The sequence below is a fragment of the Ambystoma mexicanum genome, chromosome 2q (genome assembly GCF_040938575.1).
Source record: "Ambystoma mexicanum isolate Mex_15411 chromosome 2q, UKY_AmexF1_1, whole genome shotgun sequence".
Classification (NCBI taxonomy): Eukaryota; Metazoa; Chordata; class Amphibia; order Caudata; family Ambystomatidae; genus Ambystoma; species Ambystoma mexicanum.
Genome location: NC_090924.1, coordinates 981,018,046 through 981,162,224, shown reverse-complemented (window position 1 = coordinate 981,162,224; position 144,179 = coordinate 981,018,046).

Genomic DNA, 144,179 nt, shown 5'->3' with positions numbered 1-144,179 from the left:
GCCAAGATTGTGCATCCTGAGTACATGTATTGAAAGATAACAGAGATGTATGATGGTGTAGCACTTCTGCCAGCATTTGAATGACTGCCCTGGGTGAAGCATGACGTGGTGTACTTACTTCTGTCCAGTGTACTCAAGAGGGGATACAAACCACGTGTTGTACATTAGTTGCACATGGCCATGTGACAGTACTCATCTCCCACTGACCAGCCAATATCTGCAACATGATACCACAACGTGCCATTTTGTTAGTTGCATCAGTGATGTCAGTCACTCTGCCCATCTAAACATGTGCTTGTGTCTGAAGCACAGGTTACACTTTATAAACTGAAGGGTGTATATTCTATATTCAAACATGTAGGTAGGTGCTTCCATGCTACATGGTCCTTCCAATGAGAATAACAACACACCACACGGCGTTGCCAGGGGTGAGTTTGCATATTTATAGACTATGCACAGCCACGGCTGCCGCAATGGCAATGGCTCCAGAGTTGATTTCCTGTGAGGCCTGATCCCTGTTAGCCTCTCACACTCACCACACACTCCATGGGTCCAGGCCCCTGTCCCTCTTGTGGGTCACTGTACCTTCTTCCTATCTCCTTCTTCCTATCTCCTTGGCTAGGTCATACTTCAACTGGGACGTTTACCTTTTTTCAACACTTAGGGAATGTTTCAATTGTGTGCAGTCCCTGTGCCATTTCAACACTGGTATGGCATCTGATGGCTGCGTACTAGGGTGTAAATAAGTGTTTCTGCCTGTTGACATGTCATCTAATAGCATGTCACTGAGCCACATATCCATGGCCATTTCATAGGTATTTGTCAATACTTTGCAGTGTCTTGTGCTATAATGTGCTTGCTAAGATCCATGTGTGTTGCCAATGTGTCCACTGGCTGCATGGGCCTGAGCATGTAATGTTGAAGGCAGTCTGCATATGCCATTATCAGATGGCTTCTTGTACTTAGTGTGTGTATGCTGCTTCTCGCATGGTGACATGCCATGCATGTTGTTGCATGACACACATGTTTACTGTAGACACATTTAACAGGACTCCTCAAGTCTTTTTCTGTCTTTGTGCAGGTGAGGAGGCACCAGATGTAGAGGAGGAGGAAGAGGAGGAAGAAGAGTCTGTGCAGGTCTAGACCACCAGTGGAGCACGTGGCGTGGGAGGCCAGGAGAATCAACTGATGCTACAGACCATCCTGGGAATTACAGCATACAACACTAACCCTTTGGACTCCAGTAGCTCTGGTGCTGAATCGGATGTGCAGTCCTCAATGCTGGTGGAGGTAAGTGCACCAAGTGTTGGAACAGTAAGGGCCAGTGAGTCTGCAGGGGGTCAGGTACCATGGCCAGTCAGTGGTGTCAGGGCCGTCTGTGGTGGTTACAGATGCTAGGCCACACTCCCATGTATTGGTTTCTAGTCCTGGGACAGATGTCCAGGGGAGGGTTGCAGTCTTGCAGCAGAGACAGTGGAATCACAGCAAGGGCCATGTTCCCTTGGGTCCAGCAGGCGTCGGGCCAGCACACATGTGTTACGTGTGCAGCCTGGGCAGACTGAGTGGGAGCAGCAGATGTTGCAATCCACACACCGACAAGGTTCTGCCTTAAAGAGTTTGGCTGAGGGCATGGATAGGTTGGCCAGCTCCATGATCCCTCCAGCAACACAGGTGGCACAACAGCTACAGGTAATGCGGTCTATATGATGCTCCTACAGGCTGCACATGGAGGCCAACGTTAGGGTTCCGACGGTCCGATCTGACGTCTCTTGGGGCAGACCTGCTTGCAGAGAGTCGGGTACACAGGGAAGCCCTGAGGTAAGATGTGTTGTCCCACAGAGCTGCAGTCCATGAGGAGCAAGCAGCCACCAGGAGACTGTTCCAAACAGAGATGCAGACATTGAGGAAGGATGTCTTGGAGGGGCTCAGTTCAGAGCATGATGTTGTGCATGGTGACCTCCAAACCCTCAGTGTGCTGTTGCATTCAGCAGTGTCTCGCATGGCTGTTGCCATTGAGGACCAGGCCAGGGCACTGTATGGTCAGCCTCCAGCACCACTACCACCTTCTGAGTCAACCCAGGATGGTGGTGCCAGCAGAAACATGCCTCCTCGTCAACCATAGCCGTGCAATCCGTGAGCCCATGGAGGTTTTTTTAATTGGTTTTATTTCAACATCCACCCATGTGGAAGTTGGTATGCACCCTGCCAATCCCACCTCCTGGGTAGACTGCCCCCCCTCACCGTCCATGATGGGCATTTTTTAGTTTTGTGATTTTTATAAATACATGTTGTAATATTTTTTAAAGATTCTTTTGTTCGCCCCATTCCTGAAATTTGGCATTTTATTTTTGAGTTGCCTTTTCCTGGTTTTATTTTTTATTTTTATATTTTGCCTAAGGTGTGCTGTCAACATCTCAAGGCCCTGAGCCTTGACAGTGGTGGACATGCAGGCATGCATAGTGAGGTCAACTTGCATGTTTGCATGGTGGTGAACAGGATGACATGAGCAGGTAAATATGGTTTCTGTGTTCCATGGCACATGTGTGCTGTGTGAATGGTTCTTCACTATGCCGGTGGTAATGTTTTCTCCCATGTTGTTTCAGTAATCCATGATCTGGCAGTGACTGCTGTCCTGGCGGAGACACCCTGCAGCCTTTGACGTCCATGCTCCCTATGCCCTCCACCAGGCACTGTCCCTCTTGTACTTGAGAGACAGTTCTGGGTGATGGTTATGCAGGAATCACACCATGCCGACACAGTTAGTGGATAAGCATGAGCACTGTCTTGCATGTTGAGCATGTGTCATTGGTGTGCATGTTTGCTGCATGTCTTACTTAATTTATATGTGATTTGCATGCTGACATGCAGGTATGGTTATTTAAGTGGTGCTCATGTCACTGTGTTACCTACCTTGGTGAATTCATCTCTGGCTACACCTACAGCTTCAAGTTCACTGCAGCTGGATTCATTGTACTGCTGTGTTCAATTGAATTTAGCTTGCATTTATCCTTTGTTGCTGTATCACATTGCTTTGTGTTTTCCACTTATGTCTTCCATAGAGGTTCCCTTGGTGGCCAGCATTGCATTAGGACATCAGCCTTTGTGAATTTATGCATTAAGCGTGGTCCTGCCGGGAGTGCAAGAGGTGAGTATTTGTGTCCTGGCATTCTAGTGGTTTGCATCATGGCCGCACTCTACGAAATGTACTGCCAACTTGTCATCCCATCCACTGTATCTTCTGCACCTACTCCTTCACAGTGCCTTTGTAATGCACTCGCATCTCTCTGGTTTTCAAAAAGGCAGGACATACTAAACCTCCTTGTGACACAAACATGCACGTCATGGATACACCATAAAACGCACCTTTATGTGCACATTTTGTATGCATTTGGTATGCAAAAAGCACATTTCTTGGTCATATTTTTGTGACTTCATTATCTCGATTAAAACGTGCAATGACGCAGGTGCATCGTTTCGCAATTGTTCATTTTATTTAGATGAACGAGTATCTGGGAATCTGGCCCTGTGTTTTTATCTGCCTGAAAACAACAGCAAGCTTCTCAGTAATACACCTGGAATCCACGTTCAAGTGTAAACCCGATATAGCGCCTGAGAGACTGTTCCATGCGGCTGGGCGCATAGTTTTTCGTAAGTGCTCATTTCAATTACATCTATTGAACGCTACTGTGTCTTGCTAAATGGAGACCATTGCAATTCATTTTCAAATGGAATAGGTTTGCAGGACAAATGGCAATCGTTTCTTTGCTGACTGTTCAAATATATTGAAATTAATTGTATAATAATATTTCAAATAACTCAAGATTTCTGCTTGACTTCACATGTTGTCACCTAATGAATATGATGATAATGTGAGTCAACGTTATTGCATTTCCCTGAGAGAAGTGCAATACATCATCCTGCATTACCTTCAAGTGGCATCAGCCTTCTGCGTTGCACGGATTTAATTTATAACCCGGCTTCTAATGAACAACGCACTGTAATATGGATCCTTCACTTATTTCTGACATGTGTGCCATCAATTCTCGCATCTTTGCGCTTACTCTTCCAGATATGGATATCTCACAAATGATTACTGTAGCCGCAAAAGAAATACACATTCGCCATGTGAAATTAGAAGGTGACATGTTCTAATCATGTAAAGCCTGTGAAATGAATCTGTGGCTTGATACAGTTGCGGCCGATCCGGCCACTGGCATCCGACCAACACATTAGGAACCGCTGGGCTGCTTGGGAGACCTGTTGCAACAGTGCAAGCTACAAGTCTGGCAGTTCCTTTGCAGCAGGCACTTATGGTAATGCACGAGTAACACTAGTGCATGCTAGTGATGCCCCAATATACACAACATGCATCACTGACATATAGACACATCATAAAGGGGGGACGGTGGTTGGAGGAGTCCTTCCTTTCCTCAACTAACAAGTCAAGGGGTTTTAATGAACATAGAAATGAGTTGCTTTAAACATGGTAAGCGATGTGGTCGTGCAAAGGTGAGATATTACCTCAGTGTGCAGCAAAGACTTGAGTACACTGTGGTCCTTCATCTCATGCCGTTCAGTGCTTTTACCACCCTTTATCCTGCACTGTAAATAGTTACTACAAAGCCTAGTAGATGCTGAACCTCAACCCTGTATATTATGTAATGTTGTATTGATTATTCTGATTGTATGTCTATACCTCTGACATAGCTGACGGATGCTGTGCTTTCTGCAAATGCTTGTCTTTCCTTCTATGCAAATGTGTAACCTCAAGCTGAAAGTATTCATGTATCCTCTGCGCCCTGATACCCCTGGTCTGGTGCGCATTACAAATAAACAAACAAACAAACTCTGCAAAAGCGTTTACCAAGGTTACTCTCTATCTTGACGCTCTGTAGTTTTTCTTTGTCCTCACCTCTAGACTCATGACAAGCACATCTTATTTCATTTGCTTTCAGGTATTACTTTGTCGATATTGTTTTAATAAAAGTGATTGCTTTTTAAGATGTGCAATAGCATGCGGGTTTAACAGCTGTCGAATAGAATGATCTTATTTGATAGTGTGCTGCACAAGAAAGACTGCATCAAACCGATCCGAAATAGAGAAAGATCGCATCTCAGGGGCTCTGAATGCTTTATATTCGCCTGCCATTCAGCAATGCGTGGATTTCACGGTGTGTTGTTCACTGTATGGTGCACAGGTCCCGAGCAAAGCTGTCCAAGGATCTTGCACTGTGCCGCAAAGAAGTAATTTCACTCTGCGTCTGTGCACTCACTCACCCAGTCCAAGTACCAGAAATCAGCTCTGGAAGCCAAAGGCAACCTTAAAAGGAACTACACTTTCAATAACCTTCCAATTCAACTCCGTTAAGGAGCAGACATATTTGCATTTCCAAAGCCCCTCTGCCATCATTATCACAACCTTTTCTCACCTGATTACGGAAGCCTTGTGAATTATTTGAACTGTATGCCTCCCTGTCACTGGAACGCAGTTGTTTCTATTTAAGTGGAACGCAAGTGTCTCTTCTTAAAGCAAGCTCTATTTTTGTTTCTAATGCACTTTCCTGTTCCACTCCTATACCTTCACAATTAGTATTGTTTCCCTCCCCTCACCACTCATATTCCTTGGTGCCATAAAGCAACTAGGTTTTGCATAGGGCTAGTTGCACAACTCTAAAATATATCAGATACATGGACCGCTGTTTAATTTGCTGTTATGAATCCAGGTGTATAGAGTTGCACTACTATTAGCGTTTACTGTGAACAGATGTGTTGTGGATTTACATTGTTGTTCTGACTTGCATTTATAAGCGCCATTCGTTGTCACTTCATAGACATTTCAAGTGATTACGGCCTTGGCTTCACTTGGCTCACCCTTGGTTAGTAACTGGCAGAAATGTTCAGGCCTGATTCCCATATAACATGCAGTATTTGGAAATAGTGCATTTTTTAACACTTTGCAAATTCCATATCTCAAACCAGAAATTCTTCTACTCCACCTGCCTTTGTGCACCAATGATTACCTTCACACAAAAGCAATAAGATATGCAGGGGCTTCTCTCCACGCAGTACTACAGGACTCAACAATGGGAATCACGTTAAGGTTCCACATTTATTCATTTTAATTTATTTATTGTGCCATTTGTTAGGCGCGTATACAAGAAGTAAATTGTGTTTCAATGCGGCCACATGGGAGCAAGGGTTTGAAAACAATTAATACACTGGAGGATAAAGCCGGACCTACTAGGCCTTGTGAGCATTCAGAATGTGCAAGGGCAAGGGGAGGAGAGGGGAAGAGGGAATGGGGGTATGTGGTGGAATGTCCGTGCTGAGCAGCCCAGTCTAAGACGTGCTAGGCAGCGATCAGCTGCAATAAATAGGTAGGTACAGGCCTACAGCTGCAACACATAAATAGGTAAGTGCAGGCCTTCAGTGGCATAGGCCATTGGGTGCCAGGGCAGGTGCTGTGGGTGGGCAGAGGCTGAAGGTGATTGGCTCTGGAAGGCCAAGGCCCTGAAGGACACATAAGGGCCCTGGTCGCCAATCTCAGCAACTGTGGGGTTAGCAGAGGGGGGAGGAAGGGAAGGAGGAGGTGAAAAGGAAAGTCTTGAGGAGCTTCCGGAATTTGAGGAAGGGGGAGGCTGTCCCATAAGAGGTAGCCAGCTGAGGAAAAAGATCGGCCACCGGCCCTGTTTGGCGAAACACGTGACACACAGAGAGCTGGTACCAGATGACCGTATAGGTCTAGAGGGAGAATATTTAGTAAGAACAAGTTGCTGATAGTGTGGCCCCAGCCCCACGCAGTCTTTCAAGTTACCATTTGATTATCACTAGAGGTAATGTTAATTCCATTTTACAGTATTTCTTGAGGAAATGCCACCAAACTTGAAATCAGACCCCAAGTCTCTTTACTCTAAACAAGTGATATATTTAGTACCACAGGTAGTAGAATAACATTAGAGTGGAGTGGGTAACCTTTGTACAAAGAACTAGACCTGCTGTACGAGATTTTCAGAGACATCACTGGCAAATAAAAACGATGAAAATCCTGCAACTGCATCAGTGTTTGACCTAAAATCAAAGTTTCTACTCCCGGCAGCGGCAGCCACATCCTGAGTGAGGATGAAAATAAATACCTGAAAGAGTACTTGGAAAAAAACGTGCCAGATGTGTCTGTCACATCTCTATTGATTTTTTTGCAAAATGGAGGCAAACCCAGCACTTTTCCTGTAATGCAGCATCCATTAACTGACACAGGGCCCGATTCAGATGTACGTGTTGTCATGGAAAAGTGTTGTTTCTGAGTTGGCAGACAATTTTCCATGAAGACATGTATTCTGAAGTAATACGGGAGTGGCGGCAATAAATGAAGTCCGCCACTCCTGCAAAGCCGTGATTTACAGCAACACCTCACATGTAAGGGGCTGGCAAGGACTGTATTCAGAGGTCAGACCACCCTTCCTGCACCAGCCAAATGTGGCGTCCATTAACGGTACCCAAGGAGGTGTGTTAACAACAGAGCAAACTTTTCTCATTTTAAACATGACATTTCTCAGACAGCAGCACCACTTTTCTAGTTTAATGAAAGTTTATGAAAACCTTCTTGAAAGTGACAGGGGGTCATTCCGAGTTGGGCGGTAGCCATGGTGCTACTAGCACCATGGCTGCCTCCCAAACCGGGTCCGGTTCCGGTCTGGTTGAATGGGGACTTAACGGGTCATTCTGACCCTGAAGGACCCTGTAAGTCCCCATTCAACCAACAATTCCCCATTCCCATTTGAGCCCCCATAGGGCTCAATGGGAATGGGGAAGGCGCTGATAACGGGCCCGTGAATAGCAGGCCCGTTATAAGTGCCCTGGTCCCTTAGCGGGACCCGTAAAGGATGAGTGGTCTGACCACATTGGGTTCCTGCCAGCACAAAGCTGGAGTAAAATCTGCTGATCCGCATGCAGAACTGGGGATTGTCCACCATCTTTCTGCCAGTGGAAACCCAGTGTAAAGCTTATAAAGTGCTATCTTTAAATAGCATTTGTTTCGCCGGCGGAATGCTGGCAGATTTATGAATCGGCCACACTTTTGAATAAGTTTTACCCCAAACCAAAAAAGGCACATCTGCAACACTTTGTGCGCAAGTCATTTTTTTGAAATGTAAACCTTTCCTCTACATGTGGTTTTTCCTCTAAATGTGTTGAATGAAAGCACCCTTTTCTCTATGGGAAAATGAATGGGAATAGGGTGACAACCCCATTTTTCACTGTCTTAATATCTCTTGAACAGTTTAACGAATATTCCCCAAACGTACTAGTTTAGAGGGGACAATGGTAAGCACCTTATTGGACAATTTCATCCAAATACGGACAGCCGGGACATGAATTCCTATATTGGACAGATGGTTAAAAGGATTTCATGAATTATGAAGTTGAAGGTCTCAGGGAAACAAATCACATAATTATTTTGCCATGATATTAGCATTAACATTTCATTATAGGTGCACAATACTGCCCACATAATGTCCACAGCAGTCTGGAGTGGGCCAGATATGCTCAGGCAACAACCTAAAAATATAGGGAATTTCTATAAAACTTCTGAGCAAAGCGAGAAGAGGAAATGAGAAAAGACATACAATGCAAAACACTCCACGCTGCGATTTAGCCTGGCGGTTACAAGACATGTGTATGTAAGCAGCTGCTGACTGCAGTAGCTTGCTCCTACTCCTGGCCTGTTCCCTCTATCTGTTATGGTGAGGCTTATATGTATAAAAAGAGTCAGAGGGCCTCATTACGACCCAGGCGGTAAGTTACCGCCTGGGTCGTACCTTTACCACCATGGCGTAAACTACGTTTACGCCATGGTGGTAGGCGGACTTACCGCCCCATTCCGAGGTCGGCGGGGCGGTAAGTCCCCAATCCCCATTTACCCTTCCCCATTCCCATTTTTGCCCCATAGGGCATAATGGGAGTGGGGAAGGCGTTAATTACGCCACCGTAAATTACGGTGGCGTAATTAACAACATGGTCCCTTAGCGCCATGGATTTTAACACCTGCTAAAAGCAGGTGTTAAATCCGCCATGGCGCTAAGGGACCTCGGAATCAGGCGGTAAGGGTCGGCGCTGTTTACGCTGCCGTAAACCCCTTACCGCCTGAGTCGTAATGAGGCCCAGAGTGTCAGTGACATAAATATGAGGCCTTAAATAAGGAACACACAAATCCCCCCTTTGATGCTGGAAGGCATCACCCGCAAAACTCAATGGTAGATTCACACAGAAAAATTCCCTTTGGGCCTCCAACTTCCACCAAGAACATCAACAGTTGCAAGGACTGTTCATCAAGGTACAGTGACCCACAACAAATATGTGTATGTCCACATCCAAAAATCTTTGTGGGTCTCCTGAAAAAGCCACATTCCCTCCCTTAATTTCCTCAGATACACTCACTATCCTAAGCCTCTGGCTAGGAGACAATATTTCATCACTTCTGTTCATGCAATACTTGATACAACACTTGTTAAAGCAATAGTAGCGAAGCCAAAAAAATTACAAATCTTACCATTGCACCATGTAAAATGAGGAACCTATGGATCCCAACACCTCAGTAAACCAGCCCAACATAGACTATGCTTGTTCACTAATTTTACAGATATTCTCATCATTATTGTGTATAGTTTCAGATGTGTCTGGAATATAAACCCACCATTCTTATTTGGTTAAAGTTCTTAGCCCAGCTTGCGCAGTAGGGAAATATGCAAAGCCATTACATTCTATAAAACTAGTTTCCATATCTCCTTTTGCTCTTGTGCTAGTGAGTCTAAATCCTTAGCTGTGTCAATTGCTAAAAGCTTAACCACAGCCTGCAGGCAGATACGAGTTGTGCCCACGAAGGCTGTGCCATACCATGGAAAAAGAGTGCCCCAGAACCTCACTGCTTCTGTTATTGGCTATCTTGGGTCTATTTTGTACTGTTCACCTTTACGTTTCTGGCCTTTATAATGTGGCCAGTGGTAAGAGTTTGTCAGATAGTAACAGCAGAAGTAAAATAGGCAATTGTGCATACAACTATCCAGTTCCAGGAAAAGGGTTTATACAGGGACGTCATTTCACCAAAATGCCAGTGGTAGCGAAACTGACATCACATGACCCTTGACCTCTGATGACATCACAGGAAGTAATGCCATTTGACCCCACCCTGAAGTGACATCACGGGAAGCGATGGAATCTAACAGTTCATCCCTTGACAAAGCAGGAAGTGGCATCACATAGCATTGCTCCTAAGTACACTACAATAAATATGGTTGATATCACTGTAATGTTATATACATTTCATACAAGAATGAATCACCATATGTATCGTTAATATCAGTGTGTATAGGCCCATATTACCAAATTCCTGTGAATGCATGCAGACGTCCAAGGACAAATGATAATGATGCATTATCATAAAGCACTTACGCTTAAGCGCTTTATATAGAACAAATATACATACAATATCTTATTTACAGACCTCAGAAGGTTGAAAAACTGAGTTGGCCTTGCCGGGATTCAAACCTGAAAACTGCAGATCACACACACATTGCAGCAGTGGGCACTCAACCCACTGAGCTATCTTACCATATGGGGGCTCAAATGGGAATGGGGATGGACCGGGTTCCCTGCATGGGGAAATACCGGGCCCTGCAAGGTCGGAATGGCCCAGTATTTCCCCATTCAAGGAACCCGGACCCGGGTTTGGGGGTATCCATGCCCTTATTAAGGGCATGGCTATCTCCAAACTCGTAATGAGGCCCTATGTGTTATTCCTATTCTTTCTTATTTAGGGTCACTGCTCAAAGTGTTACACTTGTGGAACCCCTGATTTTTTAAGAGGCCTGAACAAGAAAGCCAGCCACTTCAGAAACAAAGAGCCATTTAAAAAAGAAAATAAAAAAATAAAGAAAACAATATTTCTTTTTGTTTAGGGGTAGCAAGGGAGACCTCAGGGGTCGCAGTTGCGACCCTTGGCGACCCCCAAATGACGTCCCTGGGTTTATACGTAGTATTGTCATACATCCAATGTAAGCTAGCAGATATAAGGGTTGGTGCACATATGAACACGCAATTATCCCCTTTGCTATTTTTGATTTGTGCAATGAAAGACAGATCGGTATGTAACTAAGTGGCGAACAAAGGTTGAAACGATTCTTGAAAGTAAGGGGATTGAAATGTGCGAATTGGAACTAAATCCAGTAAATGTTAAATAGAAGCTCCAAGCTCTAGATTAGGTTACACCGTTTGAGAAATGGAGCCAAGGAAAACTGAGGCAGCCCCTTCATCTTGAGCAAAAAGGATTACATTGCCTCCTAGTTTATTTTAAAAAAAATTCCGTCTCTAGTATACCAAGACTTTCTTCTCAGTTGCCGATTGAATATCCTCAATAAAAGGGAAGTACAGTGGGCTTGAAAACTGCCAGGGGTCATGAATCCTGAATGCAGGTTTTGTAATGAGAAAGGAGGTGCAGAAACACTTATGCATCTGGTGACTGCTTGCAAGGCCCTAAAGGAAGTGAGGTGTACATTCCGAGAAGGGCAGCGAAATGTCTTTGAGCTATTGTGGCCTGCACAAAGGCGGGAGTGGATCCTCTTGGGCGAACAAACAAGCCTTGTTATTGCAGTAATGAAGATGATGGAGTTTGTGTTAAAAAAAGCATGGGAAGTGGTGATGGAGGAAAGGGGCAATTAAGCAAATGGGTCTCCTCTGATACTCTCCGGTACTTTTCTGCCATCTATGTTCAACTCAAATATGTTTTAAGAAGTAATGAATCCTCCCCTGGAGAGGGCTGTGTTCTTTTAATTTAATTTATTAGATTTTCTGTGAGTGTTGAATAGATGAGGTTTATGTTATATATGTTATGTGTTATATGTTAAAGGTTTAATCTATGCAAAAATGCTGTTTCCTTTACTTTTAAACCAATACAACATTATAAAAAAATAAATAAATAAGGGTCGGATATCATGGTAAGTCACTTAGTAGATATAGAGGGTGTTTGCCAAGGTAACAACTGCTCCATCATGTGTTACAGCGATATCTACATGCCAAGGAGCAGCCAGTTTCTAAAGTACACAAAGATGCTTACTCATCGTGAATGATACAATTTTCATACATGCACCAGATAACCATGTCAGCAGTAAAATGAATGGAGTAAAACCCCCTGCAGTCAAGATTTACTGCTGTGGTAGCAACGCCAATAAGATTGCAAAGACAGAATTGTTCATCAGTGCCAAAATCTATGATGTGTTGGCAGTTCCAAATTATTCCCACAAGGGAACCATTGGTTGCTGTATGATTATTCCGCACAAACAGGAAAGCACTGCTTACGGGATCAACTGTAAAGATTTTTTAAGAGCATGAGATGAATGTCTAACCATGAGGCCCTGTACCTAAAAGCATAAGTAGCAAGCGAGTTGGATGGAAAGACAGAAATGGCAAACCATAGCCCAGATGTTGGCATGTAAGCACACACTCAACTCTTGGAAACATGAATACTCTGGGCAACCAATTCTGGTGCCTTGGAAAATGTGTTATCTCTCTGCGCGTTTCGGACAGTGGGCAATATTAGCCTGACAGCACTCAGGAACATTAACCAGAGAGGTGAACCATGTTCAGGCATTATAACTGCAGGACAAGTAGCATGACAAGGTGTGGTATGGATTGGGCATGTCCCAGTTGAATGACAATTCTTATAGAATAAGCCTGCAGGCCATGGTATTACCTGAATTGTTCGAACACAATTGTTTGAATTAACAATTGACCTAATTTAAAGTGTCCAAATTGACCTTTTCACAAATGACCGAATATATATATGTAACAATTGACCTTCACAATTCGGTCAATTGTGAAAAGGTCAATTGTCATTCGAGCAATTGTGACTCAAACAATTTGTATACAACCCAGGCCACTGGGTGCTGGGTGTCACCAGTGGGCCACTGGGCCTTTGGCATTACAGCCGACTTTTCGCACATCTTGACTCCATCCATAGTAGCAACAGAGTTATTATGGTCCAGTGATGGAAGGAAATATGACAGGTGGATACTTCATCTAAAAAGTGGTGAGTATGCACAGTAGCTCCTTCCCGTACTACTGTAATCAGAAGTCGGGCAGAAGCATAGGCTGTAGCATGTAGTTTCTTGTCTGGTGTCTGAAGCTGTAGATTGTTGCTGTTGTCATGGCTGTCATGGTCATCGCCATTGTTGAAGGGCCCTCAACCCCTTTTTAGCCAGGGGACGTCAATCCAGGAGTCAGTATGATATGATATGATATGGCATTTATAACGCGCCTATACACAAGTGTTTCAAGGCGCGACGAGGCAAGGGAGGGGAAAACAGTGGAAGACAGTGGAAGACAGACAACGATCCTACTAGGCCAGGTGTCATTCAGATCACGCAAGTGTGAGGGTAGGGAGAAAGGGAAGAGTGCAAGGGGAAGGGAAAGGGGAAAGTGCAGTGCAGTACATGGGAAAAGAAGAATAAATACGATAAATAAAACAGCCTGATGGTGGCAAGTGCAAGGTAAGAGCAGACATAAGTGCTGGTAAGGGGACTGAAGGGATTTCAGAACCAGTCCCCAAGTGCAGGGGGTTGCCAGGGAGGCAGGGCAGGTGAGCAAAAGGCGGGACCTGGCCCCAAAATCAGAAAGGCTGGCCAGGTAACCGGTGCAGAATCGGCAGGGAATTTCAGCAGGTGAGAGAGGCAGAGAAAGCAGAAGCAAAGAGGAAGGTTTTGAGGTGTTTCCGGAACCGGAGATGGTTCTCCTCGAGTTTCAGGGAGGCAGGAAGGCTGTTCCAGAGGGAGGCCCCAGCCGAGGAGAGAGATCGTCCACCAGCTCGTTGCTTGGAGAAGCGGCTAACCCTGAGGGAGTTGGAGGCAGATGAGCGAAGAGTCTGAGAAGGAAGGTATTTAGGAAGAGAGAGTTGAAGGTAATGAGGTCCCAGAAGGCCTTGTGGATAATGCAGAGGGTTTTGAACTTAATCCTTGCAGCCACTGGGAGCCAGTGCATAGATTTCAGTCCTGGAGAGATACGATCCCTGGGCTTGAGGCCAAGGACAAGTCTCGCAGTCCTGTTTTGGATAAGTTGCAGAGGGCGGAGAGTAGAGGCAGGCAGATTTAGATAGAGGCTATTGCAATAGTCCAGCTTAGAGAGAACCAGGGCTCTGGAGACAGTGAGCTTCTGAGGGAAGGAGAGGAGAGGAAGAATACCTCTGAGGAGGTGCAGCTGGTAGTGTGACTTCTTAGAGACATCGGAGATTTGAGGAGAGAAGGAGAGTGTGGAGTCAAAGATGACCCCAAGGTTTTTAGCCTTGCAGGTGGGAGCAGGTAGAGGGCCAAGAGAGGCCGGCTAGAGAGCTGATGGGAAGGAGGGAGAGGGTGTGCCGATGAGTAGAATCTCGGTCTTACTGGCATTAAGGCAGAGGTTGTTGGCGGCACACCACTCCTGGATAGCAAACAGACAGTCAGAGATGAGGGAAGGAGAGGAGGAGGCCAAGGGTAGCCTCAAAATTAGCTGGGTATCATCCGCATAGCACTGAAAATTGGGGCAGAGGGCGGCGATGCGGTGGGCAATGAGTGCCAGATATTGGTTGAACAGCCAAGGAGAGAGGTTAGAGCCCTGGGGGACGCCACAGGTAGAGAAAAAGATATCGGAGAGGAAGGACCCAAGTTGGACCTGGGAGGGTCGGTCGGAGAGGGAAGAAGTCAGCCACGCCAGAGCCTGACCAGTGATACCCAGGTTATCACAGAGATGGTTGAGCAGGATGGCATGGGTAACAGTGTCAAAGGCAGAAGAGAGATCAAGCAAGATAAGGACACACGGGGTGTTGGAGTCAAGGTTGGAGAGAAGGTCTTCACGGATTACCTGGTGAGATTGTGTCAGGTGACTTTGAAGATATGGAAGTCGGACGGGTCATTCATTGATCCAGTGTCCAACTTGTTTGCAGTATCTGAATGAGGGGACAACTTGGAGCTGTGGCACCGGGAAGGCCATCAATGGGCCTCATTACGACCCAGGCGGTAAGTTACCGCCTGGGCCGTGACTTTACCACCATGGCGTAAACTACGTTTACGCCATGGTGGTTGGCAGACTTACCGCCCCATTCCGACCTTGGCGGGGCGGTAAGTCCCCAATCCCCATTTACCCTTCCCCATTCCCATTTTTGCCCCATAGGGTATAATGGGAGTGGGGAAGGCGTTAATTACGCCACCGTAAATTACGGTGGCGTAATTAACTCCATGGTCCCTTAGCGCCATGGATTTTAACACCTGCTAAAAGCAGGTGTTAAAAGCGCCATGGCGCTAAGGGACCTCGTACTCAGGCGGTAAGGGTCGGCGCTGTTAACGCTGCCGTTAACCCCTTACCGCCTGGGTCGTAATGAGGCCCAATGTACTTTGAGGAGGGTAAAATAATCACTGGATACACACAAGGTGTCCCCTTTTTGTCTCTTTTTTACCCCACAGTGCATAATGCTGTGTTTGCACAGCCATTAATGTGCCATAAGTATAATCTCTTTGCAAGTAATTTTTGTCAAAGATATGGGCTGCATGGAATACCTTTACCACTTGTTTGACATTCTTAATTGTGTCTTAATCTGGTGCAAGGAGACAGTGAACAAAGGGATTCAGTAGGGGATGTGGCACAGTAATGGCAGCATAATGTATGCCAAAACACACTGTCAAGAGCTGAAGTTCATTGGCGAGGGATTCTGATTTGCTTTACTCAAATGCTCTAATTATATTCAAATCTTTACTTGGGGCAAATAGTTGGAATACTAAGAACTAAAAGTCACTTGCAAATGTCCTGTGGTGCGACTGTGAAGAGTAATTGTCTCAAATCTGCAATAGTGGAGTACTAACTGTCCTGCGTGATTTTTCTTCATTTTGGAGGCCGAATACAAAAAAGACCAATTTATTTTGGTTGAATTTGTGCAGCCTTCAAAATGCCAAGTGATCACATTCTGGGAGTATACAGCCGTCCAAGTCCCTGTGAATGTGATCCCACCCCACCCTTTACCACGCTCAGCCCTGCACACACTCTTGTGCGCCCACGGGTGTGACAGTTCGATTTAGAAATACCGCTTAGAGCGTTCTTCAAGTGGTCTTTCTAAATTGATCTATAAATATTTCAGTTAATGGAACAAGATATTTTCACCTGATACTGTTCTAACAGCTGAGTATTATTGATGTTATGTTATGTGAAAGGTATTTGTATTTTGGAAACCTTCCGCTGTTTCCCTAATTTTAGGAAACATCATTGCCATATAGTAGAGCTTGGTGGCGCTCCATTGCGCATAAACCAGAATACCGGTGCCTCGGTCCCACGCTGCCGGCACTATGTAACAAGGGGCCCTTGGCTTGGTTGAAACATTAGAAATATTTTGCTGTGCTTGTGATGTCGAGGGTGTGGTGATGTTCATGAACGTTCGGAGGGTGCAAGCCAGTGATGGCATTAGAGGGAACATGTTGCTGGTCTGCCATGATAAAACAGTGTGTAACGTTGGGGAGGCATGGGGACGGAATCTGTGTTGGATTGAGGTGCAGACGGAAGGGTGGGCCTGGCCAAAAGAGAAGAAAAATAATTAGTAGAGGGAGGAAGGCCAGGATGGGGAGAAGTGTCTATCATGTCTTTGGGACGTTTCTCTGTCAGCAGAATACCGGTAGGATACAGGGGATTTTGAAAACCCTTAGTGGCTTTGGCTTTCAGTTCTTCCTGGAGTTACTTGTTGGTATCTTTAAAAAAGCAAGCATGAGATTCCCTGTTGCTTTTCTCAATCTTTTGACACTTGAGGTATTGTGAGTATTGCTCCTGAAAAATGAGAGCTTTTAGGTGTTCTAATGCGGCTTTAAAATGTACCAATTTGTTCAAATGGAACAAATAAATTTTAGGCAACCCCAGTTCTGGGCGATCAGGAATTTAATGATGTCATTTGTCAATATATTTGCATGTTTCTGTGCTATAACTCATATACATGTAAAATCCGTGGCTGTCCTTTTCAGGTGTGGGTTGTTGTCTGGAATTCTCTGAACTCCTTGTTCACAAAGAGAAAGAAAAACACATGGAAGGACAAGAGGCAAGAGAAGGAAAGAAGAGTGTGTAAGGGAGGGGAAAAGTCTATGTGGTAATAGCATTCCAGAAAACAATCAATATGGAACACAACGAAAAATGGAGGGGGAGCAAGTAGTGATGCAAGTCTACAATTAGGGGAGGGAGGCATAGTTTATGACTGCAGGAATCGGAAGTGTGAGGGCAGATAATATACGATGAAAGAGAGTGTAGAGGGAGGAAATATTAAAGGATTGGTGACTAAAGACAGACTACTAAAGTAACAGGAGAATTCCATAATGGAACTAAGGCAATCCAGAACTGGGAGAGTAGGGCAAGTTATGGGAGACCACTAAACTTACAGAAGTCTATGTTAATAATAAGATCAGAACATCACTAAACAGCAAGAAGAAGGGGGGAAGAGAAAGTAATTTCTATTAGGACAACCATTGTGTCCCCAAACATGTTGCCGCCCTTCTATAAAAGGGGGCTCATAGGACAAATAGAACAACTGAAGCAACCCAAATAGATTTAGCAGATGCAGGTGTGATGTGGACAAATGAGGTGAGTCCAAGCATATCTGTACATCTGTATGCTTTATTATTCAGGTTCATCCAAATGCCCCTCTCTTCTACCAGGCTGCAACTGCCTGAGCTTCATCAAGTATACTCTATATATACATGCGTAACATTCGAATATGTCATAATACAACAGGTTGGGCAGGAGCCCCAGTCTGATGGAAAACAAACAGGTTTAACCGAATATATGCATTCAAAAATGTCTGGCAAATGCAATATACATAACTAATAGAAAATGGTCTTTAAAAGTAAACAATATAACACATCTGCCCCTTTTTATAAACATCAACAATAAGAAGAGTGAGAGCTCACCTCTTACATGCCATCCTGGCTTTATTGAATAGTCTTCTATCTTCCAAAATCACAGCCTGACTCAACTCCTTTTTTTACCACTATGGGACCCTCAAATCTACTGTCCCTCATAGGCACAAATCCAGGTTTCCGAATCCACACCATGTCCTATTTAGATACCCTAATGAGCTTGGCCTTTTTCTCAACATCATACCTCTTCTTCATCAACTCCATCTTGCTCTCCACCCTTTCTCTCAAAGCACACTGATACCAATCCACAAATGTTGACCTTCCCAGCCATGCTGGACATATTGCAGAAGAGGATTATCTCCTCCTTATCAGCTCAAAGGGTACTAGCCCCATTGTGGCATGTTAAGACAATCTGTAGGCATAAACTCTCTTTTCAACCTTTCTTCCCAGACCTTTTACTTTACTTTACTTTAATCAATTTATATTGTGCAGCCATGAACCCTAAGGCATGAGGACGCAGACAGAGACAAACAATACAAAGAACAAAAAAGGACAACGTCCCAGTGGGTTAGAGAGAGCCTTTGGTGGGTGTCAAGTCAGTGGTCAGTATAAAAGCCAAGTCTTAAGGGCTTTCTTGAAGACCGTGAGGGAAGCATGTTTTCTGAGGGTCTGCGGTAAGGAATTCCAGAGTTTAGGTGCGACAATAAAGAAGGCCCCATTCTCAACCTTCTTAAGTTTGCATCGCGGAGGCACATACAGGCTCTGGTTGCATGATCTTAATGGCCTGCTGCTAGCCTTCTCTCTGATAAGGTCTTGCAGGTTTATGGGCATTATACCCAGCCTACATTTAAAGACAATTGTCAGTAGTCGGAATTTGGATCGAGCCTCAGCCTTACCTTCCTTCACTGCCATGCGGACACCATGCAGGATAATACTGTTGAATCTCATGACCATCCCATTGGTCTCAAGATGTAAGAGAAAACCTGTGGTGAATGACACCTATACCTGCAAGAAATTGCTTCATTACACAGGGGGTAAATTGAACACCATTATCTGACAATATGTTGCTGGGAAAATCTCCCTCTGGAACTTATATAGAAATGCCACTCGTTCTCTGAAATGGAAGGTCCACAGGTCCAATAAATATCTCCATGTATGTCCTCCTCCACTTCCATCTGAACATCAACATAGCAACTCTTATTGCAAGACAAAAAATCTGCAATTACATTATCCTTGCCACTTATCTGCTCTACAGAAAACCGATGTCCCTGTAATGCTGTTACCCATCTAAGGATCCTATGAGACACACCATCCAGCCCCTTTGAATTGAATATGCTCACATGGGGTTTATGGTCAGTAGAAATAGTGAACTTCCTGCCCCACAGGAATGCCTTGAATTTATTAATGGACCACACAACACCTAGAGCCTCTGTATCTATGTTTTATTTATTGCTTTTATTTATGCAATTATTTTTACTGTTGATCCCATGTATTGCACTTGCCTCTTCCTCCCCCCTGCACTTTTCCCCTTCCCCCTTCCCCTGCACTTGCGCAATCTCAATGTCACCTGGCCTAGTAAGATCGTTGTCTCTGTCTTCCCTCTGTTCATGGGCGTAATTTTAGGGGGGGACAGGGGTGTTTGTCCCCCCCAACTTCCATGGCACACCATGTTGTCCCCATTCATTTGGCTGGGGCACCTTTTCTTCAGATGCCCCCCCCAACATTTTCAGCAAAGTTACTCCACTGCCTTTGTTCCCCCTACCTTGCCTCATCGCGCCTTGAAACACTTGTGTATATGCACTTTATACATGCCATATCATATCATATCATAGAAGGCTGCATTCAATCTTATTGAATGCAGATTTTAGGTCAATACATGCCATATGTAGAGGCATATCTTTTGAGCCACATACTTTTGAACAATCAAAGTGAATCTAAATGCTTGTTCACTCATTCCTGTGTCCCTACGAAAACCTGCTTGTGCGTGATGGGGGAGAATTACAACAATGGCTTTTTTGGGTTCATTAACAACATTAAAGATCTTTGCAAACACTGGGACCCAATAAGAAGATTTCACTTTAAAAGGGTTAATGGTTATATCATCTGGTCCTGGTATTTTATAATTCTTTTGAGCAGTAAGGGCATTCAGGACTTCTTCCGTTGCAAGCAGCAGGGGAGCCTCCCTGGGGGTGAAAAGGCCTCATGCAGAAGTCAGTATGATGTTGCTTGCTGGAGATGCCTCATATCATTTCTTAAAATGTTCCTACCAGTTGGAAGGTGGAATGGTCATGATAGGGTAAGATCTACATTTGTGCTACCATACGAGACGATCTTCCGGAAGTTCTTTTGATCATGTTCAGGTGTCTATAGATGTCTTTAAGCTTTTCCATTGCGTCTCTATTTTTATTTTCATCCTATCTTTATACTCCATTCTACTTTGCTTTACCAGACTTATTTTATCATTACTGTCTGATTTAATGGCATCTAATAGTTCTCTCTTGGCCTTTTAACAATCCTCATCGAATCAGTTGTTAAGGTTCCTCATAGTAGGGGCCCTGTTATTTTATTGACAACTGAAAAAGGAGCATATTGTTAGCACTAGATTGTCATAAAAAGTGAGCTCATGAGGCTCATTGGATGTAACCTCACTCATAAATGCAGTTAACAATAGATTAACCATCCCATGGATCTCTCCCCCCGATTCTTTGAAATGTATTGAATCCCTTTTCAGAGCACGGCCATTGATTGACCTAATAATGCCTGCTGCATGTAATTCCCTGTGGTTACTTTCTATTAGTACCCGGCAGTGGTCAATCCGTTTGCAACAAACATTTTGATTGGTCATCGCTGGGGCTTTACCCGACCTGGAATCCCTCAGCTGGGATTCCTTTCCTCCTCAGCCAATAACGAGGCTCGAAATGGGGCAATCCCTGCTCTGAGCCTCCACACGGTTGGAGGCTGCCAACCTCCCCCGCTGGGGATTCAGGTAAGTATTTTCGTTCTGGCCTACAACACAGTTATAGGCTTGGTCCCATAACTATGGGCCCCGGGGAATTACCTGACTCGGTACTGCCCCTGCGGCTTGGGGCTTATTGCTTAATTACATGGTTCAAAATGACTGCCAGGGCATTATAGTCACTCTCTGGACATTCCATAACACACATGGATTTAAGCAGATGCCAATGTGCAATACTAATGAAACATTAATGAAAATGTGGATTTGGCTTGAATATTATCTTCTATTTAGCCATTTAAAGCTCTGAAACCTCTTTCTGAGAAAATAGTGGCAAGCTCTTGAGCATGCCCATGGTGAGTTCTGTTAATGGGTTCCACAGTACCTGGGAATACCCTATACCTCACCCTCATAATATATCCTCCAGGCATGTCTGCAGTTCTAATTTGGCATTGAAATCACTAATTACCATAACAGTTTCTGCCCTATTCCTCATTCCCTTAAGAATAAAGAACATCCAACCAATGGGTTAAGGAGGCAATTGCCACCGCTGGAGAAGTACAACCAAAGGCGCGCACATAGACATTGAACAGAAATAGCTGAAGACCATCTTGAAAGCAAATCTTCAGTAGTTAATGTGGAGTTAAGATCTTTTTTGATCCAGGTAAAGAGACCTCCTTTGCTAGGACAGCATATAAAGCATATCCAGGCTTCATAGAATTACCGTCAACCCAGGTTTCCTGTAAGGTAATAATATGAAAACCATTCAAAAGGGAATGCCAATTAGAATCATCGAGTTTAGGTTGAATGCCAGCTATATTCCAAGAAAGGATTCTTAGAGCAGGAGTAATTGCCTCTTGATTTACAGTAAATGCCCATAGTGGTGGGGGAATCGTGTCATACAACATCAGTGTGCGCCTTTGGCCCAGATCTATTATTTAGGCTAGATTTAGGGTCTGATTTTACAACACAGTGGCGTTGTTGCTGGACCGAGAGTGGGCGTGACGTCATGGGATTATTACTTACCAGTATACATGAATTTGCTGGAAGTAGACTTCGAAAATCAAAAATAGGTAACTCCTCAACAAATTTAGAAGTTCAATAAGATCATGTTGGCTACCCTTGTTATCTTCATTTCGGATAGCTTTTATAATGTCACTCCTTACAACTGATAAACAGCCCCAGATAAGTCTTATCCTGTGGCTGCATTTATTTGTTAATGACTCCATATTCTCATAAGGTATTACCATTATGTTTTGCGACCCCTGTTAGTAAGTATACCCCGTTAAGTACACTCTGCCTAGACCACTGTATATACCATATGCACTACCATTGTGGTGGTAGTGCATATGATATGTTTCTTTCATGGTAGTGTTTCTTTCATCGAAATGCGTTAAATGTGTTTCTACACTAGAACCTCCTTGAATGAATATTAAGGTGTCGTATTGACGCATTACTACGGTGTGCAGAGGACGGGAGGGTTCCAGTTTGGATCCTCTTTTCTCTCTCTTTGTGCATTTAGGTAGCCCTGTGCCAGGGCCACTTTTCCTCCCCTGCAACCAGCAGATATTGTGACTGCTTCTAACTCAATCTGGAACGCTTTATTCATAAACCTATGAGTGTGCACCTTCCATCTCCTTCCGTTTTCTTCAGGAAGGTGGAACAGTCCCCAGAGTCTAGCCTGGAGCAAAGCCGAGAGATCAAATCCGTAGGTAGGTGGCTATGCATTGACAGCGGAAGAGAAGAGATGAGCCAAGAAAGCCGGGCATCCAGCAATGGGGGAGATAGCCCTACTGACCAAGGAGGAAGCTTGACCTCGGCGGATGTCGACCTGGGAGGGGAACAGCACTAGAGCGCTGCAGGCAGCCCACCTACCTGCGTGACTTTGAAGTGGATTGTCCCTGACGCCAGAGGGCACCTGTTGGAGCAATTCTTCAATCGGTGTCGTTGAGTTTGATGTGCTAGAGTTACGAAGGTTAGTGTAATGCCATAAGTGCCCATATTTTGATTGTCGTTTGTTTAAAGAAAAAGAAAGAAAAGGGAGGAGTGTGGTGTGTCCCTTTAAGATGACTGCCTAATAAATGCAGGTCCTCGCGGCAGACCAGTGTCCATGTCTATTTATTCCTTGCTCTGGGGCCTGACCTGGACCAGGCCCCACACACATCAGGCCCCTCAACAAAATGCCACAAATATCTGTGCACAGGCGCCCCGCCCCCTCTGACCTTCAGCCTGCACAGCAGCGTCCTTAGAGCGGTGGGCTTCAGGGTCTCCTGACCCAGTGTTTGAATGCAGTGCTTTGGCGCTCTGCATCGCAGAAGGGGACGGGGCTTACAGACACAGCACATCTCGGACAGAGAAACAACGCATTACCCCAACAGCATTGCTCTTAGAGAGGCAGTTTTCACTTGCTTTTTGCGTCTCCACACTGATGACAAAGCATAACTTTGTGGTTGCCTTTGGAGCAGCTAGGGTATGGAGAGTCAAAGACGGACTAGCTGGAACTGATAACTGTGATTCTGTCACGCAGGCAGGCAGGCCTGCATGATGAGCAGGAAAGTGCCCTCTGTCCTGGAGAGGGAGTGAGGGGATCTTCTGTTCCATGTCATGCAGACAATGTAGCTTTACTCAAAGATGGCGGCGAGCATAAAATAGGCTTGCCCCTCAACACTGCATACATCGACAAAGATTCAGTGTACACAAGTAAGTTCAATGAGTAGGAACCGTTACTCCATTCATGTTATGTGATAATAAACACCCACACCAATATCTACTTGATGTTAAGATTGCATGAGGAGAGGCACTCGGTCCCTATAAGTACAGCAGGCAGTGCAGCTTGTGTGTGGGTGTAATGAGGTGGCAGACGAGTCATGCACACTTTTGGAGCAGGACCAACAAGGTGGCGGAGGAGGAGGAAGGAATGAAGAGAGAAGAGGCAAAAGTAATAGTGAGAGAGGAGTTGGGACAGAGAGGAGTGAGTAGAGGAAAGGAATGAGGTTGAAGGGGTAATGTAGAGAAAGCAGGAGGAGAAATGCAGGTGAAAGGCATGAGGCAATTCGTGGTGGAAGGAGTCTGGGAAAGGAGGTGGAATGTGTGAAGGAATAGGTGTTGGAGGAAGTCTGTAGAGTGGGAGTTGGAGGGAGAAAGAGAGAAGAGGGGGGAACGTGCCCCACACAGGAGGTTGGAAGGATCGTTGTAGGGGAAGTAGGACGGAGATTCATGTTGAAAGAGGTTGGAATTGTAGTAAGAAAGGAACTTACTATGTAGGAAACAGAAACAATCCAGCTAAAGGCCTGCGCTTGGTTTGTCCAGGTTTGTCCAGGAAGGGTTGAGGTACAAACATGTGGCAACACATTGAAGAGCTCCAGGGGGATAGGCAGAGAACATGGGGTGCAGGAATAGACCTGAGATAGTTTCAACCCATTGAGGATGAGGCAGAGTACAGGTTTTGTGAGATCAGAGCCAGGACCCTAAGGTGGGGTGTGCTCACAGACCAAAAATAGTATCAGCTGCCTGGTGGGAGCCCTTGGCTTCTGCCTTCTGTTATCTTACACTGTATCCACTTGCCTCTAGTGGGCCTATGGTTAAGGTTGCGTAAACCTCAAAAATGCAGAGAACTGGTCACCATCTATATCTAGGATGAGACACAGATGACAAGAACAAAATCCTGGGATGCTCAAAACACCCAGGACTATGAGGACTGTGAATTGATCGATCCCCTGGAAGAGGGACCTGATCGGGGGTTCTTGCCAGCTAAAGTCTCAACTAATAAAATAAAGCAATATCTATCCGTCTGCAATCGAAGTTTTAAGTTGTCATTTACTTGCTTGCATCAACATTCGAACTATCTATAATAAAACTCTTGTTTAATTAGAAACACCCTGTGTTTGCCTCGTGATGGTCCCTCCACGAAGACAGAGAAAAAAGTATGTGTTAATGTTGGGTTTGTGTGTATGTGTGTGTTGTGTTTGCATGTGTGTGTTTGTGCGTACGTGTGTGTGTTTTGTTCATGCACCAACCATATTTCAAATATGAGAGCCTGAATAATATCACCACTAACTCATGAATTGATGAAGTCATTACACACGGGAAGAGCAATGCAGTAGTGAGTTCACAATAGGCTCTGCTCATATGCTACCACAAATCCTCAAACTCTACCCCTCCACTTACATTTGTAATGAATTGAATTAATCTGTCAGGATTAAATTATTCAAGATAGAACCAAAGTGGAGGCCTAAGAAACATTAAAAAATAATTCTGATGAAGGATTAAGGGATACTGTGCAATAATGAGTGAAGGGTACTATATAAATTCACATTTTAGGGTTGCCTGGGAGGTTATTTATTTATTTACCTTTTTTAATTATAGAAGCACACAAAACCCTCAGGTATCTAGGCACTAGTTACAGTAGGTGGAAAGTGACATTCTACAAAGTGCAAGACCACACATATGAGTTACAACATGCAGGTGAATCTTGAGAAGAGTAATCTGGCAGAGACACACCTCATGGTAGGGGGGGGCTACTGCGGGTGTACAGGTCTGCATGTAAGATAAGATTAAAGTAGGAGCTCAGTCTGGCAAAGCCACATCTCATGTTACAGGGGGGCACTTTAGGTGTACAGATGCGCATAAGGGTCAAAATTAGAGTAGGTTCACAGTCTAGCAGAGCCACGGATCATGTTACGGGGGGCTACTTTAGGTGTACAGATACACATAAGGGTCAAAATTAGAGTAGGAGCAGAGTCTGGCAAAGCCACGTCTCATGTTACAGGGTGCTACTTTAGGTGTACAGATATGCATAAGGGTCAAAATTTGAGTAGAAGTACAGTCTAGCAGAGCCACGTCTTATGTTAGAGGGGGCTACTTTAGGTGTACAGATATGCATAAGGGTCGAAATTTGAGTAAGAGCACAGTCTGGCAAAGACACGCCTCATGTTACGGGGGACTAGATGCACGTCCATGTCAGTCTACGTGCTGTAAAAAATATGACAATTTGAAACCTGCGCTGAGCTTAAAATCAGCGTTGCTTAAATAGCTTGGTAAATCATTTAGCGATTCTGTGTGCTATGCTCCAGGCAAGCATCCATGATCGTCTCCCAGAGGGTAAGCTAGCCACTCACGTGCTAGCCACTCAGAGGAATGCTCGAAAGAAACTCAAAAATACGTTGTTCATATTTCAGCGCAGAAATTCATGGCCCAGAGATACCGATCTGTTTTTGTAGGACATATACGCATTTCAGGCAGTGTCAGATGTTCACCACAAAGTTTTAAATTGTACTAACAGGATATTGAAAGAGTTGTACCCCACGTGTTAAAACGTCCTCACCGAGGCGATCTGTATGGTTCTCTGAGTCTTGTACAATGTCCACGGCTGTTCAACGTGCTCTGCCAGAAAGGTGCATTTGACTTGTCAGAAAATGTCAATCCGCTCGATATTCAGGCTTATGTGAGTCTTGCCTGGGGCATTTCTACGAGTTGTCACTGGCCAGTTTCAGTCACGTGTAGGGCACACTTTACCAGTGTGGCCATTTTGTGAAAACATATTCTGAACATGAGAATTACCCTGGTCACCCGGTCACCCAGATTGAGCACAATCCATTTCTGAGTTAATTCACTTTGTATTTGCTAAGGGGCCTCATGCTTTTGGTACTTGTTTTTCAATCACACTCAATAGTGGTTGAGAATATCTGTTGGTTTGTTGCTTCATGAAATTGGCCTTTAGGTGTAAGGACTATAATATATTTAGCCTTCTCGAGATCCCTTTCCTGAGATGATGGCTGATCATTTCTTTAGGATTCCTTACCATGTATACCAATATTCATTTCTTTACTCTTATTAACATATTTTAGTCCCCCCAGCACCCTCTTTAAATTGGCTACCAATTGCAGCAGAAAAAGAAAGCCCTCTTTAAGTTCAAAAACATCCTTCTTCAGTGACACACAATCAGGACAACCTTTATGGCTGGCACCATTTGAGACAGATTACGGGTCTATGGCTCTTGCCGAAATGCCATTCACAAATGATTTCTGAGCAGTTGCTATGCATTATTCTTGTTTTCTTTGATGTTGATTAGCAGAACTCCTGTCAGTATGACCCATGTTTTCAGCAAGAGACTCAAGTCTATTAGAACAAGGTATAGATGGTACAAAAATCAGGTGTTCACCTGACTTAGGCTGTTCCAGGGCCAGGGAACTATTTTCCCCATATCTGGGTTGTAGTTGAGTACTAACGTTCATTATTGGTTGGTCTGGTTTGGACTCTAAAATGGTCAAATATTCATCTCTATTTCACCCACAGCAATCTGCTGATGTATCATAACAAGGTCCACCCTTTTTATTTGGCGGGCGAGTAATCTCGCGTAGCTCTGGGATTAATACTGGAATAATAAGGGTATTTGAAAGCTTTTGCATATTTAGAGGGTAAGGTGGTATGGGTCCTAGGGGATGTATCCTTATTTGTGTTTTCAGTAGAACCACATCTATAATGGTGTTTAGATGGAGACTTTTGTTTATAACCTTTTTTGTTTGCAGTGTGTAAGATATTTTTCATGTATTTCATTGTTACTTAAATCTTCTAAAAGGACCTCTATTTCATTCATCAGTAAATTTGCTGTGTCTGTTGTTGCCATTCATTTGCCCATTTTCCTACTCTTCCCTTCTGGAGAAGATGAGAAGGTGCCTTCCTTTTGGACATGTTTGATCCATACAATTGGCCTAAGTAAACAGGTGCAATTGATCAGTACACGTTTTAGAAAGAAGCCAACACAATATAACAAGGTTAAACAATAGATGAAAAGAGCCCAGATAATTGTTTTGAGAACAAGGACCCTTTAGGACTCATACAGATAATTAATAAGCAGAACGTAAGCCCAAGGGGGTGCACATGAGAGAGAGAACTGGTGATAAGAAACAAGAACAGCCCTTCTTGCAGCTCCTTGTAAGCCCGAAAGTCATTGCTGAGAGCTGTAAAGGAATGCCTGACTGGCTTTGAGGGCTGCCTTAGTCAGTCTCCTCCCTTCAACCAGGTCTATAGACCGTACAGTCCCTGATCACTGCTAAGAGCTAGTAGAGAAATGCACAACTGTCTTAGGGGAGTGTCTACGTCTGTCTCTCCCCTTTAACCAAGCTCTGGGGAAAGTTATTGCCATGAACTGTTTCCTATTATGGAGCCACCTCTCAGATAAAAGTGAGCAGGTCAATGTTAACACCACCCTGGGGCCCCTAAGGACCAAGTAGAAGGCCATGACTGGCAGCAAGCTATAAACAAACCTATTTTTACATCATCACGAATGCTCGAGCAGTGATGAGTTGTCGCATCGGCAGCACTAAGAGAATCTCCTTCAAATAATAGAACATTATAAAATGAACCACAGGAGGTGAGCGCATATATGATGCTTATATTATAATAAAAATTACCCTGATGGTTATATTACAATTTTAATTACCCTGTTCTCAGCTGCTGCTGCAATCGTGTTGTACAGCCCTGTGGTGTGTCCCTTTAAGATGACTGCATCCAGCAGTCAAGTGTGTTCGGCTAATAAAGGCGGGTCCTGTCGGCGCATGCACCAGTTGGAACGGGGACCAAGTAAGTGGCAGACAGGTGTCCGTGTCTATTTATTCCTTGCTCTGAGGCATGACCTGGACCAGGCCCCATACACATCACACGCATGGGCCTTTGTCAGCCAGGCACTCTCAGCGACTGAGCAGAGATACTTACAAATTGAAAAAGAGGCACTGGCGGTGCTGTGGGGTTGCAGGCATTACCATCTGTATATCTACGGCAAACCCGTGAAGGTCATCATGCACCATAAAACCCTGGTACCAATCATGACCGGATCTTCCTCCAAGCCACCGGTGAGAATCGAGATGTGGCTGCTCGCTCTACAGGAGTATGATGTTGAACTTACGTTTCGCCTGGGGATCACCAACGCTGCAGACTACTTGTCACACCACCCTAACTCGAATGTGAGAGTACTGAAGAGGCGGAAATGGGGGAGTACATAAACAGTCTAGTGGGCGCAATTACTCTAACCCTCATGGCAATCAACGACATTCGAAAGATGAGTGCTTCAGTATTCTCTAGGCTGCTGGAACAAGAGGCGAATGGAGGAGAGTCCTCGAAAAGTTTAAGGCACAGACCACAGAGGCAAGAATGGCGCTAGAACAGATGCGAAGAGTGAGGGGAGAACTCAAGTTTCTGGAAGATGGCCTGGTACTAAGGAACACGAAGATGGTGATTCCCAGCAGCCTTGTAGGCAAAGCGCTGGAACTGGCATACAAAGGTCCTCAGGGTGTGGCAAAAACCAACGCCGAGCTCTCTATGAAGGTATGGTTTCCGGCGTATAACCATTAATCAAGTACTGGTAGAGACAAAGTGCTGCAATTATCCAAGAAACGTGGAAAGTCTCCGATCCAAATAATCTGCACCCAGCTTGCATAATGGTCCAGTGCGGGTCGCGTAACCCAGTCGTGGGTACGCGATCCTCAGAGGAGACTGTTGCTATGAGAGGTACGCTTTCCATGAAGCGAAAAAGAAGCGTCCCTCTCATATGCTTGCATAATCTCGGCACTTTGTCTCTACCAGTACTTGATTAATGGTTGTACGCCGCCCACGGCACAAGACAAATAGAATTTTGTGACTCCGAGACGGATATTCATCTCACAATGTGTACTGGTCTTCTACCACATGCTGAATGATTTTTGTGATTCATCATTTGTTTGAAATCCATTCCCTATGCAGAGTGAGTTCCTAAAACGCATCAGCACACAGGACTTCACTAGTCTTGTTCTTGTACATGATCTTTGGCTCATGAAGAAGAGAATATACTTCTCGAAAAGCCTCAGCCGTCCTCAATGAACTGAATTTTCTCTAGCTTCTGTGTTTGGAATAAACAATATTTGATTTCTACATTTAAAGATTGGATTGCATCATTAACTCTAGTTAAAATTGTTTCTTTCATCGAAATGTGTTAAATGTGTTTCTACACTAGAACCTCCTTGAATGAATATTAAGGCGTCGTATTGATGCATTACTACGGTGTGCAGAGGACAGGAGGGTTCCAGTTTGGATCCTCTTTTCTCTCTCTTTGTGCATTTAGGTAGCCCTGTGCCAGGGCCACTTTTCCTCCCCCGCAACCAGCAGATATTGTGACTGCTTCTAACTCAATCTGGAACCCTTTATTCATAAACCTATGAGTGTGCACCTTCCATCTCCTTCCGTTTTCTTCACTAAGATGGAACAGTCCCCAGAGTCTAGCCCGGAGCAAAGCCGAGAGATCAAATCCGTCCGTAGGTGGCCGAGCATTGACAGCAGAGGAGAAGAGATGAGCCAAGAGACCCGGGCATCCAGCAATGGGGGAGATAGCCCTACTGACCAAGGAGGAAGCTTGACCTCGGCGGAAGTCGACCCGGGAGGGGAACAGCACTAGAGCGCTGCAGGCAGCCCACCTACCTGCGTGACTTTGAAGTGGATTGTCCCTGACGCCAGAGGGCACCTGTTGGAGCAATTCTTCAATCGGTGTCGTTGAGTTTGATGTGCTAGAGTTACGAAGGTTAGTGTAATGCCATAAGTGCCCATATTTTGATTGTCGTTTGTTTAAAGAAAAAAAAAAGAAAAGGGAGGAGTGTGGTGTGTCCCTTTAAGATGACTGCCTAATAAATGCGGGTCCTCGCGGCAGAAAAGTGTCCATGTCTATTTATTCCTCGCTCTGGGGCCTGACCTGGACCAGGCCCCACACACATCAAGCCCCTCAACAAAATGCCACAAATATCTGTGCACAGGCGCCCCCGCCCCCTCTGACCTTCAGCCCACACAGCAGCGTCCTTAGAGCGGTGGACTTCAGGGTCTCCTGACCCAGTGTTTGAATGCAGTTCTTTGGCGCTCTGCATCGCAGAAGGGGACGGGGCTTACAGACACAGCACATCTCGGACAGAGAAACAACGCATTACCCCAACAGCATTGCTCTTAGAGAGGCAGTCTTCACTTGCTTTTTGCGTCTCCACACTGATGACAAAGCATAACTTTTTGGTTGCCTTTGGAGCAGCTAGGGTATGGAGAGTCAAAGATGGACTAGCTGGAACTGATAACCGTGATTCTGGCACGCAGGCAGGAAGGCCTGCATGATGAGCAGGAAAGTGCCCTCTTTGCTGGAGAGCGAGTGAGGGGATCTTCTGTTCCATGTCATGCAGACAATGTAGCTTTACTCAAAGATGGCGGCGAGCATAAAATAGGCTTGCCCCTCAACACTGCATACATCGACAAAGATTCAGTGTACACAAGTAAGTTCAATGAGTAGGAACCGTTACTCCATTCATGTTATGTGATAATAAACACCCACACCAATATCTACTTGATGTTAAGATTGCATGAGGAGAGGCACTCGGTCCCTATAAGTACAGCAGGCAGTGCAGCTTGTGTGTGGGTGTAAAGAGGTGGCAGACGAGTCATGCACACTTTTGGAGCAGGACCAACAAGGTGGCGGAGGAGGAGGAAGGAATGAGGAGAGAAGAGGCAAAAATAATAGTGAGAGAGGAGGTGGAACAGAGAGGAGTGAGTAGAGGAAAGGAATGAGGTTGAAGGGGTAATATAGAGAAAGCAGGAGGAGAAATGCAGGTGAAAGGCATGAGGCAATTGGTGGTGGAAGGCGTCTGGGAAAGGAGGTGGAATGGGTGAAGGAATAGGTGTTGGAGGAAGTCTGGAGAGCGGGAGTTGGAGGGAGAAAGAGAGAAGAGGGGGGAACGTGCCCCACACAGGAGGTTGGAAGGATCATTGAAGGGGAAGTAGGACAGAGATTCCTGTTGAAAGAGGTTGGAATTGTAGGAAGAAGGGAACTTACTATGCAGGAAACAGAAACAATCCAACTAAATGCCTGCCCTCGGTTTTCTCCAGGTTTGTCCAGGAAGGTTTAAGGTACAAACATGTGGCAACACATTGAAGAGCTGCAGGGGGATAGGCAGAGAACATGGGGTGCAGGAATAGACCTGAGATAGTTTCAACCCATTGAGGATGAGGCAGAGTACAGGTTTTGTGAGATCAGAGCCAGGACCCTAAGGTGGGGTGTGCTCACAGACCAATAATAGTATCAGCTGCCTGGTGGGAGCCCTTGGCTTCTACCTCCTGTTATCTTACACCGTATCCACTTGCCTCTAGTGGGCCTATGGTTAAGGTTGTGTAAACCTCAAAAATGCAGAGAACTGGTCACCATCTATATCTAGGATGAGACACAGATGACAAGAACAAAATGCTGGGATGCTCAAAACACCCAGGACTATGAGGACTGTGAATTGATCGATCCCCTGGAAGAGGGACCTGATCGAGGGTTTTTGCCAGCTAAAGTCTCAACTAATAAAATAAAGCAATATCTATGCGGGTGCAATGGAAGTTTTAAGTTGTCATTTACTTGCTTGCATCAACATTCGAACTATCTATAATAAAACTCTTGTTTAATTAGAAACACCCTGTGTTTGCCTCGTGATGGTCCCGCCACGAAGACCGAGAAAAAAGTATGTGTTAATGTTGGGTTTGTGTGTATGTGTGTGTTGTGTTTGCATGTGTGTGTTTGTGCGTACGTGTGTGTGTTTTGTTCATGCACCAACCATATTTCAAATATGAGAGCCTGAATAATATCACCACTAACTCATGAATTGATGAAGTCATTACACACGGGAAGAGCAATGCAGTAGTGAGTTCACAATAGGCTCTGCTCATATGCTACCACAAATCCTCAAACTCTACCCCTCCACTTACATTTGTAATGAATTGAGTTAATCTGTCAGGATGAAATTATTCAAGATAGAACCAAAGTGGAGGCCTAAGAAACATTAAAAAATAATTCTGATGAAGGATTAAGGGATACTGTGCAATAATGAGTGAAGGGTACTATATAAATTCACATTTTAGGGTTGCCTGTGAGGTTATTTATTTATTTACTTTTTTTAATTATAGAAGCACACAAAACCCTCAGGGATCTAGGCACTCGTTACAGTAGATGGAAAGTGACATTCTACAAAGTGCAAGACCACACATATGAGTTACAACATGCAGGTGAATCTTGAGAAGAGTAATCTGGCAGAGACACACCTCATGGTAGGGGGGGGCTACTGCGGGTGTACAGGTCTGCATGTAAGATAAGATTAAAGTAGGAGCTCAGTCTGGCAAAGCCACATCTCATGTTACAGGGGGGCACTTTAGGTGTACAGATGCGCATAAGGGTCAAAATTAGAGTAGGTGCACAGTCTAGCAGAGCCACGCCTCATGTTACGGGGGGCTACTTTAGGTGTACAGATACACATAAGGGTCAAAATTAGAGTAGGAGCAGAGTCTGGCAAAGCCACGTCTCAAGTTACAGGGTGCTACTTTAGGTGTACAGATATGCATAAGGGTCAAAATTTGAGTAGAAGCACAGTCTAGCAGAGCCAAGTCTCATGTTTGAGGGGGCTACTTTAGGTGTACAGATATGCATAAGGGTCAAAATTTGAGTAAGAGCACAGTCTGGCAAAGACACGCCTCATGTTACGGGGGACTAGATGCATGTCCATGCCAGTCTACGTGCTGTGAAAAATATGACCATTTTAAACCTGTGCTGAGCTTAAAATCAGCGTTGCTTAATAAGCTTGGTAAATCATTTAGCGATTCTGTGTGCTATGCTCCAGGCAAGCATCCATGATCGTCTCCCAGAGGGCGTGCTAGCCACTCACGTGCTAGCCACTCAGAGGAATGCTCGAAAGAAACTCAAAAATACGCTGTTCATATTTCAGCGCAGAAATTCATGGCCCAGAGATACCGATCTGTTTTTGTAGGACATATACGCATTTCAGGCAGTGTCAGATGTTCACCACAAAGTTTTAAATTGTACTAACAGGATATTGAAAGAGTTGTACCCCACGTGTTAAAACGTCCTCACCGAGGCGATCTGTATGGTTCTCTGAGTCTTGTACAATGTCCACGGCTGTTCAACGTGCTCTGCCAGAAAGGTGCATTTGACTTGTCAGAAAATGTCAATCTGCTCGATATTCAGGCTTATGTGAGTCTTGCCTGAGGCATTTCCACGAGTTGTCACTGGCCAGTTTCAGTCACGTGTAGGGCACACTTTATGGTGAACTTCCGCAGCTTATCACATGGGGCAAGCCTGGACTTAACAAGTGGGAAACCTTGTAAAGCCAACTCAACCCTTCATCCTACCACGGTCTTAAATGAGTACCGGTATATTGGCTATGCCCCAGGGTCACCTCGCTCATCACAACCTTCGCATTATTATTTTCCCTGAACCTACACAAAGAACTTAACCTGTCCATTCCACTGCTCATTTCCTTTAACAGTCTAGCTGACAGCTGGCATTGGACTTGCAAGTCTGCCTGGGAAACCATGTGCTTCCTCCTTTTGTCTTCTGTGACCAACTAGAAAAAAGGGCATCCAGGGTGGGATGAAGGTACCAGGAAAACCCCTCTGTGTAGTGTCCTTCCTTAGGTAACAGTTTTTGGCAAAGCACTGGTTTGTTCCATAGTATAAGGGAAGGCACAGAAATCAGTTTCCGTCTCACAGGCATGATATCATGTATGCTACTTAGAAGCCGCAAGGTAACATCAACGCCAGCCAAGTAACCCATGTTACATTTGGATCTAGTGGCGTCTTCTCTTGCCCACCAAATTTCAACTTCGGGGGACTTTCTCATGTGAAACTTGCAGAAAAGCAAGCTTTGAATCAGATGGGTCTGGCCAATGGGGAAGCCATGGTGGAACAACACGCGAAAAGTGGTGTTCAGCAAGGGCCATGAATGCGTTGTCTGCTCCAACTCCCAGAATATTGGATTTTCTCCGTTCAGGTTTCAGAAGGGGTTGGAGGTGTCTATATTAAGGGTACAATAGACCGTCATTAGGGCATTTAGGATACATTGAGGTAGCAAGGAGGTATTTAAAGTCTTGGTCCTTAGCCAACTGAAGTGTGGCTGTTTCTTCTGGGTGACTTGGGAACTCTAGTGTGTAGCCCTCCGTATTTCAGAATTCTTCTGGAAGCTTTGCTTCTGTACACGGGTCAGGAATTTCATCCTTAAAACTGTTCAAGTGATTATACCATGCATGAAGTAGTGCTGCCTGCTCTGGGTCCAGAAGATTCATTGTAGTAAATCATAGTCATCATCGTTAAGGAAATGTGACCATTTATTTGCGGTCTTTGGTAAGAAAAGGACTGGTTCAAAACAATCAATTGCTATTCTTAGCAGATAGAGCAGGCTGATGCAGGCTGATGATTTTCAAGGCACAAATACAAAGTACTCCTGTCACCACTGGGGTGGCATTGGGCAACGAGAGAGGTGGTTAGATCCTGGGCAGAGACCCTAGGATTCCCTTGATGGATGTCGACAGGGCTGCTTCTTGCACCTCGCCTTTGACTTTTAGGTCACACTTTAAAATTCACATTAGGTTAAAAGTTAAAGATCGATGTTTAGTTCTATGTTAGAAGCTGCTCGTTTAAGAACCATGCCTCTGAAGTGTAATAAACATCAATTTGCCTGGATTAGGTATGGTAATCCTCATTTGGCTCTCAGCCCTTGTTACATTACTCACAAATATGACATCCGGTGTAATGTGTGGTCGCAAGACCTGGTTTTAGATATGGCAGGAAGCGCTTGGATTACCCAGACACCATATAGGTCCAGGAAGAGGTGGGACCTGGGTTCATACGGAAGTAGGAGATCCAGTGTAGATTGCCATATATAATACAGACAATGACAATAATAACGCCTGTTATTTCCTGGCCTTCAAGTAGGAGGAATCATATGATTACTTCCAGTGCAGGACTAGGTGGAACCATGCAGCGTTTAAGTTTACAAATGTTGCGTAGATCGAGTGGACCGGAGAGAACACAAAGAAGCAATTGTGAGGATTATTTCTTTACATTGGAGTCACTGCTTGTTCATTCACTCACTTTATTTCTGGCTTTGGCTATAAGATTGCAAATATTTTGCTATCAGAAGTGAACATAAGGGAGAGATGGGATATGAGGAGGTACACACATCCTGTGGGTGTTCTTCGGCTTTAAACCAACCGTTGACTGCTCATGGCCATGGTAGATGTTATGACAAAACGAAAGAGGTGATAGCTGGAAGGTTTAGAATTCATCTTCACCTCGGGCATTGCTCTGGGCAACCCTCCGGACCATCCCTCTTCGCCTGCCAAGTGATTTCAAAAGGGAAAAGACCATATGTAAATCAGTCTTGGTCCCACCCCAAAAGGGAAAGTCCAGCCAAAACTGCTTGGTCACATCCCTTCTGCATGAGACCACAAGCATCCCCAAACTGTGGTGTCGAAGGTTGCCCAAAGCAGTGCCAGTTGTTCAGATTAATTCAAAACCTTGCACCCATCACTTCTTTGGTTTCAGTTTGTCACCCTATGTGAGAGAGAATGCCCAGACGTAGGTCCCTTGTTCGCTGTGCCATAGGGAGCCAAGTTGCACCTCACTGTTGAGGCCCAATAAGGCTGAAATATGTCTGGGGTTGCTTGTGTTTCTTGCAGAGGGGACATGGCCGAGCAATTCGGGCAGGGCTGCTCCCATTGGTGAGAGTACCTGACAGATTTGCATATTGCTGGACCCTTTGCAATGGCACAGAAAGTGATGGGAAAGGTTGCCCAGAGAAATGCCAGTGGTCCGATTAATTCTTCCACCCATCACTTTTTTGGTTTCAGTTTGTCTCCCTATGTGAGAGGGTAAACCCAGACGTGGGTCACTTGCTCTCTGTGCCATAGGGAACCAAGCTTCATCTCACTGGTGGGGCCCAACAAGGCGAAAACATGTCTGGGGTTGCTTGTGTTTCTGTGCAGAGGGGACCTGGCCTAGCAGTTCGGGCAGGGCTGCTCCCATTGGTGGCAGTACCTGACTGATTTGCATATGGCTGGACCCCTTTTTCAATGGCGCAGATGGGCTAAAAAAACAGTGGTGTGGAAAGTTGCCCAGAGTAGTGCCAGTGGTTCAGATTAATTTAAAACCTTCCACCTATCACTTTTTTGGTTTCATGGTAGTCCCTATGGCCATACCCACCTTCTACCTGCGTCCCTCTGCCCAAAACACACACACCTTTGGATCTCTTTGAGATGGGTGATGCAAATATTATTGCTAAGCAGTCTTCAGAGATATATTTCAGCATAAGCGCAGCTGTAAACCAGATTGTGGTGCAATACAAGCTTTCAACCACTTGATTTATGAGTACGGTGTGTGTCCTTTCCTCTGTTCCTTAAACTGAATTCCTGTTAAAAACAAACATTGTCCAAGCCAATATTATTGGCTCTTGTATAGGTATTACACAGTCTGCCACGCACTGCCAAAATATACCCAAGTACTAATGGCAACTGTTGCCATTTTATGAGACGGTTGTCTCATTATTGCAGTGTGTAGAAAAGAGAAAGAGAGAGAGCATGCAAGAGAGAGAGAGAGAGAGAGAGAGAAAAAGAGAGAGAGAGAGAGAGAGAGGGAGAGAGAGAGAGAGAGAGAGAGAGAGAGAGAGAGAGAGAGAGAGAGAGAGAGGAAAATGTGTGTGAGAAACTGCCATCTGGCAAGAGTGTAAAAGCCCTGTTTTTTTATTAATTAATAAAATGATGCTGGTAATTCCATCTCTGAAAGAGACATTTGCTGATCAGATTACCCTTTCAAAAGCTCCATGTTGCATAGGTATGCTGATCTGCAGCACCTGCTCTACCGGTGGCACATAGCCGGTTCAATTGACACAAGTGCTCATTTGACAGCTGCAGGGACAGACAGGCAAATCTCTGCAGCACAGGGGCTGCATATAAAACATGCCCTCCTGTACTAAAGCCCCATAATTTTGAGTTTACTGTCCTGGTGACAGATACATCTATAAATATAAGCCATACCTGAGTTATGGTATGCTGGAGGGTATTTCATATAATTATTACAGCCACAGAAATTAGATATCACACATGTGTCAGCCCTGTGAGCCCACCTCACCTGTGAAAGGATTATGGCATTCTCCTCAGACACACTGTCCTTGCTACTGCTAGCAGCACTGTAGTCTTGGGGATTGTCTCTCTTCGTTCCTTTGTGAGAGCAGGTAACACCCTCCCCAGAGAGACAGACCCTCCACACGAAAATGTCCTCGGAACAGGAATCAAATGGCACACCCCTCTTCAAATGGAATAGTGCCATGACAGGGTGCTGCATATGTAAAGGCCTTTTATTCTATTGTGAAGGGAAGGGGTAGAGTTAGTGTAGAAAGAGGCATTAGCATAAATTACCTAAAAACATTTGACCTAAAACATTTGATCGAATTTTTGAACTTTTTTTGGTCAAATGTAATTAAATATATATATATATATTTAGGAGTGCTCCTCCACCTACTTGCGGAAACGCCAGTTACAACAAGATATATATACATATATATATAGGGGTGGGTAAGGGTATAGATTAGGTTGAGGGGAAGTGGGCAGGGATCTTGGGGGCCTCCCCTGCATTTTAGACTGAAAAAAAAAATAAATTAAATCAAATGTGATTAGGTCAAATGTTTTACGTCAAATAGACCCAAACCTAGAAAGAGGGAGCTCTTTACAGGTGGAGGAAGGTTCCACCATCCTGTTTCTCTCTGCCTCTATCTTTCTGTCGCCTCCATTTCCTTTAACAGAAAGCACTTTTGGTTTAATTGAAGGGATTGGACTCCTAAAGCAGGCTAGCTTTAGTCTATTCACTTTGTCATTAAAAGAAGGAGTCTCATACTTCTTTGTTGATTCACTTTTTGAAGAACACTTAAAGAAGAATTAATTAGACCTCTGTTGGGAGAGTTGATCTTTCCAAAGTCCTTTACCAGTAAGCCTGCGTGTCCAAGGCAGAGGTGAGCTCTGTCTCCTAAACATCTCCAAGGACCAGTGGTGGTAAACTGCTGCTAGGACACAACATGCCTCTTCACCAGCCACAATGGTACCAAGGACTTCACTGTGTTAGTAGGACACATGCAGTTGTGAGCCATCCTCCCCGTGATTGGAAGCCGGAGAACAAGGACTAAACGTATGCTTGAGTCCCTGTATTGGGCCACTCAGCAACCAGGAGCCCTCTTTGTATTGCCGTGAACCAGTTGAACTGCTTTAAAACTGGGTTCACTGCATCTTGAACCTCAGGACCCACTGATGCTGTCTTTGGCACTCAAAGGATCTCTTTACAACAGTGTGCTTGCATCTCAGATCAACTTTTCGCTACATCGTACCTCACAGACACTATCACCTGCTCGGCGTATATCAATTGCTCATCGCCAGACTCCGACTCAAACCACTGGATGGTCACTCGCCGGGTTGAAGCAGCAGTTACACAATTACTCAACCTGGCTCAACCCCAAACTGCCACTGCATTGAACCACCCACCAGAGAATCAGGATCACTACTTTGAACCATCACCAACCTTTTTCCTCGAACCGTAAGATGGGCACATGCCGACCCTGCCCAGAGATTACCACACATCGCGAGCTGGCTCGACCCAAACTGATTTTGGTGAGTGCTCCAACCTGCTTCGCTCAAAAGCCACCTTTGAAGCCCTCTGAGCCATCTTATCCCCCCCAACTTGACTGGATCAAAAAAACCTGTCTCCAACTGCTCGCATAACAGCTCAAATCCTGTTTTTATTCTGCTGTTGAAAAGCCAAGAACCGCAACAAGTTATTATTGAATGCTAATTGCCCCATTGGTTCATTTTTGGGCCCTAGATCCTGGTTAGTCATTTTGATCCCTGTTCCACTCAAGAACATATCATTTTAGAGAGGAATGCGGCTTTTAACTGCCATTTGCCCCTGATTCTTTACTCAAAGTGCTGCATCTTGCTATCTTTGCTGATTCTGTGCTCTTTCTATAGGGGGGACTTTTGGTAGTGTTTTCTGTTTAGTTATTCTTGCATATGTTATGGTGTGTTTAATTAAAGTATATATTTTGATAGAACCTCGAATGGACATTCCTTTCTTAGGACTGTTATACTTTGTTGTTAGTTTGTAAAACAGAGAGGGCTGAGTAAGCGCTTTAACCTATACTCATTCTTGTACTCGGTATATGTTAAATTGTCACAATATGCACCACCCCTGATAACATGACTCCGTCCCAGAGAGAGAGATAGCAAGAGAGACGGAGAGAGATGGAGACAAATAAAGAAAGTACAGAGGAAGCAAAAGAGACAGTGTTTAGATCAGAGTATGCTGTGCTGTTTACATACATAATTTGCGGGAATGACAGCAAACAAGTTAGGTGTTTTGTTTATGCAGATGAATTATTCATTAAAATAATTTTACACTGCCGCAGACACAAATAACACAGTACACCACAAATTTACAGTTGCAATTTATAAATGATTCAATCCAATGGTCACCTAGCGTATCAAAGTGAAATATTACTGTTTCAAGAGCATGTGTGCACATGGAGCAACCCCCACATTTGTGAAACCCTTTTTTTTAGCCAAATTTAGCCAGCATGGTTTATGTATGGGATTACTCATAAATGACGGGCAAAGCTTATTTTTGAGAGTACGGCCCTTTCTGAAAGTGAAGCTCGGATTCGAATCAATCCATTTCGAAATGTCTTTGTCAAGGTGCAATAGATGCCAGTGTTTTCTTACAATGTTGAACACTTTATAGCTGACTGAGTTATATCTGGTGATAAGCCTAATTTTCTGTATTTATATTTTCATTTGATATTCTCTTCTGTTTACTTATTGTATGCCATTTGATACTTTTAACTATGTGGTGCAACCGCCCTAATGCTACCTACTTGTTTGGGGACCGGTAATGTAATTGCTGGACTCACTATTCATGACCAATCCAACAATTGATTGTTAATTATGTCAAATCAGCCTCGGAAGAAGAGCTGGATAGCTCGAAACACGTGTCAGGCTGACTACCTCTGCACAAAAGATGCACATTGGCATCTTTAATTTTGACTCTTTGTGGTGCAGTCTCTGGAATTTTCTTTTCATACTGTTAACCTTATATAGGCAGTATACCCACTCTCTCCAGTGATCCGCAGCCGTTAGCCTCAATCTATTTATTTAATAGTGCAAGCACTGGGGAACACTTTGGCTTTCTCGTGCCGCCAGTTTCTCCTTTTAGTCCTAGTTTGTGTCTTAACTTACAGTGTGACTAAAAACCATAGAATCTGCTTTTGTAACTCATATCAGGTTATTGTTCCAACCATGGCAGCGTGTTATGTGTAAATAAAATAACAATTACAATATTCACTTTAATTGTCATGTGTGGGTGTTGCTAGGATTTGCAGTCACATACCTAAAATGAGCACTCCGGTTTCTTGTTTTTCATTCTTTGTTTAGGAATTGGGGACTCTTCATAAAGAAAGGGATACACAGGCCACACCCCTCCCCTTGTCGTATGAGTCCCGCAGAGGGATGAATTAAATACTGATTTACGCCGACCGACTGTACCTAGGCTTTCAAAAATCCACTTTGCACATTAATTGTACACAGCTTCCTTCCACACTCTGAAAATGCTATTCAAATTAAAGAAATAACAAATGTAACAAACACAAATCCCATTGAAGCATGCTTTGTGAATCAGACCGCATAACGTTCTTCATAAGAGACCTGAGCATGTATTTATCATTAGCTCTTTGTTGTAGGAGTGTGTCTGCAGGGCAGCTGCGTCATGCAGGCCTATGTACATTCTTACTATATCTGCAGTGTCGTCAAACCATGGAAATGCTAGTGAGTTGGGTAAAAAATCAATCAAGCAATATTACTTGTGTTTTCATCAAATTCACATTTACCTTTTACACACCACAAAATGCAAACCTGTTTCCTCCTTTCCTGTGTTCATTTGGGCTCAAACTGTTATTTCCTGAAAATTAAGATACTAATTGGGGAGGAGCCCCATGTGGTCTTGCATGGTAGCAAACAAAATTACTGTGTTAGGCTAACCAATCCCTGTAAGTCCCTGGGATGTTATTTGCTTTAAAAAAAAAAAAACAACCTGCATCAAGTGGCTTTTCAACCATGTTGCAGTTCATTATGCAAATGCAACCTGCACCTTCCATTGGCATTTAGATGCAGATATTGAAGGTTGATCACTATCATAATAGCTGTTGTTAAAAGATTTAACTTGGATTTGTTCTTCCAGCTCACAGATACCAATATTCAGTCTCAACATAAATCTAATATAGTACACCTAATATCACTTCGTAACTCCCTATGTTGAAATGAAAAACACAGTTTTTCAAACACAGTTTTTGATCCTAGAATGTGTGAAATTGCCAAAACGAGGGAGGCCTTGACAAAGTTATTAGCTGAACATGAAATGTATTGGATACATAAACCTGCAGCTTTAGCTACTAAAAGAATTCAAAACCGAATGGGACTTATTTTTTTAATAACCACATAGACTACTATATAGTTAGACATTTACAAAGTATAATTCTGGATGCTCCTTTTGTTGATAAAGGAATGTATGATGTATGAAATTATTAATACTTGTATTGTCAATTTGACTGTGGCCATGTGGGATGGCCTGTTCTTAAAAATTCGAAAGTGGTATATTAGTAAGTAGTTAATCAATATTATATCTATCAAATTGTCCTGGTGGATTCCCCTTGAACTAGTGGTTTTATATTGAAGCTATTAGGACTGTTTAATGACAAGCTGAGGCTTGTTTGATTAATTTGGATTAAGTTGCATACATTATGTAAAGGTGCTAGGTGAATTGTCATTGTAGTTCGTCAGAATGGTTGGTTTTTAACATTTCTACAGTGATTCATTGATGAAATTGCATCAAAACATTAATTTTGAACATGATAAATTCTATTAATCTGCCAGCTTAATAGGTTTTTAGAGAACTGGAGACACTGGTCTTGTGGTCAGTGAGAAGAATGGCTGGAAATTAGTTATACCTATATATTAGCAGTTTAGATCAAAGCACTACTTTATTGGTGGTATGTGCTGACTGAAGGCACACTTTGACATTAGTGGGAACTTGCACAGTAACATGTGCAACATGTTACATTAGGGGCACAGGGTTGTACTGCCACCCATGAGTGCCATAAGGGTATCCCATGGGTCTGTACACCAAACCAAAAGAGAGAGCTGCACCGCCAGGAGTCTCACGTGAACTCCTGTGTGGAAAACACGACAGAACACACAATAAAAGGCAGTAAAGGACAAGGATACAGAGGCCCTGTCATTCCGATGCATTTCCAGCATCACACTAACATTTCTACAAATGTAACCACGAACAAACACAAACGTGAAAGTGTCCTTTGAAGTGTATTATCAAGTATTCCAAACTGTTCTAGTGTAAACGTCTAAAGTATTAAAAGTGATTCTGGTGTATATATAATAAATATATAATTGCATATAACGTATAAGTCTAAGAGTTTCTTTGATGTGCATGTCTAGCTAAGGTTCAGTGTACTTACCTACAGATCACATATTCATCTTAAGATAAGCCTAACTGCTCTGCCCCTCTACCAAGGTTGTGGGTTAGTGCAGACTGATAGAGTTGGAGATCTACAAAGCACTGGGATACCTTACTAAAGTCTTGCTACCAGTAGGAATTTAGGAAAACTCCCCTAACAGCTGGCAGTGTGCACGTGCAGCCAAGGGGAGCCAGTGAAGTGGGAGCAAAATATTGAATAAGTAGATTTATGTTAAATCAAAAGAGAGAGAGAGAGAGACTTCTAGTGCACAGGTTATTGTGAACTATACAGCCTAAAAGAATTGTGAAGATGAGAGAGAGCAGAGCAAGGATCACTGGTTATGTGACCTGTAATGGGTTGTGTGGCTCATAAAATATGCCTAGACCAGGGAGGTTCCAGCCTAACCAGAAGAAGGCTGAAGCGGGGGAAGAGAATCCCAGAACCCTTTTGACATTTGAGTTATAAACCAAGGTGGGACGCTTGAGGGCGAGACCTAAGCGTCCTTGGAACTGTGTTCATTGTGACTTTGAATTTGAAACCTCAGGAAGAGCCCTGAACTCCCTTGGAACTTTGTTCATTGTACAACAGAACTTGAAACTCGGAAAAGGGCCCTGGGCTCCCTTTTTAACATTGTTGTTTAGAGAATCAATACTTGAAACTTGGGGAAGGGAGCCCCTAAGCTGCTTCGGAACATTGTTGTTTTTGAGAATCAATATTTAAAGTTTGGGGAAGGTAGCCCCTAGGCTTCTTCAGAACATTGCTGTTTTGAGAATCAATACTTGAAGATTGAGGAAGGGAACACCTGAGCCCCTTTGGAACATTGTTGTTTTGGTAAAACAGTGCTTAAGCTTGGGGAATGGAAGCCTAAGCACCTTTTTGAACTTGGTGGTTTGAACTGTATCCTGAATCTAAGGAAGGGAGCCCCAAAGCTTCTTTGGAACATGGCTGTTTTTGAGAATCAATTCTTGAAGCTTTGGGAAGGGAGCTCCTAAGCTTCTTCTGAACATTGCTGGTTTTGAGAATCAATACTTGAGGGTTGGGGAAGGGAAACCTGAGCTCCTTTGCAGCATTGCTGTTTTGAGAATCAATGCTTGAAGTGTGGGCAAGGGAACCCCTGAGTTCCTTTGGAACATTGTTGTTTTGGTGAAACAGTGCTTAAGATTGGGCAAGGGAACCGAAGCACCTTTTTGAACTTTGTGGTTTGAACTGTATCCTGAATGTAAGGAAGGGGGCTAGAGATTGTTCCAGTCCTTTACTTTGAACCTTATTTTGAGTTACAATATCCCTACACTACATATAGGTATTAGATGTGAGGGTAAGCATAGGTTTTGACAGACAGACATCTGATTTAGACTTCTAGACATAGACATTCCTTAGTTTCATTACGTAGGGCATTCACCACCATAGCTATAGGGCCAGTTAGCCATTACACCCATCCTGATATTTTAATAAATGTTTTCAAAACATTATATCTGTTGTCTGTGTCATCTCTTGATACCATGCCTGTCTCACAACTGTCCAAATCTGTTTTCAGTACCAATGCAATGCTATTCAAGTCTTTCCTTTCTGTTAATGGAGAGATCCCATACCTCCTTAGGACTTCTTCTTCTCAGTACTTTGGTCAGAGGATGGAGTTATCCTTATGTCTCCTCTGGGCTTCCTCTTCTCAATACTTTGAGGGAGTGTTTAGGTGTCACCCTGTTGATTCGTCATCTTGGTTTGATTATAGCTTGCTATTATATTTTACTGCGGTACAAATTTGAGTATTACTATACATGATATTAGTACTCTCTAGCCGAATATTGGTGGTAGGTATGGATCTTGTTGCTTCAAGAAAAAGAGGGTTTTGGAGTTCCAATACGTAACTGTGAGGTCCTCCCACATCTTACCACCCCTAGGGGCAGTATCCGGTAATCATTTCCCATATATATGGTCACCATACATAATGTCGCTGGGAAAAGGTAGTGGCGACATTACATATGGTGACCATATATATGAGGTCAAGGGGAGCAGGGGTTGCGGGGGTTACCCCCGCTCCCCATGGGAAAAAATGGTTTTGGAGGTTGCAGGGATGTCCCCCGCATGTTCCATGTAATAATGTCCCTGCAAAAACCCTGCCATTTTTTTGCGACTTTTTTGCCAGGTGACATTTTTGCAGGGATAATATTACATGGAACCCTAGGGGGAATATTAGTTAGTGGCCTCACCTACCGAGCCTCACAGACTTCAACCAATGAGTCATCACTTTCCTTGACATTTGAAAGCCCAGGTTTCAGCGTTGAGGTAAAGGGTTTGTCACTTAGGAAGCTGCTGATGATTGTCAACTAAAGGATAAGTGCTGGAGTGGTCTGGAGTATAGAATCAGGGAGGAAGTTCACGATGATCAATGGACCCCATGGTGTTGGAATCCTCCATGGACCAGAGTATGTGTGTGTTGTAGAGATACTTCATCCCATACATCAGTGCCTGTAGAGGAATCTGCCTTTTCAGTCACCTTGGCACTGGTCACCAGTTCTCTTTGTGTTTCACACACTTAGCTGCCCCGACCATGCATGGGGTCGGAAACTGCCTAAGTCACTCCTTTTCTTCTGATGTTGTGATTGTAGAGATTAACGCCTACAGTGGACCATGCTGTGGAAGTTCAAGGCTGCAGGAACACTGTTCTACATTGATTGGATAAGCAACAGTCATGGTACATTCACTGTCATTGGGCCATGTGATAAGCCACGTGTTGAGTTCTACCCTGACAGCTAACACAAGGAAGCAATTGGAAGGCAATTATCTGAATTACTTTCTGCTGCCTTACCCATGGATGTGCCTGGCTGGGCTGGTGTGACTAATTTGAAAGTCAATTGTCATATTCACCAACAAGTACAGTGTGATTAGATACCATGACAGAGGGTGTACATGATGAGGAAGGGGATCCAACCTTTACTGTGTGTTGCCTCTAATGTCTGCTGTGGCTGGTTCAGAGTGTTGACAATGCACTGGCACCATCCTTTGGCCAATATCCACCAGGATTAGTAGGAAGATACAACAGACTTAGAAATACAACGGTACCGGTAAGCTTACCGGTGCGGTTGTATCCGGACCGGCAAATTCCAAGTTGTGCTCGCGGGTGCTTTTCATTCCCCCAGATGTGACCTGGCGGAATGAAAGGCACCTGCGAGCACAGCTTGCCTGTAGCACCGACACAGTAATGAACTGTGCCGGTGCTATGGGCTCAAATGGTAATCACCCGATTCCGGCACACACGAAAGGGCAATTACCTGGTCCGGCGGGGCCGGAATACCCTAATTTCCCATTCGCGTGTGCCGGACTTTCTTGCAAGTTTGGAGGCAGCCTTGCCGGTTTTACCCAATGTGTTGAGTTGATAGATAGACATGGTGATCAAGTTCATGAAGTCGAATGGAACAATAACTTTATTTGGGTGGAAGTCACATGATGTTTCAGCTGCCTGTGTCTGTTGATGAAAGCGGACATTAATGACAAAGATCTACTTGTGTTGAGGGTCAATTGGGTGCAAATGCATGAACCATACTGAATGATGGGGGTGCCTCTCATTATCTTCTACTAGGGAAAAGAACCTGTTCTCCGAATGGGTCTATGGACACACATGACACACATGACAACACTCTCATCAATTGTTGAAAATCAATTATCCTGTAGGTTGCTGTTCCTATTCGCTTATCGCTTGATGTACTTTGCACTCTGAAGTAAACTGCACTGAGAATGGGTGTGTGTGGCTGACAGACATACCATAGAGCTGATGTTGGGGGGGCGAGGGCTAGTGAGTGCTGGTGTGCTGCTGCATACTAGGACCTACTGTGCTCTCTCCCCACCCGTTGCATCATCATGGCATGATGCAGTTCATTGCAGTGCAAATGAACCAGATGCCTTGCATTCTAGGGTTGAGGACCAGTCCTTCTACGACCACATTGATGTGTTGCCGATTCCAGGCAACCGTCTCATGTCTGAAGATGCTGAAATCCGGGATCTGGGGTGGGGTGTCCACATGTTATATAGCCAGTAATATCCAGAGGGTCCTAAAAGGTACATATGCAATATTTGGTGAAGATAGGTGAAACGGTGTGGAATTGTGAAAGGAACAACACTTTGCCAAGCCACAAACCCAAAAACAAATTGGGATTTGTGTGAAATCAAGGAAAGGGGTTGAGTGTCCAAATGTCATGTAGCCAGTAAAGACTGGAGGGTCCTAACAGGTAACTATGCAATATTTGGTGCAGATTGATGAAACAGTGTGGAATTGTATAAGAAACAATGCTTCACCAAACCACAAATGCACAACCAAATCTAGAGTTTTGCTGAAATCTGGGGTGTCCAAATGTCATGTAGACAGTAATGTCCGGAGGGTCCTAATAGGAAATTATGCATAATTTGGTGCAGATAGTGAAACGGTGCGGAATTTAACAACGCTCTGCCAAGAAACAAACCCACACATTTTCACTTTTATAAGTATAGGTAGATGGACAGTCACTTCATAGTATGCTGTAGGCATTGTTCAGGAGGATCTCTGGCCTATGTGCGTAGCTGCATAACATACAGGCCTGAGTCATGAATAAGGTGAAAAAGTTGTTTGTGGTGTTCAGCTTGGCAACGTGTGATGGGTCTTAGGTAGTATGGGAGCAGGCCTCCTCATGCAGTGATGGCAGTTGTAGTGCTGATAGGCCCTATGTTTGAATGTGTTCGGTAGCTATAATGCCATGTCCATGATGATTCCTGTGACCGTGACATCACCAAAAAGTGGAAATTGTGGGTCTGGGCTGATAGGAGATAGAGGATTGATAACATCATTACAGGGAGAAACCCCGATGTGTGAAGAGCACCATGTGGATGTTCTACCTGCTGGTCCTAATTGTGCCGCACAGGAGCTAGCCTGTAAAAGTTCTGTACTATCTTTAGAATAGATGGCAGAAGGATGGAAAATTACATAATTATGAAAACAAACAATGGAAGGGACAGGGCATTGCAGGTGTGTGTGGCAGAGGTCACGTCACCTACAATCACTTGCACCAGTGTATATTTTGGACACTTTGGGATTTAACCCTGTGATTGTTTTTGGACACTTGTTCAGGTAATACATTGGCCAGGAATTGGGGTGCGCGCCTCGCACTTTATTTTTTGAACATTTAACTTGTGGAGATCCAGTCTCCAGAGGCTGCAGCACCAGGGTTATTTTGCCCTACACTGCAGAGCCATAATCATAGTTTCCCCCTCTCCCCCTGCTAAGGGTATGATGTGTGTGTTGGAGGGGAGTCTTTCACTGGTCAACTGAATTGTTTAAATGGGTTCACTACATTGACCATAATTCCTAGAGACTGCAACTGCATTTATATTGGTTTCACCTCAATTGAATGGCAACTCAGCCTCCTGGATGAGTATTGAAGATACGAAAGCGCTTGGAGGAGTACAACAGTGCAAGAAGGGAATCAACCCTGTGAACTATTGGGCAGCAAATTGGGATTTAACCCTGTGAAATGTTTTGGACGGGGCACAACAGTGCAAAAAGGGAATCAATCCTGTGAACTATTGGGCAGTAATTGGGATTTAACCCTGTGAATATTTTGGACACTTTGGGATTTAACCCTGTGATTGTTTTACATTGGCAATGTAAATAGGTAATCATTGGCCAGGAATTGGAGCGCGCGCCTCGCACTTTATTTTTTGAACATTTAACTTGTGGAGATCCAGACTCCAGAGGCTGCAGCACCAGGGTTATTTTGCCCTACACTGGAGAGCCATAATCATGGTGTTCCTCCCTCCCCCTGCTAAGGGTATGATGTGTGTGTTGGAGGGGAGTCTTTCACTGGTCAACTGAATTGTTTAAATGAGTTCACTACATTGACCATAATTCCTAGAGACTGCAACTGCATTTATATTGGTTTCACTTGAATTGAATGGCAAATCAGCCTCCTGGATGAGTATTGAAGATACGAAAGCGCTTGGAGGAGTACAGCAGTGCAAAAAGGGAATCAACCCTGTGAACTATTGGGCAGTAATTGGGATTTAACCCTGTGAATATTTTCGACACTTTGGATTTAACCCTGTGATTGTTTTTGGACACTTGTTCAGATAATATATTGGCCAGGAATTGGAGTGCGTGCCTCGCCCCTGCTCTTATGAACATTTAACTTGTGGCGATCCGGTCTCCAGAGGCTGCAGGACCAGGATTATTTTGCCCTACACTGGAGAGCCATAATCATGGTTTTCCCCCTCCCCCTGCTAAAGGTATGATGTGCGTGTTGGAGGGGAGTCTTTCACTGGTCAACTGAATTGTTTAAATGGGTTCACTACATTGACCATAATTCCTAGAGACTGCAACTGCATTTATATTGGTTTCACCTGAATTGATTGGCAACTCAGCCTCCCTGATGAGTATTGCAGATACGAAAGCGCTTGGAGGAGTACAGCAGTACAAGAACGGAATCAACCCTGTGAACTTTTGGGCAGCAAATTGGGATTTAACCCTGTGAAATTTTTTGGACACTTGGGGGAGCACAACAGTGCAAAAAGGGAATCAACCCTGTGAACTATTGGACAGTAATTGGGATTTAACCCTGTGAATATTTTGGACACTTTGGGATTTAACCCCGTGATTGTTTTTGGACACTTGTTCATGTAATATATTGGTCAGGAATTGGAGTGTGCACCTGACCCCTGTTTTTTTTAACATCATTCATGAAAGGACTGCTAAGTCTAAAACAGCTAAACAACCCTCACTGAATACCATTAGCTCAAACCTCAAAGTCAGCTCAATTTGCAAATAGCATGCACCATCTACAAGGCTATCTCCCTCGATGCCACAATCTAACTTGCTGATAACCTATCCATCTCTTCAGCACGGCAATCCAACATAAGCAGGGCCATGTGCAGACTTCCTCTCCGCTAGCCCATGGCAGAAGTAATCAGAACACAGGCCTTATCTGTCTATGCCCAGAGACTAGGCTACACCCTCGCCATCAACAGCTGCCTTGCCATCACACTCCTATCTCTCAGAAATGAATTCTATAAAATCATCCACAAGGAATAGCTCCTCCATAATATATATATCCACACACTCTCAACTCTCCAACATGACTGACATTGGACCTTCTGATCCGGATGCTACATCACCTGGTTGTATGTACAGAACTAGCTACATATTACCCTGCTGTCCTCAGGGTCACTTCCCCACAGCCTTCCATTGATCCCTTGCCCACTGCTCCCATCCATGCGCACATACCTATATGATTATGCAAGTGCACCATAACTATGTAAAGCAAACTCCACCATCATTAAACACACAAATAAAATCTCTAGGAGTAAATGTCCAAAACATGTCACTGGCCACATCACCTCTGCAACCACCCAGAAAGCACTTACAGGAATGAGGAGCCATCTTGCCTATCAAACACTGAAAGTGCAATGCAAGATATTTGTTGCCAGAGACACAAACGCAAAAACTGTGAGCATGTCACCTCCGAACACTACTCAGAGAAGTCATACCTACAGTGCCCATGGTACACTAATACATACCTACATTGAGCCAGGATCAATGGTTACATGTCAATTACCAAACACAACAATGAACCTAAGGCCCTTTGGATGACATGCATGCAATGGATAGGAATGCAGACTAACTCGCACATCAAATAATCAAACCAACTCAGAAACATGGCAAAGTTTACTGTTTTAATATCAATTGTCTAAAACAGGGCATTACAATGGAAATCAACAGACGTTCGCACAAGCTCTCAGTAGATTTCACATAAAAACACATTCATATACTAGAAATTCATCATAAGTGATGTCACGTGGCAAATGAGAAAAACCTACGAGGGGTTGTGATAGGCTCAAGGGGAACATCTAAGTATGCTTTCAATATGGGATGGGTTTGTGATTGGATATCTACTGTCAGGTGGACAATTTATGCCTGCCTCTAAAACATGTCATGTTCAATAATATTAAGTACACAGTATATCATTGGCTCTCAAACTATAAGGACCTTCATTTTACAGCCCTCTATAATTGGTTGGCATGCTTATGCCATGTCTGGAGCATTCGGTTCACTTAGCAGCATGTGAGCTCAGACCCAGGTGCCAGGAGGTGGACTTGACTTTACCTCTCCACCCAATTAGCCCAACATCTCTCATCACCCATACCTTCTGCCATGAAGATTGTCTTTGAACTTGGCCTTGCAGAGTATTCTTGTCTCTGGGCATATAAGGGAGTGCGAGCATGCACTATCGTTGTTCTAGAACTCCAAGCTCAACTCTATTTCCATCCTTGGTTTACGTGACAGGAGACCACGATTTGGATAACCTTTCAGCATTTAAATGTTGTAAATGAATAGAACTTGGTATGCATGGTGTTCCTTCTTTGCAACTTAACAAGGGATGATTCAGCTTCTCATGCTCACTGCCTTTGGGAATAGATAACCAGCCTTGGCTTGCTTCAGATTTGACACCAGGCCAGACAGCCTTGCCATCCATATTATGATCTCAGCTAATTATTGCTGCAACACAGTTCTCAGCCTTTCCTCTCCATGGGCCGGGTTTACTAAATTCATGACACTGATGTCCAGCTTCTATACAATAGCAGCTTTGCCTGCAGTCTATTCACTACATCTAGCCAGCTTCTAAGATTACCTAATCTACTTGTGTTGCTACATTTGTACAGTTATTGAACGGTTTGCATTTTCTGCAGTGTGTCACACACGTGCAATCTTCTTCTCGCATGTGCAAGTTTACTCGATTCTTAACTTCGTCATCGGTTTCTAGAAGGTCCATGCATTCTCTTCAGCCAGTATTCTTAATGCGTCACGCTCATCTCTTGTGACGTCACCAGCTCCTCTTTTGCTCTTTTCCATATTTCTTTGGGGAGTTCTTTCCTCAGATTATTGTTTTTTCGGGAAAAGAATTTGATAAGGTTTTTTCAGAGGGTATCTTCTTTCGAATATTCACTGTGGTATGGTCACAACTGCTGGTGTGAAGCATGGCACAATCTCAGGCTTCCAACATACAGGAGAAAAGGGGGGCGGGATTTCCTGCAGAGGCATGCAGCTGATCCTCTACATTCCCCCCTCTGGTCAAGTCATTGGTCACCTCTTCAATGGTCTCCACATATTGATATTTACTCTTGAAGAAATCCTTCTTTTGAGTCCAAATCTTTACCACCCCCCTCAGGGTGTCGGCTGATTTAACATGTTCATCCACACTCCTGGTCATATAGCTTTACTGTCCATTCCGATTACAATAGACCCATCATCCCACGTACTTCTTATGATTCTTTGGATACAGGAACTTTGTTCCTTCAGGTGCTACGATGCTGGCCTCTATGTATTTTCTGACATCTTCATCAGTCAATTCCTTGGGTCCAAACCCAGATTTGACATTCATCATGATCTTAATTCCTACTGCCTTCTTTGCTGTCTTCTTGCACTGGGCGATTATTATCTTGATCACACAGAATCCAAACATCACAACGATAAATAATGTTCCAAGAAACTTGAAGATGTTTGCCATCCACTGCGGAATCCATGAGAATATGGAAGCAAACCAACTGTCATCTATAATGTCCTCTGTCTCGTCTTCCATCTGATTATACAGGTTTGTCAACAGCATTATGGCCTCTGTCAAAGTTCCATTTTCATCATTGTGAGAAGGCATGAACGAGCAACATGATGGACCAATTTTGGCACAAACTCCCCCTTCCATTGCTGTAATCATGTAAAGGACATATCTGTTCTGGAGGGTCATCAGTTGTATGGCTCGCAGCTCTTTTTTAATAGCATTGAATCCCTTTATGGTGGTGTTAATAGTCTGCAGGAGCTCCCATCAGGCATGAAGATAGTCATACATATTGAAGCATAAGGAATGGAATCATATGCTTCTATTGACCTGGTTGAGAAGTAATTTCCTCTTCTGGTTCGATTGAGAAATTCAAGCAATCTTCTCCTTCTTAAATGGGCATCCACCTTTGGAAATTCTCCAATTCTCAGGTCTGAAACATGGATAAGCACCAAGGAACACGTTCCTCCCCAATCTTTTGGGCAGATTCATGTATGCACTAGGCACAAAAAGTCAATAGCGATCCATCAGAACAGCTGTAGCTGCTCCCATTGTGTAAACTTCAACTGTAGTTTTGCAGTCTTTTTTGTCTTCCACATTATTCCATCCATGTCTTCGGAAGCACAATGTCTTATTTGGCAATGGGATCACAACCATTGGACCTGATTTATCTTCTACCTATGTCAACCGTTTGGCATACTGAGCCCATGACTTCAAACACCTATCGTTCACTCTCTGCACCTCTTGTAGATACTCTGGCTTCAGTAGATGAGCTGGACAGGACATCAGTCCTTCTTCCCATCCTTTCTTGGATTTCACTCGACCATAGACTAAGACTTGAGTTTGTTCCCAACATTCAGGCCATCCAGCTACTTCTGTTCTATCAGGGCAGTTCTTCAAAAATCACCTCTTCCTGTCCTGCTGCAAGAAGCATAAGCATCTTGCTATTCCACTCAGGTTCCTTTTCCATATGTGTAGTCTTGATATAATTATCCTGGTATGGAAACAACCATTTCAATCTCCATCACAAAGTGGCCAAACTTCCCGGAAATTGTCCCCTGGTCATACATGCTGCAAGATGGACGAGACACCTGGCATCGTATTCTGGAACTTTTCTGGAAATGAAAGTTTGCACTGTATTCATGGCTTAGGGTATGAGAGCGCAGACGTAGCAACTCTCCTTAGGCATTCTCTCTCCCACCTATCTCATGTGCTGATACCACATGTTACTACCCAAGTGTGCTGCATTATCTAGATAAGTATTTATCCCCTAATTATCTTCCTCTACATTTCTCTTATGTCTCACAAATGTAAATGCTGTGTAATACTCATGAAGCAAATCAAAAACAACTCTCACAGTGGGGGAACCATAGAAGCCTCTGCCTCAGTGTAGGTAAGCAAATCAAAAGCAGTTTCCGTAGTGGGAAGAACCATAGTGGCCTCTGCCTCAAAAGGAGTACTAGTATGATAGATACTGTGAATAAGGATAAACAGAAAGACAAAGAGTGTAATTGTGCAGGCATATAATATGCACCAAATCATTGGCATCCACCTTTTGCACCATCCTGTTACTTGTAGCCCTTGTTCATTCTCTAGAACTGTGCAAGCTTCTAAATGTCTCAATTTTAATACAATCCTCAAATTACTTTATATTTGTAACTGTAAAATTTGCTCAATAATTTCAATGAGGCGCCTTCTTATCACTGTACCATTTTTAGGATCCTGTAAAAAAGTGGGAATATCAACGTCTCTTCTAACAAGAGCAGAAGCTTGACATATAAATATAAAAACAGCAAGCACAAGCCGACGCACATCACTGCCAGTAATTACCATATGTGTAACTGGTTAGAACAGGTATGCACCACGAAAAGAATCTGGATACTTTCTCATTTCCAATTTCTGATCAAGAACTGATGTTTAGGCATAACTTGGATATGTGAGTGTATTTCTAAAGTTCATTTTTGGCCTACTAAAATTCTCAGCAAGTCCTTGCACTCCTGCTAAAGTATATATAAGTAGTGTCCTTCCAAATTTAAGTCCAAGCTAAATCTGTCTCATTCACTAGTCGTTGCTTCATCATCCTTCTTCTTCATGATCTCAGTCTGCACACGCTGAAATTCTTCTTCTTGTCTTGCTTCTGGATCAGCAAAAGTGGAAGGGAGGGTTTCACCTTTGTAGACTTACACGTCGCCAAAGTGAAGCCAAGCTCGTCTACCTTGGACCTTCACAGCTGAAGGGGTTATATTTTCAACACAAAAGGGGCCATTAAAATGTGGCTCATGCAACTTTCTAGTAACATTCTTTATCAGAATTAGGTTGTCAACATATAACTTGGATGCTGATAGAAGTTCAGTTGGGTTGGTAGTTGAATCGTCTTCATCTCTGTTCTGAGACGGTCCCCCCCGGTGCTTGAGTTGATCTGAAATGAGAGAGATGCTAGAGGTCATACATGTCAAATAATCATGCAATTTGTCACCTTATAGTTTAGCTACACTCTGGGCATCACTTCTACTCCTAAATAGAGTTGTAAGAGGCATTCTCATTCACCGCCTTGTTACTAGCTTATGAGGGGTGAAGTGATGGTCTGAACTTGGCTGATTCTGAAGGGCATATACAGCTAGGGGTAGGCAGTATAGCCAATCCTTCTTCAACATCAATTTAATCTTGGCAATCCTTTCCTTAAGGAGGCCGATGAGTCTCTCACATATCACGTTCGCTTGCGGGTGACAAGCAAAAGAAAACGTGTGTTTAATGTTCAATAGAAGCCCAATTTGCTCAAATTGCTCATTAACAAAATATGGCTCATTGTCGGATCGCAGTACTTAACACACACAACCCATCTCAGAAAGATTTTGCATACTAAAATCTTCGCTGCACAGGTGGCATCAGGGTATGTACACGGACCTGCATCGGGCCACCTGGAAAAGGGACACACCACCACTAATTGATACCTATATCCATTACATACTTGCAGCATATCGACAAAGTCAATATGTAATCGCTGAAACTGACCATATTGTCGAGGTATTGCCTCTGTAATTGTTCTCAGTGTATGTCCAGCAGTAAACTTTTGACACACGATGTAGTTTACCATAAATAGTGTACTGCGTTCTAACAAATTCAAGAATAAACCAGTCTTCCGCAATCGTAGCAGCAAGACTTTCCCTAGTTACATGTGCGGATTAATGCAGCTGTTTAAGTGCGACCTTTGATAATGCTAATGGCAACACCGGCTTTCCAGTACTATCTTGTTACCATAATACTTCAGTGGGGGATAAAGAACATCCCCTTTGTTTCCACAATTCCTGCTCTTCCTGTGGTGCACTTCCTTGACTCTCCGTTAATTGGGTTATCGATAATTTATTCAACCCTTCTTGCATTAACATAGCTCTAACTACTTTCTCTTGAACTCTCTCAGTATCGAAATTCAAAATATCTGGGGAATATGCAAGCAGTTTGGCCTCTGCACTTGCTAAAACTTCAAATCCTCCATTCAATCTGTGTCTTATTACTGCAGCACCTGAATGCCTCTCCCTGCTAGTCTGATCAATTTTCAAAAGAACCATCCATAAAAAGAATGTCCCCTCCCACCGAAGCATTCTCCTTCACACAGAGTATATCATCATAAAATTCAACATAATTAGCACAGTCATGCACATGATCACCTTTTTCTATTGGCTCGGTTATAAACGTGGCAGGGTTCACTATTTTATGTCTTACAATTTTAATCGTTGGATTTGAAATCATAACCTCATTAGCTGAAACTCTTTGGGATCCCAATGTGCCTTTGGGATTCTCTTAAATGGCAAATAGAGCATGCTCCACGAAAAGAGTAATAGAGCAGCGCATCACAATACTTGTAGACTTCTCAATTGTGAACGCAGCGGCTGACAATGATTGTTCACAAGGAAAGTGCCCTCTCATTCCTGGGTCCAAAATCCCACTGTAATACGCTAAAGGCTAGTACCTCAATGTAGTTCTCTGTGTAAGCACTGATGTCATGACTGTCCCATTTATGTGCATAAACAGGTACAATTCCTCAGCATAATTGGGAATTCTCAAAACAGGGGCAGTACAAATTGTTTTTTTCAGCTCCTCAAACCCTTCCTTCATTTCCTCAGTCCATTCTATTTTTACTTTATCTACTTATGCTTTCTTTAAAGCTTGCAACAGGGGTCTTGTGTATGAACTGAAATCTAACACCTAGGCTCTAACATAGTTGCATAACCACAAAAACTGTTGCATCTGCTTCACTGTATTTTGCTTAAAGCTTTTCATAATAGCCTCAGCTCTTTCAGGTGCCACCTTCTTTCCTTCATGCAAAATCAGCGGCCCTATGTATAACACCTCTTCTTGGCAGTATTGTAACTTCTCCTTGTCTACCTTATAGCCCTTGTCTGCCAGAACAGTTATCAATTGAATAGAATCTTGTCTGCACACATCTTCCATGGTGCTACAAATTAAAATGTCATCTACGTATTGTATCAGTGCATTCTTAAGTTCAATATTGCCTAAATCCATCTGTAGCACTCTGTTATAGATCGATGGGGACTCACAGTACCTCTGGGGCGAAACGCAAATGACGTCAAGTCTTGTGAATCCTTGTGCAACGGGATTGAGAAAAATGCATTTTTATCAAGCTTCCACAGGGATACTGCATAGTATTGTCACCGGATTAGGAACTAAAGGAAACTCTGGGGGTCATTATGAGGTGGGCGGTACGGTGCCGGCGCCTTTAACCCCTTACCGCCCTATTATGAGTCTGCTCGCGGGACCCGCAATGGGCGCCTGGTAAAACCAGGCGCCTTTAGCGGGTCCCGCGAGCAAACCAGGGAGCTAACAACGGGCCCGTTATTAACGGGCGCGTTGTTAGCTCCCTCCAGATTCCCATTGAGGCCTATGGGGGCTCAAATGGGAATGGGGATGTACCGGGTCCGGGTTCCTCGAATGAACGGCAAATTGCAGCATGGTTACCTCCAACCTTGTAATGACCCCCTCTGTCTCTACAATCTGGTTCATCGGTCTCATATCTTGTATAAATCTCCACGAACCTCCTTTAGATTTTTTGATTGGATACACTGCAGTGTTAAACGACGATTCTGATGGCACCAGAATTCCTTGTTTAATCAGTGCTGAGATAGTCTGAAATATACCCTCATCAGCTTCTCGAGACATGGGGTACTGTCTTGCTTGAGGTCAAGTCGCTCCTGGTTTCAGCTTTATTTTAAACTCCACTATTCCTTTTAATGAGTCTACGTCATAAGGGCCTGTGGTCCAAAGGACACTTGGCACCTTCTCCAAGTCTTCCTGAAAATATGCTGGATGCTGCCGCATTATCGCCATTTGCTGTGGGACTTCCCTCTTTTCCATCCTTATCCAGCATTTGATGCTCATAAAGAACACAACACCACTTCATCAACAGTTTGGTCTTCCCTGAACATGTCGTCATCAGTTATGTCAGTCAATCTGTACCCTTCCTCGTGAGCTATTCTGTTCTTCATGGTCTGCCATTGTAGTCTACTCCTTCGAGCATTGCCATCTGCTTAGTACTACAGCTGCTTCCAATTCTATAAGGATACTATGTCCCAGGTATCTGTGGTCTAAACAAAAACTCATCAGGTATCCTCACAATGTTTCCTACAAAGCCAGGTAGCCATGCCAATAGAATGCTCACCCCATACAGAAAAATCTCTAGATTTACTGGAACGCCTCGCAGAGCCAATTGCCCTGTGAACGCCAAAATAAATTCACCCACATTTAAATAGTGTATTCCTGGAGTAGAGCACACTATCCCTGGATCAGTAAAGGAAATCGTCATGTTAAGTTTCGTCATTAAATCTCTTCCTAAAATGTTAACCGGTGTCTGTCGTGAATATAACAAGGGGACAGACATATCACTCTCTCCTATAGAGACTGGTAATTCATTAGTAAAAAGGAACTCGACTCGTAGCTCCAGAGAACACTTGAGCATGCATGGTAATTCCCGCCATTGGATATTTTCCCTCTTGTATACATGAACGAGTAGCCCAAGTGTCTACTAAAAAAGAAAAGGATTTCCCTCCTATCGTCACATTGACCCTTGGTTCATCTTGGGGGTCTGGTGTCACAGATAGTACTGAATACATCAGGTCATCCTGTGAGCTGTCCTATTGTGGGTATAGGCTCATCCCTGTCCCTGTGAAAGGATTTCTTCCTACTACAGTGACACCTCCTAATCTGGGTGTCAGCACTTGTCCTGTGTTTGCATACTGCTGTGTCAGCATAGAAGCTTGTTGCGAATGCTCTTGTGGTGGATTCATTTTCACTCAGTCTTGCTGCTCTATCTGCTGCACTTGTGGCACTTGTGTCTGAACCACTGTGTGATCTTGGGCAAAACCTTCCCTAGTTTGTGTGCTATATTGTGGAGGATAAGCTGTCCCTCCCTCTTGAGAATTGACCATTATGTACATTCCCTTAGCTTCCACATATGAGTGCAATGTGCCTTGTCATCCCGCAAGTCCAACATACTGGGGGTGCCTGTCTGACAAGTCCCCCCTGGTTAAATCTTCCCTGGGTACTCTGATTCTCATTCTGTGCATTCTGAAACCCACATTGATTATTTTAGAATTCACCTCCTCTTCCTCTATACCCCATACCTCTGCCTCGTTGCATGAACCCGTATCCACCTTGATGCATCGGGCACTGATTATTCACCTGCAATGTACCAATTGCTTCCTACATTCCCAATACTTCTCCGCTTCTCAATACTGCCCGCTATATGGTAAATTTTGAAAAATAAATTCTGAAATAGCTTGGCTTCCTCGATTTTTCTAGTCTCATCTTTCTTCCTATTTTTCTCTTGTAACAACCGACAGTGATACACTATCACCAACTGTATCTCAGCACAGAGCTTTGCTTCATCCCCACTTGTTACTTCATTTGTCGCTGTACTGGCTCAGGCAACCCTTGACATAATATGTGATCAAATAAAGCCACTGTTATTTTCCCACGGCTCGCGAGTTTCAAGTTGCCATTTCTCTTGAATGTCCTGAATGTAAGGAATAGGGTCTTCATCTTTCTTCATCTTACGCGTCATAATTACACCCATATCTGATGTATCGGGATACTGTACCCTGAGAGCCCTCCATACGTCTGCTCTGTAATTATTAAACAGCGCTCCGTCATGTGCTGTGTTTTGTGCTGTCACACTTGAATATCCTGCTCTTCTTCATATGTCATCAGCCCTTTCCCCAAGAATAGCTGCCAGGAGACCTTTTATGTCCCCTATGGCCAGCATGTGTCCTCCTGTCATTTAGTTCTAATTTATATATCCATTTCCCAGCTCCTGAAAGTCAAACTCGGAAACTTGCACCTTAAATTGACCTTATCCATCTGCGGCCATGGAATATATACCGTGGTATGGTGCCCCCTTTTTCCAATAACGGAAACTGCATAAATCCCAACCCATAGTCAGCTCCCATTGTTAGTCTGTCCATGGCACGGACAATCGTTCCTGGCCATCTCCTCATCGGTAGCAATCTTAACCTCCTCACATACGGCAATGATTCTCCCTTCTCACTATACAATCGTCCTCAGGGACGCTCTGGATATGCTATGGGATCTGGTGTCCTGTCCTTTGGTTGTTTCAGATCTGACCATCTTACTTTTTATCCATTTGCAGGTATCCTTCAGGAGCACACGTGCTCCACTCTTCTACCACAAGACTGGATTCTCTCTCCTCGTCTGACATGTCTTATCCCTAACTAGTGTGACTATCAACCCCTTCACCTTTGTCTAAGTTCAGTCTGCTTAAGGACAATGCTCAGAGTTCATCAATTAACAGATTTCCCTCCTCTCTTTTTGATTTGAGGCATTGGGATCGATCATCGTTCCCTCGAGTTTCATGCATTCTATTTTGCCTCAACTGTTGATAGGCCTTATCGATCCTCTCTCTGATGCTTTCTGCATTAAATCTTTCTTCGTCTAACACAACTCTTGATGCCCCTGGTGTTACTGCCTTTACTGGAAGGAACTCTTCTGTTCTATTTTATCATATTTCTGGACTTGGCCCTACTGGTTCCTTACGAATACTACAAAAAAGATAGCAGGCGCCCCTCTCTAGAAAGAACATGGCATGATAACCTGTTCTGTGGTTTTTACCCACTTTGAGAGTCCGCAGCCAGCGCTTTTTGCTTACTGTATTTTTCACAAAATTGGAATATCCATTTGCATATCAGTCTTTGTCCCGCCCACAAGGACAGTCCAGCACCGAAATGCCTGGCAAACCTCCTTTGAACCAGAGTGCCAACTGCAAACCCAGACACACCTGCTACCTTTTCTAGTATTCCTTATGAATAAGACTACTATCAAGAGCCTGCTGTCTTCTTCACCATACTATTTCCTAATCTAGTTTGCTTTGCTTTCTCGCATCCCTTCTAATTCTTTCTTCCTCTTGCCTGATTTTAAGTAATATCTGTAAGCGATATTCAATCAACACTACAGCTAAGACAATGCCTAGTCTGGGATGCTGAGGAAAACCCTTATTGATGTATTTTTATATCTAGTTCAGTACTCTGGATGACAACCCTTGTATAACACCCCCCTCTTAGAATCCCCCTGACCCCACGGAGCCAAGAATTAGGTTTGTTTTGCAAGTTAAAAGGTTTATTTGAAAATTTAAACAATATATGAATTTTCTAGATGAAATGAGACTCTTATGTCAAGATGGGAAAAATCAAAAAAGATGTAGAGGTCGTGGCAAGTCTAAAGGACGAGGAAGAGGACAAAAATTGCAGGCAAAAAAGTCATTCGCCGAGGCCGACGTGGGAACCGGTCAAAAGGCGCAGCAACAGGGCAGAGCAACACGCTCTGGGGCCAGAAACCAACCATAGATAATATGAAGATTCACCAAATTATCAACCTGTCGTCTCATGTCCTCACAAAATCTCAGACCTCGTTATTATCATTGGGTCTTAATTTCTGTCCCACGGTGAACTATGATTACGCCCAAGTACGCATAGACTTTGACAAGTTTTTGCGCAAAATCAAGCTAAAAAAATTCTTTGCCAACATTGATGCCCCCATGAAACGTCCAATACCTCGTCTGGGTGGCACTGATCTTTTAATTTCAGACATTCCTTCTCTCATGGATTTGGCATGTCTTGAAGATGATCAATATGATCCATCTAATATTGATTTTTCTGATTTTGACATCAATCCCAATTGGGATATACGTACCAAGCTAAAAAGTAAATCGAGATTCAATCCTCAATTTCCTGTGGGCGGCTGTATTGAGGCTTTCCATGACTTATGCATCGAGGATTTCAGAAAACTTCGTCATAAGGCCGGTACCAGCAAACAGAATCTCACTATTGCCCAACGCCAGGCCTTGAATGAACTCCAGCTGCTATCTAATATTGTTATCAAGCCAGCCGACAAGGGCTCAAATGTGGTCATCCAGGACAGAACTAAATATGTCATTGAAGCCAACCGACAATTACATGACCGCCAATGCTATATTAAAATGTTGAAAGACCCATCAGAAGAAATCAGGACAGATTTGATTGCTCTGTGTACCAGGTGGATGAATGAAGGTCTACTGGAGGATGATTTGGTTAAATTTCTCACTCCTACATGCTACACTATTCCTACCATTTATTTCCTCCCTAAAACGCACAAATGCCTCATTAATCCCCCAGGTAGGCCTATTGTTACTCTCTGTGGCTCATTATTGGAACATCTAGCCCAATTCATTGATGAAACATTGATCAAATTTGTCACGGGATTACCTTCCTACCTGAGGGATACTAAGGACTTTCTACAACACGTTACTAATATACCTTGGGAGGAAGGTTTACTTTTGGCCACTTTAGATGTAGTTTCGTTGTACACATCTATCAGCCACACTGTTGGTATATCTGCATGTAAATACTTTATGGACACTCGTTCTTTAAATTACCTTGGACACAGCACTATGATCTTGGATATGCTTTCATTCTGTCTACACAACAATGTTTTTCTTTTTGAAGGCCATTTCTATCGGCAAGTAAGGGGGACTGCGATGGGTAGTACCTTTGCACCATCCTATGCTAATCTCACAATGGGGTGGTGGGAGGCTACTTTCCTTTCTGACCTATTACTATCTTTCTTTCCGACACAGATTATTTCTTGGTGGCGGTTTATTGATGATGTCTTTATCATTTGGAAGGGCACCGAAACTGATTGGCTTTCATTTGTTAAAAGTATCAATAATAACCACGTCAATCTCAGCTTTACTGAATGCCACAGCCGTACCAAAATTGTTTATCTGGATGTAACCGTCATGATGGATGACTCAGGTATCAGTACGGCATTACATAAGAAATCTACCAATACTGGCTTGCCACTCCATGCCAATAGCTGTCATCCTACACCTTGCAAAAAATCAATCCCTTATGGGGAATTTATTCGATATCGTCGCAATTGCTCCAACATTGCATGTTTTGATGATTATTGTGCACAAGCAGCTATGGATTTTCTGAAGCAAGGTTACCAAAAAAGAACAATTGAAATGGCATATCTCCGAGCTCGTGGCATGTCTAGAGATACCTTGATTTATGATACTGGTTCCAAAACTGTCTCAAATGATGATCCTAGACTCATCATTACATTTGATACTTCGTCTAATGACATTTGTAAAATCGTAGCAAGACATTGGCATGTTCTTACCCTTGATGCTGACTTGAAGCCCATTTTGGGCAAGCGTCCGACTGTGACTTACAAACGTGCTCCCTCTCTAAGGGACAAACTTGTGTCTAGTTTTCTACCTCTTATGGACAAGATCCAGCGTTTCAATACATGGCTTCCAGCCTCTCATACAGGATTCACTAAATGTATGAAATGTAAAGCATGTGCCCATGCTATTGTCAAGAAATTCTTCCTGCATCCTATCACACAAGTCCAGCAGATGATATGTCATTCTATTAATTGTGACACAAATTTTGTTGTTTATGTGCTTTCGTGCCCTTGTGGACGTTGGTATGTGGGCAGTACTACCTGTAAACTAAAACTCAGAATTCTTCAACATCTGAGAGCCATCAAGAATTCTGATCCGACATATCCTATGGCTAAGCACTTTAAATCTGTACACAACAATGATGCTAATTTATTAACATTTTTCGCTGTGGCACATGTACCCCCTCATCCGAGGGGCGGTGATCGTACTTTGAGGCTGAGACAACTCGAAACCAGATTCATCTTGGATCTTGACACTAAATTTCCCAGAGGCCACAATGTAGACGAGGAATTGCATACCTTTCTGGGAACCTAAGTTTGTTCCTATGCGTAATTTTCATTTTCATTATTGCTTTTTCCTTGTCATTTATGCCATGTGTTCCATGGTTGAGGTTATTTTGTCTCTCTGGTTTATCACTTCTATATTTTTGTATTCCTGCTCTATTTCTGATGGTTTATTTACAGGTATTGACTGATCTTTTCCTGTTTTTGCACTTATGCCTATCATTTTGTCTCACCTGTTTGTTTTAGCTGATTATTTTGCAATAGGGGGAGCGTTGTCTCAACTATGTTTTGCTTATTTTGGGGACTTGTACGTAGTCCTTTGTTTTAGTTATTTGGGTCATTCCCTTCATTTCTTGACATTGCTTTTTTATTATCCTTCAATGCTTCAAAATCTCTGTTCTAGTCCACTGTATGTTCTGGATCTGTCATAGTACGTTTGTGCCTTCAGCTTTAGATATTTTGACATCATGGTTTGCACTTGCACTTTGATGACTTAGCTGCTAATTTTTGCAATTTTGCACAGTTTATCAGATTGATGCACCAGCACTTTAATACATCCTCCATTTCAGAGGGTGGATAGGCATACTGTTGCCTTGCTGCTTTATTTTGCTCATTTGCACTATATTATTGACATTGGATGTTCTGGCTGCTATCTCTGCTATTTGCACCAAAAAATATTTTGCCGGCTGTATTACCCTGCTGCTAATTTTTAACATTTAGGTCCAGTTCTACTGTTTTTAACCTGATTTTATATCTAATCGTGGTGGACCAGTTTTATTGTCATTGTATTGCATTGTCTATTTTTAGTGTTGGGAATGACTTTCTTCACTGGACCGACTATGCATTTATATGGGGTGTTTTTTTAATGTTGGTTTGTTTATTTTGAGTGTGGCTCATTATATCTTTTATGCTATGCGATTATCACACTGTTATCTCATGCACTGTGTATTGATATGTTGTCAAGTCCCCTTATATGTATTTTTACATGTTTGAGGCCCTTTTTGCTTAATTCAGAGACTATGGTGTTGTACTCTTTTAATTTAAAACCCGGGTCAGTCTGAGATTTTCGCTACTGATCATTGATAAAAGCATCTGCAAAGCACTGTGCTCTAATCTTTTAAGTTTTAGCATATATGCACACTCCCTTCCAACATGGCCGCCCCTGTTCCCTTGCAATTGGTAATAGCCATTGCCATCGACATAGTTGAGGGACCATCATTGATGAAGTATTTACACTGTCCAACTTTCTCCCCCTTACGTGATCAAGCGCTCAGTATAGCGCGAAACGCGTTGTTTGCAGGCTGCTGCCCCTAGGCGTCCTGTTGTTGTTCTGTCTTCTATGTGCTGCTATGTATCGTGTATTTGCTTTTTGCACGATGCGTTTGGTTTTTAACTTATCAAAACATTAAAGACATCAGTAATTCCTATACTGTGTCTGTTTGTTTTTTCCGAACCCTTTTGAACCTGGCATTCATGTTTGTGCCTGCGGGAGTGCGATTCGCTCTTTCCTCCCTTTTTTCCATATATATATATATATATATATATGCATATATATATATATACACATATATATATATTTATATATCACACTTCTATAAATAAATTCATAATGGATATTACACTTGTGAATATGAGCAGTAGTCAGCAAGAGGTAACTTATGAATAGGAACAGAAGAATAAGGTGGGAAAGAATGCTTTATATGGTTCAAGGAAACGCAAGGTGGAATAAAATGCAGTACAGAAATAACTTGTTCTGATTTTAGTAAAAGGTAATATGATCACTTTTTCTTTTGACAATTCACTCCCCCCCTATGCAATACAAGAAATGGAAGGAGAGGACACAGTCTTCAAGAATCCCAACAACTCTACCTGTCCCAGCAGTCTCTTTTTATGTGTTTTGAAAATGGGTGTGTGCCTGGGCCTATCTAAGCATGCCCCTCTCTACTTGTCATTGGCCCAATTCTCCCCTCTCCCATGATTGGGGGAAGGAAATGGATTGTCATCATGATGAGGTCTGTTTATGGGTCAAAGGATCCTCCCCTGGTCAATTTGCACACAAATCTATTTCTGACCCAAATACATATTTATCTATGTACCATTTTTCTAATATTATAGGTCCAGTTAACATATTTTCTGTAGCACCAAACCATCCGATCCCTGTCGTTGTATGATGTCGTGTCCACCGATGACAGAATTCTCCCCTTTTCATCCAGAAAACGACCTCTAAACCTTTCCAGATTTTACACAAATGTGCACCAGGGATATGGGTTACAGATGATAAAGTGTCATATTTTTAACATGCATACATTTGGAGTAACAACCTTTTTTCCGCTACTATCCCCAGAAACATACCACAGGGTCCTAACACCTCTTAAAATGTGCACAGAAAAATCACAAGAATAATGATATTATTTATATAATTTTGACAGGTTCGTACTATGAATTATTCATCTTTTTAAAAGTATGCCCTGGTCAAAAAGGGGTGTGGCTTCCCACATCACATGGTGGAATAACTGGTTTATCCACTTCCCCCAAGCTTAGCTGGCTTGCAGAGGCACTGCCCCTCCCAGTTTCCCCTAGGAGGAAGCCACGTTACGGCCCCCCCAATATAAAATTTGCCTGAGCCCAGGACAGGCCTTTGTTCAACTTTCTGCAGTCCCCAGGTCCCCTCCCTTAATTCAATCAGAGAGGTGTCAACTCCTTTTGGCAAGGGGCAGCAGGATGCAGCTAGGCCTGGGAAGAGTGGCTGAGCAGGTTTCAACTCCTGTCGGGGGTAGTTGTCAGGCAGAATCCAGTTTCATTAAGCCAGGTTTCAGCTAAATGTCACTTTTTGTTCCCAGTTTAATCAAACTTACAATTTTTACATATACATTAAATAATTACTTCCTTCAAGTCATTTCATGATATAGTTTTACATTGTATCCACCTCTTAGCAAGTCTTTCCTTGGCCTGGTTTTGTTTCATTTGTTCAGTTTTACACAAAAGTCTGGTGGTTTTAAAACGCCGGCTTTCTAATAGTGGTGAGTACCAGTATTGCAACCATTTTTGGGATTAAGAAAATGAATTCCCCACAGTTCTGAGTTGCTTTTTGGCAATCAGCATTGCCATTCCCAATGTTTTCAGGCTACTGTGTGTGTAGCCCAATGGTGGTTTTAGGCAGTGCCCTCCTGTGCTCACAACATAGGCAAAAATGGGTGGCAGCCTATTCTTCATGTTTTCCCTGTGCACTCTCTGGGGAGTTCTGGCCATCATGATGTTTTCCATGCCAGTACTGCACAGTTTTATGGTAGGGCTTGGATGCATGGGTAAAAACATCCCACAAGCCCCCCCTCTTGCGATGGCCATTCTGTCCTTTCACTGATGGAACTCGCAAGATCAGGGATGTTCGCCTCCTCTTCTTCCAATTCCATAGATGGCACAGTTCAGCATCTTTTCCTCCCTCCAGTCGATCAATCAGTTCTCCTTGCTGGTCCTGATGGGAGGATTGGGCGGTACCCCAGGCCCCTCGGGTCTCTGCTCCCGGTCCCCGGTCGTCCTCCTTGGTCAGTCTCCATGGTTTCATCTCTCCTAGGATGATAAAGCAAAGCGGCAATACACATTCCTAGACATTTCTTCCCCACCATTGATATGGTGGGGTGGCATATACATTTTATAGTCAAAACATTTGCGTTCATATTTTAACCAAAACAAGATACAATTATAAGACATGTTTTTTTCCAAATCATAATATTTTAGAGACTATATGTGGGATATTTTAGGGTTGGAATTGAATTACCCTGGAGCAGTCCCCTCTGGTATTGCAGAGGACTCCTCCAGTTGTTGCAGAGTGTGTCTGGGATGGCAACACTTTAGCTGATTTATATGGACCCACTTGTATTCCCCCTCTGCCAAACCGCCTTTTGGGATGCGGATCTTGTAGGCCACAGGGGAGATTTTGTCTATAATTTCAAACGGTCCCTTCCATGTAGGCAAAATTTTTCGCTGTTTGGCCTCGTTCCTCTGGAAATTGTATAGATAGACCCGGTCCCCCACAGTATATTCCTTCCTGGTGGTCTTCAGGTCGTAGTGGGTTTTCATGCTATCAGCTGATGTTTCTAGATTCCGCTGAACATAGGCAAAAGCATGCTGAAGGTGTTTCCTTAAATTCTCCACATACTCATGAGTTGTGGAGGCATTTATCAGTGTCTGCTCTTGAGTCCTGTAGAGCAAATGCTGGGGAAGCACCATCTTACGTCCGGTCATCAACTCAAATGGTGCCATTTTAGTTGCAGATGAAGGGGTAGATCTGATGGCCATTAGGACCAGAGGTAATCGGATATCCCAACTTGGCCCAGAATCTGCCACAAACTTTTTTAATATGCTCACAATGGTTCGGTTGTATCTCTCCACTGCTCCAGAAGAAGCTGGCCTGTAAGCAATGTGTAGCTTCCTTTTAACCCCCAGTATCTCCCACATCTTTGTCATTACTTCACTGGTGAAGTGGCTACCTCTGTCTGACTCAATCCTTTGAGGTAGACCAAAACGGGAAAAGATGTGGTTAATCATCAGGGCAGCTGCTGTTTCTGCCTTGCAGTTTGGGGCTGGGAGACATTCCACCCACTTGGTAAACAAGCATGTAACGGTCAACATGTACTTGTTTCCTCTAGACGAGCGAATTACAGTGCCTACAAAGTCGATTTGCAAATCTGACCATGGCAGTGTCATCCCCCTCTTTTGGAGAGATGCACGGTGTGTGAGGGATGATGGCTGAAATTGTGCACACACAAGACACCCCTTCAAGTATTGGTCGAGGTCCTGCCCCATTTGTGGCCAGTATGCAACCTCTCTTAAGATTTCCAGTGTTGTGTGAAACCCCCTATGACCGGCGGTGGCCGCATTATGGGCGTGACTTAACATCAGGCTTCAAAATGAGGTAGGGACCTCCCACTGATCATGGCCAGCTTGGGATTTCCTTACCAACAAACCGTTTCGGATTCGGAACATTTTTGGACATTTCATCAACACTCATAGGTCCTCCTTCCCAATGTAATCGGTATCCGTCAGGGGAAAGTTCTCAGGGTCCTCAATGTGTTGGTAAGACTTACCAATTATTGGATCCCCTTTCTGAGCTGTAATCAAATCAGCATCAGGGGTCTCCTTACTCCATTGTGCAGTTGAAAGATCATTGTGAGCATTTGTCTGGGACCTAGTGATAGCAGTGACCTGGATTTCCCCCAACAGGGACTCTATTTCTATTAGATCCCCTTGGATGGCCCCGGTTTTGGCCAGCTGATCAGCTAAGTCATTGCCAGTTTTGTCTGGTCCCTCTACTTTGGAATGACCCTTGATCTTTTTCCAGTGGATGGTCATTCCATTCGATGTGACCAGGTCATCAATGTTTTTCAATTAACCAGGTGCTCTACGAACCCGTTCCGTACATAATACAAGTCTGTGACTATGACCAGTTCGTGGAGTTGATGTTGGACAGCGGTGAGGATGGCCTGATGCACAGCCATCAACTCTGCCACCTGACTACTTCGGGGACCAATTTTGTACCCAGCGGAGGGTTCAGGAAACTCCTTCACCCATGCATTCCCTACGCCGGCCACCAGTTCTTTCTCCCCGTGGTTGTCAACATGGTAAGAGCATCCATCCACATAGACAGGGGGCATTCCCTCACACTTGTCCTCTTCAAAGACTTTGTGTGGGGAATTGAGGTATGCCTCCATGTTGTCCTTGATTTTTAGACTTTCGTTCTCGAGACAGTTTTCTCTGGCACAATCATGCAAGTCAGCCAGACCTTGCGCGAGGGGACTCTTCTTGTTTTGGCCATATCTGACCTCCACAGGAAAGTCTTGCATTGACAGAATCCAGGAAGTAATTCGGGAATTACTCACATTTCCGGCCCGGATTCTGTCACTTTGGAGATATTGCAGAGGCTGGTGTGGAGTCTCCACTATGATGTGTTCCCCCTGGATAAACGGGCGGTAATTCTTCAATGCCCACACCGTTGCCAGGAGTGCCTTCTCACAATCGTTGAATTTTTCCTCCACAGAGGATAAAGTTTTGCTCGCATAGGAGATTACTTTATTGACCTTGTCATGCTTTTGGTATAATACTGCCGTCAAGCACGTATTAGAGAACCCTGTCTCCAGGAAGAACTCCTTGATTCTGACGGGGTAAGCTAGGCAAGCCGCTTGTGAGAGGCTTCTTTTGAGTTGTCTTACTGCCTCGGATTGTTCTGGACCCCATTCCCACTTGACCCCCCCTTCAAGAGATGAATCAGGGGTCTAGTGATCTCTGCGTAGCCTTCAATGAACTTTCTGCTGTAATTAGTCAGTCCAAGGAGGCTCCTTAGTTCCCGCAGAGTTGTGGGGTCTTTCAGTTTCTGAAGTGCTTCCACTTTCTTTTCCTGGGGACAGAGACCCTGAGGAGTAATCTCATGCCCCAAGAAATTAACACGGGTTCTACACCACTGTGCTTTCTGGAAGGAAAGTTTTGCTCCAGCGGCCCTGAACTGCATCAGAACATAACGGATCTCCACTATGTGTTCTTCCACAGATGAACTTTTGATGAGGACATCATCTACATAAGCCAGGTTACCCCTCGCACCCAGGTCGAGCATGGCCTTATGTAGGAAAATGTTGAATTCATTGCCGCAGTTGAGGTATCCAAAGGGAGTCCGGGTCCATGTGTACTGCTGGCCCCCAAAGGTAAAAGCCAGTTTGTATTGGTCCTCCCTACTGACAGGCACGGTCCAGTATCCATTGGTCAGGTCTATTGCTGTGAATACCTGTGACCCCTGGATCTGGGCCAGCCCTTGGTCAATGTAGGGCAGAGGCCATAGGGAAGTATGGACCCGTTTATTGAGCTCCCTAAGGTCGGCGCAGAGTCTCCACTGGCCGTTTGGCTTCAATATTCCCAGCACCGGATTATTGAAAGTGCTGTGGACTGGACGGATTATTCCCCGGGACTCAAGGTTCTTAATTATTTCAGAAAGGGACTCCATGGATGCAAGAGGCAAGCGATATTGCTTCACAAACACTGGAGTCATTCCAGGGTCCGTGGGAATTGTTGTGGTGTGGATGTCGGTGCAACCACAGTCATATGAGTCTACCGCATAGAGATCTTGGAAATCCAAGAAAACTTGTTCAACTTTTGCTTCTGTTCCAGAGTCACGCAGGCGTCAGCTAGGTTGACCCTCTCTTCCACCATCTGCCTGAAGCCGGGAAAGACTTCTGGTTTGGCTATCTCAGCGGCCTCCTCCAGCTGGGTGGAGAAGTCCCTGGTCAGAGTGCTGATTTGGACTGGAGGCTTCAGGTGGGAAAGGCAGCCCTCATGGACCTGGAAAATCACCTCATCCCTCCTGAAGTCACAAGTCACATCTTCCTTACCATAAGGGCAAGAAGTGTACACCAGGAAGTTCCCCCCATGCCGGGTGAAAATCTTGTCTGGTGTTGTATTGTCATCACTGTCAAAACAGTCCTTGGGGATTGGTCCTAACAGTCAATTTCCTAGATCGAAGGAAAAATGTCGGTGATCAACCGCCATGCCAATAATGGTGCCTGCGGCTAGAGTAATACTCTTTAAGTCGCTGTTATCCACCTCTATTGGAATGGTGTCATGTTCTATGTTGACTAATGGTGTTGGGTTTACCCCTAACCCTTGCTGTTGGAGAGATGCATTTAGATGAATATAAGCATCAGGGTTTTTCAATTTTTGTCCTCTTTTAACTTTCACTTCCAGGGAGAATTGTCGGGTCCTTTCTGGGATGGTGACTTCCTCTTTAATCTGAATTTCAACTGCATAAGGTAGCAATTGAGCTGACCTAAATGCTTTTTCTGAATCATCAAAGCCCATGGGATTATCCGCTAATCGGGACCAAGCTTTGAAGTTTATTAGGTCCAAACTAATGGCAAAGCGATTGAAAATGTCACTGCCTAAGTAAAAGGCGGCAGTGACGTCTCGCACAACCCAACAATTATGGACTATGCTCTTGTTGCCAATGGAGATTTTGAGCATACACCTGCTTGGCAGGAGATGTTTGGAATTAGGTGCTTCCAGGTCCATTCCCCATTTGTCTATCAGTTTAAATATGGGAATGGCTGAATCTTTTGGGAGTTGGCGGAACATGGCTTCGCTGATGAAGCTCTTACTGTTGTTCACACACACTCGAGCGAGAACAGAGTCCTTCCCATCATTTAACTGAACAGGGATGAACAACTGCTCTCCAATTTGCTGACTATCAGCCAGGCTCTGAGCTGATTTCACATCTTTCTGGACTATAGGAGTGGGAGTTTCTGATTGTGGATTAGTAAAGAATTTCAGGGTGTTTCCTTCCAGTGTGGAATACCACCTTAAACTGGAAGGAAGGTTGATTTTCAGAAATAGAGAGGACCCCCCATCACCAGTCTGTTGTCCTACTGCTATTACTGTCACATCTGGAATTTGGTTGTTCTGGAAGTGAAATTCTACTTGGTCAGATTTTTGTTCAACCATGTGGCAGGTGCCATTTAAACTAACATGGTTGACACTCTGTTTTAATTTTATTGGTTGACTAGTCTGGGTCCAGAGGACCTTGTTTACGCAATCTATTAGGGGTGACAACCTGCAATCTATTAGGGGTGACAACCTTCTCAGGAGGTCATTCCCTAGTAAACAAGATGTGCCCTCTGGAGTCACTACTATGACCGGGTGTTTCACCTTGTGTCGCCCAATTTTGATGTGCAAATCTGCAGTCCCCTCGACAGGAATTTCCTTCCCGTCAAAGTTCTGCAGTTGTCCAGGAAGAGAGGTGAGAGGAATACGGTAATTCTCCCCCCTTCCTGCATTTAGTTCCTCAAAGGCCCTTTTGGACAGAAGGGTAGCTTGAGATCCAGTGTCCACCAGTGCTGAAATTGTACCCTGACCCTGTACTTGTACCGGGGCATAATATCTTCCCTCCTTCTCCTCAAGGGTGCATAGATAATGCACATTTTTGGACAACTGGTGGGCTAACTTTCTGGTTTTGGACATTGCTAGCGAAGAGATTTGGGCAGAATTCTGTGAAGAGCCTGGGGAATCTGAAAGAAAAAGTTGGCAACTGGAGATCAGAGCCATTGTGGGTTCCCCTGGTTCCGGTTCTGGGCCGCCCCCTCTTTTGGAGGCAGTCACCAGGATGGGTTTGAACCAGGGGATTTCGGTATTGTGGGTTCTGGGATGAGATGATGGGCGGCGGTAGCTCAGTCTCCATAACTCCCCGGTCTGTTGATTCGGTTTTAGGTTCCCCTGGTTCCGGTTCTGGGCCGCCCCTGCCTTTTTGGAGGCAGTCACCAGGATGGGTTTGAACCAGGGGTTTTTGGTTTCGTTGGTTCTGGGATGAGATGATGGGCGGTGGTAGCTCAGTCTCCACATCTCCCCAGTCTGAATTGGCATCCCTTGGGACCCATTTTTCCTTGTGAGGAGTTCCCCCATCTCTGAAGGAGAAGATCCTTTTCCCAGGATCTTCTGAGGATCCCTCTCCCTCAAATTGGAAGACCTGTACCTCCTCCACAAAGTGGGTCTGTTTGGGTCCTTTGTTTCACCTACCCCCCCTCTGCTCCTTTGGAGGCAGGCTTTCAGGGGCAGGAGATTTTGTTTCCGGTTCCTGGTTTTCCAGGGGCTGTTTACAAGTTGGGAAGGAAGCTTCCTCCAAGGCTTTACACCCCCCTTCCCCTTGTGCCTCCTCCCTTGGAACCGGTGGGTTATTGGGGTGCTGCCCCCGTCATTGTTCTGGAGCACCAGGTCCAGAGTTTGGGGCATTCTGCGGTGGCATACTCATCTGAGGGTTCTGTTGAGCCCTCAGTATGTGACCCAGATCTCGTGCCATATTTTGGACCTGGCGCTCAAGTTGTGAAACCCGCTCAGGCTGATACGGGGCTCTATTTTCTCCCCTGGGCTGATCCCGGGAAGGGTAGCTATCCCTTCTCTGGAAGTACCCCTGGTTGGGAAGATTTTGGTACCCCTCCATCCTAGGCCTCCCCTCTCACGGATTGGGGTGTCTGGGCTCAGGGAATTGTGGAAAGAAGGATGGATGATTTTGGGGCTGGAAATTGGGTGGATACCTGGGGAAAAAGTTCTGCCCAGGCTTTGGTGAATTTCTGCCCTCCTGGGGGAAGTTAGGAGGGAAGTTCCCCAGGTCAGGTGCTTGGCTGGATCCCCCCTCTTGGGCTGGAGGAGTCCACACATAACCCAGGATTGGTCGGTTTCCCTTGTAGCGGGGACTTACATAGTCAGGGGAGCGGGGGACCCAATTTGTGGGATTACCTCCTCGACTCCCTGTCTGTGACTGGCCCAAGGGCCTTCTGGGCTGTGAATTATTTGGTGCAGGCAGGTTTTTAGGCCCCCCATCTCCAAATCTAAAATGGGGGCAACCTTTACTTCTGCCACCTTGGCAGCAGCAGGGCTTTTGTTGGTTTTGGGGTTTTTCTGCGCATTATTTTTATTTTCTATGGGCTTCTGCACCTCATAGATCCGGGTAGCCTGTTCAATGACCCAGTCTAGTGACCTCTTCTCGTGAAAATCTCTCACTAGCTGGGTCATGATGTATTTGGGCAAGGCATGGAAAAAAGTATTGACAAATTCTCTGCTGTCCGTGCGTACCCTTCTGGTGGTCTGTGCAAAGGCACGCTTCAATTCTTGTACGAATTCTTGTGGGGCCTGATCCTCCCCACATTGCAAATTGTATGCTGCCTTGCGAGCCTCTTGAGGATTTCTGTGCACAGAAAAATGTTTCAAGATGGCCGCCCTGTATGTGGACCACCTTGAATGGTTTTGATCCTCCAGCCCCACAAAGAAACTGGAGTATTCTGGTGAGAAGGTCCACTTTACATATTGAATACAGCCTTGGCTGTCCTTCAAATGGAAAGTCTCCATCATTTGCTCATAGAGCTCCAAGTGTTCCCAAACAGAATACTTGGCGTTCTTATGATAAGGCGTGATGACACTCCTTATTGCCTTTATTTGTTTCAATGGGTCCTTAAGCAAGGCCCTTTTTGCCTTATTGGCCTTTTTGGTTCGGGTAACCCTGGTCCATTCATCCTCCGACTCAGAAGCGCTGCTCCCAGATGTGCCCGTCTGATCTTCCAGGTTTTCCCGGTTTCTGCGAGCCTGGGAATGGCTGGCAGAATGTGGGGACCTGGTCTCCTGTGTCCTGTGACGCTCAGAGGAGTCTTCAGATCCCTCCTTGCTACCAGGATTTGATGGGTATCCCCCCACTGACCTAACTGGGCAGAGGTTTTCAGGATGCCCTTAGTGGGCCTACTCTCCTGGGGTTCCCCACTAAATTGCACTGTGCTTGGGTGCCCATACCCGGATGCCCGCCCCTCCATTCCTGGGTGGTACTGGCCTATGAGCCCCATAATTTTAGCTGGATAGTAATCTGCCATCCCTGTGGCCCCGTGCTCATGTGTGCCAGGGAACATGGGGGTGGCAGAGTCCAGGGACTGGTAGAGGTGAAGGCCTCTGACACTAGGGCTCCTGAGGTTATGCTCAGGAGTTTGTCTTTCCCAGCGAACCTCATCTCTATCCGCCCCTGCTCCCTGTTGCAATGCAAGAGCCTGCGCTTTCAGTTCCTCAGTTAAGGCCTTACTAGACTCTATCAGTCTCTCCTGCATCGTTACCTGTTGCTGGAGCCTATCATTGTGCTGGCAGAGAGCCTCATTCTCTCTCTGTGCCTCCTGATTGGTCCTGGAGTACTGGGCCAGTCTTTGCTGCAGGAGGGTTACCTCCTTAGCTGTGTCCCTATTGGCCTGATCCTTTGTTGCCAGAGCATCCTCCACCCTCCTGGTGTGCTCTAACAAGTTCTGGTGTTCTTTTTGGAGGTCACCCAGTCCCTGAGGGGCCAGGTGATTTTCTTCCATTTTCCTTTTTAAGTAGCAGACTTCCTGGCCTAAGGTATCCCTTTCCTGACTAAGAGCCTGCATCTGTGCCGCCAGGTCGTCCCTTTGCCTTTGGAAGGCACCAGCTTTCTGGCGCTCCTGATCAAACTCTGCCTGTGTATCCAGGTCTTTCAGAATCAATTTATTGCTTTCCTCTTTCTCTCTGTCTAATCGAATTTGCTGGGTGGCTACCTGCTCTGTGCATGCCCTGTTGAAGTCCAGTTGTTGCTCCAGCTTTTTCTGGCTCTGCAGAAGGGAGTCCAAACCTTCTTGGTACTCCTTCTGCAAGGCCAGAAATCTGGCATCCTGGTCAGCCTTTTCCTGTTGCAGCCTATCCATATCCTCCTTTATTTTAGTGATGTACTGTCTGCTGTCATTTTCTGACTCCTGGCTCCTGAGCAGCCTCTGCTCAGAAGAGACCAGGTCAGATTGGGCCTTTTCTAACGCCATCTGTTGCCTATTTGCCAGATCTTGGCCTTCAGCACATTTGTCCTGCATGGCTCCCATATATAGATACAAATATGCCGCTATGCTGGCAATCTTATTGTGTTCATCTTTGGCCTTAGAAGCCATATATAATTCACTCAGGGCCACATGTAATGGACCCTGATCTCTCCATTTATCTAACCCTGTTTCAGTGACCTGTTGCGCGATTGCCTGCAACCAGACCGTTTGGTCCTGATGAGTCCACTCACCTCTCACAAATAGCTTATGTAAGAAGTGCTCTCTGGCTATTTTCATATCTACCAAGGTTGTCATTCTGGAATTTGAGTTCCTTCCTGACTTACAGAAGTTTGTATTTTATTTTGCAAAACAGACCGCTTCCTTAGAGCGTTCCTTTAAGGGATGCTTTCACAGTGTAAAACAGCGTGGTGATCTAACCGGATATGTGTATCTGGTGAGTTGGCACACTGTATTAATCTGCACAAGTGGCAATTCTAACCCAGAATATCCCGGCTCCGAGTCCCGATTTTTGTAAGCGATATTCAATCAACACTACAGCTAAGTCAATGCCTAGTCTGGGATGCTGAGGAAAACCCTTATTGATGTATTTTTATATCCAGTTCAGTACTCTGGATGACAACCCTTGTATAACACCCCCCTCTTAGAATCCCCCTGACCCCACTGAGCCAAGAAGTAGGTTTGTTTTGCAAATTAAAAGGTTTATTTGAAAATTTAAACAATATATATATATATCACACTTCTATAAATAAATTGATAATGGATATTACACTTGTGAATATGAGCAGTAGTCAGCAAGAGGTAACTTATGAATAGGACAGAAGAATAAGGTGGGAAAGAATGCTTTATATGGTTCAAGGAAACGCAAGGTGGAATAAAATGCAGTACAGAAATAACTTGTTATGATTTTAGCAAAAGGTAATATGATCACTTTTTCTTTTGACAATTCACTCCCCCCTATGCAATACAAGAAATGGAAGGAGAGCACACAGTCTTCAAGAATCCCAACAACTCACACTTTATAATGCAATACACAGTTCCAGTTCTCCCAGCAAGCATAGGGAAAACAGGGATGAGTTTTAAACACAGGCGAATTACTTTAATGTGGTTTGCAAGAAAGTGAAAAGGTGCTAAAATTGCTTTTAATTCCCTCTAGAGGTTCAGGGTAGGTGATGGCTACTTTATATTAGTTCAGGCTCACTTTAACAATACTTTATGAATGATTAGCAGATTGCAAACGAATTTTAGCAAAGAGAAGCAAAAAGCTGCTGATTTCTACAGATGAAGAAATCGGGCCAAATCGCAAATCGCGGTAAATTTCGCGAGTGCGTGTCTCGCGATTACGGAAAAAGGGAGTAGGAAGTCGGTTCTAGGTTCGTTGGAAAGCCTAGATTCTAAGCTTTCAGATGAAAGTTAAATCTTGTTCCTAGCACAAACGGTTCCGGAGATTCAGATGATTTAATAAAGGTAGATTTTCGGTTTTAAAGTAAAACTCAAAATGACAGGTGACAGCTTGCAGCTGCAGAATTGACAGGTGACAGTTGTGCAGCTTTAAAAATGACAGATGACACGATTTGAAGAGGCTGTTCTAATTAGGTTAAAATAGCTTGAATTAGATTATTTTAACTAAGAGATTGGGTTCTGCACAGTTCTGGCGGTACTCACAATATATTTTGGGCAGGAATGGGCCTCGCCACGGATCTGGTCAGGTTTTGGCCTGGACTCCGGTTCTGGTCTTGGCACTTCACAGCGATCTTGGTCAGCTCTCTGGATACAGCGGCCTGTGGTTCTCTGGATCTCTGGTCTGCTTCCGGTCCGGATCAAGTGGATTCTGGATGTAACACTGCTTTCTGGGTACTGGCAAAAGTTCTTGGCACGGACTTCAGACAGCTCGCCCGGCTGTGGAATAGTTTGCAGATGATTTTAAGGATGCTGAGGCCTGCTGAGAAGAGTTCTCGGTTTGTGGGTTTAGGCTCTTGCTTTAAGTTCTGAAGTAAATTTATCTGAGGATTGATTGATGTGAAGTCTGGAGTCTCCCGGCAGAGCGTCCCGCAGAAAATGGAATTGAATTATCTCTACCTGTCCCAGCAGTCTCTTTTTATGTGTTTTGAAAATGGGTGTGTGCCTGGGCCTAGCTAAGCCTGCCCTTCTCTACTTGTCATTGGCCCAATTCTCCCCTCTCCCATGATTGGGGGAAGGAAATGGATTGTCATCATGATGAGGTCTGTTTATGGGTCAGAGGATCCTCCCCTGGTCAATTTGCACACAAATCTATTTCTGACCAAAATACATATTTATCTATGTACCGTTTTTCTAATATTATAGGTCCAGTTAACATATTTTCTGTAGCACCAAACCATCCGATCCCTGTCTTTGTACGATGTTGTGTCCACTGATGACAGAATTCTCCCCTTTTCATCCAGATAACGACCTCTAAACCTTTCCAGATTTTACACAAATGTGCACCAGGGATATGGGTTACAGATGATAAAGTGTCAGATTTTTAACATGCATACATTTGGAGTAACAACCTTTTTTCCGCTACTATCCACAGGAACATACCACAGGGTCCTAACACCTCTTAAAATATGCACAGAAAAATCACAAGAATAATGATATTATTTATATAATTTTGACAGGTCCGTACTATGAATTATCCATCTTTTTAAAAGTATGCCCTGGTTAAAAAGGGGTGTGGCTTCCCACATCACATGGTGGAATAACTGGTTTATCCACTTCCCCCAAGCTCAGCTGGCTTGCAGAGGCACTGCCCCTCCCAGTTTCCCCTAAGAGGAAGCCACTTTACGCCCCCCCAATATAACATTTGCCTGAGTCCAGGACAGGCCTTTATTCAACTTTCTGCAGTCCCCAGGTCCCCTCCCTTAATTCAATCAGAGAGGTGTCAACTCCTTTTGGCAAGGGGCAGCAGGATGCAGCTAGGCCTGGGAAGAGTGGCTGAGCAGGTTTCAACTCCTGTCGGGGGTAGTTGTCAGGCAGAATCCAGTTTCATTAAGCCAGGTTTCAGCTAAATGTCACTTTTTGTTCCCAGTTTAATCAAACTTACAATTTTTATATATACATTAAATAATTACTTCCTTCAAGTCATTTCAGAATATAGTTTTACATTGTATCCACCTCTTAGCAAGTCTTTCCTTGGCCTGGTTTTGTTTCATTTGTTCAGTTTTACACAAAAGTCTGGTGGTTTTAAAACGCCGGCTTTCTGATAGTGGTGAGTACCGGTATTGCAACCATTTTTGGGATTAAGAAAATGAATTCCCCACAGTTCTGAGTTGCTTTTTGGCAATCAGCATTGCCATTCCCAATGGTTTCAGGCTACTGTGTGTGTAGCCCAATGGTGGTTTTAGGCAGTGCCCTCCTGTGCTCACAACATAGGCAAAAATGGGTGGCAGCCTATTCTTCATGTTTTCCCTGTGCACTCTCTGGGGAGTTCTGGCCATCATGATGTTTTCCATGCCAGTACTGCACAGTTGTATGGTAGGGCTGGATGCATGGGTAAAAACATCCCACATATCTGTCCTCCCATCCATTCCTTCTGCACGAGAGCTATCTCGTCAGCTTTACCCTTCCCTCCTTTCCATCTCTTAATCTCCCTTTCAATTTTTGTTGAAGCATTTGACCGCTCACTCTTTTCTTCTTTGTCTTGTATGTTGTTACAGATCTCTTTGTTTCTCTTATTCTCTTCTGGACTATCATCGCTGCTATAAGCGAGTGGTTTGTATATTGGATTACTATACCCCGTCGTCGTTTTTAACTCTTTTAAAGGATAAAACCCTATTGCTTGTGCACTAGCATCTTTTACTTCAGGCAAGATAAGGGGAGCTGAGGGCTCATCACCTTCCTCCTTACACTGACTAAGCATCCACTCCTCAGGTGGCAGGTCTTCCATCTCTTCCTGATACATTTTCCAGAGCTGAAGAATGGCTAACCTTTTCTCTAATTTTTTTCCCCTGTACGCAGCATGCAAGTATGTGGTCATGTGTTGCAATACCGCTTTTGACAGCAATCCTCCTTGTGGCCATGGCATGAACATCTTATCTACTGTGCATTTCACCCATTCCGCACTGTACTGTTTGAGCTTGAGCATGTGCTTTGGCAGTGTCTTAAATAAATGCATCATAGGAGTATCTCCCATAATGACAAGTCACAATTGATTGTCAATACTTACCAGACTTATGAAATAACAGTTTTACTTCTGCTTTAAATCACCAGTTTTTCAATGCCTTTAAAACAACAAATATTAGCGTGCACCATCAATCACAGCCCAATTAGCTATCTCTACCTTTTGATTGTTACCAACCACTTTGCTAGGTAGTCACTATAGCTCCTCAACTTTATTCAATTGCTTCACAACTTTTATTTCTCTTCGACATTTTTACTTAACAAATAACATACGCACTAGTTGACTTTACACATTTAAAAGAACACTGTGATCCCTTTTTTTCTCTCTCGCCTTTACTTATACCCAGTACAAGGTTTGAGACGTCACCTTACATGAACCTGTTCATGGATTATATATTTCACTCTACTTACATTGGAGTTTGAAACATCTCCTTCTGAGCTCCCTTGAGCTAGGGTTCTGGGCGCTATCTTTTCTTTTCTTCACACAATTTCCTGTTACAAGAAAAATGATCACAACCCCATTCCCTTCATTTGCCATTCCCCTTCGTCTACTCACCATTCGTTTGTTAATCGACTCAAGGCCTTCGGTATCGGGCTCCTCCTTCAATCCGACCACTTCTCCTTCCATCCGCAGAGCACCCGGGGAAACCAAGCAGGGATTTCGTCAAAGAGGGGCCTGCCCACCATCTCAGTTCATCTTGCAAGTTCATTTCTATCCGGTCGCTCTCCACAGGAAACTCCACAATCTTCCGGCTAATGGCAGAGTATTCTCCATCATTCGAAAGACTAGGGACAAACTAGTTTGGATCTTTAAACCATCCTCTGCTACCACGTGAGCCTAAGGCCCTTTGGGTAACATGCATGCAATGAATGGGAATGCAGAATAACTCTGACACCAAATAATCGAACCAACTCAGGAAGATGGCAAAGTATACTGGTTTAAGATCAATTGTCTAAAACATGTAGTTACAACAGACGTTCGCTCGAGTTCTCAGTAAATGTCACATAAAAACACATTTATATACTAGAAATTCATCATAGGTGATGTCATACTACGTGGCAAATGAGAAATACCTATGAGGGTTTGTGATAGGCTCAAGGGGAACATTGCAGTATACTTTCTATAAGGGATGGGATTGTGATTGGATATCTAATGTCAGGTGGACAATTTAAGCCTACCTTTAAATCATGTAATCTTCAACAATATTACACAGTAATAGTACACAGTATATCATTGACTCTCAAACTATAAGGCTCTTTGTTATTCAGCCCTCTGTAATTGGTTGGCATGCTTTTGCCATGTCTGTAACATTTGGTTCACTTAGCATTACCCAGGTGACAGGAGGTGGACTTGACTTTACCTCCTCACCCAATTAGCCACCCGTCTCTCATCACGCATGCCTTCTGCCAATTAAGATTGGCTTTGAACTTGGTCTTGCAGAGCATTCTTGTCTCTGGGAATATAAGAGAGTGAGAGCATGCACTATTGTTGTTCTAGAACTCCAAGCTCAACTCTATTTCCATCCTTGGCTAACATGACAGGAGACCACGATTTGGACCATTTTTCAGCATTTAAATGTCTTAAATGAATAAAACTTGGCGCGCATGGTGCTCTTTCTTTGCACCTTAACAAGGGATGATTCAGCTTCTCATGTTCACTGCCTTTGAAAATACATAACGGTCCTTGGCTTGCTTCAGCTTTGACACCAGGCAAGACAGCCTCGCCAGTCGTTTCCACTATCTCAGCTAATTCTTGCCGCAACACAGTTCTCTGCCTTTCCTCTCCATGGATTCAGGCTTACTAAATGCATGACACCGATGTGCAGTTTCTATACAATGGTGGCTTTGCCAGCAGTTTATTCACTACATATAGCCAGCTTCTAAGATTACTTAATTTGCTTGTGTTTCGGCATCTGTACAGCTATTGAACAGCTTGCATTTTCTGCAGTGCGTCACACATGTGCTATCTTCTTCTCGCATATGAAAGTATACCTCTGAGCTTAAGGCCCTTTGGATAACATGCATGAAATGGTTGGGAACGCAGAATAATTCTGACACCAAATAATTGAACCAACTCAGGAAGATGGCAAAGTTTACTGTTTTAATATCAATTGTCTAAAACAGGGAGTTTCAACGGACATCAACGGACGTTCGCTCGAGCTCTCAGTAAATTTCACATAAAAACAAATTTATATACTAGAAATTCATCATAAGTGATGTCATACTACATGGCAAATGAGAAAAACCTATGAGGGTTTGCGATAGGCTCAGGGGAACATTTAAGTATACTTTCTATAAGGGATGGGATTGTGATTAGATATCTACTGTCAGGGGGACAACTTATGCCTACATCTAAAACATGTCATGTTCAACAATATTAAGTACACGGTATATCATTGAATCTGAAACTATAAGGCCCTTCGATATTCAGCCCACTATAATTGGTTGGCATGATTGTGCCATGTCTGGAACATTCGGTTCACTTAGCAGCACCCAGGTTGCAGGAGGTGGACTTGACTTTACCCCCTTACCCAATTAACCCAACATCTCTCATCACCCATGCCTTCTGCCATGAAAATTGCTTTTGATCTTGGCCTTGCAGAGCAACTTGTCTCTGTGAATATAAGGGAGTGCAAGCATGCACTATCATTGTTCTAGAAACCCAAGCACAACTCTATTTCCATCCTTGGCTAACGTGACATGAGACCACGATTTGGACCATTTTTCAGCATTTAAATGCCTTAAATGAACAAAACTTGGCACGCATGGTGTTCTTTCTTTGCACCTTAACAAGGGATGATTCAGCTTCTCGAGCTCACTGCCTTTGAAAATACATAACAGTCCTTGGCTTGCTTTAGCTTTGAAACCAGGCAAGACAGCCTCGCCATTCGTATCCACTATCTGAGCCAATTCTGGCTGCAATTTAGTTCTCTGCCTTTCCTCTCCATGGGTCCAGGCTTACTAAATTCATGACACCGATGTGCAGTATCTATTCACTGGCGGATTCACCTGCAGTCTATTCACTGCATATAGCCAGCTTCTAAGATTACTCAATCTACTTGCATGTCTGCATCTGTACAGTTATTGAACAGCTTACATCTTCTTCTGACATATGAAAGTTCACTCATCATAAGTTTCTATAAGGTCCATGCATCCTGTTCAGCCTGTATTCTTAGTGTGTCACGCTCGTCTCTTGTGATGTCACCCGCTCCTCTTTCGCTCTTTTTCATACTCCTTCGGGAAGTTCCTCCCTCAGATTATAGGGGTCATTACAAGGTTGGCAGTAAGGGGTTAATAGCGACGGTAAAGGTGCCGGTGCTGTTAACCCCTTACCGCCGCATTACGAGTTCCTTTAGCGGGTCCCGCTGAGGGCGGCTAGTTTTACCAGGCGCCCTTTGTGGGAGCCGCTAAAGGACCAGCATGCTAACAATGAGCCCGTTATTAACGGGCCAGTTGTTAGCATGGTCCCCATTCCCATTGAGCCCTATGGGGGCTCGAATGGGAATGGGTTCCCTTAATGGGGAAATACCGGGTCCTCCAAGGTTGGAATGGCCCGATAATTCCCCATTCAGGTAACCCGGACCCGGTATGCGGTAAAGGGGTAGCGCCATGGCTTCCTCCAACCTCGTAATGACCCCCATAGTCTCTTTGGGAATATATTTGATAAGGTTTTCTCAGAGGTTATCTTCTTTCGAATATTCACTGTGGTATGGTCTCAACTGCTGGTGTCAAGCATGGCACAATCTCAGGCTTCCAACATACAGCAAGTAGGGGGCAGGATTTCCTGCAGAGGTATGCAGCCCCTACAACAACATAGACAAGTCCCAACTCAGATATACATTTTACTGAAAACAAACACGTTCAAGACATGCTCCAATAACAATGCTGCACCAGGAATTCTCATAAATGTAATGAATAAAAACACATGGCATGAAGAATATGAACATATGCATACAAATAAACAGAAAACTGTGTAAACAAACATAAAACTACCCTTCCCAAAGAGGAAATAACTCCACGTTACCTTGTTCAATGATCAATTGTACTTTTCCTCCTTCAGTTCTGCCAATGCCCTGACCAAGGCCAACACTGTCTGCTCACTGGCCTTCCACAGTTGGGCTTTCCTCTCCATGTGGAGGATCTGTGCTGCCTGCCTCATCCTTGCTTCAATGTCTTGGGCAGATAGCAGAGATTCCATGATTGAAGCCTGGGTATGAGCCATCAACCCTGGTGACCTTCTCTGATGCAACAACTCCCACTGCTTGGCAATCCATCATAGCTACTGGCTCTACCTCCACAAAGATGGTTGGCTGCAGTGAGAGGACCCCATGTTTGCACTGTTCAGGATAGATAGTTGGACCAGTTTAGCATTGTAGAGGAGGAGCCAAGTACCCCCACTCCACCTGCCCCGCTTACATTACCTAAAACGTATAAAACAAAATATGTGACATATACTAAGGGAAGAAAGATGGCTCTGTGCAATACCCATAAGAATACCTATGCCTAAGAGAATATGGGAAGTAGAGTATGTTAGGAGGAAACCTGTGCAGTTCCCTTAGGGACCACTGCAAAAGATTTAAGACGACATGTGTTGGCAGTAAACCCACTTGGTAGCAGTCTGTACCACCCAGATTTACCTGGTAGCTGTGGCTGAGCAGTCAGACTTCCCTCAAGAAGAGTTAGGCAGTATGCAAAGTATACTCAATAGGCACTCAGATACAATAATACAAGCAAACACTGACCAGAGCTTTGGTATCAAAGTATATAATTATTTATTTAAAAACACACAGTTGAAACACTCCAGCACTCTTATTGTAAAATATTCTAAACACAGTTACTATTATGATATGTACACCCCTTTTTTCCCTATTAGAAAATCACAGTAAAACACCACTTATTTTCATACAGAGGTGAGCGCTTAACTAGATTGCACTCTAATAAGTTTGTGAAAAAGGGGGGGGGGGAGACAGAATATGAAAAGGTACACCACTCTACAATCCCAGAACACTGTTAGCAAGGCAGAGAGCAAAAAGTCACTGGTGAGCCAAAGTCCAAAGGCTGGGCCCACTCTTTGAGAGAGCAGAGCACAAATGCACCCAAGATCACACAGTTACACTAGGCTTAGAAAGGCTTGCAGAGGGTTCAGAAAAGCATTGAGAGAGGCTTAGAAAAGTTTAGCCAAGGTGTCCCAGGCTAACCCAGGTTAAAGCCGGGGGCGAAATCTACCCCGTACAGTCGGTAGCAAGGGAAGCCAGGCGGGACACGGTACCTTAAGTGGGAAGGATCCTCCAGCGGTGGCAGTTGTTCCTGGTAGTGGGTGCAAGTTATGTCATCGTCCAGGGGAAGAGAAGATCTCGACTTGGAGGAAAGATGAAGGTCGTTGCACTACCAGGGCAGAAACCAGCCGCAAAGTTTTCCGGTTAAAGGTGGTACCTTTGTCTCGCGGTCATGGTAAAACGTGGTATCCCGGTTGCCGCGGTGCTTGGCACGGGCAAGGCGGCCACGAGATACGTCGGGAAAGCGAAAAGACGGTGAAACTGGTTATCCCCACCAGTTAAAGGAAGAAGACTCTCCGGCGGGAGATCTCCTCTGTCGTTGGGAAAAAGTGGTGAGACGGTCCAGCAGGGCTCCACCGGTAGTGGTGTCGTGGCAGGTCAGCTCAGCTTCTCCCTCGTCGGATTCTTAGGTCCTGTGGCGACTTCTGAAGTTCCAGTCCCCAAAGACCTGCTTTTATGCAGCAAACCCCCATTCACTCAGCCTAGCTGTCACTCAAACATGCTAAGTGGTGAGCCGGCCGGCTCACCACTTGGGCCAATCAGGACGGAGTGCGACTTGAGTTGCCTAGGCAACTCAGTCCAGGGTGCCTAAATTCCCCTCCACCCTCCTAAGCACCCCAGACACAGTGGCACCACTTTGGAGGGCTTCTGTGGAGAAGCCCGCCAAAAAGTGGAACAAAGGGCTCGACTTGGGTTGGAGTCACAGAAGAGAAGACAAACGCCATTTTAGAATCAAGTTTTGGCAAAAAATATCAACCGGAGAATTAATATTAATTAAATAAACCAGCGGTATGTTCGAGGCTACCGTAAATAATTAAATAAAGATAGTAGCCTAAAACAATGGGAAATCCCATAGGAAAATATTCGCGGTTCAATATAAAAAGTAGTATCCACTGCCACCAGCCAAAACTCGATCAGGAGGGACGGAGACGTGCCCCCTCGACTAACAGAGCCCGGGGCAATTGAATTGCCCCAGCCAGTACGTCCACAATATGATGGTTTGTACTGGTTCTGTTCAGAATTTGAGACTAGTAAAGTCAATGGTGACTTTACATGCCCTGGGAGACAGTAGTCAGTCCCAGGGTATGGAGTCTATACTGGGGGGTCACTATGACACCCCTGTGTCACTGCACTGAGGGTGCTGTGTAACACACATCACAAAAACACATGAAGCCCTATGGGGTAAAAGACCCCATAGCCCATTAAACACATCTAGATTCAAAGAAACACACTCAAATCATGCCCAAGAGTGAGGGTAAAAGAGTCTCACTCTTGGCAGGAGAAAAAAATAAACCCCAAAAATCCAGCAAAGCTGCTGGGGGACTCACTAGGTTAGGAAATTCAGCCTAAACAGAGAATTCTCCCTAACAGAGTACCCATTGAGGAAACCATACTTGCATCCAAGACAATATGATGGCCATGAGATTCCTGATGAAACAAAGAAACTGAATGACCAGGATGAATGGTGATGTTATACAAAGTTGAATCGACACCCAGGTAGAAGATAACTAGAGCAGAGAGGCAGACGATTATAAAGAACAAAGAAGTACCAACGATAAGTGACATCTTGGGATCAAGATGAAGAAACTTATGCCACAAATGTGATGAATATATTTAGTTAAACGTGAACAGATGCAATGATACACAAGCAGCAAAGCAATCATGAAGCTAGCCACATGCTTAAATAGATTAGACTGTGGCAAGCACCAACATATACCTATATACCTCGTAGATACATATGGATTAAGTAAAGAATGAATGTTTCCACTATGTATAAAGCAGTACTGAACAACGCGAGAAGGCCTCATTTCAGTGTCGCAGGTACAAAAAGCCAAGAAAAGCCATGGTCTTATCAACCTAGGAGTTGGCTGACATTGGATACAATTAACGTGAAAGAATAGAAGCTGCTGTTCAAGAAGGTCAAGCAAAAATAAAAGACGTCAGAGGACTATTGAAGAATAAAATCAAATACACAAAAAGGCTCAATTCATGGTGTCCAGTCACTTGATGGAAGAAAGTTGGACGGATGAGATGGTCACACCTTCGCATGGAAGCCGGATAGTACCCATACTCCTTAAAAATTCTCAGAGAGCAGTACAAACTCAAGGCCAACTTCAAAGTACTAATTGACACTGGACCATTGAGGTGATGATGGATGATATTTTAATTGGAGGGAAGCTGGTATCAAGACGAGCTTATCCGCACCTGGTTGTTCAGGTTGTATGCTGCTCATGTAGGTGGAAATTACTGACGGCGGTTAGAATCCAACCAATTGTAGGGTATCACACAGTTAGTGGTCCTATAGTTTGTGTAGCCAATGGGACGTTGTACATTTGGTGACATTCATAGAGGCCATTTTGGAGGGAGGGATAGTTACCCCACCTGATGTTAGCTATCCTATTACCTTTCTCTGTTACTCTATACAGATATAGTACCTATGCTTAGTTATTCACTTAGATGCAATGCCGCTTCTCGATAGGTTTCTGAAGTTTGCCACGTAGGATGACGTTGGTAATGACGCAGGTCAGCACGTCAGCTATGACCAATTATGGGTATAAGAACCCATCTTTTTTATGAAGTAGTTGAGAGTCAGATTGCTGATGTTTGTTGTACTCCCTGTTTTAAGACTTGCATTAAAACAGACAAATGTTGCTGAACTATTTGTGTCATCTTGATTATTGATGTATGAGTAGAATCTGCATCCCCACCCATCTCCAGGGTATTGCTATTCATCTTCAAGGACTGAAAGCCTCCAGTTCAGCATGGTCCCCACTTAGCATCATGGATGGGCCAGTGGCCTGTGCCTCCCCCTGCAATCCATTCATGGACATCACCTCATTTACCTTGATACGGAGCTCTACCTCCACCAGGGACAACTGGTCAATTGTGGGACAGCAACAAATGAGCCAAAGCTGATGTGAAGCATTACAACTCACTTGAGGCAATTGAGGACACATATGTGGAGGTGGCGTCTAGGGCCATTGAATTGGCCTGTCCAAAGAGACCACCCCTACCCAGTGCCATGCCTGGTGAGTGAAGAGCATGAACACCTGTCTGTGATGCTGTTCAGCCTGCTGATGAGTGGCAAGCACAGCATCAAGGACAGCATTGGTCTGATGCAATCCTCCAACCAGCAGTGGCATCAATGTGGCACGGGTGATCTCTTCTGTAGAAGGACCGGCCATTGTCTGGGTAGAGACATCAGTGAAGGTACATAGGACTGCAGTTCAAGAGCCTGGAACATTATGTCCTGATTTCTCCACCATGTCCTGCATAGCCTCCTGTCATACGCCCATATCTGCATCATATGAATCATCCTCGGATCCACAATCAGACACAGAGGCAGGCCCTCAATGTCCTGCCACCACAGCCAACCCTGTCTCTGCAACTGAGGTCTGCAGTCACTGTGGCTCCTCTGTCTCCTGGGAAACACTTCCCTGTCCCTCTGTTGTTGATGTGTCCACAAGACAAATGTCACCTAGTTCCTTTTTCTCAGCAGCTGTGCCATCACAGGGCACCACAACCACAGGCACAAGCTATTTTGTGGAGCCCGGTGGCATGGCAAGTTCCTGGGAACTACAGTGCCATCTGGAGGCCTTGTGTTTGGCATGCAGCTCATCCTCAGGTGCATGTCCCTCTTCAACTACTTGAAAGAATGACAAGAGAAACACATCACCTCAAGAACATGTTTACACATGTCCAGGGGTAAACATATCAAGGTACAAGCTATCAGCCAGCCCTAATAACTTACTTGGAAGATCAATTCTAAAAATATGCACAGCAAACAATTGCTTACTCCCCAAGAGGTAATCCGGACTAGTCAATGGAGAGTAGCAAGTGGCAATTTGGACCCCTGAACATGTCTATAGAAAACTATGATGTGCGCAATGCAAACATTAGAGCAAGCAATGTGTGCACATTTCTCTGGACCCAGAGGCATGTCTCAAATGGTTGACTGCAGAGACAGCAGAGACAGCATAATGAGACAGCATAATGAGAAGAGCACATGCGCACTTGACCTTCAATTCACAGAGTGGTGTCTATCCATCTTGCTATAAGCATCCTGGTCGGTCTTGGAGAACTGTGTGCAATACACATGTTTTAGGCAAGAGTCCCCGGTGGATGGCAGTTTTGAAGACCCTTCATGACACATAAACTGAAGGTCACAATGTTCCCTAAAACCCTGAAAACATGCTTGCTAATTCTGCTTCATGAAAAGACCATGGACATCCCTAAGAAATTCTCTAGCTATCATGGCATTCAAAAACCAAAGATGGCCATCCTTGTAATGTTTTTACTTGTGTCTACACTCCTGAGAAACATACACACTGGTAAAGTGCCCTTTGAATGCAAGACACATGTTAGCGCACACAATCCAAGGGTCAGGACAGGGGATAACCATGTGTCCCTACTATAGTTGCCTCTGTCTGGGTTACACTTTACTGCTGTCCATGTACGAGTCATGTACGAGTCATGTCTTGAGAGGCTATAGCAGCCACTACATGAGTGGTAGTAGGGAGTACAATAGATGTTTCACAATTCCTCTTGAGTTCTGTGGTAACCCACACGCCTGTGGTGCCAGCAATTGAATGTCAAACATCATGCCTTTGCCTGCCACTGAGTGGCAACCATAGACTGCCTAGTGGTATCCATTGTAGCTGACAACGTACATGTTGCTCCTACATAGGAGCATTACCAAAGACACCAGTGCACTTATCTTCTGAATGAAGTCGAAGGTGGGTGTAAATCCCACGTGCCCTAGCATGGATGTATTGGTTTTAAGACATGATGGTCGACCCTGAGGGATAACATGTTGAAGACCTCATATGCACATATGGCACCAAATTCAAGGTGGATACTGCAAGAGGCCATTGGTACCACTGCCATTTAAATAAATGTAAGCATGGCAATAGGTGCATCTCTGCCTCAATTCAAGCCCCCTAGAGTGTTTGCCTGAGGATGCTTTGTGTACTGTTCAATGTGTTGGGTTTTAGTGCAGTTCCACCATTCATGTGGGAGTTTATCAAATGATGACCAGTACATGCACCCACAGCCACAATGACTTACCTGCCATCATAGATGTGCACCCAATCACATTAGGTAAAGGTCCACCAGTGCTTGTCATTCGTTCTTCCTGTTGTTTACACATACATTAGTCATGGACTAGGGTAGGCACGATCCAGAATGGGTACTCAGTAGATGTGCATTTCACATTGTTGTGTGGAACACATGGGCTCTGTCACATGAGCAAGCGACTGTGGGTGGGAGTAACAGGGCCTTACAGGGCAATCAGCATAAACTGCTTCTCGTGGTATTTTTGCAAAAGGGCCAATCAGGGAGTGTCAAGCATAAGGATTCAGGTGGTCAGTGACTCTTCTAACCTCTGCTTGTGGGTGACTGGCAAAATGTGGCATTTGAAATGGGGACCTGGGTCTCATTTTTGTATATTGCTGTTTGATTGTTCAAGTGATTGTAACTCGATTGAAGGTTTTCTGTATCTATTTACACATTGAAACTGTCTGAAAGACGCTTTTTCCTTAGTTGTTTTGTTTATGTAAATTACATTGAAGGCTCATATATGAATTGAGGTTGGTTCTTTCAACTTAATATATCACTATTGTATTACATTTTCTTCGAACTTGGTATTTACAATTACGTTCTCATGATTTATTTGAAACATTGGACCTCATTATGAGTATGCCGGTCCGATAAGCTACCGGCACCGCTGTTCCGGACTGGCATACTCTGAGTTCTCTGAGTTCTGTGTCCGGGTGTCTTCCCGCCCACCAGGTCTAACCTGGCGGGCGGAACGGCACGCGCTCACAGACCTTGACGGTAGCACATTTTCCGGCGCCCGGCAATGGGGAATTACCAGGACTGCCGAAGCTGTAATGCCTCGGTAAGGCCCCATTGTCGGGCACCAGAAAAAAACTGACTCTGGCAGCAGCCGTGCCGTTTTTACCGGCTAGGCTACTGCCGGGGTCATAATGAGGCCCATTGACTTTTTGTTATTGTTCTGGGAGTAGTCCCATAGGAGTGCCTTAGCGGGTCACCTGTTGGAGACAATGGATCTTTCGTTTCATTGTCATTTTCGAGGGACCCATATGATCTGGGGCCCTTACCCTATTGCACTTGAAATATATGTAATTATTGAACACTTGAATGTCTATTTAATGACATTTTCTTTACATAGTAGTGCACTTCACCACCACAGTGCTTTCTTCTCTACTGAGGCATAGTCAGGTAATTCACACAGGGAGAACTTGTGTGAGTGGTATAGTGGGCAGTGCCCTTGGAATTTGTGCTATAAATGTCTCATGGCAGGATCTTGCATCACACATCGCATCACCACTGAATGCTGCATGTCTGGCTCTGTGACATGAGCCTTGAATGGTGTATGCAGTGAGAGGAAGCTAATTGTGTCTTCATAGTCATTGCGTGTGTTTTGTGTGATGATAGTGCAATGTGCAGACAGGCACTTCCAAGGCCGACACACAGATGTGATGGAAGCTTTGCGAGTAGCATATTTGGTAGCTTTTTCAGCATGTGAAGTGCTTGTGTCTAAAGTTATATGGGAGTGGTGTTGGATGCCAGTAGTCTGTTTGGATGCATTTGATTCTGGTCTATTGTGGGACACTGTGTAAACATTGCAGCCTATGTGCGTAAATGGTGAGGTGTTTGATAGTTGATGTTTGTTCTTTTGCAAGTGAGGATTCCCCAGACGAAGATTAAGCTGCACCATCTACCGGCAGAGGCCAGCTAGCTTTGTCTGGTGAACCTCCCTGATGCTTGCAGGTATTCGGTAGCAAGCCTGACAACTCTTCATCCTAAGAGAATGTGGTCAATGATGTGACCTATGTGTTGAACTAATGCATGGACTGGAGCTCACCAGCCAGGATGAAGAGGAGTTCATTGTGTTCATGTCAGAGTCTGGGTCTGAGGGACAGGCCCAGGCCACCTTTCCCACGGCACAACAGCTGACATCTGCTAGAGGTGGCAGGGACACTGGGGAACATGTGGTTCAAGATCCAAATGTTGCTTGCTTTGGGGTGTCTACTGCAATAGGGGCTTTGTCAGGGTTAGCAACATTGCCAACAACGTCACCCAGTAGATCAGGCACAAGATGCCAACCACAGACTGTTGGCTTATTAAGGTGGGGCAGAACATAGTTATCATGGCTGCCTAAGGCACGAACTCGTGGGGATGCCTTGGCTGCCAGCCAATCAGAATGGGAGGAGGAGTTGCTGTTTTCAAGCAGCAGACAGGGACACGTTATGCCATTGTTGCCTGAGAATTACCCTGATAGACAATGCAGTGGTAGCAGCCATTGTGGATCTTTGCAAGGAGATGCATACATTGAGGCAGGACATGCACCACGACATGGTTCCATTGAGGGACAGCATGCACCAGGACATGGTTACATGGTTGCATGCCTCTCTTTCATGCATTGCTGTGGAAAGGGAGGATCAGACATTGGCACTGCTTGGATTGAGTGGTATCCCTATCAAGCATGCGCCATGGGAGGGTGGGTCCCAGTGACTGGACATGTTGCCTCTCGTGGATTGGCTTACATGTTGCTTACATGTTTTATACATGCTATCAGTTTGGATGTGCCCTATTGTTGTATTGATATTGAAGGTGGTGTTTGGGATGTGGGATGGTGTGATATGTCTTGTGGGCAGTATAGTTCATATTTATATGTAATGTGGTCTGCTTTTACTGTGGGCTAAATAGCTGGTTAAGTAGTTATGTTCCTCCAAGTTAAGGTGATGCTCTTTGGCACAGGCTTGACTGTGATCTGTCATCTACAGCTGTAGGTTTTAACATCCTGTCACACAGAGTGGACTGCTAAGCAAGTCATAGTGGTCCACATGTTGTCCTTTTGCTACATCTGTGTCCGTCATGGGCTCTTACAAGCATTAATAATGTCTACAGCCAGTGTAATGTGTGGTTATGTGTATTATTTTCCATGTTCATGGGCTGTGTGTCCTGGGGTTTTGGTGGGTGAATCTGTCAAGTGTTGGCTGCAGTGTGTCACTGACTGATGTATGTGGGTTTGGAGGTTGTCTGCATGGTGGTGGTGGTGCTGTTATTGTTGGGGGTTTGGATTATGTGATGATGTCACTGCATGTAGTCTGTAAATTGTTTCTGGATTGTGATGTTGTAAGGCATGTGTTATCGGTGTTCTGTGGGTGTTTGAGTATGTTCGAAGCACATAGAGGCAGATGAGCTTAAAATGTGTTGTTTCTATCATTGTGCACACACATATTGCCTGTCCTAGACATGGGGCTATGTTGGGAAGATGGGGCTCTTTCATCATTTGGACCCAACTGGGATGCGGTTTGTAGTGTGTCTTTAATATAGGGTGTGATCTATGCAAAAAAGGTTTGCACCACTTGGTTGCGGGTGGCCTGTACCTGCACCATTTGCCCTGGTAAGGGTATGGGTCGGGTGCATGGATTTGGATTTGGACAAAAACCCTCCTGCACTTCCAGAAGTATGCCACAGCGTGTTGCAATGTTGTGCAGGGCACAATATGCCAGTATGATTTTACATACCACTGGTGGTGTGCATAGCAATACACCACACGAGTGGTTAAAGCTGCAGAACTGTGGCTTTAGCACTCTGAAGTTGCACTGAACTGTGCCCTTAGTTACAATGTGTTCTGCATTGTAGCGGATCTCACCTGGGTTCTCAGGATTCCTGATGGGTGTTAATAGGAATGGTGGAGTGGGTAGGCACTGCCCCCTGCAAATAGGCAAATGGCAAATATTGGTTAGTTTGGTTGCTGTGGTAGGTGGGGCAACATGTTGCCAAAGATACCAGACGCTAGAGAATGATAGATATGAGAATGGCCTAGGATGTAGCTGTCATGAGTGTGTCTAAGAGATTGGCATTCAAGTGCGTTAAGTGGCCAATTGCATCACAGATGACCTGCATGCAAGTTGATAGAATGCCAGTTTTGTTCTGACTCCTGTATATGTGCTCCATTTTGCTAGGGCATTGCAGCATTGTATGCATGTGGTCAATGGCACCAAGGATCCGGGGGAAATGTGCCATGGCCTGGGAATCCTGGGCTACTCTTTGCCTTGCCTGCACAGTGCGGGGCATGTCTATATGGTTATGCAGCTGTGCAATGATGCACTGCAAGTCCTTATGTAGGGATCAGAACTGGGATATACCCCCTACAAAGGCTGTGGCCTGCTGTAAGGAATCAGTGGACAGAAAGTGAAGGGCTTAGAACATTTTGCATGCAGAGGTACTACATTTTAGCACATGTTGTGTGATAACAGGACGGTCTCCCACTCACTGGCCATGTCCAGGATGACAGGTCGGGGAAATCTGTATGTGCTATAGACCTCCTCATCCGGTATTGCATAAATGGTGGTGTGGTTGTGGAAGGCGCTTGACCTTTTCCTCCTCCGTTTTGCATTTTTTGCAAGCACAAGTGCGGGAAATGCATAGTCAGCCATTTTTACTGGGTTACACTATGCTTGCATGGTGCTTTTATTCTTTGCTTCTGCTCTGGAAATGCGGTAAGTTTCAAGGCATTTGGGGCCTGCGTGGCAGAACTGTTTCTTGTGTGAATTATATTAGCTTTGCACTTTGGTGTGTGTGTTTGGAGGTTTGCCTGCTGCCTTCTTCCCCACTCCAATGTCACTCCCGTGTTTCGCAATGTAAGGAGGCTTCATGCATATTCAGCCTCATTCTCCACTCTTGTTTTGGTCCTTCATTTGCACTCATGTGGCGCTAACATACCTAATGGTATTCATACTTTTTATGCTGAGCCCTCCCTTGAGTAGAAATATTGTTATTGTGCTGTCCAGAGTAAAAATAGGGTTGCCAGCCCCCCCCCCCCACAGATGCCATATCTGCTTGTATGTTCTATTGAAATCAGCCACCGTACTCCCTTTATTAAGAGCCGTACACCCTCCATGGCCATTCTTTGGCTTGCCCCACAGACCCCTCCATGCCAAGGGGTGCAATGTGCATGGCAAAGGCGCAAGGGGTGGTGTGTTCGCGCTCAGTGCCCTTTGTGAATCATATTCAGACTTTTTGGGCAGCGCAAAGGGCACATTTTCAACACAAAGTCAATTTTCAAGGTGCTACGCGTTTTGTAAATCGGTCCAAATGTGTGGCCTCACAAAATGGCCGCAATATTATTTTAGGAACAGATACAATGGACACAGAGTGAATTTGGAGCTGTGGGATGTATCAGAATTTCTTCTACTGTTTGTTTCTATTTTCCTTTGTTATCCTTTCACATTGTTTCTCGAGTTCTCTCTTTAATTGTATAGATAGTGGAATATTATTTGAAGGTGATAGTAATAGATAGTCCTGAAGATTTCGTTTATAACCATTTTATTAAAATTAATAAAATATTTCAAAAAAGGAAGGAGCTGACATTTTCAATTTTTTAATAACTGGAGATTACCACTCTCCTACAAGAAACGTTTGCATTTTTATCGAATTGGTGAGGGAAATCTTGAACAAAGCTATTTTTAGGCAGTATCTCTGACAATATAGTGCATAAATCATACACAAATTGCTTTCAGTACTTGTAATATCCACTCAGTATTAAACAAAGCAATCACGTGATCAGACCAAACCATCCTTATAGCACTGTAGACCCAAGGTGCTCCTCCATCTAGACAGCTCCCTCCTTTGCGCCTCTGGAGAAATGCAATCTGTACTACAGTTTATCCTTTCAAAGAACAACTAATTAAGAAGTAAATCGCGCCACTGCACTTTGAAATCACTAAGGAAAATATGCCAGCTTCATTATATTAATTGAATGGTACATATCTCACCAATTGCTCGCAAATAAATGCATCCTGCCCAGACAATAGATGTGTGTTACAAGTGACACCATACAATAATTGTGACACCACAGTCAGAAGTTCAAACGTTCAACCTGAATTGGAAAAAAGTAATTTACATATTGAAATATGTTTTAATGATCACCATTTAATGAAAACACATTTCTGTTAAGAACAAGAAATTATTTAAAATGCCACCTGGATTATCCTCCCCATATCTCTCAGCTGTGGGAAGCTGGGTATGCTGTAATACATTTTCCTTTTGTAAAGTCCATGGGATAACCCGAGGTGCACAATAAAAAAAAAATATTCGAGTTGTCTGGAAGAATAGTTTACCCTGAAAAGGCATTTCATTAAACGATGGGTTAAGGATCACAACGATTTAAGAAATCATTAATGGCGACTCCTACAACTAGACGTATTACCCTAGTGACCAGAACCCCCTGAACTCCAGTCATACGCTGAACACATCTGCCCACACGTGAAAACTCCCAACAATATTCAAAGTTCCTGCTCCATGACAGAGCATGTTCTGCTCCTTCTTACAGCAGAACCAGGCAGGGGGTGCCTCATCAGGGATGCCCGGACAGAAGCCCACTGTTAGGCAGAATCACACGCAGTACACTTGGGGAACACTACACATAATTAAGACTACAAGTGTCAGTACAATTTCACATTTGGTACAAGCCTGTACTACACAGTAATGTGGTAGCAGTGGCTGAGCAGCCAGACTTATCTCAAGAGTTGAGTGAGCAGTAGAACATGTTGCACACACGGCCAACAAATACAGTGATTCAAACAAACACTTATTCAAGGTTTCTTGGTAAAAGAATATACATTTATTTACACCGTCAGTTTGAAAACATTACACTAGCAAGAGCAGCTCAATATCATACCCTAATAAACCACAAATACACAACCAATAAGTTACTGAACAAGTTCAGCTCCCCTGAAATGGGAGCAAAATGACACTTCAGATACTTTTCAAAGGGGTAAAAAGACAAGGTTATAACAATCAGTAGCACAAATACTTGTATAGGCAGGGCAAAGGGTTTCAGTAAACTACAACCAGCAATTCAGTTCATAGGCCTGGGCCAAAGTCAATGGTTCAGAGTCTTTGTATTGGATAGCACAGTTCTGGCAGTAAAAGATGAAGTCTTTGCCACATATCTTAAAAGAGTTTGGCTAGGTGAAAAGTTAGACAAATGTTTAGAGAAAAGCCTTCAAAGTCAGGAAAGTTTCACAAACTTTCACTGTGGCTGAAAAGATTTCCAGACCGTGTTTGCACAGTACCTTGTGAGTGAAGAAGAGCTGTAGCTGAGGCAGTTGTTCCTGGCAGTTCGAGCAGATCTCGCTGTCCCTGAGCTTCAGTCGTGGGGACAAGAAGAAGGATGTCGGGAGGTTCCTGCACTGCCCAGGGATGAGGCCACAAGCTAAGCAAAACGTCGGTTTAAGGCGTGAGTGCCTTAAAGTCCAAAAGCTGCTTTCCTTCCCCCTGGCTATCCAGTTTTCAACAGCACTCTGAAGAAAATTCGACCAGTATGGAGATGGTGTCCAGGTGGATTGTGAGTTGGTTGTTCCCACCAAACTCAAGGGAAGAAGTTAACCTTGAAGGGCTTCTCTGTCGATGGAGTTTCAGGCAGTTCGGACCTGCAACCGGGTTTCACCGGTCATCCAGGAGTTGCAGCAGTCCTCTTCCTTCACCTTGTCTTCGGTTCTTTCGTTCCAGTGGTCGACTCTTCTTATCAAGTCCCAGAGACCTGATTTTTAATAGTTTTTCTCATTCATTCCAGCCTGGCTGTCACTCACACAGCAGGGTGGCTGTCCTTGCCGGACAGCCAGCCGGCCAATCAAGCCAGAGTGCAGTCAGGTCTACTAGGAGACTAAGCACAGGGAGTTTCGGGCACCTCCCTCACATCCTGTCCATCCCAGGCACTCAGGTGCCAGAGGGTGGGATTCAGCACTGAAGTCTGCGAAAGGCCAACGAACAAAGGGACCAAACCTGGTTTGGCATGCAGAGACAAACACAAGAAGGACCTTTCCTAAAAGAAATGGCGAAAAAAAATGACCAGAGTCTGTTTTTACAGATAGGTCTTGGGCGCCATATTGAAAAACATGGCTGGCCCGATTTTTAGCTACAGTTGTTAGCGGTGGGGAAAAATCATGGTATTTTGATCTAAACCACTGCCACCAGTCATTTAAAGTAGGAAAGGGTAACATTTGACTGTTACATGAGTTTTTTGACTCAGGGGAAGCTAGGCAATCCCTCCAGCTCTCTACAGGAAGATAGTGTGTGCTGGGTCTGTAAATTTAAAGAGGCTAGTACAATCAATTTAGCTTTACATGCTATGGGAGACAGTAGTCAGTCCCAGAGAAGGTATTTAAACCTTGGGAAGTCTGAAAGACATCCCTGTGCCACTGCACTGAAGGTGCTATGTGACACACAGAAAAAGATGATGCCTATGGAGTTGTTTTAAAACTCCATACTCAAAGAACACAAAAGTAAAACACACATCAAAATACATGGAAGAGTGGGAAAAAAAGGCTCACACTCTTCCCAGGTAGAAAAATCAAATCATTGAAATCCAGCAAAGTTGCTCGGGGTCTCAAAAGGTAAGGGAAATTAGCACATTCGTGAGAATTCTCCCTTACACCCGCAAATACAGAATGTGATTTTCGATTGTTTCGTCAGGATATGATCGAAAATATCTCAGTGCCTGCTGTTGTTGGATGACATAAAGATTCCCGGCTTCAGGCCAGGGATGCGAGCCACCATTTCTATTGACGCTTATCTAATTTCCAAATAACAAACCTTCACCGCAATCGTGATGTGACCTGTACCCGTGCCAGCACCCTTAAGACATCAAAGGAGTCCCACCTAGAAGAAGAATTTCCATTAATTGATTGAATATGACCTGTCAGAGGGAGAAAGAAACAAAATTATTTTACCGAAAATGAGTTTCGGTTTTCTCTCCCTCAGATAGCTGTTAGCGGCACATCTCCTTGTGTGCCAACCTCTCCTGCATCCCTCTGTGACGCCTTTTCGTTCACTTATGTGGATGGGAACCAGCCCTGCAGGGTCCACTTTTCTTTTTTTTTCCTTAACTTTATTCAAACTGGTGCCTCTGCAATGCCGATGGTATTGTAGTGAACAAGGTTGAGGGGAACATCCCCACAGCCCCCGCTCCCTGTGTTCACTATAATGGCACCTAATGGCAGATTTCATCCACATTTTCGGCTGTACGAAATTTTCGTTCAGACGACATTCAATCAAATCTACCATTCGTTTTTTTTTTCTTGGAAATGCTGCACAGATTTCGTTTCTTTATGGTACTATTTCCCCTGAACTTCCACTTGCCTTCCGTGAGCCTAGAAACACGTTTCAGTTGCTAAACTACACCATACCATTGGGCACTGTACAGGTGTCAAGTTTAGGTTTGTAATGATAATCTTACATTTTGTCTCATTTCTTCAACCAAAGGCTTTTCACATTGACACCGAGTGGTTTGTTCATTCGGAAGGCACAGTTCTACGGAAAGACTGGCCATGCACCTGTGATTTACACGTGCAACTTGTTTTTCAGTGTGTTGAAGCATGTCTTTATTAGCAGTTCAATGAAATCTCTTGTTTCCTATATTGGAAATATTTTAGGGCAATTGCTTGAAACTAGCCTTCTTCACAGATATGAAAAATATATTCAACTATCTCTATGCACTCAAATTATCTAAGTAAGGGGTGAAGAGTATCTTGGTACATGTCATGAATGTTAAAACTGTACATTAGAAATGTACATTTCCCTTTCCAGAGGTAAAGAAGGACTGGGTCAAACATTTGAAAAGTTCTCAAGTCACGTGAAACTCAAATCCGATTTTTGTGCGATTAAAGCTTGCTCAAATTGGGCGTCCTTCGTGGATGGAACCAGAATGTTTACCAGCATTTTAAGTTTAACCACTCTCTACCCAGTCCATTGCTAACTTGTGGGCTTGTTTAAAGAAACATGCCTCGCTGGGTTTTGGATGTCTATCTACCTTTGGAGCAGGGATGGGGACATTTCTGCTGGCTGATCAAAATGCCTCATAATTCACTTCCGCTTTTTCATGGAAAACAGCCAATTCTTTGCACCAAAATCAAAATGCCAAAACGCATTTGCACCCTGCGCCCCAGATGGAAAATTGCTTGCGTGCACTTCATCCCCCCAGGGAATATTCCTCAAATTCCACTATTCTTCCTTAATGGCCCTTCCATTAGGAACCTTTACGTGTTCTCTTGTGCCGAATCCACGACTGAGTTAAGTGATGTAGCATAAATAGTTGAAGGTGTACTCGTGTTGACGTTGAATTGGCTGACTACTACACCCAGAGAAAATTCAAAATGCCACTGTATGCAGGAGGAAAAGCAACACATAATGATGACCACCAAAGTGATTCCCATGGGTGCTTCTTGGGACCCAAACAGCATTATTATTATTAATATTATTATTATTGGTATTATTATTATTATTATTATTATTATTATTATTATTATTATTATTATTATTATTATTATTATTATTATTTTATTATTACTGTTGTTTTATATAATATTATTACACTTGCTTTCCCACCTTACTATTTTATTACTTTTTTTTTATTTGCATTTTAGTTTATTACAAAACTTTTGCAAAAAGTACAAACCATTTAAAGTATTTATCTTACCTTTTTCCCCTTACATTTTGGCAAATAGAGGTATTATTATTATTCACACCTGGGAAAGGGCGCTCAGTCAATCAGTTGGCTGGAAATATAGGCTCGACCATACAGTTATCCAACTGCATTCATTGTGGGGCGGCAACAGGAAGCCTCACCCTCTGGCCTCCCCAAGCCCCCACCATCTCCCCCACCCCCAGAAGACTTCCTGCTCTCTCCCCCACCCCACTTCATCCTTCCCTACTTACCCACTGGACTGCTGGTTTGTGTTCCAGTCCTGTCGCTCTTCCGGACTGCAGCAGCATGAAAATGGAAAAGGGACTAAGTCCCTTGTCCTATGATGGTGGCCATCTTTTTTTACATGAGATTGGGCCTGCACAATACGCATAGAGCCCATCTCCTGCAAAAAAAACCAAAAAACAATTGAACTATTTGCGTGCCTATTAAACATACGTTTCCCACTTACTTTTTGGGGCTTTAAACAACATTATCAACGCACTAATGCAACTTTACAAATTGTATACAGATTCTGTAAAGTTCTGCAATCCTGTGCCTTTCCAAGTTTGTTTGTATGTTTTTAATCATTCTATGTTCCCTTTTACCTTTGGTTGGATGACGATGCCTGTTGCAGAGTGGAGACCAAGACAATCCTTCTACACCTTCCCTTTAATTTACCAGTTCAACACATGCAGATCGAGATCCACATCCAACACGCGAGTGTGGTAGAAGTAGCATTTTTATTATTTGAGTGCAAGAACTTAAACACAATTGAAATAGATTTTGTTACATTTAGACATTATTGTCTAATTTTCCTAAAATACATTGACCCACCTCTAACAATAAATGGAATTTATTATATTTTATTATAGTTGTACCTTTTTAGTGTTAAAGTGCTGCTGACAATATTTGTTTAGCCTTTTTCTCTGCCAAGATCATGTGCAAGTGAGCAGATATCATGTCCACCAGGTGCAGGAAGTCTTTCCCGCTTTTCTTTTTTCATTTGTTTTTTTGAAAACTTTAAAATACACAAGTACGGTGACCTGGGGCTACAAGTCACGTTTATTCATCAGTGGGTGGACAGCGAATGATGATGGGTCGGGGATGGGTAGAGAGGGGAGGGGCGATACAGTGATCCAAGTCGAGCACAATCTTGTCAAGTAGAACATTAGATAGATACTCTAGACTTTACACATATTGCTCATTAAAGGTCCCCGAAACTGATCCAAAAGATATTTTTTCCCTTTGCAATACGATTATCATCCCCAGACTACATTCTTTATATGTGGCCTACCAATGCCCTTCCCTTTTTTAAATTGCCAATGTTAGTGCCCTGTGCATCCAATCCGGGTCCGAAGCAAAGAGACTCCCCATACACAGCATTGGTGTGCGCAACACTGCATACCTTGTTATCATTCAATGTGTTGAAGGAGGTTATTCAGGCTTGTTTTCTCCAACATTGTCACTACAGAGCCAGGCGAACCATAATAATGAAAATTAAGGGTCTTCAAGGAAAATGCAGAGTGGTGCCCTGGGGAAGATATTCCAGAACAGGGAACCTACGTAGAAAATGTTCATTGTGCTTATTGTTTCTTGTTTCGTCAAAAGAAATTGCCCACACCGAACACAGCACCTCACAGTTGGAATAATGTGTGAGGGTCCAGGACATGAGGTGGGCTTGAGGTTGACTGTGGCAGTCCGACCCTATGCAGCAGCACACAACCACTGTCCATTGCATTACGCCATAACAAACCAGCCTGCACAGACCCATTGCAGTCATTTAACTATTAATATGTTTTACTAATTATAAAGAGCTCAAAGTGCAGCAGCTAGACTTCGCCTGAGATCTGAACACGGGAGCACAACACATGGCACTATGGGTACTCCAATGGGTCCTGCTGTAAAACCAAGGAACTATCGAGGCTGAGTACCACAAAATGAAATACACCAAACACAGGCTATAAAAGATTCATAGATCTTTTATTCTACTGTACAATTACAAAGAAACAGAAATTCAGATAGCTATCTGCCTCTCAATACATCACAATGAGTACCAGCCCTTCAGAGTGAGGAGTGAGAGTGCTGGACATCTAGACATTTGCATATTTATACATTTCAGCAATAATGTCCAGCCTCTCTACAGGTTAATAATCTGTGGTCTAGAGTTTGTGCCGAGTTCACTTATGGCTCATACTAAAATATGCACATGGATTACATTGGTTTGCATCTCCAACAAGTTACAATGGCAAAGTGTGTTTCTGGATTTAGCAGTAAGCCTCAGCACATCTCCCCTTACAATGTAGTTCTGCCAGTGTCCACGCTCAACATTTGCATTACATTGTCCTCAATGTGTATTCAAGGATGAAGCTTGTTAGTACAGACAATCCTTAGGCCACAAGTCATGCTTGGGACAAGGTCTCATTACCTAGTCTAAACATTTGGCCCTCTGACAGTCTAACCATTAACTAAATTCAAAAGGTCAGGAAGGCTTGGTTACAAGTTGGAAACACAGTCCTCCATTTTAGAGCATTCACATATGAACAGAAATCAAAATGGCAGATGATGCTAAAATGGCAGCAAAGTCGATCTAAAATCGGAACTTTGCAATGCGGTTTTCTTCGCAGAGAGGCTAGGCTTAGGCCAATATATATAAGAAAGGAGGCACAATATGATTTCCTGTTTAACCAACCCTTCTTTTGGCCTTAGCCAAACGCTAAACTACTTTTAGCCACTTTACGAGTAACTCCACGTCTCAATGTCCATACACCCTGAATCACAATCATCTGAGATATCAATCGCCATAAGGTCTGTAACCGAAATTTCTTTCTGGTGCGCGTACCTTTTGTCCTAATGTTCCCATAGTCTGTGCCCAACATCCTCCTAACACTCAACATATGACAGGAAGACATTGTATACAGAAACAGCAGAACAACAGAATACCCGGAATAATCAATAAAACTGAAAGTAGCTTCCACCCCCAAGATCGTAAGAAGTCCCAGAACCAAGCGCTACGATCCCAATTGCCCTCGGGAATGTGCACTTCTGAACTAAGGACGTGCAGATTTTGTATAGCCTAAAAGATGGTTGGGGAGGAATCTGGTACGAACAAGCGGACCCCACTAATTTACATACGACACCACACTCAGCCAGGATGACGTCTAATGCCATCCGGTTCTGTAGGGCCACTAACCTTATCGGTTTCTGTTCTAAAGTCATGTTATAGAGTATGTCAGTGGTCCGGTTGATGGTCCTCTCCAGTACTCTTGCTAGCCTTCTGATATCCTCAGAGTTTAATATTTGTCCCCAAAATGGTACAAAAGATTTCGCTTCGTCACCCAGAACTTGTGATGAAGTATCGCCATTCTCATCCCGCCTTGGACGAGCTTTAGAGATTTCTATGGTGCTTGCTATGAATACCCCATGTAACAGAATTCCTAAATAACAGGTTCCCTGCCAATCCCTAGGTAGCCATGGGAAAGCTTCATTACCGCAAACGAAGAAGACAGGTTCGCCTACATACAAAGGTCTGTCCTTGCTGGTCAAGTTTGCAATGTTGGTGCAACCCTTGAAATCACCCATTGACTGAGTACCATTCATCTGTATGCAGAAATAAACAGAATCGGGGCTGTGGTTAACAGTGTAGGATGGTGGTGTGGCATCCCTATTGCCTATAGGAGCCATCTTAAAAGAGATCAAAGATTGAAAAGGTCTGGACAGTCAATCAGAAGGCCTAATAGAAGCAACATTAAGCTTACTCCTATTTGCAAAAAGTGAGCATCCCAGGGGCATTAGAACTTGTTTTTCAAATTCGTTCAAATTTGTTCCATCAAAGTTCCCCGAGATGCTATCATTCGATCGGCCAAAGAATAGTGCCCTTAAAGAAGCATAACATGCAGTAGTCAGAGGCAAAGGATGAATATACCAGCCCAACCCCTTGTCTCCAAGTTGCAGTAAATGAGAGCAGACCCAGCAATTAGACCTATTAAAAATGGCATGTGTTGCATTCATTCTGAGTAGTAGTGTGTTATTGTGGTAACTCTGTCTGTGTTGAGAGTCTCTAGGAGATAAGAGTGTGCAGATGCACGAAAGGCGTAGATACAGTGGGTACATTTTCAGTGGGCAAAAGAGTTTCAAGAGGATGTAATTCTTCCATGTACCAAAATCCTAAAGCAATTACTATTGTGAAACCGGTTAACATGATTACAAGAAAACAATACGTCTTGCAAGACCACGTATTTGATTGTCCATTGTTTCGATTGGCCACACAGTCACTTCTTTGTTCCGCATGAGTGAGAGCGATAACAGGCATTGTTTCTTCAAAACGAAAAGCTCCCGATTTTGTTTGCTGGCGATCTCCTGATCGCACGTTTTCTTAGTCCTTCCCTATCCCTAGCCAACAATTTTTCTTTGTATGCAAAAGACAGGGCCAAAAGACAAGCCCTATGATGGTTTTCCCGTTGGCGCAGCCAAACCGTACAGTAACTCTAGCTCCATGGACGCAGATTGTACCTTGTGACTCCTGGTACCGTGTGATCTGCGAGCAACGTGTCGTTGCTTCCTGATGGAAGTGGTGAATTTGCAACAGAACCTAACAATGATGAAAAAGGATCTGTTGGAGAGTGTGGCGATGAAGCAGGTGTTTCCCCATGGGCTCAGGGAGTGTCTCCTACGCACTCTCAATGCTGCTCAATGCTGAGTGATCGCTGGAAGCAGAGCAGGTAAGGTTTTCCGTTTCTTCTGTATCGTGTGGCAAAGGGAAGGGATCCATGCGACGCGTGGATCCAGTGTTTTTGTCCAGTCACTCGTACGGCAGTCTGTGTGGCCAGGAGGACCTGATGGGGGCCCCTCCAACACGGTGCGAGACAGGATTCTCTTTTGAATGCTTTTACAAGCACCCAGCTACCAGGTTGGATACTGTGACCTGGCCCCTCATATTTGACTGGGAGGCCTTCTTGCATCTGTTCATGAATCAAATACAGATTTTTAGTTAACCGGTCACAGTAGTCAGAAAGAAGTACATTTTCAATATCCCTCAGGGCCTTAGGCAAATTCCAAATGTTAGCTGGCCTCCCCATAACCACTTCAAAAGGGGAGAGCCTGGTCCGAGTCTGTGGGGTTGTTCTCATCGACAGTAACACGATCGGTAAGGCGTCCGGCCATTTCAATTTGGTACCGACACATGTCTTAGCGAGCTTGTTCTTTATAAATCCATTATGTCTCTCTACCAATCCAGCGCTCTGAGCATGTCTGGCGGAATGGAACCGTTTATCGATCTGTAATCCCGTGCATATCTACAGAATTACAGCAGCGATAAAATGTGAACCATTGTCCAACCAGATGACCCTTTGCAAACCAAACCTAGGAAAATATTCCTTAAGCATGATCTTCGACGTTGTCATTGCTGTAGTATCTTTCACAGGAAACACTTCAACCCATTTACTAAAGATGCAAATAACAACCAGTACGTATTTAAAGTTATTACAATGCTCCATTTCAATGAAATCAAAGTGGATAACTTCAAAGGGGAAAGAAGGTAGACCAAAACTACCCCTTTCCCATATTATGCTGTAGACAGATCATGCAACTTTGAACAAAACGTTCGGCTGTTGTCGAGATTTTATCGTTCACCCAGAATTTTTCTAAAATTTTGGAAACCTTCCTTGCACAGATGTGAGTGGGCCCATGAGCCATTGCGACCATCATTGTAATGTACGCGTCTGGCAGCATCCATTTTCCCTATAACGTATCCACCCAACACCCGTCATCATCCAATTTTGCCAAACCCTCAGCCCATTGTTTAGTTTCCTCTAACGTGGCATCGGCTTGGATATTCTTAACATGTTCAATACCCTTGTCTATGGTACAACCATGTGTGACTTCCCTTGCAGTATATATTTCTGAATAGAGATCAGTGGCAGTTTGTTTGGCTATCTGGTCAGCGAAAGCGTTCCCTTTTTCTACATCATTTATGATTTTCTGATGCGCTGCGCATTTCATGATCGCTAACTGAGTGGGGAGTGCAAGCGCTGAAAGTAACCGTACTATCAAGGAGCCATATTGGATCTTTTTCCATGTGAGGTCAAGAAACCTTGTTCTGCCCAAAGTCTACCGAAGTTGTGAACTACCCCAAAAGCATACTGACTATCAGTATATATGTTTACTCTAAGCCCTTTGGAAAGTTCACAAGCTCGAGTCAATGCAATAATCTCTGCGGCCTGCGCGGAGTTATGCGTGATTCTCTTGCTTTCCACAATCATGCTTAATGTGGTGATGGCATAAGCAGCCGTGGATGTACCATCCGGAAGTTTGAAACAGGAGCCATCACAAAACAGATCCCCTTGTGGATTGTTCAAAGGAATATCGTTCAGGTTGATCCTGCCTTTAGTCTCTTGCTCTGTGGTGTAGAGGCAGTCATGTGACACTTTGTCACTGCAAGCAGTATCTTGCAGGAAGGGTAATAGTTCAGCCGAATTCAATACACAACACCTCTGAATTTTAATGTGCGGTGCGAATAAGATCAATTTGTATCTCGTTAATCATGCAGAGGTGAGGTATTGCATTTGTGTTCTGTTTAATAGAACATCTACAGAGTGAGGTACCATCAGGGTTAAAGCATGGCTTAGGACCAGCAGCAGCGACAGCTCTCAAACATCTTGGCAAAGCGCATGCAACAGGATCAAGGGCGGAAGAAAAGTAAACGCACGGCCTATTCTTCCCTCCTTGTTCCTGCGTTAATACAGCCAAAGCACATCCATCACGTTCATGCACATACAACTCGAAGGCCTTTTCACAAATTTGTTGTGCCCAAAACCGGTGTTGAACACAGTGCAGTCTTGAGCAGATCAAACGCTTTCTGGTGTTCCAAGTTCCATGGCAAAGGCAAAGAAATGCCCTTCTTTGTAAAAGCCAACATTGGTTTAATCACTAGCGAAAAATTGGGGATCCACTGCCTACAGTAAGAAGCCATACCTATCAAGGCTCTGACTTCCTTCTGTGTATTTGGGACAGACATGCTAGAAATAATTTTAATCCGTTCAGGCGTCAACCTTCTTCCCTCCTTTGACAGTCGACAATATTGAAACTTTCTGAGTGAAGCTTTGTGTCCATGTTTTGCTAGGTGAATAAGCAACAACACAGTCCCCTCCTCACAGGAACTTTCTGAGTCAGCAGCTAAAACTAGATCATCTACATACTGAAGCAATGTACAAGTGGTAGGCAGCTCGAGTATATCAATCTGCTCTTTCAAAGCCCTACTATAAATGCTCAGACTTTCCGTGTACCCTTGTGGCGCACGGGTGAATGTAAACGACCGTCCCCCTAGGGTGAACGCGAACAGGTATCTGCTATCCTTGTGTATAGGAATGCTAAAGAAAGCATTCTTAAGATCTACAACACTAAAGTGAGTGGCAGAAGCTGGGATCATGGTTAGTATTGTTGTCACATCAGGTACAATAGGAACAATAGGAAATTGTGGAGCAGCGATCTTATTGATAGCGCGCAAGTCAATGATAAAACAAAAAGGAATTGCATTATCGCCGTTCTTATACACAGGCAAAATCAGACTATTGCACAAACTACCTGCAATTTCCTCAATTACCCCACGATGTACAAAATCGGAGACTATGCACTTCAAAGCTTGCTCACCACCAACCGAAATCTTATACTGAGGAATACGTGGCAACTTTACTGCGTGTTTCAAAATGATCTTAACAGGCTTAATTTATAGAACACCAACATCATTATCATCAATCGCCCATAAACACTCTGGAACATCACTATATTCCGGTGGCAAAGGTTTAGTCAGGAACTGAGAGACGGAAAGTTGCTGTGGGGAAATCGCCAAATGCACTCCATCCGAAGAACAATGAATTACCGCATTTAATTCTTTCAACAGATTCAACCCCAACAAATTCTCTCCACAGTTCGTTGTCAAAAGAAATGGAAAGTGATCCGTAAATGGACCCAATGTAATCGATACCGGCAAAGAAGCCGGACAAACTACTGGTGTACCAGAAACCCTACTGAAACATTGGTTTGCCCTGACAGTGGAATGTTTGGAACCCGCGAATCGTCAATTGAACACTTCTGTGCTCCTGTATCCATCAAGAATAGATGTTTCCTATTTCCCACTATCATTTCAAAGTAGGGACCTTTCTGATTAACGGGAATAGGTGATGATTCCAAACCCTGCTTTGGGCAATCCTAGCGAAACAAAATGTCATCAAAAGGAAGTTCTTCAGAGAGATATGCAGTAGATGGATGATCAAAAATGTTTCTATTATCCACACTCGGTGACTGATTGTCCTGTGAAAAGGTTGTGAATTCTGAGAAAACTGACTTCTACCAGGACCCCCTGCCCCATGGAGGCCTCTGGATCGTCTACCCATGGTACCAAATGTGTTATTCGACCTCTGCTTGAGGATCTGGCATTGTGCTCGCCAATGACCCTCTTGCCTGCAATAAGCACATTGGTTTGCGTGTACAGGACCCAACGGCGCATTACCCTGTGGAGCATACTGTTCCCTAAACTATGTATTACCCCCTCTAGGGCCTCTAACAATTAGTTGTAATAGAACTTTAGTTTTCAGGTCTCCCTTTCTCTTTTCGACTCTCTCTTTTTCACTATTGACTCGGTTTTCATAGTACTGAGCCATATGCAATACTTCAGACAGAGACTTAGCTTGCCAAGAGCTCTCAGAAGTCATAATTTGCGATTGGATGTCAGGCAACAATCCACACACAAATTTGTCTACAAATAATCGTTTTTCACACTCTGTGCTCAAATCTTGTCCACTGGAACCTGAAAACACTAGTTCAAACCAATTAAAGAATTCGGTAGCACCCTCAGACTTTCCTTGGACACAAGCAGTAAGTTTGTCCCAAATAATCCTTCTCTCAGGAATTATGGCTTTGAGTTTCATCACTATTCTATCAGGCAAAGTCAGTATTACCTGTGGCGATCTCTCGCCAGCTGGTCTATCTCTATCTTGTCTAACCATATCATCCCATGTGTCCCCTAACCCTGGTACATAGTCTACAGTCCTAATTTGTTTCCACAAATCAATGGGTAGGAGCACGGGAAATAACAAATCTATATAACTCAGAGTAAATACTGACGACTGCAGAACAGATTCTATCTCTTTACAGAACCCTGTCGGATTCTTTCTAATATCAGGGATGGATTGTTGGATGGTGTTCACTTCCTGTCATGAGAACGGGATGTGAACAAACTGTGATACATAATGTGCAGGAATGTCATAGGCAGCTGTACCTGCTCCGGCATGAACTGGAACCTCGACTTTTGGGACAAATGTCGGCGGAACCTCTCTCATAGGTAACTGAGAGATAGGAAACTCCGAACGCTTACTGAGCAACAGAGCTAAATCAAGCGCTAAAGCAGCTGAAAGAGTGTCAAACGAAAAAGCTCTCTTGTAGATATTCAATAATTCTGTGGGACAACAAATCTTTCTTTTTATACATTCATCCTGCAGGTATTCTACCATTACCTGTATCACTTTCCTCTGCATTTCTGGCGTATACTGACTATACGTGTCATTTACTTCTACGGGAGATATCGACATGTCTCAAATCCATCTAATTGCATCTTTTGTGCAAATTCGTGTTTCCTCACTTATCAACTTACAAAGAGGAAGGAAATGTTTCTGTACAAAAATAGCGTTCAAACTATCACCATCAATTTCTTCATTCCGTAACTTTTCTAACTCCCTTCTATACTCAAAAACCCTCTCGACGTGCTCATATACTTTCTCCGCAGTATCTCTTGAATATGCTAAACCATTCAGATCCCTCAACCCTTGTGGGAGACCTACATCATCTAGTTTGTTCCACATTACACGTAAATGAATTCCCAGACATTCGCTAAAAAAAAATTTTCTCAGGAAAACTTTCTAGATTAGAGAGTGTGGCAAAAACATCAGATTGTTCAACCCTCTCCATGCACTGTCTGCACAACTGATTTTGACAGAGGGCCGAAAGTACCTTACATGAGGGCTATAGTGGGCCGAAAAGTAAAAGTGGGCGGGGCGGTAGGCGGGACATGTCAGGAGGCTTTTTCAACCCCCAATTTGTATTAAACACATGGAAAAAGAATATGTTTTTGAGGGGTAACGATTTTTATTGCATTTCAAACTTACATTTTGTACTACACATTTTCCATTGTTATAATTTATTTTGATTTAGTTATTGTATATCGTCTGTTTAATTAAATTATATATATTTTATTGACCATTGATTGGACATTCCGTTATTTTGGACTGCTATAGTTTGCTGTTTGGGTTGCCCAAGAGGAGTATGGCCTTCGTTGAGTCAGGTTTCCTCAAAAAAGCAAAGGATGTACATCTCCTAACTGTGCCTGTTTTAGCTTTATTATTGAGTTCTCTCATGGAGTGCAACACTATGCCCCATGGCTCGCACCCCCAACCAAACACTATGCCCCCTGTCCCTCACCCGCCAAGCAAACACTATGCCCCCTGTCCCTCACCCCCAAGCAAACACTATGCCCCATGGCCCCCTCACCCCCAAGTAAACACTATGCCCCATGGCTCCCACCCCCAACCAAACACTATGCCCCATGGCCCCCACGCCTCATGCAAACACTATGCCCCATGGCCCCCTCACCCCCAACCAAACACTATGCCCCATTGCCCCCACGCCTCATGCAAACACTATGCCCCCTATCCCTCACCCCCAACCAAACACTATGCCCCATGGCCCCCTCACCCCCCAAGCAAACACTATGCCCCCTGTCCCTCACCCCCCAAGCAAACACTATGCCCCCTGTCCCTCACCCCCAACCAAACACTATGCCTCCTGTCCCTCACCTCCCAAGCAAACACTATGCCCCCTGTCCCTCACCCCCAACCAAACACTATGCCCCCTGTCCCTCACCCCCAAGCAAACACTATGCCCCATGGCCCCCTCACCCCCAACCAAACACTATGCCCCCTGTCCCTCACCCACCAAGCAAACACTATGCCCCCTGTCCCTCACCCCCAACCAAACACTATGCCTCCTGTCCCTCACCCCCCAAGCAAACACTATGCCCCCTGTCCCTCACCCCCAACCAAACACTATGCCCCATGGCCCCCTCACCCCCCAAGCAAACACTATCCCCCCTGTACCTCACCCCCCAAGCAAACACTATGCCCCCTGTCCCTCACCCCCAACCAAACACTATGCCTCCTGTCCCTCACCCCCCAAGCAAACACTATGCCCCCTGTCCCTGACCCCCAACCAAACACTATGCCCCCTGTCCCTCACCCCCCAAGCAAACACTATGCCCCCTGTCCCTCACCCCCAACCAAACACTATGCCCCATGGCCCTCTCAGCCCCAACAAAACACTATGCCACTGTCCCTCACCCACCAAGCAAACACTATGCCCCCTGTCCCTCACCCCCAACCAAACACTATGCCCCCTGTCCCTCACCCCCCAAGCAAACACTATGCCCCCTGTCCCTCACCCCCCAACCAAACACTATGCCCCATGGCTCCCACCCCCAACTTAACACTATGCCCCCTGTCCCTCACCCACCAAGCAAACACTATGCCCCATGGCCCCCTCACCCCCAACCAAACACTATGCCCCCTATCCCTCACCCCCAACCAAACACTATGCCCCATGGCCCCCTCACCCAAACGAAACACTATGCCCCATGGCCCCCTCACCCCCAACCAAACACTATACCCCAAACACACTCTCAAGCATGCACCCATACAGACCCGAACCCCCCGCCCCCAACGCAGCACACACACTCTCAAGCATGCACCCATACAGACCCGAACCCCCCGCCCCTCAACGCAGCACACACACATGCACCCTTACAGACCCGAACCCCCCACCCCCCAAATCAGCACACACACAGACCCGAATCCCCCACCCCAACTCAGCACACACACAAACATGCACCCATACAGACCCAAACCCCCACCCCCCCAACTCAGCACACAAAAAACATTCAAATCAAAACATTAATACATATCCGATACCCCCCCCACCCCCGCATCTCAACATACACACAAAATACATTAAAATTCCAACATTCATACCCATCCGACCCCCCACCCCCGCATCTCAACATACACACAAAATACATTAAAATTCCAACATTCGTACACATCCGACACCCCCTAACCCCCCCACCCCCGCATCTCAACATACACACAAAATACATTAAAATTCCAACATTCATACACATCCGACCCCCCTACCCCCGCATCTCAACATACACACAAAATACATTAAAATTCCAACATTCGTACACATCCGACACCCCCTCACCCCCCCATATCAACATACACACAAAATACATTAAAATTCCAACATTCATACACATCCGACCCCCACCCCCGCATCTCAACATACACAAAATACATTAAAATTCCAACATTCGTACACATCCGACACCCCCTCACCCCCCCATATCAACATACACACAAAATACATTAAAATTCCAACATTCATACACATCCGACCCCCACCCCCGCATCTCAACATACACAAAATACATTAAAATTCCAACATTCATACACATCCGGAAATTCCAACATTCGTACACATCCGACACCCCCTCACCCCCCCATCTCAACATACACACAAAATACATTAAAATTCCAACATTCATACACATCCGGAAATTCCAACATTCGTACACATCCGACACCCCCTCACCCCCCCATCTCAACATACACACAAAATACATTAAAATTCCAACATTCATACACATCCGACCCCCACCCCCGCATCTCAACATACACACAAAATACATTAAAATTCCAACATTCATACACATCCGGCCCCCCCACACCCCCCCCCCGCCCCCCCCATCGCAACATACACACACAAACATAAAGTAAAATAGACCCGACACACAAACACAAACAGACCATTTACCGGAGACGTGCTGGAACTGGAAGGCAGGTAAGCGGCAGGTAAGCAGGAACGCTGGAATCGCACTACGGCTGGCATGGTCCAAGGCTGAAATGCCTTCCGGCATCAAGCCTTATGGACCACGCCAGCCGTAGTGCTGGCCCTCCATTGGGGCAGCACACACACACTACGTGGCTCGTAAGAGCAACGTGGTGCATGTGTGCTGAGCCAATGACGGCCAGCGTTTTGTCCGGCCAGGAAGACAACAAAGACTTTCCTAATGGAGGGCCTCCATTAGGAAAGTCTTTGTGCCTCGCGGGCCGGACAAAAGAGCATGGCGGGCCGCAACTGGCCCGCGGGCCGTATGTTATGCACCCATGGTCTAGCCCATACAGTCAAATTGCGCTTTCTCTCTTTAGACACAGTTTTGCGAGTTACAATCTTTGATTCCGCTCCCTTATTAACTACAAGCAGAACAGAATCACTCGTAAAGAGGAAGAGTAGACAAATCTTGTACAATCGGTAACAAAGATACTATCACTGGTGCACAAGGCAAATCTACCAGACCCGTAACAGTAGGCAAAGGTGGAGGTGCAGGTGGAGGACCAACGAGAGGAGGAGGAACAATAACTGGAGGAAGAGGAGCAATAAGAGGAGCAGGGATTACTACGGGAGGAAGAACGACAGCAGGAAGAGGTAAAGCAGCAGGAATAGGTACATATGGGGGTGGCGCAGTGGCACCAGGCCTTCGTTCATTTAGAAGTTTGTCAATTAATTCATCAGACACACGAAAATCTTTAGACGGATACATTTTCTGAATACCAAGTTGGAAAGCCCTATCCATATTTCTAACTGACTCTGACTGTTTACTTTGATCATACATCAACGCTTTTTCGGCGTTGGACATATGACGGCGCGCATGTTTCTCTCTATTTTTAAGTTGCTGCATAGCTTCTCTTTTCCAATTTTGTAATACATCAAATTCTGCAGGTCTAGTCTTTTTCTTTAATAATATAGACTCTAAATATTCTATACGAGGAATTTCAAAACTACCATTGGTTGGCCACTGAAGTTCGGAAGCATGTCTAGTTTGTCTGTGCCAAATATCATTAAACACTATACTACCAATGCCATGCTTAGAGTACATAGTACAAGCCGGCGACCCCTCCTTTGGCGCCAGACGACTAAATTCCAAAGATTGTCTGTCACTGTGGAATAATGCCCTGAAGCAGGCAGACAATTTCTCAGGCATACTTGATTTCTGGTGTTACCTGGTCAATAATTGTGCTCGCAAGTACAATACGCCAAAACAAATTTCAGGATACTTACGAATCGGGTCACGACTGATAAAAGGACAAAGGAGGTCCGATCGGATAATTAAGGACAACAAAGGACCCACGTGGTTGGTGATTTTGGCAAAACTACCCGCCTCGATATATGGACCCTCGTCAAGATGCCGTCTCGGACCGCGGGCTCACTGTCCAGGGATCGGGTCGTGCAATACTGTTGAGGTATCGCGTCTCATCCAAGAAAGGGGCCCCCTTTTTCACCGTCCGATCCCGGTCCGATAGCCACGTCAGCACTTCAACGAGATGTCATCAATCTTGAGGGTCCCCATTCAGGCGCCATCTGTAAAAGCAAGGAAATATCGAGGCTGAGTACCACGAAAGGAAATACACCAAACACAGGCTATAAAAGATTCACAGATCTTTTACTCTACTGTACAGTTACAAAGAAACAGCAATTCAGATAGCTATCTAACTCTCAATACATCACAATGAGTACTAGCCCTTCAGAGTGAGGAGTGAGAGTGCTGGACATCTAGACATTCGCATTTTTATACATTTCAGCAATAATGTCCAGCCCCTCTACAGGTTAATAATCTGTGGTCTAGAGTTTGTGCCGAGTTCACTTATGGCTCATACAATGATATGCACATGGATTACATTGGTTTGCATCTCCAACAAGTTACAATGGCAAAGTGTGTTTCTGAATTTAGCAGTAAGCCTTAGCACATCTCCCCTTACAATGTAGTTATGCCAGTGTCCACGCTTGACGTTTGCATTACTTTATCTTCAATGTGCATCCAAGGATGAAGCTTGTTAGTACAGACAATCCTTAGACCACAAGTCATGCTTGGGACAAGGTCTCATTACCTCGTCTAAACATTCGGCCCTCGGACAGTCTAACCTTTAACTAGATTCAAAAGGTCGGGAAGGCTTGGTTACAAGTTGGAAACACAGTCCTCCATTTTAGAGCATTCACATATGAACAGAAATCCAAATGGCAGATGATCCTAAAATGGTGAAGTCGATCTAAAATCGGAACTTCGCAACACAGTTTTCTTCGCAGAGCGACTAGGCTTAGGCCAATATATACAAGAAAGGATGCACAATATGATTTCCCGTTTAACACTGCTAAATGAAGCATAGAATTCAAAACCTTCTGCAATACCCACCACCTCTTCCATGGGACGGGCCCAGAATCCACCAAGAGGAAACTCTTCCGCAATGCCAACCAGACAATGCCACCCTAATATCAGTGGCAAGTTTCCAATGTCAATGTCAGAGAGGATTCCCATTCTCTTATTCCAGCTCTGAAACTCAATCATAAGATGTCTGTACACAGAGGAAGGACACTGCGTAGTACTGATATCATCTCTCAATGACTGGATACTCACAAGACAAGAACTAACTTACTAGCATGTCCCGCTGGACCAATCTCAACCAATAACCGCCCATAATCAGACCCTGAGGCCCATCAGAAATAGATATGCAACTCAAAACAGGCACCTTACAACATCTCCGCACAAAAGACATACTGCAATGACTGGCAGGACCAACAACTTCTAAGCCAGGATGAAACAAAACAGGGACCTTTTAGGGTAATCTGCCGGCAGACCACCTTAATGAAGAATCCCAGGAAAGCAGACTAAGCTGAGTCACTTCCGATTAATCCTGACTTTAAATATAACCCAGTACTGTAAGAACTCTACACCCTGATAGAGAACAATATGACAAAACAATGACTTATGGGTCAACAACAGACTGGACCTCAAACTGCTCAGCCTAGTACTAAACTCCATCACAGTGCGCCTCCCTATTCCCAAATTCCTTCTCTTCTCCCAATGAGATGGCACACTTATCTACCATCACCTTACACCACACACACACAGACCACCCGGCAAATGCAGCTTTCTGCATACTAATACTGTGTTAAACCTTATCCTCATATTTTTAGATTTTTCAAATCCCCTAAATCCAGAGCCAACAGCTAACTTTATCTACAGCACTGTCATTTAATAGATATTGGGTCCTCCCCTCCAGATTGTACCCAAGCAACACCACCACAAACCACATAGAAGTATACCTGCACTCAGAACCTGCGCACTTCTAGCCTGCACTCACCAACACCTCAAGCTTGGCACTTGCCTCCCCCTCTAATCCACCAATGAACCAAACCAACACCCCACTTTTCTTGTACAGCCATCTACATGAAGCAGACACTGTGGCAGATGTGCGTAATATAAGACCCCGTTACATTACATTACACCACTGGACACATGGCTGACAGACCACTTCACTACTGACATTGTTTATAGAATCTTTGTCAGGACTATACCAGAAGCACAAGCAATCAGCCCACCAGCTCTAACCACAAGACGACAGCCTGAAGGTAGCACACATGCAAAGGTACCGGTACATACAAAATCAGCAGTCCATGGCTACTTTACTGTATAAGGTGGGCATCTCGGCAAATCGCGACACACTATACAATTGCAGCCCCGGATGTTGATGCTGCACTCTCAGCAAGCCAGTGCCAACTGATTCACATTGTGTGCAAGGCTCTAAACCCAATTAGAGAGACAACTGTCAGGCTTAATCATGAGGACACAGGTCTCAGTGGAATGCTGTCACTCATTTTCATTCTACATACGAACTTCGACAACATGCGGTGTTGCGTGTCTGGGCGAGGTGATGCAACCAAGGAACTTGGTAGACTTTGTAGGTACAGTACATTACCATAAACAGCAGGTGTGTTTGTTTGGGGGTTTGGATTGTGTGTGGGAGGGGGCACAGGGTTTGTGGGGAGTGGGGCAGTCCAGCATGGAACATAATTCCACTTTTTCTTTTCATACACTTCGACCACTGGTACTGTAGAGTCTTCTTTCAGGCTGATCCACGTATATGCTCTACCAAAGACAGTGGCAACTACCTTGTGACTTTAACGAACACATAATGGCAGTGTGTGCACTTTTCTCAGTTTAGGTGGTTGTGGAATGATCCATACAATTTTGCAGAGCACAATTCCAGATTCTTCACTGTGTCAAAACGCTTCCCGGGCTTGTCTCATAATGACCTGGTGGAGAAGGGAGTTGTTGTGACAATGTGGATACCTGTGCAAGGGGTTCCAACCTGTAATGGAGCAAAAAAGCAGCATGAGTTGTGCTGGCCATACAAGCGCTTAGCTCCCTACCAGTAAGTGCCCAATATGACCATGTTTTCAGTGCCGCCAAAGTTGTAATGATAGACAGGAGGGTTTGTTTGGCGAATTCAAGTGTGCAGAGGGTTACTTTCATTAAAATGACTCAAAACCTAACACCCATAAACTAACCCCGTATCCCCATTCACTGGTCAGAAAGCACGACTGACATTACTTGCGTGATTAAGGGACATTTATTGAAACATATTTCATGTTTATGTGTAATTTACAAAAACAGTATAAAGAAGCATGCATGTCTGTTTTTGTCAAATAAGTGGCAGTATGCAGCGTTGTGCGTTTTAGATGACCATGACACAGGCACATACACAGTTTTCTGATGGTATGCACAAATACCTTTTGATTTTGGTCACTCCCACAACAGTTCCAAAGCTGTAAGCGTGCAGGGGTGTAAGATCCAAGAAAAGAGGTGCACAAAGGAATACTTACCTTTTTCCCTGGATGCTGGTTCTGCCACCTGAACCATCTGGAGGGGGGCTGACACCTCCACATGCCCCACAATCAGCACCTCTCCCAACAAGTGGGCAGGGGTGGCCGGGAACCAAAGGAGGCCCTGGATATAATGTGTAAAGTGTCCCATATTACACAATTTCGGTAAGCCAACACTTTTCTAATGAGGACTTTTGAAAATAAAACAGGTAGCCACACAAAAGAGGCCCAGGTTGCAGAGGCCTACCGTGAAATCTCGCTATTGGTCAGTCCACCCTGCAAGTGTGCTCTGTCTTGCAAGTCTCTGACAAGTCATACTGGCTCAGATCGTTTAGTATTTATATGGCAGAGAGGAAGGAAGTGGCGGAAACATAAGCTACGTCCTCTCCGCAATACAAATACATGAAAATGGGCAGCCTTACACAAGGTTTTTAGGCATTAGGTTCCTATTATGGCCTCAATGAAAAGGAGGTTACATGTGTGCTTATGCCAGACCACCAAAAGCTGAAGCGGCTAGCCTACTTTCCGCCTACGTTTCCCCTGGCTCCATTTTGAGGACCAGTGGCATTACAGCCTTTTTACCACAGGTGCCCCAGTGAAGGACATAATATTTCCCATAAGAAATAATTCAATCTCCCCACACAACAAGATGCCCATATAAGAGCAACAATAATGCAGAAATCTAAAACGTTGCTGGAATCACATTCAATCAATTTCCAGCAATATTGTGGCAATAAGCCACGAGACAGTGGGCCAATACCGCCACAGGTAATGTCCCCGGGGCCTCTACCCTCGGGCCTTAATGAGGCCCTGGGGGCATTACCGGTGGTATTGTCCCGCTGTCGAGGGGCTTATAGCCATTAGTACCCCAGCCCGTTAGACCAGGGTACTAACTGCATATTTTTCTGTTCCGGAACAGAAAAATAAAAGTGAAATAAGATGGCCACCGGGAAAGGGAAAATGTAGTCCATTTTCCCTTTCCATGGCGGTAATCGGGAGCGGACAGCTGGGAACAGAAGTGTTCCCAGCGTGTTCGCGCCCGAAAAAAGAAGAAAAAAGAAGAAAAAAGAAGAAAAAAGAAGAAAAAAGAAGAAAACAGAAGGTAAGTGGGTTTGGGAGGGTGGGGAGGGGATAGTTTGCAGGGAAGGGAGGTGGAGGAAAAAAAAAACCTACCTGAGTCCTCGGCGGGGGACGAAGGCAGCCTTCAGCCATGGGGAGGCTCGGAGCGGGGATTGCCCCATTTCAAGCCTCTTCATTGACTAAGGGGCTGCCGCGCCCCCATCCGGGAACAAACGCAGGCATGTAGGTGCGTCCACAGGATTACACTGTGGTATGTCTCAGAAATGAGCCAATCACGTTACGTGTATCCCATGGACACACCCATGCCGGGTACTAATGTGGGGTGTAATGATAGCCACAGAACATGAAAGGAAAGGCCAAGTCAGGCCTCCTATCCAAAGTGAAGGAAGGGCACACTGGCAGAGTGAAAAGCTAACCTTAAAACTGCAATCCTGTCAAAGATACCTAGCAAATCCAAAGATATGTACTTTTGCAGATGGCATAAGAAAGATTTTAAAATCAAAAGCACAGTGTTGGCTGAGAGATAAAAGCGGCAATGTCATAGAAATTGTTAAACATCAAAATATTGTGCAGTCTAAGTTTACATAAGTGGCCCTTGCAGGTAAAATTCAAAGCCATGTGAATATATTTCCTTTCAGGTGACTAAAAGCCCACTTTTCAGCACAATAAATGGACAGCAGATAAATAAAAATATATTTGTGAGTGACCAGAATGAACAGCAGCCGTTCACTTAAAGTTGCCACATCAACAAAGATTGATGTTTGCAAAATAAAAGAAAGACTCTGGAGTAGCCAAAATCACATTTCTAATGCACAGTGTGCTGACTGCAACACAGAGATTCAAGCAAACTTCCTCCACTCCTGGCTGTGCTCAGGCCTTCCCGGTTATTAAACAATTGATCTGAACTTTTCAAGCCCAAGCAGGGGGATGTGTTCAGAGCGTAACCGGAATGTATTGGTGGACTGTATAAACAGAGGCTGCAATGAAGTGAAGCTGAACTTTGAAAAATACCCTCAATTGAAGAAATTTGGAATACAAACCTAACTTCACTGGGGGATGACCTGCCATACAGAAAGATATAATCTTTGCTGTCTCCCTCAGCACAGCTTTTAGACCCCACCAGAGTGATTGATCATTTTATTGCAGGCCTGCACCAACAGCCTAATGCACAGGCCTGGATAGGCCTGGACCACATGGTTTCAGAGAAATGAGACCAAGAACCAAACATTAAAATGTTGTTTATATGTATAAATATATGGTCATTGACTTTCTTTGAAAAAGTCTTTTTATTCAATACACTTTGAGATCATATTAGTTACAGACTTTGAACTGGTGTCATTTTAAAAGTAATTTCAGGGTGATCATGTTGCCACACATTTCATCCACATGTGATTGTTGGGACTCAAGTTATAAGTAAAAAGGTTTTTCTAGCTGCCCCAAAAATTGTAGAAATCTGAAATTTGGGGAGCTAATGACCTATTAAATCAGAAATCTGGTTACGAAGTCTCACATTCCTAACTATGCTAGTTTCTAAATAATGGATGGAAAACCAAAGTGTTCCTGTGCAAGCACTTGCCAAAATGAGAGTTACCTCTCCGATCCATCATGAGGACGGTAATATTAATATCTATATATCATGGCATTTATTGGCAAATTACAAAATGTTACCATGTAGGGACGTTTTGTGTTAAACTGGACATGGAAAAGAAATGTGAATCTCAAAGGGGAGTTGCAATATTTCTGTTCTCGATTCCTGATCCAATCTTTAGAGAGGGGCTATACTTGGGGGGCAGAGAGAAATGTAAATGTCCAATCCTGATTGTGAGATCGTAAGTTAGCACCTCCTAATGTTCATTTTCCATGGGAGGGGCTTAGAGGGTAAAAAGAGCTTGCACTATGGAAGGGGGATATCTGCCTAAAAATCACCAAAGGAGGCTGTGATACATACCTGGAGCCCATAAAGGGATGATTGCTGTGGGATCCCATTGACTGATGTGCTGGCCAGAATCCTGTGTTTCCCCAACAGTGAAGTCCTGCTCAGTCTCCATGACTGCCAAACCCAGAGATTTCCAAATGTAAAGAGATTGTCCAACAACATTTTAGCGTGGGGATCTGTTTAATTCACCTATTCCCTTTTATAAGTGGGTACCCTTTCATTAGTGGGTGCCGGGGGAATTGTGTAGATCCTTAGAATATTTGACTGCGTACTAATTTAATTAACTCCCAAATAGATTGACACAGGGGGGAGCTTGGAAGAATTAAAAACGTTCACCATCGTTCTTAGTCGGAATAATCTCATGGCCACCTAAAGTAATTGGGGTGTCCGTGCCACCAAAACAAAATTGATAATTATTCCATTCCCAGTCACCACTCTTTAAATATTGTATATAAACAAAGGGTTGTCCTTGGCCCCAATAAAATTCCTAATCTGTCCCCACTCCTTAGACCTGGCCTTTAAACATGGGGGGTGCTGCATATCACTGAGGCTAGGGTTTTTGGTGGTGCGGGAAGAAGCGCTTTGCAAAGGGCATCATGTCTCCAGCATGGCTTTATATAATGTGTAATTTGTTTTAAAATGAAACCTATGTTTGTTTGCAATCAAAATCTTCTTAAGTCATATTTGCCTGTTTATTACGGAAAAAAACCTCATTTTGTGTGAAGCTTTGTTTTGTGCCACAAAGAAGGTGGCGTGTGTAACATAAACACAACCTCATTGAACCTATACTTTAAATAAAAATATATTCTGCCAATACCCCTGCCTGGTTCTCGGCTGATTGTTTGCACTGGGGGAGGGATCCACGGGGCTCTATAATAGACATAAGTGGGGCATTTCAGAAATCCTTGGTGGGGCACCTTGCATTGACATTGGCTGTAGTAGTCATGTGAATGCTAAAACCGTGTCTCTGGATGGAATTTAACCCTTGATTTTATAGCTTTGATTTGATTTATTGGATTTGTAATGCACTTAGCCCAAAGGGAACCAGACCAGGCATGTGCATTGGGGCGCAGATGCCTTTAGAACCAAACAGAAAGGAATATATCATACCCAGATTATTGAAAAATAAGTGTTTATTATGAAATACACTCAAAGAATCAGTCAAACGAAGTTCCAGGGTGATCTGGTTTCACATTCTAGGTGACACAACAGAGAAACCTCTGTCGCCACTAGATATACAACTTGCCCATTCTATGGTCCATCAAGGTTTCTTCAGAGCGTAGTGCTCTCAATGGATGAAACAGAATAATCTTAGAGCTGAGGTAAACTGGGGCAACGTCATAAATATATTAGAAAATGAATCATGGCATCTTAAAGACATTGCATTAGTGAACTGGGAGCCAACGTAGATTTAATTGAAGAGAAGGCACAGTGAGCAGCAGGAGAACAATGCTCAGATCTTCACTTTCCACTCCTTCACTTCAGCAATCTCTAAATGAATAACCAATGGCCGAATCACCACCTACCACTGGATGGCTCTAAACTGCCTCAACCAAAACTCCTCAAAGATGGAAGTCCGCTTTCTTCCTTTCTTGCATGCCAACCCCAATCTCCCCTCTCCAGTCTCTTTCCCACCTGACCTCCTAATCCCCCAATCACCTAATCCAATTTTGGGAATCTCATTGAAAGTGACCTGAAACTCTTGCAGTCCATCACACCCACTGGCACCACAGGGAGAATGAACCTCTTAAACTTTAGAAAAGTCTGCCCACAATGCACGCACCAATCACCTAAAACACTTATCTCTGCTCAGAACACTATCTAACTGTGTGAGCCTACTTCTTGGTCTACCCATCCACTCTTTTCCTGCCAACAATAAAGTTCTCAATTTTGAAACATGCACACTTTTTACCCTACCCAGATCTTCCTCTACACATGCCTGCTGTCCTGCAGTCACCACACATGATTCCTCCCCAGGCAATATCGCTCTTTCTTTAAATTCCTGCTACTTATCTAAGAATCCATTCCTGGTCTTTGCCCACTACCTGGATAACTGCATCTCACTATGTTCTTCCTCTTAAACTATTTGCTGTTCACCTCTTCACAACCTATTAGTCCCCGTGCTCCCCTTTGCCTCATTCTGCTTCTGTTCCTTTCGCCTTCTTGCCCCACTCCACTGGAAGGACCTTGCCCTGTCAATCAAAGTCATCTTTTCAGTAGAACCCTTCAAAGTGCACTCAACTTGTATCTGCTACCTATGGAAGGAGCCCCCAAGCTCTTCCACCATCCTTTCCAAACCAACCACCCAACTCACCTCTCCTGCATTCTACTCACAGGGACACACTATGTAATTTGTATATGTGTAAATAGTGGCCTCAGGCTGACATTGTTAAAAATATTTTAATGCCCTGCTATCCCTGACGCTGATATATGTTCCCACTATTCCCCTTCCCCACCTGGTAGGCATCACTCAATCAAACAATGCTCTTACGAAAAGACACCTTTCCATAGGACTGCATCCACTCTCTGTTATTGTCTAAATGTCATTTATGCTCGAAATGACACCCTGTTCTTCAATGATTACAATAAATACAATATACCACTGTAACATTGTGTGTCAAAACAAGCATGGCAAGCTGTAACAGTACGCTTCAATACACCAATGATCTCTGCCTGGTGTGTTATTTACAGAGGCGCATACATGTGAGAAGTCACTGCAGTATTCAACCCGTGCATGCTGGATATGTCACCTTCAGTCCTTGCAGGTCTGCCACCCAAAATCAAAATTCGAATGACTGGGACGCCTGATATTAACTTGATGCACATGCAGTTTCTCTGCCCATGGAGGTGTTATCTAAACATATTGTAAACAGTCTACATTCTGGCAGGTTCCCCTGGGTTCACTGGGTAGGAAGAAGTGGCATATCTTCATCCATGTAGCCCAGTCTTCACCCTGTGACATATGGCCATTGTCTGTAGTTCCCAGTGATTTCAGCCCTTTACTGGGTAGTTTTAGGCCGTTGCAAATGGTACAGTTTTATTCTCTTACCGTGGTCGTCCTGTTCCTGAGCGAGTCCATTCCGGTTTTGCTCTCTTACACTCATTTCACGTCACAGTGTGGTACTGCATCTGCTGAGCATAAGCATGTATAAGCAGATTCTATATATAACCCTATTGCACCTGTCAGCTCGGTGCTGCACAAGTACAAATTCCGAACATTTCACTCACCATCTTCCATTCTCTAAACTGGTTGCTCCAGGGGTGGCACTTGTATGTTTTTATGGTCACCACGTCCCATTGCCAGACCTCCCCGAGCACACACGTGCCGACATCTATCTACCCTGTCGCCACCCTTCTCTCACACTACACCTACACACACACACACACACACACACCCTCTCACACACTACCTCTCAGAGAGATTTCACAGACGAACTTCCCTTAGACCAACCAGATTAGCAAACCGGAATTGCTTGTCTGCGCCCAGATTCAAATTATCCCTGATTGAAGGTAACATTTTCCCCATCAAAGCAGCCAAACTTTGGAACTCCCTGCCTCCTGCACTGAGAGAAGATCAGTCCTACCAGAATTTCAGATCTGAGACTATCATATGGCTCAAATCTTCTGACCAGTAACCTGGGCGATGTAACCTCATCCCGGGATAATCGCTGCCTGTGCAAATGAAATTCCTGCTATCCCTCTGGGTTAACTATAATCAGTGTATTGTGTATAAAGCTGTGTATTTTCTGTATTTCTTGTTTATGCTTTTGTAAGAATTGTATTTCACTCTATGATTCACTGTAACTAAGCTTTGCATATTCTTGTTACGTTGCGCCCTGATTCCCCGTGGGTCTGGTGCACATTACAAATAATAAGACAAACAAACAAACACACACACACCCTCTCATAGCAAGCCCTTCATCTCTTCACATCAGTTCCTCGGCCATTGTCGTCGTACATGCCTGCCCTCTAGGGCCAATAACATCTAAACTCTGCCCTTGTGCAAAAACGTTGCTCGGTTTACAGTAGGAAATGGAGCAAAGATGTATTTCTGCGATCTGCATTATTTCAAAATGTTTCACTAAGTCAAAATCAAGATGATCTTTTTCAGCAAAGGAAATGCAGTGAACACATGTATGTGCATGTCACACAGCTAAAATAGCACGAATACGAGGTTCAATCATTTCTAATTCATGTGTGTCTTAGTGCAGAATAAATTCGATACTATAGATCGGGATGAAACTGTGAGCACCGATGATCATAAGCAGCAAAACTGGTGCAAAATGTATTTGCTCAATTTTGACAACTCCCCCCCAACAAATCCCCCACCCAAAGCAGCCACGTCTTTGTCAACACGTTTTGCTACCGCTGTCGCCTCAAATGGCAAGGGGGCTGGGCCTCTCCTAGTGGGATGGACTTGCAACCACAAATAGAGCACATTTCGTGTTGTCCTCCTCTTGGCATCGAAACAGCTAAGCTAAGCTACATCTTTGAGAGAGAGAGAGAGAGAGAGAGAGAGAGAGCATGAATCTGTGTGTGTGTGTGCACGCACTGAAGTCAACCGCACTAGTGTGCTTACTAAGGAGTTTGAGTGCGTCATCCTTACACGCCAGCAAGAAGCAAATGGGTCATCCACTTCACGCTCTGTGTAGTTGCTCGTGTGCCTTGACTGTTTCCCCATCCTTCTGACCCTTGTCACCTATATTAGCAATGTCCGCACTTCTGGAGGCACTCGCAGATGAAGATCTAGACCTGTATGTGTCCCCCAGGACCATTTCCAGAATGCATAGGGTATTTTCCTGGACATGCATGTTCTTTCACATACCTGCTTTTCAGGTACACGGTTCCTATGTTTTCCACGCATCCACGGCAGAGGCATTAATATTGTTCTCATCCGAGTTAGATGAGTGGAAACTATTGGCATCTGCGTTGAATCATGAGAAACATACTTCTTGGAATCGTTCTGGAATGTCTAACTTGCTAAATGTGTCATTCAATTCTATTGTGGAAAATTGAAATCTTGTTCTGCTTTTGTAAAATTGGTTCTATTGTTTAAAATGATTCCTTTATAAGGTGAGCTTGTCGCCAGTGTTGTGTAGGGCACTCCGTTGCTGCGGAGGCCCGGCAAGGTGCAAGGGCCTGCTTCAGGCCTGGAGGTGCAGCGCGGCACAGAAGAACGACAGGACCACTCAGTTGACTGCCTAAACCCGGACTGGCGCCAAGACGCCAGTTCTGGTGATTCCTTTATTTCTTGCTCCCGCCCCCTGACACGCTGGGCCTTCCCTGGCACGTGACATCACATTCCTCCCAAGTTTAGAATGCTTTTCCTCGGTCATAAACAATAAAATTTCAAACAGGTGTAGTCCATCCCAGTCTCTTAGGAGCTTGCCCTGTGCATGCTCGATCAATGGTAAATTCCTTGTATAACATACCCTTGGAGGCGGGATGATGGTCGTGGCCTTTCCGTCAGATTGTATCAGGGATGACACCTCTCCTCTTCTTCCGCTGGAGGGGTTTCTGTCCTGGCCTCACTCTCGCACGGGGTTGGTGCTCTTGGTCCATGGGGTGTGCCGTAGGCTCCGGGCGGCTCAGGGTCATTTTGCAGAGTGGATGATCCGAGTTCTCCCCTTGGGGTCCTCGGGCCTTTTTCCCACAGTGCCACCGGAACTTTACAGAAGTGTGATGTGTTCCTGGTTACTGTCTCGCTTCCTCTACTGGCTGTGATCATGCTGTGGTTCACTGCACTGACTGTCGATGGTCGGAACTCGAAGTTTAGAGACATCTTCTTGGGTGGAGCCCGGTTCTTGACCAGTACAGTGTCTCCAGGCAGCAGTTCACATTGGCTGGCGCAGCAAGTGCGACTGTTGTTCGTTCCGTTTAACCCGCCTTCCCTCTATGGCGGCGACATCTGGGTCGGGTGCCACCCAGTTCAGGTGGATGGGGAGTTCAGCATGTATCAGTACTCTGAACATAAGGGCAGCGGGGCTGATCCCTGTGGAGGAGTGCGGGGTCTGACAGTGGGTCCTCAGGAAGCAGTGTACTGCCATCAACCAGGAGTATCCTTGTTCCTTTGCGATTCGGATGACTTTGTTGAGTGATCCCATGAATCGTTCTGCGCCGCTGTTTACTTGTGGCCATCTGGGGTGATCCTCTTGTGTCGTACATTGAGGTCTTGGAAAAAATGGCCTAGTTCTTGACTAGTGAAAGGTGGCCCGTTATCACTCTTGATTTTGGACAGGATGCTGTGTATTGTGAATGTTTTTTCTAGGGCTAGAGTCATTGTCTCGGCGTTGGTGGACGCCACATGCTCAACCTCAGGATATCAGCTGAATTTGTCCACCAGGACTAGTAGGTAGCCTTCTCTTGCAATGGTGCAGTAATCTATGCTGACGGCTTCCCACCGTTTGCTGCTCCTCGGGGCTCTGATGATGGGTCCTGGGTTCTCGGCCCTCCTCGGGGCTTTGCAGGCTGCACAGATTCTACGAGATCCATCACTCACTGTTTCATGTGGGGCATCCACATTCGGGACTTTAAGTATGATGTGGTTTTTACAATTCCTTGGTGCCCACTGTGGGCTAGTTTGAGGGCCCTTTATTTGAGTGCTATGGGAGGAACAATTCTGTGACCCTTAAGTATCACTCCTTCGGGAGCTATGGTAAGTTTGTGGCGGATCCCGAAGAGTGCTTGCAGCTTCTCTTGAGCAAATTTTGTGCACTGGGCCATGGAGGTTAGGAAGTCCTTCCAGCTTCCAGATTGTATAGCAAAAGTGGTGTGGGCAAGGATGGCGTCTGCCTCAGTCTTGTTGGCTACTTCTTGCAGGGTAAGGGCCCGTGGTTGGGCACAGGCAACCACGTGACACACATGTTCATTTGTCTCAGTCGCGTGTCATTCCTCCTGGTCTCTAGCGGGCCGGGAGTGGCGGGACAGGTAGTCGGCTGGGTTGTCCGCTCCCACTCGATACTCCACTTCTATGTTGTAGGGCTGGAGCTGTAGAATTGACTTTTCGATGTGTGCCGGGAGTGTGGTGCTGAGCCCTTAAATATATGGATGAGGGGCTTATGGTCGGAGAATACCTTCGCTCGTTTGCCCAGTAGATAGACTTTGAAGTGTCTGCACCCCCACAGGATTGCGAGGGCTTCTTTTTCAATGTGTGCATATTTTTGTTCCGTTTTGGTCAGCGCACGGCTGGCAAAGGCGATGGGGTGTACGTTGCCCTCCTTGTTGATTTGGGTGAGCACGGGCCCTAAGCCAACTGGGCTGGCATCAACCAGGAGTTCTGTGTGTCTCTCGATGTCGAAGAACGCCATGGTTGTGGAGGCAGACAGCAAGTCTTTGATTAGTTGGAACGCTTGTTGGTGGGTGGACGACCACTCCCACTTCTGGTCTTTTTTTGTTAGTTCACGGAGGGGGCTTGCTATGGTGGCGAGGTCTGGGATGAATCCCGCACAGTATGTTGTCATTCCCATGAAGCTCCTTACTTCTGGGGTGGATTGCGGGGCCTTGGTGCTTTTGATATCATTTACTTTTGCTGGATCCAGTGATACTCCTCTTGCGTTAAAGATGTACCCGAAGAAACAGAGTTCTTCTTTTCCAAATTCACACAGGTTAGCCCTGCTTCTTCAAGTCTGCACAGAACTGAAGTGAGGCGCTTATGGTGTTCCTTGTCGTTCATTGCATACAGGATGATGTCATCACTGATGTTTGTTGTCCCTTCTAGGCCAATGAGGACCTTCCGCATCTCGTGCTGAAACACTTCAGCTGCCGACGATATTCCAAAGTTCAGGTGTTTGTATCTCCTCTGGCCAAGGTGGGAGGAGAAGGTGGTGATATACCTCGACTCCTTCTCCAGTTTGAGTTCCTGACCTGAGGTCTAGCTTGCTGAATATCGTCGCTCCTGTCAGATCAACGATGAGCTAATCTATGGTCGGCGTGATGTGTCATTCCCTTCTGATGGCTGCATTAGGGAGTCTCATATCGATGCAGATCCGTACTGCATTGGGTTGTTTGGGCGTTTGTGCTACCACCATGGGGGATACCCACAGAGTCGGTTCTGAGGTCTTCTCTATTATGCCTGCCTTTTCCAGTTTGTCAAGTTCTTTTTCTACGGCCTCCCTCATATGGAACAGCACTCTGCGATGACGCACTGCCTTTGGTTCGATAGTAGGGTCAATGTGTAGTTTGATGGATCTACCTTTCAGACAGCCGATGCCCTGGAAAACTTTTTGGTGTTTTTCTAGTAGATCATTGATTATTTCTGCGTGTTGGATACTAACTGCAGTTTTAAGCTGTTTTGCAGCTTAGGAGTGTCTCGCAGCCGGCATTGACAACGTAGATTCGGTCTCGGCACATGGTGTTGTTATGTGAAAGGTCTGATCTAAATGACCCTTGTACTGGCAGTGGTTTCTTACAGCCATAGGCATACAGTCGGACTTTCCTGTCTTGGAGTCTCGGTCTTGAGTGGAGCTTGTCAAATGCTGTTACTGGCATGACGTTGACGGTTGGGCCGGTGTCAATGACTTCTCTTATGGGTTTTCCATCTGAAATGACGTTGCATGATGGTCTTTTCCCTTGCTTGGACCTCTTGGGTTCTACTGCTGAGATGAGGTCTACACAGTTTATTCTCTTACTGGGCTTCTTCCTCCTTTCTTTGTCCCGTCTGTCGGGGTGATGCACTGTCTTTGCTTTCTTCGCTTTCACTCATGTCCGGTGATCTCTGTGTCTGGTCTACTGCTCTCACTCTCCCCTTCCTGCTTGGTTGATGAGAGGACTCTCGAGGACCAAATTTCCTTCGGTGTACTTGTGGCCGCCGCTGCGGTTGTTCTCGGTCTCCTCTGCTTGTTGGATGTAGGCAGACAGCCGCATAGTGGTTGAGGCAGTTACATTTATGGCAGGTCTAGCCCCACGCAGGGCATGTTTCTCCTCTGTGCCATGGGCCACCACACCACTTGCATGCGTTATCTCAACCTTGAGGCATGTGATGCTTGGAGGGTTTTTTCCTTGGTCTCCTAACTCTTGGGTGTTTTGGCGCCTCAAGACGGCTGCAAGTTCCTCTGTTTTCCTGGGGTTATCAAGTGGAAGCCGGTGGATTGCAGCCTCGATTAGCGCCACCTGGTCGTCCGTGCATTCTCAAAGACGCCCCAGGATCCCAGGATGTGGGATAGTGTAATGTTCTTCTCCTATAGGATAGCCAAACACAATTTCTCTGATGAGATACCGTTGATTATTTGGAGACTGATGGCGAACTCCTCATTGGGGAACTAGCAGCCGCCTGCCATCTCCCGTAGGCGTGCATGGAAGTTGTCCACCGTCTCACTCTCCAACTGTCTGGCCATACAGAAATGTAATCGTTCATAGTCCGGATTGAGGTCAGGTTTGAAGTTGTTTGTAAGTGCATTTTTGGCTGCGTTGTAGTCATCTGCATCGCCGTTGTTTGGGATGGTGTTGAATAGGCGTAGCGCCGCTTCTCCGATGTTGAGGAGGAGGAAGGTGCATTTTTTCCTGTCTGCTGTGATCTCACTGGCATTGAGATGCATCTCGAATTGTTGTAGCCAGATGCCCAGAGAATGGCTGCCCCTGTGGTGAATGGGTCGAACGGTGCCATGAGGGTGGTGAGTGTTGTGTCTGGGTGTTCTGGATTGGTGCCTCTTCTCGCAGATGGGCTTGCACTTGCCCTTGAGGGGCTTGTTTTTGTGCTAGACATTGTTGGTGTTGTGAGATGGGCCGCAGGTTGTGCACAGGAAGTATGGTTCCTTGCTGGTGCAGGAGCAAACATCTGCTTCTGGTGGTGCTGCATCTGTGGCTGCGGGAGGCGGTTCTTCTCCCTTGGTGGATCAGTCACTTATGTTCTACTGACAGAGGACTGCTGTCACTGCGGTTGTCGGGAGTGGAAAACATCACTCGCCGGTGTTTCTGTGGTGAATTTTCATAGTTTTGCCAAGCGCCTGCTGTCTCTCTCCTCCTGGGTGTAGAAACGCTGTGTGCAGCTGTACCGTGGCACGTGTGCTGCCGCTGCTCACCTCCAGAGCATAGAAATTGCTGTACGCAATGGGGTTAGGTGTCCGGGAACCCCCATGGCTCCCACTTCCGCATTCATTCATACGCGATGCGGAAGGAATGCTGGAAACACTTTCAGAATGTTGGGGGTCTGAAAGTGAGGCTCTCCGCACACGCGAGCCGGAGATTTGCATATAAATATTAAAGTTCATGTATGGGTGCGTGGGAACAGCGCTGCCTCGTCACCAGTGTTGTTTCAGGCACTCTGTTGCTGCGGAGGCACGGGAAGGTGCAAGGGCCTGCTTCAGGCCTGGAGGTGCAGCGTGGCACAGAAGAACGCGGGACCACTCAGTTGACTGCCTAAACCCGGACTGGCGCCAAGACGCCAGTTCCGGTGATTCCTTTGTTTCTTGCACCCGCCCCCTGACATGTGACCGGGCCTTCCCTGGCAAGTGACATCACAGCCAGGACTCCTGTTTAGCCTCAATTGAGAATGGTGACTATATTTCCAGAATCTTCTTCTAAACCCTTTCTCATATACATAATATCTTATTTCCATCAATCGCAGCTACTGTATGTATTTTAGGTCCTCACAATTGACGTTTGCCGAAAAAAGAAAAATGGATGTGCACAGTTGCCTGAAATGTGAACAGCGTTACTTGGTTTGTAAAATGCTTGAATATGTGTAGAGTACAATATGTATAGCTCTTGTGCTCTCACTTCACTCTGCACGCTGCGATTGGGCCTTTCATCATCAATGAGTGTTTACTTGGACCAGTAGATAGTTATGTGTTAGTCCTCACGTGCACACACTTATTGTCAGGGTCGATTTGCCTTCTGCTTCCCTGGGCAACAAGTGCCATTTCAACCACTCAAAACGAAGCCAAATGCGCCCTGTATCATGGCACATCGTGGTCTCGTGCATTGCTTCAGTGTTGACAACCCTTTAACACTGAAACAGCTATATATTTTATGCTTTGGGATAGTGATAAGTAATTCAGTATGTCCTTCGTAGAAACACAATCTATGGCCTCTTTTTGTACATTAAAGCTATCCATACCTTTGGCCATTCCCTTGCATCATAGTGCTACACAGTGCTTTGTCCGCAGCATAATACAATATTGTATCGTATCAAATATATTTTGCTATAACGTTCCCCTCCCCACCCAGTATGAAATCCTGGATTGAAAATATTATTGTCTTTGCCGTATATTGAGCCTGATTTGCAAAGTATTTTTTAATGGGATTGCGTCATTGATAAAGGCTTTTGTAAACCAGCCCCTTCTCTCTTGTGCATAATTGTGAACGTGCAGCATTTGATGCACTTTTACAAGTGTAATTTTGGAGGCTAAGACCCACTTCCTAGAATTTGTGAATGAATGTCTCTAGCAGGCTGACAACACCAGCACGTGCAGGAAAACATTCGTTCTTAGAATGTGTTGTTTTGCATCTAATGTTCTATAATGCTAAAACCTAATAAGAGATTCAAAGCACTACAAAATTACTGGTGTTTCTATTCTGAAATGCAAAGGCACTCATCATAGAATAGTGAAAGGCTGAGCAATCCTTTTAGCATAAACATTTAATAAAATTTTTCAGGTGCTTAATACTATGCAGTTTTCAATATATATTTTCAGTTCTGCTATTATGCAATATGGTTACAATAGTGCATCATATTACATTAGAACATAAACAAGAGGTTCGCAAAGCCTTCCCAAGGCTCATCTCTTTCTTCATGTGAGCGCCGGAGGGAGGATCAGCTGTTTCAGTGCTCGCACTCCATCCCTGAGCAATGCCGGCCCCCATCACCTCCTACTAACGGCCTGGTAAGGCACCTGTCTCTCGTCTGGGGCGCTGGCCCACCGAGCACCTTGCGGCAATCTGCCTCCTAAATCACTGTCTGGGCATTTGCCCTGTGCTGCATGCAATTACGGCCAGTGTTGTTTCTTTGAAACAATGTTTTGTTTGAAAACTGCATTGCGCTACCGATGCATTTGCCGCACTTGCAGGGCCTTACATCATGGCTGCCCTGTTTGTTTCACTTTCTGATGCTCCTGGCCTGAGCCTGCTCCCGCTCCCATTGGCTGGCCAACTCACAATCAGCCAACCACCAGCACCGGGAGGCGGCAGCCAGCCCTTGTGATCAAAGGCCCGCATCTAAGGCCCCTGTCTGCTCCCTGTCCGCTGTCTGGGTGCGTTGTGGCGTAACTTTGTGAGCATTACTGTACCCTGCTTTTAGCTGCCGCCTTGATCCATTTATGTGGCTGTGTGACCATATTCTTCTTCTAAATATCCTCCCTGTGCCCACTTCATTGAAATTTATGCATCCTTGTGTCGTAGCCGCCCTGCAACATAGGGTTAGGCTCCTCAAATGTGCCCACTTGATTGACTTTTCTGCATTGATGTGTCGTAGCCGCCCTGCAACATGGGGTTAGGCTCCTCAAATGTGCACACTTGATTGACTTTTCTGCATCCTTGTGTCATAGCCGCCCTGCAACATGGGGTTGGGCTCCTCAAATGTGCCCATTTGATTGACTTTTCTGCATTCTTGTGTTGTAGCCGCCCTGCAACATGGAGTTAGGCTCCTCAAATGTGCCCACCTGATTGTCTTTTCTGCATCGTTCTGTCATAGCCACCCTGCAACATGGTGGGTTTGGCTCCTCAAATGTGCCCACCTGATTGTCTTTTCTGCATCGTTCTGTCGTAGCCGCCCCGCAACATGGTGGGTTAGGCTCCTCAAATGTTCCCACCTGATTGTCTTTTCTGCATCCTTGTGTCATAGCCGCCCTGCAACATGGGGTTAGGCTCCACGGGGCTGGTGTCGTAGCTGCCCTGCAACATGGGGGGTTAGGCTCCTCAAATATGCCCACTTGATTGACTTTTCTGCATCCTTGTGTCGTGGCTGCCATGCAATATGGGGTTAGGCTCCTCAAATGTGCCCATCTGATTGTCTTTTCTGCATCCTTGTGTCATAGCCACCCTGCAACATGGGGTTAGGCTCCACGTGGCTGGTGTCGTAGCTGCCCTGCAACATGGGATTAGGCTCCTCAATATGCCTACCTGAACTCCATCGCACTCTTGTTATGTAACTACATATGTTGCACCTGCCTGTAACCTTATACCAGGAAATACCTATACTTCATTGCACTTTTTGATGTAACTACTGTGTGGTCACTCTGGCATGTAACCGCAAGCACTGTAACCAATTTCTTAAGAATAAGCACCTAGATACCTCTGGGTTTTGTGCGCTAAATAAATAAATAAAATAAAAATAAGACTTACCAGATACTTTAACCAGTTGCAAGTACAAAAGCACATGAAAATCCTTGAGTACAATAGATTATGGGCCTGATCACGACTTTGGCGGTAACCCTTAAATCCAGCGGTAGCGCTAATACCGCAGGATTTAAGCTCTGAGCTGGGGAGAAATCCGCCAAAAATTTGCGCTATTACCGCCGGCGGTAAATCCGTCGGTGGTAAGGGCGCAAAAATTCCCCATTAGCCCAATGGGGAATGGGGCATTCCCGAATGGGCTCAATGGGGAATGGGGAATTACTTTACCGCCGAACTCGTGATCCGGCGGTAACGGCCAAGTCGTGATCAGGCCCTATGTCTGAAAGGCTATCCCTGCCTATAAATGCAATAAGAATAAATAAACAACACATGCAAACTAAGAATACATTAGTAAAGGTATGTATCTGTGTAAAAAAAGCAACCAGCAGCACATTAAAAGGCAAAAATGTTAGATGAAATGAATACTGCTAAGGGAATTTCTCAGAATACAGGTTTGTAGAAACCTCTTCCAGAACTAATATTCTCGAAAAGTGAAAGCTGCGCGACAACCATAATAATCCGAACTACAACAATGACTTGCAGAATAGGGAACGTGAGTGCACTGTGGCCTTCAAGGCAAAGTAGCCAAATAAACCACTATTGAAATAAAGGGGGGTTGGGGCTTCCACGTTGATCTAAAACGATTCACATGTTTTTGCTATTTCTTAAAACTGCATTATCATTCCAAGAACAGGCAAAAGACAGATATCTCCTCGTGCGAAATATGGCTGCACTATTGGTGAGCTCAGAAAATAAAAGCAATTACATTTATAAAGAAAATACAGTTGACCTTGTAATAGGCCGTGGTTAGTCCAGAACATGATCTAAAACACGGTGGCAGGGTACAATCATGACAGAGGCAATCAGCTCCTCCGCAAACTGCTTTTTCGGTTTAATGGAAGCCAATGGAGACATTGATTCTGTATTAGACTCCCATTATACAGAAATACAGAGTGACTCACATGCAGTAGCTCAAAATGGCACAAAGCCTCCAAATTCTGGTTTATGTCGCTCTCTAATGAACACCGTTGGACAATCTCACTGTTCTAAAGAGTGGACTTCGATTTCAGAAAGAAATAATAATATATATTTTTATCCCAATCATTTTTGGCAATGCAAGAAATGAATCGAATTTTTGAAAGGCTTTAATATTGGTAGTCATGACAAAAGTAGGCTATCTGATTATTTTTTGTATTTATGAAAAAGCAATAAGACACAAGGAAAGAACAGACTTTCTAATGTTAAGCAACGTTTTGGATTGGCAACAATATGGACGTTTTTATGCAATCCAAATGACATATTGAAGAACCTATTTTGTATGTGTCCCTTTTCTATTTCATTTAACTGAAACATTGCCAAGGGGCTGAAGGAGTGGCTTGGGGCAATAGCGATACACTGAAAGAACTGTTTAAGAATGTGCTGCTTTTTTCACCCTCATTTGTTTGCCATAAGAACCTTTGACTCGTACACAGAGATTAAATCCAATCTCTGGATATGGGATTATTTCCTGTCACATTGCAGTAGGCAAGATGCCAGACAGAGGTCAGAATTCATAAAACAACATTTGCTTACACACCTTTATGGATACAGGGTTGAACTCTGCAGGTTAGGCAGAGCTTAGTCATCATCATCCAGAAGCTGGCTTGCGACAATTGGACTGAAAGGATCGTCTCCTGTTTCAGGTAGGTCGCCAGCACCTGTGTAATAATCATAGTCCTCTGTCTCTGCACTTTCTTCCACTTCAATGAGTGGTACTTCATAAGCAGTTCTCCTTCTGGAATAGCGCCACTCACCATGTTGTAGCCGGGGCTTCTGCCCCACCCAACTTTTGTTATTCAACTGAATACTAAATAGTTTGTCCAAATATTCAGAAAAATTCAAATAGTGAGAAGAATAGTTTACTTTAACCAAACATGTAAAGTAATGTAAAGTGGTCTTATATAGCACCCTTTGCCAATAATGTTGGCTTCGCTGAACATGGCCCTGTAAGAAAGGAGGGAAGGGTGTGTTAGTCGGATATCTGAAAGGCAGAAGCAGATGCAGAACCCTTTGGTGTTGATGGATGCAGGTTAGAAGTACCTGTTACCTGTGCATTAATCTGAAAATCACTATGTTATTTGTGGCTGGTACCAGCCGGGCAGGTTAGCCATATGGACAGATCCATGATTGTGGAGCACAAAAACAGACAGCACGGTTGTTGATAGAAGATTTCTAGGGTTTGTATCTATTAAGTACACTAGACCTAGATGGTCGTCTGTAGGAATGTGGCAGGTGTAAGGATGCAAGATTTTAGTAGTGAGGAGCTAGTTGAGGGATGAGGGGGGTGGAGAGTAGAAATGCGGGTGTTGTCACTCCTGGCTCTTGATGGTAGATTTCACCGAGATTAAAGGTGTGGAACAGTGGTAGTGCCAAGAGTTTTGAAAAATGCTAGCCATATATTAGCCCAAGTTTCTGGTGCATAGTTTTTAGTCAGCTACTATTATTTTTCTTTTCTTTTTAAATGGTTGGTTGAAAAACCAAGTCTTGGGCTGTTTCCTGAAAGTCAAATGGCTTTCCTCCAGGAGTGGAGGTTTGGAAAGAGTGTTGCACAATGTTGTGGCCAGTACTGAAAACGAGGACCCTCCTTGCCATTTCTTGTTGAAGGTGGGAACTAGTGCCCGTGCAGCATTTCTAGACTTAAGTGTTCTGGAAGCAGTGTAGTGCTGAAACTTACTTCTGAATGAGGAAAGGCCCCCTCCATGGTTTGAAGGATGTGCAATGAACACGGTTTTTAAATGAACCCTTTTTTGAGGGGTAGCCAGTGGAGAGTAAGCAATGCTGGTGTGATATGTTCAAGCACAATAAGAAAGTGCCAATGTAGGCAATCCCCAAAGGAATCTTCACACAAGGGGAAATAATACTTGAAGAAAGAGAAGTGTTGGTGAAAAAAATGAGCAGTTTGCTTTAAGAAGTCAGCCGACGTCAGACTTCAATTAAAAGACCATAGGTCCTGGTTCTCGCTCTGAATAACACTGGTGTATCCCCAATAAGTAATCACAAAAAAAACAATGTATTCATGCTCTAAAACATGTAGGTAATAACCCATTCTCAAACATACATATGACTACAAAATGGTATTAATGTTGAAATACAGTTCATAATGTGCAGACTCGTCATGCTGTGGTGAATTACCACTAGCAAATATCATCATAAATTACTAGTGGGATAAATAACCTATCTGCAGTTTTCATGAAACAAATCAATGGTGTGTTTAAAAAGAAAAAGTAATATCATCTTAAACTCTAATAGGTGAAGTCTACTAGATGAGACAACAATTTTAAAATAGTTGTCTTCTGATGGCAGCTCTTTGAGGAGGTGCCAATGTAATAACCTCCCCTCTAGTGTCAATGTTCAGGCTGTACGTCCCTTGGTTTCCGTCAGGACATTCGACCCATTATTCCCAATTTAATTCATTTTGCGGGAGTATCCATAGTGCCGAATCTGTGTAATTATTCACAGCTCAAGCATTCACCTGGGCCATCTAATGGATTGGCTCAGTCACATAAATGGATGTATCCATCCAGTGCAGGTCCGCACTGTGCATAATACGGGTGACATGCCCTCACCCTTTGTATGCATAGAATGTCTTTTTTGGAAATATAAACTTTGCGCTGCAGTGCAATACTATTTAAAATGATAGGAATAGTTAAGGAAGTTGTTTTTTCTACATGCATATTAAAGTGAATTAAAATACAGAGGCTGGTATAGAATCAGTTTATTGCATATGAACTTGAATAATGTGTAATCATTTTAATACGTTTTCGGACTCCCAAAAGTCGACTGTGAATGACATTTTTTCAGCACACTTCACCTCAGATGCAATTTTATGGCACACCGTTTGATACAAATGTAGGTTCACTCAAGTGGAAAAATTCTTCCACGATGCAACTTTGTATTGTGGCTCCAACTTATTTATGAGATGCACAAACCCTACATCTTTAATGACAGAAAAAGTTGTAGTTCTAGTGGGAGCATTTTGCCTATATTTATTTCTTTATTGTGGTATAGTTTCAAAAAAACAAAACTTTTCACAATTTTAATTAATAGGTTTAAAAGAATAAACTAACACAAATGTTCATGGTTTCACATGCTTAAGACTACAACATGTCGGTATAGTTAATGTGTCTCTAGGAAAGCTGTTTAATTCAATATGTTGGAAATCTTGCTCCATAGTAGGGTGAAGTAATAATAGATGCTTCGCTCGTTCCACTCAGGTACAAGTCCCATCCTTCATTCGATGTGTCTTCATTCAACACATTCATAGCAAGCTTTGTCGAAGTTCTTAATGACCCCAAAGCCTTACACTCAAACAGGAGATGTTTCACTGTTTCTAGGGTTGCCACTGCACATAGCCGACATTCCCTGTTTTGCCTTGGTACACCTTCCCAGGCACCCACCTGGGTTGCCAATGAATTGCCGTACATATGGTGGCGGTAGAGACCGATGCTGGATATAGTAGAGAAATTCCAGGGCCTGGTTTTTATTGTTATGTTTCGCCATGGAGTGCTCATATGCACTCTCCCTCAATGAAACCTTAAGATGAGACTTAAAGGTGGCCAGAGTCATCAAGGAGGTTGAGACACCTTGCTGTGACCACTGATTCAAGAGAATATTCATACTAGCAAGATGACTCTGTGGCATGGTCATCGTGCGTGTTGCCAATACCGTGTTGAGTAGATGCATTATGGTCTGAGCTGGCGCATTAGCTAATTTCCCGGCAGTGATCAGCTGCAAAGCTGGATTTGTTCAACTATGGGTAGCACATTGAACTCCAGATAAATCATGTCGGCAGAAGCTCGTTGTGGGAGTCTGAGGAGCCTTTTGAGCAGAGTACGCTCCAATTTACAGACCATTTCCAGGTTTTGAGTAGCCCATGTTTCAGCTCCGTAGAGGATGATGGAAGACACTTTTGTGTGGTAAAGTTTAAGCAGTGTGTCAATCCATTAACCTCTGCTCTATTGGTGAAGGAGTTGATGGTGCCAATTAAAGTAGCTGTTCTATTACGAACTTTTTCTAGGTGAACTGTGCCTTGCAGCTTATTGTCAAGGAGGAGGCCTGATATGTGTATATTTTCACTACTTCAATGTCTCAACCATCCATCTCCCACTTGGCCTTCTTCACTGTTCTTCTGGGCGGACAGAAGACCATGATCTTGGTCGTCGTTGTATTCACTTTCAAAGAGCCCAGGTTGGTGTAATCCTTGAAATTGTCCAAGGTGGCCTGCAAACCTTGCGGGGTTAGATCAAGAATGACAATGCCATCTGCGTAGCCCAGCCATTTAATCACTATGGTACACAATTCTGGTGAAAATGAGGCTGGGTTGTGCAAGGCCTTATACATATTGGCATGCTAGAGGTTAAAAAGTATGGGTGCCAAATTGCAACCCTGTTTTAGTCCTATAGATGTTGGTAATCATGCAGCAGTTATCTGTGTTGGTCCATCCTGATCTTAACTCGTGTGATATCGTGAAGGGAAATGATCATAGTAAGTAGACCTTGTGGAATGCCCCATCCTGCAAGCTTATGCCAAAGACGTTTACGGTCAACAGTGTCAAAGGCATCACTAAGATCTATGAAAGCCACATAGACTGGTGTTTGTCTTGTCAGCCAAGCCTGCTGGATTATTGTGCTTAGGGCCAGGGTGTTGGTAGTAGTGTCATGGCCCTTCTGAAAACCAGTCTGGTTAAAGGGGATGATGTTACAAGCCTTCGCCCATGTTTCCAATTCCAGTAGGAGGATTCTAGCAAAGATCTTCCACGGTGCAAAAAGCCTGGCCAAGATCCGATAACTACCTGGATCGAATGGGCTTCCCTTTTTGTAGACTGGAACTATAATACTATCATGCCAGGCGGGCGGGATCTTCTGTGAGGTTCCGATGGAAGTGAACAAGATGTGTAATGCCCCTGTCCATGGATCAGCAGCAGCTTTTGTTAGGGAGCTACATATACCATCTGGGCCTGGTGCCCTTGAAACTTTGGTGGCTTTAATCAGGCTGGCAAGGTCTCCAGGTGTGAGGCAATAGGCCCAGTTGGAGTGATGGTCAGGAGTGTTCATTTCCATCCTGAAGCAGCCCCAGTGCCTTTTTGATATGTGCCTTCCATGCTAGTTCAGTTACACCATTTAGGGTGTTTTTTTCCTTGTTCTCTGAGGTACCAACGCCAATAATCTGCCAGAAATGAATTAAATTGTTCATTTGTGATGCAAAGACCAGAGCTTTCCACTTATTGCATTATTTCTGATGCTTGTGCCTTCTCGGCCAGATAGAATATAATATTTTGGCAGATTTACATTTATGACTGTGCGTTATGGGATCTAGCAAGCCGACGAATCTCACTTCTTAGGGTCCTTTTTTCTGTCTCTTAGGGCCTTGTCATAAGGATGCACATGATTTTTATTAATGATGGGCCCAGCTCTATATGTAAACTTGGTGTTGAACATGCCCCATTTGCGGAAGTTCTCAACCATGTCCATGAAGGCATCAAGGGACGTCCTTGTGAGCTCATCACACATTGGTGTATCAGTTTCCCAGAATGTCTCCCCATATGTGGTCAATTTGTGGGAGATGGGAAGTATAGATTTTTTGATATTAGAGTCTTTCCCGGATATCCTATTCAAAGCAATGTTTGCAGACAGATTGCCGGATTGTAAGCCACTGTAGGGTAGCCCAGGGAAGCCTAACCTCACTAGGAGAGGGTAGTGATCACTTTCCAATCTGTGCGATGCACACATCTCCTCAACTATAAGCGAGTGGCTAGAGACAAACACACAGTTCAATGTACTACTAGAGGTGGCACTTGTGTGGGTAAAGTTGGGGGAGAGTCATAAAGGACCTCAATGTTTACCATAGAAAGCCCGGCTTCAGCCATCAAACAACACCACCATTGTCCCTGTTTAGTTTTGTTTGGTCCGTTATTCAAAGGCACAGGTGCAGAGATTAGTGGGTGCTGTCTTCAGAGCGTGAACAATTAGGATTCAATGCGTTAAAGTCCCCACATGGCAGTATTGGACTAGACTTGTTCAGTTAATGAAGGTGGTGACTCGTAGTGCACGGGTGTACATAGATGTTGATAACATAGAACTCTGAAATAGAGGCGAGCAACTGTTCTTGTGGTAGAGTGATTTTCCCAATGAGAATATTGGGTGAAGAGAACAACATTCCCTCCACTCCAATTGGGCTTCTTGCTCCCAGTATCAGTCCCCCTTTAGGACAACCTCTTGTGCCCTGTGTCCCAGGACAGTTAATCAACTGCCAGCCATCCACAACTAGATGGTTTATCAGCAAGGTTTCCTGTAAGGCTATTATGCACAATCGATCTATTTGCCATATTAGTCTATCCTCATTGAATAGATGCAATGACCCACAATTGTTCCAGCTTGTGGGATGTATCAACCCACTCATCCAAGCCCTGCAACATCACTGTGCATTGCTGGCAGCAGAAACATGATAATGGCCGCTGGAAAGCATGCTGCTTGCTAGAAATCACCAGAAATTGCGCAGTGAAAACTTGAAAAATAGGCCACCATCCACTTTTGCCTATCTTAGTGAGCACAGGAGACCACTGCCAAAAACCACCTTTGGGCTACCCACAAAGTAGCCTGAAACCACATGTAAATAGCAATGCTGATTGAAAAAGAAACACACAGCTGTTTGAAAATCCGTTTTTTGATTGTCAAAAATTGCTAAAATCATGGCTCACCAACCGCCTAAAAGATCCAACCTCTTTGTTGGGTGTTCCACATCATTAACTGCAAGAATCCACGTCAATACAATGTCAGCAAGAATCATATGTTCTCAGAAAAAAATCCTATTTTAAAGATACTTGATGGAAAGACAGCTGCCAAAATGGGTGTAATACCGTTGCTCCCCTCTACCAGAAAGCCAGCGTTTTAAAACCATTTTGTGTAAAGTTGAACAATTGAACTCAAACTATTCCAAAGAAGAGAATTCCATCAAAATGCCATATAGAGTGCCACACAGTGATTTAATGTTGAAAAAGACTTGATTTAAAGATATGTTGCTTATTTTAAGTTTATAAATGTATTATTTTTCACAGGGAACTATGTTACAATTGATCAGAAAGTAACCTGATGCAGGTAAAACTCCAAAAGGTTTGCTTCCCCTGAGAACCCTTCACACCTTGTCATTCCCACCAGAAGGAGGATGTCACATTGGCATGCTCATCAAGAGGGGAGGCGATTTTCTCTGCAGCCCGGAGAAAGGAACAATAGATGCCTTGGACTGAATAGGGAATGCTAATTTGGGGTGTAACTGACAACAAACTGCTGACAGGAAACAAGACATGTGACCCTCTGAGTCAGCCCAGCTCTGGGGGCGGACCAGACTGAGATGTGGATTTAACATTGGAGTAAATGTATGTTTTATAAAAATGCGTATAACAAAGTGTACTGAACTGACAAAAATGTGAAACTTTGAGATTGTGAAAATGAAAAATTCACTCACAGTTTAAGACTAAGCTGGACTCCGTGTGATGCTCTGAGACTAAACCCTGGAATGTATTCATATTGTAGAGAATACAATATGAATAAAACATAAAAGAAACATAAAAAACATACAGTAATATGCTCAGAGAGGATATGCATGCATGTATCACATTTGGTGCAGAATGAATATTGAGAAACCCTCCAAAAGCACGAAAATGTTGTCAT